A 139,084-nucleotide genomic window follows, 5' to 3' on the forward strand; every position below is an offset into this window, starting at 1 on the left:
GTGATAAACCTAGGTGTTGGTGACCTGACATTATTTAATGATATCAGCAAAAGCTACAAGTTCAGGCTCCCAGGCTCTATCATCCTTGCCCCAGGATTGCTTTCATTCTTTACAGTGTACCACTGAATTTCAGTACAGTTCAATTCAGACTCTGCATCTAGGCTACCTGGTTCAAATGTGGAGTCCACTATATAATTCCATCTACTTTATTAGTAAACTGCTTAACATCTCAGTACCTTATTTCACCCATCAGTAAAAAGGGGACACTAGGACTTACCCTGCAAAGTTATGAGGATTGCTTGATACATGTGAAGCAAAATGGAAGCTAGGTATTCTAACATAGATGCTCTAAGACAGACAAAAAATATGTGCAAAGACGTTTGCCAACCTCAAATTCACAAAGTCTGGTGGCATATTTTCCCCATAATTTGATCAAGAAGTGCTCCTACCGATAAGTTGCTTCTGTCATGTCCAACTCTTTGCAACCGAATGGACCATAACCTGCCAGGTTCCACTGCCCATGGGACTCTCCAGGCAAGAATACTGCAGTGGGTTGCCATGCCCCTCTCCAGGGGATCTTCCCAACCCAGGGACTGAACCTGCATCTCATGTCTCCTCCAACGGGCAGGCAGGTTCGTTACCACTAGTGCTACCTGGGAAGTCCAAGTACTAGATGGAATTATCCTTATGCATATTTTTGATCAAAGATGAATATATTTAAGTATACATATATTTATGTATATAAATACATAAAAACATATACAGGAACACACATATAAATCTCTTGAGCTGTTTAAGTTCAGATGGCAGTACTTCAGTCAGCGAGGGGCTATTTAGTTACTCAAATCTAATTAGTTTCTGAGTTTCAGATACTTAGTAGTAAGGATGGCAAATATTTTAATTGAAAATATATTCAAATATATTCAATTCCTGAGTTTGAAGACCACAGGATGCGTGAATATGTTTATGTACACACATACACACACACATTCATTTTAAAAAGTCAATCCATCAGAGTTCCTAGGTAGGAAAATATTAACAGAAACCAATGAAGCTATAAATACTTGGCAGTATAGTACAAAGCAAAGAATGCTTCTGGACTCAGCAAAATATGGATATGAAACAGTGCTGTCGTCCAGCCCAGCTCAGGACTCAAAAATTGGCGACACCAAATACAGGTGCTTTGGTGGGGGAACTGAATGGCGTAATCTGTAAGAAGAAATTAGATCTCCTATACCATTCTGCAAAAAAATGTATCCCTATACTCCCTTTGTTCTCAAGAAGTTACTTGATAACAATCCACACAAATGAAGCAGTAAATCTTAAAAAGGATATGAGACATAGAAAATGGGCCATCAGGGAACCCAACATAGGGGTGTGTGCTAGTTTTGCCCGACTCTCGGACTGTGGCCTCTAGGCCCCTCTGTCCACAGGATTATCCTGGCAATAATACTGTAGTAGGTTGCCATTTCCTCCTCCAGGGCATCTTCCTGACTCAGAGACTGAACCTGCATCTCCTGCACTGGCAGGTGGATTCTTTACCACTGAGCTACCTGGTGAGCCGTCAACATAAGGGAGACAGAAGTAATTTCTAGGATGATGGTGAAGAGATCCCAGGATGACAGCTGTGTACTAGCCACAGAAGGCAAAAAGTTCAGAATGGACAAAACAGATTATTACTTCACGAGCAATTTTTTCAAGATGGATGAAACTGATAAACAACTGGTATGTCTGGATGTAGAGTTTTGGGTTTAATTAGCAGTAAGTACACAGAAACCTATGCAAACAAAATTAATTATTAAGTCAAGGAAATAAAAAGGCAGAAGAGGGTAAGAGTAACACATCACTTAGCTGTACAGTGTTACATAATCTCAGTCGTGCATACATTCTTAATCACAGTCAATGAAAACACTGAATTACATACACTGGGAAAGGGGAGCAGGAAGGGAAAGTGTAATGGCTGGGAAGCAGCAGAACAAAGTTTTATATTAGAAATTAAAGAAATGCCTCAAACCAGAAACAGATAAAGCAATGCTATTTAGAGATACGATAATAAATAACAACAACAAAAAAATCAGTGAAACAGCTCACTCTGGGGACAGGAAATAGGAGGTGGTCAAGGGAATGGTAATTTTTATTAGAAAGAAAGATTTTTATAGACCTACTTGAATCTAAACTATGTGTATTTATTTGATTCTGACTATGTGAAACCTTAAGACAACAGATCTCCACCCACTGCCCGCCCCCACCCCGCCCCCGCCCCACCCCCAGAAACGCAGCATGGTGTCTGATCCATAAAAGTTCAGAAATGTTATAACAACAAGACAGAGGGCGGCGTTTTCATATCACCATTACACTCATGCTACAGATAACAATGCTTCCTCTGCTACAAATGCTACTTGATCCTTTTAAAACAAGTTCTTTACTATGCTTGGAATATCTGCATGCTTTAACGAAGTAAAAAATAAAATGTTCAAAATTTTTCTTGTACTTAAGCAAAATACCTAATTTTATACAATTTAAACACAACTTTTCACTTTAGTAATAGAAACAATGAAACTATTTCACTTCTGACATTTAACAATTATTAATATAAAGACTTCAAACTCCCCAAGACATGCACTACAACCATAGTATAGATTCTGTCATCAATATGATGGTCTTGCATCTTACGTATTATGTTTGTACTTTAAGTCTTATTTACCAAAATAAAAACAGGTTAAGATAATGAACAGGCAGTTCATACAAAAATAATACAAACAGCCAATAACAACACTGCCATAGCAACCTCATTTGTAATGAAAGAAACACACTTTTAAAATATAAGGTACTACTTTTAACCTATATTGGCAATGATTAAATTTTTTTTTTTAAAAAAAGATCCTATCTACAGATGACCAAGTCTGTAGGTTGACGGGGGGTGGGGGTGGTGAGAGAATGATCAAACATATAACACTAACTGGAAATATAAATTATGCAGCCTTTTTGGAGAAAAATTTGGCAATACTTATCAAGGCTCTAAATATATTTAATTCCTTTGGACATAATTAAACATGTACTTCAAAATGTGGCTACGAGGATATTCAATACACCACTGCTTACAGTAAAAACTGCAGACATTCAAAATGCCTAGCAGAGAGGACAGAATGAGTCAGCTATGGCATACCTTCCTCACAGCAGGCAGTGGGCCTCCCCTAGGTATCACTCCCCCAGACTCTGCCTTAGGCTTCTTCCTTACCAAGAGTTCCCTTTCCACAGAAGCCAAGAGTGTCAAGTTCACCTTTCTCAGTGACCTGATCGGGGTCACCAGAAACTTTGTGGAAATTTTCTGGGGGCTCACTAACAAAACTGAGATGTGAGAGGCAAAATAGGCTTTTCTGCCTTTCAGATGCATGAGGGAGACCAGCCTAGAGCAAAACAAATAAGCTAAGATGGAGGCAAAAAAAAGGCCCTAATGGCAACTTTAAATTGTTTGTTTTGTGACACAATAAATGTCCTTGGTTACTAAGCCAAATTGAACCGTAATACCTATGGTCAATTGCATCTTGATAGTAGCTGGAAAACAGAATACTTAAGCAGCACTAAAAGTTATGCTACACCAGTGTAGTTATGGACCTCAGATGTAGAGTCAAGAGAAAACTTAAATATATTTATGTTCTATTAAAAAAAAAAAGAGTAAGTATATTAATAGGGCATCATTCACCAAGAAAAAGATCTGGGAAGATACTCCATGTTTTAAGGATAGGTACCTCTAAAATAGTTATCTCTGAAAAATAGGAATTTGAACATTCTCTATTTTGTGTATTCCGTTTTATCACTTTAAGACTCTACCATCAATTTCTATTTTTATTTTTTATCAAATCCAATGTGATTTTGGGGAGGAAGAAGAGGCAAACATGTATTCTAGTCACGAATCTTGATCTGGGAGTCTGCTTTTTTAATAGGAAAAGTTGTTTCTTCTTTTTAAAAATGTTTTATGAAACAAAATTTGATACTCTCAGGCATTTATTTTTTAGTGAATACAGAAGACTACAGTTTTCACTTCCCTTTGTTACTCAGAAAATCGTATCATGACTTTGTACCATTTCTTATTGAAATCTCTTCTGTAAAGCAAAAACAGTCCCAAAATGAAGGATCTTCAGGGGTCATAGGAACTGCAGATGATATTAAATCATTAAAGGTGAGAATAGTAAACTGCCTCTGGGTTGCTTTAGAATCATCTTGAGATGTAACCTAAAAGGGGGAAAAAAAACCCTTAGATTACCTCAAAATTATAATGTGTATTAATCTTATGGTCAATTTTATAATTAGGAAAATAAGAAATCAGTAATCACATTTCAGTAATATTAAGTTACACTTCAATAACATTAAATAACAGTGGGATTTAGATAATTGTTTCTATTTCTTATATTAGTGCTGTCAATATAAACAAGAATAATATGAAATAATCTGATTCTTATACTTTTTGTAGGTAACAATTGCCTGTGGTTATTTGTTTAAAATGTAGATTTACTGAGCCTTACATCCAACAATTCTGATTCAATAGAAAAGGATCCCCAAATAGATAACTTTAACAAACAAGTGGGTTATTCTGACAGGGAGAGACCACCAGGTAAACTTCTGAGAAATACTCTAGAGGGTGCATCTAATAAAATTGCTGTAACTACTTAGAGATGTAGCACTTCATTAGTAAGTGATTCATTCAACACTAAATAGAAATTATATCTTACACTCTGTGATACACCCCTTGTTCATAAACTCAGCCCACTGTGGACTGTCTTTAACATTCTATACATTCTAGTAAAGACAGTACTTGGGTCTTCTGCAGTGCTTTTACAGGGTCAATATGTTTCATATGATTTAATTCTCATTACTATGTTGATATGGTTATGTTACCTCATTTCTATAGATGGGGAAACTGAGGCTCAGTAAGATCATTCAATGTATACAAGTGTACAACATAGCTTAAATGGTAGACCTGGACCTGGAACCCTTGCCCTTTTCTCACTATGATACTGCTGCCCAAATAGACTCTCTTCATGGAAATACGGTACTGCTATGTGCAAATGTTACAAAAAATATAAAGCTCTATGGAATCATAAGGTATTTGCAGAAAGGGTAATGCTGAGACTTCAGCATACAAGGACAGCTAACCTGTTTCAGAACATCTTCAGATTAAAGGAGTCAATTTTAACATGTTGTCCCTTTTAAAATAAAATAATCTATGAAGAATTTTACTCTTTTTTAATCTATCCAAGGCATGATCTGTATTGAGCTTTTATCCTAGAAGTAATGATGAAAATATACTGATCACACTACATTCCCTTATGCAGATTCCCTAAAATAATCATATGCATTTAATTTCAATTATTGTAACATTATCAGTATTCCTTAAATAAATACTTCTATAGAATCACAACTGTATGTAGACTGAGAGTCAAGACCCTAAGGTTTCTCTTTTAAAAAATTTCCCAACTTACCAATTAATAGGAAAAGAAAGTAAAAACAGATTTTAATTGGAAGAATTGATGTTATGCTAGAATATATCATAAGGTCTCTCACACGTTTGACACTTTGGGAATAATTTAGGAGAGCACTATAAAAAGCGGAAGGAGATCAATTTGACAGATAATCCCATTATTCATTACCCCTCAATTTAGTACCATTATATTCAGTTCAGTTCAGTCGCCCAGTCCTGTCCGACTCTTTGTGACCCCATGGACGGCAGTACACCATGCCTCCCTGTCCATCATCAACTCCCAGAGTTTACTCAGACTCATGTCCACTGAGTTGGTGATGCCATCCAACCATCTCATCCTCTGTTGTCCCATTCTCCTCCCACCTTCAATCTCCCCCAGCATCAGGGTCTTTTCCAATGAGTCCGTTCTTCGCATCAGATGGCCAAAGTATTGGAGTTTCAACTTCAGCATCAGTCCTTCCAATGAATATTCAGGACTGATTTCCTTTAGGATGGACTGGTTGGATCTCCTTGCAGTCCAGGGGACTCTCAAAACTCTTCTCCAACACCACAGTTCAAAAACATCAATTATTTGGCACTTGGCTTTCTTTATGGTCCAACTCCCACATCTATACATGACTACTGGAAAAACCATAGCTTTGACTAGACGGACCTTTGTTGGCAAAGTAATGTCTCTGCTTTTTAATATGCTGTCTAGGCTGGTCATAACTTTTCTTATATTCACGACAGCCCCACTTCACCAGGAAATAAACCATTGTTAAGATGACCAAGATAGTAATTATCTTGAATTTCTATTGAAAATATGAATATTGGAAGAGTACTACCAAAATTTTTTCTTTGTAATATTTAAGTGTATTTGAATGCGAAGTAGCAGGTAACATATTTTAAAAACATTTCTGTGAAAACCCAAATGATCTTAAGGATTAGATAATGAACACTTCTAAAGTCTATCATTAAAAAAAACAAAAAGCTAAAACCTCTACCTGATATAAAACAATTATTTCCATCAATAACAAATTCAACTTTAATACATGTTTTTTAGGAAAAAAAAAAAAGCAAACAGAGAAATCTTACATTCTGATGTCTAGATCCATTGGGTTTCCTAAGAGCTACTGCAACAAAATGGTGCTCATCTATTTTGCTTTCCTGAAAAATAAAACATAAGTAAACAGAGAATCAGAGAAGGCAATGGCAACCCACTCCAGTACTCTTGCCTGGAAAATCCCATGGATGGAGAAGCCTGGTAGGCTGCAGTCCATGGGGTCGCTAAGAGTCAGACACAACTGAGGGACTTCACTTTTTTCACTTTTATGCATTGGAGAAGGAAATGGCAACCCACTCCAGTGTTCTTGACTGGAGAATCCCAGGGACAGGAGAGCCTGGTGGGCTTCCTTCTATGGGGTCGCACAGAGTTCGACACGACTGAAGCGACTTAGCAGCAGCAGCAAACAGAGAATACTAAGTATAGAAATTTAGATACAGTTCTATTTTCATCTAAAAAAAATCTCACAACCCACCACCATACACACACACACACAAACTTCCCCTGAATAGTTTAAGGTAAAGTCACATACATTTTGGCCCTTTACACTGAAATATTGCAATGTATTTTCTAATAGGGACACTCTCACATACCCACAGTAGTTAATAACTTCAATAAATTTAACATTGAAATAATACTTAAATCTACTCTCTGTATTCCAGATTCTGTGAAGAATACAATAATGTCCTTTATACCATTTCCCCACCTTCAGTATAGGAACCAGTTTGTGGTCAAGTATTGCATTCAGTTGCCATGTCTTGCTAAATGTTTTGTCTTTTATGACACTAATATTTTAAGATACAAGCTCCACCCACTTTTTTATTAATAAACACTGCTTATTTTTTGTCTGATGGCTCTTAATGATTATTTAGATTACAGACTCTTAATAGGAATACCATATAGATAAAGCATCAACCCAGAGGCATGTCTAGAGAGCCATCTGCCCTCATTGGTGATGTTTATTTTGTACATGCTTAAACTGATTAAAAAAAAAACCAGTCTGCAACATTGGTTTATAAGCATTTAGTTAACTACATATTACAGCTTAAGGAAAATCATGTGGAAACTCATTGGTAAAACTCAATTTCCTGTTTTCCCCTATGTGTGAGACAAATGGAGAGGGGGCTTTAAAATAGACACTGAGGCAGTTACTAGAGAAAAGTATGAACAACTAAACAAAATTTCACTGAGAAGCCACTTTACTAAGGCAGCACTCCATAAGAAATCAGTTGAAATAGGAACTACAATCAGAAATAATGTTAGAGACTTTTCATCCTTTATCCTCCTCTGTGTATCTTTGTACCTTAAGATATCCAAATTTGTAAAAAAACAAAAGAAATTCAAAAGAGAGAAATTTAGAAAAATATTTCAAGAGGAAAAAATAACTATGAGAAAGATTTAATAGGCTAAAGTTTGTTATTAACATTATAAACAGAACTATTCTTTTTCAACATGGTCCTCCCTTCTTTACACTGAACATATTGATAATACAAACACTGTAACACAGAGGTGTTTTGGCTATAGCTACTTTCGGAAAACTACTTAGATCAGCAGTTTTGTGGTATCTGTATCTAAGGTGGAATATCAGTGTTAACCATGGGCAGCAGACTCTTTTCATTCAGTCTGTCCTCTAAAATGCCAAGGTACCCTGCTCAATTTGTCTATTTACTTCATAATGAGCCAAAATTCAATGAGACTGACTTCAAAATAAAGATTCACCATATCTATTCACCCCTCATCAACATCACATAAATATGAAATTTAACACCGCAAAACTAAAGAAGTTATTTGACAGTGATTCCAGTTATCGAACATTAATATTCAGTGTCTCACCAGAATAAAAGTTCTATGCAATTAACTTTACCCTAAATCCCTTCTGCCTAGTATGTCTATAATATTAGTTGAAAAAGGAAACTGGCAAGGTAGCTAGCTAAAGTTAAGGCCATACATTCAATACTACTGAACTTAAGACTTAACTTTAAGACTTCCTAAATTTTAAAATTTTTTCTAAGCTTACTAGCAAAAATTTCCTTAAAATCACCAACAAACCCAAAGAAACAATATTTTATTTTTTCAAGAGGTAGTTTTGGATTAGACTACAAAGATTAATCTGCTTCAGTTAAATTGTATGTCATTTTCTTAGTATAATTTTAGTTTGTTTATAAGATAAAATACAAAGTTTAACTTAGAACATTCAAGTTTTACAATGCTTTCCCAATGGTAAAGTGCTGAGTAAAATCTGTCATAAAATGTTATTCTTTCTACTGTTTAAAACGCCTCCTTTCAAAAGTAAAGCAAAGAATTTGTTTCATCTAATCTCATCATTTTAAACAATGATGGTAAATTTAACTTTCCAAATAGGAACTGGTTATGAAAACTGAGAGCCTATGAAAACACAAGATTCCTCTTGGCATAAGAATTCATACTTCTAGAGTATTATTTTTCCAGGTGTTAGATACATGTGTGCCTACTAAGTTGCCTGGGTCGTATCTGACTCTGTGCAACCCTACAGACTGCAGCCTGCCAGGCTCCTGTGTCCATAGGATTCTCCAGGCAAGAATACTGCAGTGGGTTGCCATGCCCTCCTCCAGGGGATCCTTCTGACTGAAGGGATCAAATCCATGTCTCTTCAGTCTACCTGCAATGGCAGGCGGGTTCCTGACAACTAGCGCACCCTGGGAAACTCCATGAGATACATCTCTCTTCCTGACTCCAGGTGCTCCCTCATTCACTATGCCTCACCAGGCAAAGTAATGTTAACACTGTTGTAATGCAGCTTTTAGAACCCTAGGTCATATCAAGTATCCAGTGTGGGTGAATTCAGTGGATAAAAAGAGTGCAGATGGGGAGGAAAGGCCAGTGAAGACTACTTACACCACAGGTGTCCACTGTGATCACAGCCATCCCTCCGTTGCACGCCTAAACGCTCATTCTTTATCTCGTGGGGGGACTCAGAGATGCCAACAGGAATTCCCATCTGTGTTCCTTGACTCTAGGCATGCCTCCCCTGACTCCAGGCTCATCATTCTCCCCTCAAACCCTGGCTTCTGGCTGTCCATACCACCAGATTCATTCTGTTAAGGTCACTCTCTCTTCCCAGGCCTGTTCACAGTATAATAAATAGTCCACACTTAAATATATGTATCTAACATATTATTTGTGTATTTTCCTAACTGGTACCCTGAATGGACAAAATGCTCAAGTACATTCAATTCAATAAAGAATTTTCCTTCCATAGATGTTTTCAAATGCGCCTTGGTGGATCTTCATTCCCAGTTCCTGGACAAGCTCTGAGGCAAACCTGGTAGCTCCTCAGTCACTTTCAGCTTAAAAAAAAAAATCCTATTTTAATTCTTAAGACACATTCTTCCTGGCCTCACCTTCCTCTTCCTCTGGTTTCCTTCAGGCAGGTGGCAGAGAGGAAAGTGATGGAAAACAGGCAAAGTAATGATCAACACTGTTGCAATCTACTTTTTAGAACCCTGGGTCACATCAAGTATCCAAAGGCTAGCTTAGCGGGCATCTGAGGGATTTTCAGAGAAACACTACCTGTTCCTCTGCCCTATACCACTGCCTGCGCCTAACAGTGCATTTAAGAGCTGACTTCTTGTATATCCTACCCTTAGCAATTAATAAACAGTAGAATGCCCACTGCCTCTTTCTTTTGGAAATCCTCTTAGGTATCTTTTCAAGATACTTCGGCCCTTTTTCCACAGCATCTCACACGCCCACAGGAACTCAGACATCTTTGTCACCTACAAAGTTGAAGCACAGCTGGCCCAATCACTGATTCTTTCCTCTTTACCCTGCTACTAGGTCTATTTCATCTGGCACCATTAAGAATAAAGGACTCTCCATGAATGAAATGGCTGACATCTGCCCCTTTCAAAATGAGAAAAAAAATTTTAATTGTATTAAAAAACATAGTATGCTAAATATACTTTACTCTTTAACTGACAGAATCCCTATCTTGGTATGTTAGCAATTTTGCTAACTTTCTGCCTTTGGATCACCTAAGACTACTTTCTGTCATTAAAAATATTTATATATATATTTTTGGCTGCATGGGATCTTCACTGCAACATATGAGATCTTCCTTGAGTTGTGCGGGTTCTTCTGTCGAGGCTCCAGCTCCAGAGCTCAAGGGGGCTCAGCGGTTGTGGCACTCAGGCTTAGCTGCTCCACAGCTCGTGGGATCTTAGATCTCTGGCCAGAGATTGAACCTGTGTCCCCTGCACTGCAAGGTGAATTCTCAACCACTGGATCACCAGGGAAGCCTCTACTTAATTTATATTTTGGTTATTCTTCCTCAGTCTCCTCTCCATCCCACCTTTAAACAGCATTCTCAGGACTGTATTAGGTCCTTCTAAATTCTAATTTAGGTACTCTCACTGCTGCAACTGTAAATCCCATGGTTTCAGCTACCACTCACATGTTAATGATTACCTTCTTTCCTTTAGCCCAGTCTTTCACTCTATTCGCCCACTCAAAACCTTCACTTAGATGTTTCTATGGTATCTCACACTTAAATCCCACTTGTTTTCTAATATTCAGTATCTCAACAGACAGTCCTCTAAGTCACAGAATTGATAACTTCTTTGACACCTCACTTCCTTAACCTCCAGATACCATCATACAGAGAATGTGGTCTTAAAATATGATTCTGATCTTACAACTCTCTATTTACAACTTGTTAAATTCCCTTGAGAAAATGAACGAACATCTCCTATTTTACCTACTCATCATGAATTCTTTATTCTGGATACTGACATTCTCTGCACACAATTCAGGGGATGACTGCAAGAACTACCACATTATAGTACAGACCATTTGGCTGGGCTACGAACACTTGATACCAGTTTTAACACACTTCCTTGGCTACGTCTGGTCAAGAGAAAGTCAACTAACATCCAACCTAAGCCATGGAATGTTTTTTCCAGAGCTTTTACGAATTGAACCAATGAGTTCACCGATCTCTGCGGGTTTTTAAACTGTAAATTGTTACATGTACGAGTTGTAGAAAGTCATGCTTCCTGCCACATAAGGAACCTTACCTAGATAAGGTTAAGAAAGCTGGTGTATAGAATGAGAAATGTGGGTGGGAGAAAACTGAAGCCAGGAAGGCAAAAGAGAAAAGATAAAAAGAGTTCTGAGTTTTCCAGTCTCTAATTATAGCCAATTCTGCAATTTGGTTATATGAATCACCCTAATAACCTATCATAATGTCTCTCTGGCTAAAATGAGTTTGTTAAGATTTCTCTCATTAGCAACCAGGAACTGCTAGTGACAGAAAGCAAGTAAGAAACCAAAATATTAACCGACTCATAATGCCCTAACATGATCTTATTAGCCTGAATCAGCATCTCTCTCCACCCCCCTCACCTCAGCACAGTGACAGAATGGCGGCCTTTAGTGGTTCTATTACAGGAGCTCCTTGTCCCTTCTCTTTTACTTTATGTACTATGACTTATCTTTCACGCATCAGCTTAAACATTACACGTGTTCCCAGTATCTCTGACTTCACCTTCAGAGCATCCAGACTGGATTCCGAATGTGTCAAGTTTCAATGACTAGCCTCCCCAAGCTGAGTTTATACTCACATGCACAAAATAAGAAAATTCTTACAGCAATTCTGATAAATTTCTTACCTCAAATGCCCATTCTTTTTCTTCTTCTCCATCCAAAAATAAACGTGTTTCTTTATAAACTTGGCCTATATCCAGGTTTAACGGGGATATATCGAATTCAAGCCGTTGCAATTCAAATCCTAATCCAACACCTATTGCTTTTATGAAGCTTTCTTTCAGTGCCTAAGATACAGACAGACATTTTCTCTTAGAGCTTTAGGAGATATAATTGTTCATAAAATCTTCAACCCTTAAAACATATGGATTTTTAATTCTCTACTACATTACAAGTATAAGCTACTTATTTTCACCTTTATACTAACACAGAGGCCAGCCAGCTGTGAAAGTTGAAGACATACCATTTGGGCTCCCCATGCCTCCATTACCCCATGTGTAACATGCAATAATAGTACCTTTGTCATGGGGTTATAACAACTAACTAACTTAAGAAAGGTTTACAGTAATGTCTTCTGGTACATAATAAATATTATGTAAATGTTTTTTAATTAAGTTCTAATATGTATGAGATTCTTTAAGACAGAAACCATTAAACTTTACTAATAATGATAAATAAAATGTCTTATTTTAGCTTTAAGAGTAAGGATCTTCTAATTGAGTATTAAACATATGTTAAATTTTCTTAAATGTCATTATAATAACGTATACATAAAAATCATGAAGTTCCCAAGTAGTGACTTATGTACTTTGAACACTGTACAAAATACAGGGTTACCAATGGACTTTTGCTCCTGCTTTTAGCAACACAGGGGCTTACTCTCAAAACTAGAAAGAAATTATACCCAATTCCTATAAAACATATCCAGCTGAGTCCATTCATCCTTAAAGCTTCTGATTGTTTCCCATTCTTTGTCAGTAAACTTTCTTTTCATAATATGAAAAAATTCTGGAATTGAACCACGACCTGTCAATTGAGGAAATAGAGAATTACCAAACTGTTAAAGATAGCACACAAAAGGAAACAATAGTCCAACATTACTTTCGAATACAGTCACAATTTTGCTAAACAAAGTATCAGCAAATCAAAGCTAGTTGAGAATTAAAAGGATAACATGCAAGATAAGTGCGGGTTAGTCCAGAAATAGAAGGGTGACTTAGGTTTAGAATTTTACTTTGCTATTTAACAGGAAAATCAGAAACAATTTCTTTATAATTTTGGGGGAATTGGTAGAAAGCTAAGAAATGTTCTTTTAAGTGAATAACATAACTGGAAAGTTAATATACACTTATTTCCTTCACAATAACTGTTTTTAAACATGTATTCTAATATGATTTTTCCGAATAAAAATAGATTTTGACTTCTGTTCTATTGGCTCATTAAAAAAAAAAAATACTGTTATACAGACAATAAAATATTACACAGCATCCAAAAAATCAATAGAACTCGAAGAATCTGATTCCCACAATTAAGAGCTAAATTTGTAATTTATATATTACAAATTATACAGTATGCTTTTCATATTACATTTTTCAAAATATTATGTGTTTATCTTTACTACTAAACAGGAACCTTCTATCATCATCCATTTATTCTACAATTATGCAGAATGTGTACAAATATTATACCATTATGAACTGAACTAATAGTTAAAAACAAATTGGTCATGGTTCTTGCTCTCACACAATTACAGCCTAAGTAGTCTATCAGAAAAATCTGGCAACAAGGTGCATGCGTGCTAAGTCACTTTAGTCGTGTCTGACTCTTTGTGATCCCATGGACTGTAGCTCGCCAGGCTCTTCTGTCCATGTGATTCTCCAGGCAAGAATACTGGACTGGGTTGCCATGCCCTCCTCTAGGGCATTTTCCCATTTTGATCCCCCAGGGATCAAAACCCAGGTCTCCTGCATTGCAGGCAGTTTTGTTTCCATCTGAGCCACCAGGGAAGCCCAGCAACAAGGTAGGTAAATCATAAATGTTTACTATATGAATAAATGTATGTTAACTATTACCTGGTAAATTAAATGCTCTACTGCCCTATATCCTTATTTCATGATTCCATTACTTCCAGCAAGCCTCTTGAAATAGTCCTTCTGCAGATTCTATTAACATAATTTGTCTACTCCTGAACTTCCATTTCTAAAATACTTAACTTCAAAATCTGACATTCCCAACTGGCTGGAACTATAGCACATCTGGGAAGAAAAAAGATGTCAAATCCCCCTACTTCATGCTTTACTGGCATTTAATCACTAACTAACCCCATGAGAATTCAACAGTTAGAATGCAAACTATATCATCCACTCCAAAAGTATCTTTTCCATGGTTATCTCAAGGGGAGGAAATATTAAAAACCAGCTCTTCCACAGAATTGCCCATAATTCCCCCACTATCCCCCACTCCAGTACTTTTGCCTAGAAAATCCCATGGACGGAGGAGCCTGGTAGGCTGCAGTCCATGGGGTCGCTAGAGTTGGACATGCCTGAGCGACTTCACTTTCACTTTTCACTTTCATGCATTGGAGAAGGAAATGGCAACCCACTCCGGTGTTCTTGCCTGGAGAATCCCAGGGATGGGGTCGCACAGAGTCGGACACGACTGAAGCGACTTAGCAGCAGCAGTAGCAGCAGCCTCCTCTCGTTTACAGAGGAAATATTTCTAATGACTCTCCAATGGTATGTGGTCCTTTAGTTCAAGGCAAAGATCCTCAATTATTTTCAAGTTCATCAGACTCATTTGATTTATCTATCTTCTCCTTAGTCCTCTACTGTTCTCAAGAATGAGAACTTTACAATCCATTTTTATGAATCAACTAATGTTTATTGTTTGTATTCATATTAATGTTATAAGGCTATCATTTCTAGGACTTTCCTGGTGGTCCAGTGATTAGGACTTTGCCTTCCAATGCAGGGGGTGCAAGTTCCATTCCTGGTCAGGGAGCTAAGATTCCACATGCCTTGCGGCCAGAAAGTCAAAACAGAAGCAGTATTGTAACAAATTCCGTAAAGACCATAAAAATTTTAAAAAGGTAGATTCCACACACACACACACACACACAGACCTATTACTTCCTAAAATAGCTCTGCAAAGCTGTAAAGTCATTTCATGCAAAAGCACTGAAATATTAAACTGGGATCTTAGGAGTCCTGGGAGGATTCTAACCCTTTTGGGGCTATGAACACTCTTTGATAGTCTGGTGTTTATTTCTTAAGCCCCTTAATAAAGACTGTCTTGTTAATGCAAGCATCACTAGTACATCCTGGCTTGACAGGTAAAACACTAAAGAAAGTAAAGACGGTAAGCTTGTTTTTTCAAAAGTGACAGAAGAAAATCTGGAGATTTTAAACACTAGGAGCACTAAACACACACAAATCATAAACTGTTTTCTTTTGAATAGATTCTGTTACAAATAGGATGAATAATAACAATGGAATGAACAGCTACCTTGAATTTGGAAGACACTATTTTATATTTTGAGTGGAAGGGAAAGTCATTCAGTGGTGTCAGATTCCTTGTGACCTCATGGACTATACAGTTCATGAAATTCTCTAGGCCATAATACTGGAGTGGGTAGCTGTTCCCTTCTCCAAGGGATCTTCCCAACCCAGGGATCAAACCCATGTCTCCTGCACTGCAGGCGGATTCTTTACCAGCTGAGCCACAAGGGAACCCCATTTTGAATGGAACTGCAGCTTTAACAGAATACTATCCAACAAAAACTAAAATTTTAACAGATATGCCTATTCTCATCTATAGTGTCATTATGTTCGTTGGTTTCTTTAGGCTGTAATTTCATAACCTTCAAGAAGTCCTATGATTTTTACCTAAATATGATGGGGCAATTAAGGAAAAAATTTAGTCATGCTAGTAAAAACACTCATTTAACATAAAAAAGCAATCTAGCACAATCACTGAAAAAAGTAGTAACTGATCATGCACACTAAAAAAAAAAATCTGCTATGACTATTTTCATATACTTTTGACAGCATCATATGCCACAAAAAAATAGACTGACAGCAACAGAAAACAGCTTTGTAAATGTTCAGCCAAAGAACCACAGTGCCACACTGTGACTTAAGGTGAAAATACACACGCACTGGATGAGTACTCTGTTAAGGACTCAGTTTATCTTCGATATTGGAATTTAAAATATCAGTAGGAAATATCAGAATACAACACCCTCAAACTAGCTGAAAATGACACAATCATTAGTTACATAACTTGGCAAAGCCTCTAAGTAATACCAACACAATTCATGTCTATTACAACCTTCGATTTAATAGACAGGTAAGAACTTAAGTACATAAAGTACATACATAAAGGTAAAATAACTGAAAAACGTCTAAAGAATGAATTTTCTCAACTAACCAGGTTGAGAAAAACAGGATTCCCCCAACTTACAGCTTAATCTCTAGGGAAAGCAGCACTAGATATTAACTAAGTGTTCTGCAATGATCAATTAATCAAGGTCACAACTAAAAAAATAATTTATATAGTTGAGCCATGAATAAGGCGGGTTTGAACTGTGAGGGTCTAGTTGTCCTAAAACTCATGCCCAGACTAAAAATGTGACCTTATTGGAAACAGTCTTTGCAGATGTAATCAAGTTAAGATGACGTCATCTTGGAGGACTGGTGTTCTTTAAGGAGAAACTATATATAGACACACAAGTGAGAATACAGGGGAAAAGGAGCCCTAGGAAACTAATACATAAATGCAAACAATTTATATATACAGACACATTCACATACTCAGCTTTAGTGTTATGCCACTGGAGTCAAATGTTCAAATCTTGGCTCTATCACTTAACTTTTTATTTTGTATTGGGGTATAGATAATTAACAATGTTGTGATAGTTTCAGGTGAAGAGCGAAGGGACTCAGCCATACACATAGCCATCTCCCCTAAACTCCTCCCATCCAGTCTACCACATATTGAGCAGCGTTCCATGTGCTATACAGTAGGTCTTTGCTAGTTATCAATTTTAAATACAGCAGTGTGTACATGTCCATTCTCAACTCCCTAACTACCCCTTTCCCTCTTTCCCCTGGCAGCCATGAATTCATTCTCTAAGTCTATGAGTCTCTTTCTATTTTGTAAGTTAAGTTCCTTTGTATCATTTTAGATTCCAAATGAGGGGTATCATACAATATTTCTCCTTCTTTACCTGACTGACTTCTCTCAGTATTGACATTCTCTAGGTCCCACCAACAGTGTAGGAGGGCTCCCTTCCCCAGTATTTATTTATTAAATTTTTACTTCAGAGTCTTAACCTCTGGGCCACCAGGGAAGTCCTCAGCATTTATTTTTGATGATAGCCATTCTGCTTGGTATCACTTCTTTACTGTTATTTAACTTTTCTATGGCTGTTTCTTAAGCTATAAGATAGGGAGAAAAGAGTTGGGTAGTTCAAGAAAGAAACATATAAATGGTCTGGGCCTGGAGCTGCTGCTGCTGCTGCTGCTAAGTCGCGTCAGTCGTGTCCGACTCTGTGAGACCCCATAGACGGCAGCCCACCAGGCTCCCCCATCCCTGGGATTCTCCAGGCAAGAACACTGGAGTGGGTTGCCATTTCCTTCTCCAATGCATGAAAGTGAAAAGTGAAAGTGAAGTTGCTCAGTCGTGTCCGACTCTTAGCAACCCCATGGACTGCGGCCTACCAGGCTCCTCCATCCATGGGATTCTCCAGGCAAGAGTACTGGAGTGGGGTGCCATTGCCTTCTCTGGCCTGGAGCTAGTAAGTACTTAATAAATATTAACTTTAAGGCTGCTGTAGTAATTGTTATATATACATATCACTCCTCTTTTGTGAAATGTCTTATCAAGCCCTTAGTCCATTGTTAGGTTAAGTTTTAAGGGGCTTTTCTAGCAATACTTACAAAGTACTTTAAATATTAACCATATTTACCTCTTTGTGTCTTATTTGCCCCTGTTTGTGACAGAGAAGAGACTTAACATGAAATCAATGACATCTGCCAACTTTGTGGGTTCTTCTTACCTTTCTAAGTTTAAAAGGTATCCTTCTTTCAGAAGTCTGGCCAAATATACAATTCTATTGTGTTCTAGTAACCTTTGTTAAAACCCAATTCTAATTAACTTTGTTGTACATCGTGAAACAAGGATCTAATGGCTTTCAGATAATCTTACTCATCAGAAAAAGTTGACAAGTTACAATCTTTTTGTTGGTTCCATAAATTTACATCTAATAGTGTTTCCCAAACACTAGTATGTCTAACAATCACCTGAGAAACTGTTTTGAGTATAGAATCACTGGCTGCATCTAAATTCTAGTTTGAGAGGTCTGAGATGGTTTCAAGGAACATGCACAGGCATCCTGGCTGATTGTAACATCCTGATCACTATTTCAGAAACACCATTCAACACACGTAACAACTATCACAATCACCTTAGGCTAACATTTACTTATAAAGTACTTAATAATTCCAGGCACTTTAGATGTTTATTACTAATCTATCCCACGCTGATGGTGCTAAAACTTTTGTGCCATACGATGTAAAATATATACACACAAATTCTAGAGGAATTAAAGATTTAAAGGTAAAAAAGAAGGTACAATTTTAAAACAAAAACTAAGAGACTCTATAACCTGTTGTTGGAGTAAATCTTTTACCGATTAATTTTTTTCAAATGAGACAGAGTTCAGTATTTATCAAGGAAATGTTAGATATATTAATTAAAAAAAGATATATAAAATTCATACATAAAAAAAACAAAAACAAAAAAAACAAATTCAAGATAAACAAATAATCTAGTGGAAAAATATTTGTAGGGGCTTCACTTGTGACTCAGTGGTAAAGAATCTGTCTGCCAATGCAAGAGACACGAGTTAAATCCCTGATCTAGAAAGAGCCCACGTGCTGAGGAGCAACTAAGTCCATGCACCACAACTACTGAGCCCATGTGACGCAATTACTGAAGCCTGCACTCTGTAACAAGAAAAGCCACTGCAATGAGAAGCATGCATACCATGGCTAGAGTAGCCTCTGCTCTCTGCAACTAAAGAAAAGCCTGCACAGGATCAAACACCCAGCATAGCTGAAAATAAATATATAAATAAATACAATTTAAAAAAAAAGAAAATAGTTGTAACAGATATTAAAGAAGTGTCACTATCCAAAGTACATAAAGAGCTTTTATATATGGATTAGAAAATAGTAATATGTTTATGGAAGAGAAAATTCAAGTAGCCAACAAGCTATTACCCTAGTGATTAATGTACCACTTAATAAATAATCTTTAACCACTGAATTGAAATATTACATGTAAGTACTAATCAGTACTAGTTGTCTATTCTTTCACTAACATCATGCTTTTTTGTTTAGGACGCCTCAGTTTAGTTCAGTTCAGTCACTCAGTCGTGTCCGACTCTTTGGGACCCCATGGACTGCAGTACACCATGCCTCCCTGTCCATCACCAACTCCCAGAGTTTACTCAAACTCATGTCCCTTGAGTTGGTGATGCCATCCAATCATCTCATCCTGTTGTCCCCTTCTCCTCCCACCTTCAATCTTTCCCAGCATCAGGGTCTTTTCCAGTCAGTCAGTTCTTTGCATCAAGTAGCCAAAGCATTGGAGTTTCAGCTTCAATGACATCAGTCCTTCCAATGAACACTCAGGACTGATCTCCTTTAGGATGGTCAGGCTGGATCTCCTTGCAGTCCAAGGGACTCTCAAAACTCTTCTTCAACACCACAGTTCAAAAGCATCGATTCTTCGGTGCTCAGCTTTCTTTACAGTCCAACTCTCACATCCATACATGACTACAGGAAAAACCATAGCCTTGACTAGACGGACCTTTGTTGACAAAGTAATGTCTCTGCTTTTTAATGTGCTATCTAGGTTGGTCACAGCTTTTCTTCCAAGCAGCAAGCCTAGTATAAGTTTAAACAATAGTAAAGCAAGTTCCAGCTCACTTTTGTATACTCTTCTTAGACATCAGTTCTTTCCTCAAAACTTTAAATTCATTTAACCCAGTTCCATAGAATTTTTCAGTATTTTGTACCTGCAAATTCTTAGCATTTAACACATAGAAGTTGCTCAATAAACACAAGTTCTATGTTGTGATCCCACTGAATTCCTCTGCACAGTGGGAAAAACCTATTCTGTAACCTGGGAAAAGGGAAAAACTACCTGCCAGTAAACACCTACTTTTCCAGTAGCAGTTCAGAACACAAAAAGAAGTGTGACTTATTTAAGCTGCTTGACAACTGTAAATCTCCCAGTTTAAAAAAAACCAACCCCCCACCAAAAACAATGCTTTAACTAAGCATATCTTTCAAAATGCAGATCCAGAAGAATGTAGATCAGCTTAAAAATGTAGATCAGAAATGACAGTGGAATGCAGTTCTTTGATTTATGATGAAGTTACATCCTGATAAATCCACTGTTAAGCTGAAAATATTTTAGGATTGAAAATGCATTTAATACCCCTAAGCTATGATCATCACAGCTTAGCTTCACCTACTTTAAATGTTTTCAGAACACTTACATTAGCCTACAAATGGGCAAAATCATCTAACAAAAAGCCTATTTTATAATAGAGTGTAGAATACTTCATAAAATGCATTGAATACCTCACTGAAAGTGAAGAAAACAATGGCTGTACTGGGTGTTTACCCTTGCGACTGTGTAGCTGACTGGGACCTATGGCTCACTGCTGCTGCCTAGAATTACGACATATGGCTAGTCTGAGAAAATGTCAAAATTAAAAGTATGGTTTCTACTGAATTGCTTTTAAACCATCATAAAGTTGAAAAATTTTAAGTCGGAGACTGTAGATTGCAACAGTAACAAAGCTGGAAACTGAATCTGCTGGGGATGCAAATGCAGGAGAGAAGCAGCTAGGGAGATTATTGGAGGGTGAGGAAGAAGACTTGAAGGAAGAACTGTTTGTAACCACAGCTCACTAAAGAGAGCAGTTTATACTCCAACTAGAATCTGATATGAACATCACTGTTTACTGTAGCTGCAAACCAACTTTTCAACAAATTTAAGGAATATTTTAAGTGAAATTGAGAATTTCTATTATTTGTTTATTCAATGAATATTTACTAAGCACCTTCGACGTGCTAGACACACTAAGTACTAGGTCTGCATGGCTCCTGAACTTATTTAATGAAGGGGAACAGAAATGAAGGATAATAATCAAATAACTAAGTTATAATTAGAAATGAGAAAGGCCATGACAGAAAACAAGAGCAGGTTGTCAGGAAAGCCCTTTCTGAGGAGATACTGGAACTGGTTACTTCTCAGCCTTCAGATCTCCGGTACTCAAGAAGAGTGAGAAGAACAACAGGCAGAGGGATCGGCATTTTTTAAATGACCCTGAACTGGAAAAAATTTGCTACATTCAAGGTAATAAAAGATGAGTGTGGAGAACAGTGAGCAGACAACAGATAAAAATACAAAAGGAGAGATAAAGGAGAAGCGACAACAAGATGACACAGTCATGTTAAAAGGAATGAATTTTATTAAGAACCAACCTAAAAGTTTAAGACAACTGCTTTAAAGAAATTTTTAAAGACCACTCTAACTCTGTACAGACAATGTATTGAGTGAGAACAGAAGTAAAGAGGGGGAACCAATTAAGAAGCTACTAAAATAGTGCTACCAATTAGTATGGTGGAAGGAGACAACAAATAGACTATCAAAGCTATCATATAATACCATCACTTACTTTATACTTACTGTTCTTACTTAATACTTACTGTTCTTAATACTTACTGTTCTCTTGAACAGTAGCAACTGTTCAAGAGAAGCAGTTCTATGATGCACTAATTTCAAAGCTATTAAATTAGCATTAAATTTCAAAGCTATTAAATTAGCTATTAAATTAGCATTAAATTTCAAAATACTGAGTCATTTTGTCCTGCCAATTAATATCCAGAAAAGTTCATAACAAAAACATTAGCATTAAATTAGCATTAAAGCTATTAAATTAGCATTAAATTTCAAAATACTGAGTCATTTTGTCCTGCCAATTAATATCCAGAAAAGTTCATAACAAAAACATGAACTACAAAGTATAAACTCATGGGGAAAAATATTTTGGGTCTTTCTCCAAATTCTAATAATATTTACACTGTATCTATCTTATCTTGGCCTTCCCTCATAGTTCAGTTGGTAAAGAATCTGCCTGCAATACAGGAGACCCCAGTTCGATTCCTGGGTTGGGAAGATCCACTGCAGAAGGGATATGCTACCCACTCCAGTATTCTTGGGCTTCCCTTGTAGCTCAGCTGCTAAGAATCTGCATGCAATGCAGGAGACCTGGGTTTGATCCCTGGGTTGGGAAGATCCCCTAAAGAAGGGAAAGGCTACCCACTCCAGTATTCTGGCCTGAGAATTCCATGGACTACCAGGTTGAAAAGAGTCGGACACAACTGAGCAACTTTCATCTTTTTTTAAAATTAATTAATTTATTTCAATTGGAAGCTGATTACAATATTGTGGTGGTTTTTCACTTTCATCTTAACTTGCTGTATCTTGTAAGTATGGGTACAAAACTGAACAATTCACAAAACTATCCTTATACTTCTAACTGCAAAAGCCTTTAGAGGCAGACAAAAATTATTAGAAAAGGAAGGAAAAACCACCAATATTTCCCAACTGGGTGCAACAGATTATAATGATGACCTATAAAACACCCACCCCCAGGGTTAGGATTATATTGCACTGGCAATTTATCTATACTAGAGCCCCAATATCTTCTATTAATAACTCCTTCTCTGGATATTCATTAAACAAATAATTACTGAGTGCCAAGTATACACCAGTTACGTTTGTATAAGGTTCCTCTCTCCATTAGGCAGAGAAAACAGTGGTAGGTGCAGGCATCTGGCTAGAAGGAAGAAGCCCAGAAACTTCTTAATCTTAATTCTCTCCTACCCTGTCACAGCAACAAAGAGAACTGGGAGAAGGTGGGAAATGATCTGCACCTAGTAGGAATGTCTAATGTGACAAGGAAAGACTCCACAAGTTCCTACGTGATGTTTGCATGTTAAGTCACTTCAATTGTGTCCAAACTCTTTGCAACCCTATGGACTGTAACCCACCAGGCTCCTCTGTCCGTGGGATTCTTCAGGCAATACTGGAGTGGGTTACCATGCTCTGCAGACAAAATGGGAGTAATGGAACTAAGTCTTTCAATATACTGATGATGCCCCCAAAGTTTAGCTTCATCTTGAAATGAAGTTAGATAATCTTAATAACAACATTCAGAACAAAGTACAATACTTCCCTTGCTGCTATACTAAGTTTTACCCTTCATCATTTAGCAAATCTTAGGAATGTCTCCTGCTCAGTTTCCTCACTCTGATAAGCAGAGTAATTCAATGCATTGCCAGTGAAGTAAACCAGTGTCTACTTGCTGAGAAATAATGCTGCATCCATTAATCTTTCCAACATTAGTGACAGAATAACAATACTAATTAAAACTGGAAAATACCTCTTCCTCAGTGCATTACTGGGTATGTCAACAGCTTTTTGGCAATGAAACAGCTAAACAGTAAAAGGCCTGGATACTGTGATTAGACACATTAAGGCAAAGAAAAAAGATGGTGGATAAAAAAGGCTAATAAAATATAATTAACAGAAAACAGAATCTTCATTTTTTGCTTTCGTAATTACCTGTTTATCCAGTATTGACCATAACCCAACATTGCCCACTAAACCAACTGTAATTAAATCTGTGTCTCATAGGCATAATTTCCAAGCAGATACCAACTTGATGAGCCAACCATTACTATGTAATTGTGCTGACTGCATTCTAATAAGCAATGGCCTCTCCAGTAATTTCTGATTTTAAGAGAAAATTCATATAAGAAACACAGAAAACTGTGAAGTTTATAGGCTCATTTGTATGCTCACTCTGAATCCTCTAGAGCAGTGGTTTTTTCACAATACACCTTCTATGACCCTGCAGAAAACCAGATCCTTTCTTTGAGAAAAGCATACCTGTGCATACAAAATGTAGAGAACAATTTCAGGAGGTTAAAAAAATGATGCTTATTTGGGGTCAAGACCCCTGTTGTAATTAGTAAAGCTCCCTTCTGAACAAAGAATAGAGTTTTAATAGATTTATGAACAGGTTAGAGAAAAACCAGCTGGTGGGAAAATTCAACATAAGGGAGAGATAAGAGTCATAGCCATATTCTGAAGCCTTACTATTGTAGCACAGAATGCTTATTCATTCATTTAACAAATATTTATTATGCATTACTTCGAACGAGGTAAGGTGCTAGATGTTATAGTACAGTGGAAAGACAATCATCCTGATAAATAACTATAAAATGAAATATATTATTGGAATGAAGGAAATATATTTTATGGGACCCTAGAACAAAGCAACCTGGTTTACTCTGAAGGTCCACAAAGCCTTCAGTGGAAGCTGAAGTGGAAGCTAATCAATAAATAAGTTATCTGTGCAGAAATGCAGGTGAGCACGACGTTATCACAAATATTCCAGTCCAAGGGAAACACAAGCAAAGAACCTGTGGTGGATGCAGTGTGGAGATTAAGAAATTGCACAATGAAATCAGGAAGATGTTGGTTCTCTTATTTTAACAGCTTTCTTCTTATCCTGTTACTTATCTTCTGAAAAGTTCCACTCAACATATAATATACATAAAGCACTGAGTAAAATGTCTTGGCACACAGTAACTGCTCACTAATGTTAGTGATGATGAAAATTACAGAGGAGTTGAGAGAGCCTATGATCTATTAAAATTACTTTAGTCAACCACACAATAAATGTCAGCAGTTCTGACAGTCATCAACTGCAAATTTCTAAGGCAAAATATAAATATTTTAGTAACTACTTGCTCTTTGTTTTCATTGTATATAAATGTGCTACAAAGAAATATATTTAGATATAATACAAATACATGTTATCTCTGCTTAGTGATCATAATACAGCTCACTATTGAGATTATTATTTTTTAAACAAGTTAATTAGTGTTAGTCACTCAGTCATGTTTGACTCTTTGCGACCCCATGGGCTGTAGCCCACCATGCTCCTCTGTCCACAGAATTTTCCAGGCAAGAACACTTAGGTGGGTAACCATTTCTCCAGGGGATCTTCTTGACCCAGGGATATTGAACCGGAGTCTCCTGCATTGCAGGCGGATTCTTTACCATCTGAGTCACCAGGGAAGGCCACCAGTTTGATCTTCCTGATAAAGGGATAGAACCTGGGTCTCTCCTGGTGGCTCAGAACGTAAAAAATCTGCCTGCAATGCAGGAGACTTGGGTTCAGTCCTGGGTTGGGAAGATCCCCTGGAGAAGGGCATGGGAACCCATTCCAGTCTTCTTCCCTGGAGAATTCCACGGACAAAGGAGCCTTGAGGGCTACAGTCCCTGGGGTTGCAAACAGTCAGACACAACTGAGCAACTAGGCACAGCACAAGAACTAAGACAAGATATTTAACAACTCATGTATTACAAAAATGCAACATTACCTGGAAAACTAGTCTTCATTATATCAATTCCAACTTGTAGCTCAGATTCTGCAGCAAGTACAGCATAGTCTCCTTGATGAGAGATGTTAAAGTTGAAATTGGGGTAAGGATTCAATGAGTCTTTTGCAAGAACTGGTTTTCCTTTTGCAGTTCTTTGCAAACGAATATTATTCCAAGGTATATTCAATTTCTCTGCAACTAATTTCCTTATCATCAGACGACCAGCCTGTTAATAAAACACTTGGTAAGTATTGCTGTCTATACTAAAGATTCAAGTAAAACTGCCTATAACATACAAAGTCTATTTTTGTTGTTTCTAAAATACTCCTTAAAGTTTTAAAACTACGTAAGTATTAAATATCCTGCATTAAGATTTAAGAAATGCTTATGAAGACAGAAAAGTCGAAGTCCCTCTTTAGCAATTCCCTCCACCCCATCAACAAGTATCCAATGTTGACAAGTATTCATCCTTCATCTTTTCTCTAAGTATCCAAATACATGCTCATTTGCATTTGCTATCCATCCATTTATTTGAAATCCCACTATATGTACTATTCTACTATGAACTTTTTCATTTCTAAGTGTTGGGGATTATTTTATGTCTGCACATAACCACTGGCCTCTGCATTTTTAAATGTAGCATATTTGATAGTATCAAGGTACCACAACTTGACTATCCCTCTATTACTGGATATTTTAGGCTGGCTCTGGTTTGCTATTATATAAAAAAAAAAACTCCCCAGTGGGCAATCCTGTTGTACTTACATCTTTGTGTACATGTGCAAGTGTTTCTAGATCACATGTACTTATCACTTGCCTCCACAACTGCACGACATAACCTATCTTTTTTCACATATACCCAGTCCACTCTCTCTCCGATTAAGGTCTAAAATCACAGAGAATACCCGAGGACATAAGAAAACAAGGTAGATAACATTTTGCAAAATCTTTCAAGTTTTTTTTTTCCTTCAGTTCTAACACTGACTTTAAATACTGCAACACTTTGAATTTCACGAAAATATTCACTAGTGTGCCTTCAAAAATCAATTAGTCTACATTTCAAACGAAAAAGTCCTTTGACCGAGGGACATTTTCAGGATAATGACAGTCTTTGACGAGATGGCACTCAGAAGCTGTGCCATACTGCGCTATATAGACATCATTTTGAAACCCAACTTTCCATTTGTTGCTAAAAATATACACGTAAAATAAACGATTATATTCAAAATAGTGTTTTCTGAGCTAAAAGTTAACAAGGTATGCCTAAGACCGCATTCTTCCTTTGCTTCGGTTTCATCGGTAAAAGGAGGCTTGACTCTTGCACTTCTATGGTGTGCAAGGTTAAACTAAGTGATACTGTCAATATTTTTTAGGGCCTACCACGTGCACGGTGCACAGGGAGACTGGTGGGATATTTAACAGGCTCAGACTGCTATGGGCCCAAGCAAGGAAATTAAAAAAATTTGATTAACACTTAAAAATAAGGAAAATCCTATTGACAGACCTCCGGAACAGCTATTTTAGGGTTTAGCAGGACCTCTCTTTTCAAATGCAACGGGGGAGGGGCTGATTTTTTCTACGGACGAGGCGATGACAAAGGCGGCGGAGACTAGGCCGGGCACACCCCGGAGTCGCCCGGGGCGGCCGCACGCGGACGCCGAGGCTCGCGTGCGGGGTCTCTACTGCGCGGCCCACCACCCCAACGGCTGCTCCCCGACCCGAAGCGCAAAAGACCCGCGGTACCAGGGCGGCCTTAGCGTCCCGGGCGAAGACGAACTGGCCAATGCGTTCCTTCTCCTCGGGCTGGATCGATCGCACAGCTAGCAGCCATTCGGCGCGGCTCGGCAGCCACGTGCCACAGGGAAAGGCCCAGCGCACGCCCTCCATCGCCGGCAGCACGCAGAGTCGCCAGGCGAGGAGAACCATCCACCGAAGGCCTGGCCGCCGCCCCGGGATCGATGGCGCGGACGCGGGCGGAGCCCCTCCCAGCTGCCCCGGCGCCGCGCGGGGGGCGGGGCGCCGTGTGCGTCCGCAGGACCTGGGTCACGGGGGGCGGGGCGCCGCGTGCGTAGGCGGGGCGCCGCGGGCGTCCTCCCGCGCGGGGGCGGGGCGTCGCGTGCGTGGGCGGGGCGCCGCGCGCGTCCGCGGGAGGTGGCTCACCTGCGGCCCTCGCTGCGCGTCATCCGCGCGGCCGCCGCCTCCTCGGAAGCCGGGACCCTGCTCTGCGCTCTGCGTCCTCTGCGTTCTGCGGCAGCGCGTGACCGCGCGCGGGGCGGGGCCTCGGGGGCGCGAGGGGCGGGACGGAGGCGCGGCGCGTACCGGCGGGCGCTCAGACTTGAAGAAGAGGCAGCGCGACAGTGGCGGGAGCCAATCGCAGCCAGGCCTCGGGAGCGGAGAGGCCGGGCTGGAGACTTCGGAGACCGCGGTGCAGGTGGGTGATCGCGGGGCACCGGGGGAGCGTCGGGGGCCCGCCTCGTTCCCGGGCCATGGCCGGCCTCGTCGTCCGCAAAGCCGAGGGCTCTCTGGCCTCGGTCGCCCATGCCGCTCGTCTTGAGCCGGGGCGAGGGGGCTTCCGTGACACAGGGCGCCGCGGGGCGCTTCGGGAGTTGTTTCCAGGGCCCCGGGTTGCCTCCCCCAACACCCGACCCCGGAGGTCTGAGCGCCCCGAGGCCCTTCCGGCCCTATGCCCGCCCCGGCCCCCAGCCCCGCCTCACTCCTCCTGGAGCGGCACGGCCCCCGCCTTAAGCCGAGACTTCGGGCGAGCCACGGAGCCGTGCAGAGGCCGTCAAGGGATCCAGGGGCTGTTTCTGCGTTTGCCAAGCCCGGGCCGGAGCCCTGGGGAGAAAAGTGAGGATTCTGTTGTTGAGGCGCCGGTGGTTCCGTTCTTATTACGGGTCCTGGCTCTGAAAGCAACGGAACCAAGTTAAATAGTTTCAGGAGCCCTTCATAGTTGCTCTGCGCCTTTGCTCAGATGTTTGTGATCAAAGATCTTGCGGCTTTGGGGCCAGGGAACAGTTGAGATCTGTAGATGAATATAAATGCCCATCTTTGAGATAGATTAAATGCCACGCTGTGTGATTCAGCCAATTCCCTTCTTCCTTTGGCTGCCAGAGAAGATTAACTAAAGGCCAGCAGTAGTACTTAACAGTTACCTGCGGCTTACTTCCGTCTTTTTTAAAATGGGTTCTATTCTATTTTCATTTATATTTATTTCTGTTAACTTTTCGTGATATCAGCCCCCCTCCAGTCATTTCAACTAAATGGGATCTTGAACACAAGCAAACACAAATCCTCAAAGGGCTTTAAAATTAATAACTCGCTTCACATATCAGTGTGGCTAATACTAAAAACGTGTCAGGTGCTTTATCTGCTTACAGTCTGGCAAAGAAGATGAAACATGTACAAAAAACTACAGAAAGAGAAAATGTAAAGATATGTGAAGTATGAAGTGCTGATACCCATACCAGCAATGATTGTTACTAATTTCTCTATTTTTAACGTTGTGTAGCTAAGCATCATATTAAAACTTTTCCATTCTTGTTTATTTGAACTTTTACAATTTTGGTATATTTATGTTTCTAAACCACTTATATGTTCATTATCTCACGTGTTCTATGCAGTAATTTTTACTGATGCAGAAACTGAGATGAGAAAGAGAATTTATGGGATTACTTAAACTCAGATTTAGAAATTTATGGTCTACCCTTTTACTATTCAACTAAGCTTTGTGTATTCACTCTATAGAGCCTAATGTAGGCAGGTAATGTAGTGATTATTTGTACTTGTTCTCTCAGAATATTCTCCGCAACTTCCATCATCACATTCCTTGTTTTTCTTTGTCATTCAGGTCTCAAATGTCATACCAAAGAGAATGTCTCCATGGAACATGTATAGAAAGCTCACTCTTCCCATTCCCTAACCCCCAGCCCTGAGCCTTACCTTAGTCGACACTCTTTATAGGTTTGTTTAATGTAATCCCCTTCCCCATCTACTTTTATTTTTTATTTTTTTATTTTTTTTTGAGGATTCATTGAACATTTATTTGGACAGGGTACGGAGTTGAGAGTGTCACTTCCTAGGCACCCCATCTACTTTTAAAATTCTTACTTGTCCTTGAAGGCTTAGCTCAAATCTAAAGGACGACCACAGCGTACTAAAAAAAAAATATATATATATATATATATATACACACACACACACACATATAGTCTATACAATTCGTTTGACAATTATTCTAGTACTATTTTATGACATCTCTTCTGTTGGCCTGAATTATTTATATGTGTGTTATCTTGCAAATTAGAATGTGAACTGCTCAAGGGGGATTTCCTGTGTATCTTGTCCTTTACAAATAGTTTACTTCAGCAAATGTTTTTGATGAACTTTTAATAGATTTTACTCTTCATAAGCCAATACTGGTATTTATATTCTACCTTTACTTTTTTTACTTTTTTCTTAAAGACGTATAAAGTGTGAAGTTAATAGCTTGCCTAATTATATGCAATAAACCCAAAAATGTATTGCAGTATTTTTTACTGCATTGGTTAGGGGAAAAAAAAGGACTAAAGCTTCTGAGAGCATTCGTCTTGCCAGATCCTGATCTGTGGCTTCTTAGGATTATGAGAGACTTGTGTTCTATTTTCAGTTCTATCACCAGTTATCTTTGTGACTTTGGGTAAATAACATAACCTCTCCCAAGTATCAGTTTTAGTAGAAAAGTATCAAGTGAAATCCATCTCTAAAATTTGGTGATTTTTTTTTTTTTTTTTTTTTTAGGTAGTGTTCATTAGTTTTTTATTCTATTGCAAAATCTTGATTTCCCCTATTCCTTTAATTCCTGTATCTGATCTGTCCCAAAGTTCTATTGGTTCTATTTCTAAAATAGAGCTAAAATCTATTTCTAGTCTCTAGTCTAAACCATCGTCATTTCTAACCTGAAATACTGATTAGTTTTCTATCTTGTTCAGGAAAGGGAAACATTCTCTTCCTGTGTCTGTCCTCCATGACAAGCACTCCTGAACCAGTCTTCAGAGCTAAGTTTATAAGGCTGTGCTCTTAAGCCCAGTGCTGTAGACCTCTTTATTTAAGCTAAGGAGAGAGGAAACCTGAAAAGTGTTGTGGCACAGAAAAGAAGGGGGAACTAGTTAACAGAGTGAACACCTCTGAGAGGTTATAAGATGAGGGGAGAGAAGTTAGCATTTGACTGCAAGTTGAAAGTGTGGTGACATTGACATGAACAGTTTATATTCATTTTTATTTGTATTATTTATTTATTTTATTGAAGTATAGGTGGCTTACAATGTTTTGAGTATACAGCCAAATGATTACATTTTATATATATATATATATGTATATGTATATGTATATATATAAATGAGACTTTGAATATAGTGCCCTATGCTATATAGTAGGTCCTTGTTTATTTTATATATGTACTGTGTATCCTTTAATTCCCAGGTCTCAGTTTATCTCTTCCCCTATTTCCCTTTTGGTAACCATCAATTATTTTTCTATGTCTGTGAGCTTATTTCTGTTTTTAAAGTCAGTTTAATTGTATCATTTTTTAGATTCCACATAATAAGTGATATCATATGATATTTATCTTTCTGTGTCTGATTTATTTCACTTAGTGTGATAATGTCTAGGTCCATCCATGTTGCTGCAAATGGTATTATTTCATTCTTTTAAATGGCTGAGTACTATTGCATTTATATATCTATCACATATTCTTTATCCGTTCATATGCTGATGGACATTTAGGTTGCTTCCTTGTCTTGGCTATTGTTAATAGTGCTGCTGTGAACATAGGGTGCATGTATCTTTTCTAATTAGACTTTTTTTCTTTCTTGAATATATGTGGGATTGCTTGATCATGTGGTAATTTCGTTTTGTTTTTAAGAAGCCTTCATACTGTTCTCCGTAGTGGCTGAACCAGTTTATATTGCTACCAGTAGTGTAGGAGAGTTCCCTTTTCTCCACATGCTCTGTAGCATTTATTTGTAGGTTTTTTTGATGATGGCCATCCTGACTCATGTAAGGTGGTACCTCATTGTAGTTTTAATTTGCATTTTCCTTATAATAAATGATGTTGAGCATCTTATTATGTGCCTGTTGGCCATCTGTGTGTCTTCTTTGGAGAAATGTCTGTTTAGGTCTTCTGTCTATTTTATGATTAGGTTGTTGATTTTGATATTGTGTTGTATAAGCTGTTTGTATATTTTAGAAATTAAGACTTTGTTGATTGTACTGTTTGCAAATATTTTCTCCCATTCTGAAGGTTGTCTTTTTGTTTTGTTTATTATTTCTTTTTCTGTGCAATAGATTTTAAGTTTAATTAGATCCTATTTGTTTATATTTGCTTTTGTTTCCAATTCTAGGCGAGAGATACAAAAATGTTGCTGGGATTTATGTCAAAGAGTTTGTTTTCCTCTAGGAGTTTTATAATATTGGGTTTTGCATTTAGATCTTTAATCCATTTTGAGGTTTTTTTTTTTTTTTTTTTTATCTGTATATGTGTTAAAGAATATTCTAATTTTATTCTTTTACTTGTAGCTGTCCACTATTCTCAGCAGCTCTTATTGAAGAGACCATCTTCTCTGTTGTGTTGTAATTGATTGACTATAAGTGTGTGGGTTTATTTCTGGGCTTTCTGACCTTTTGCATTGATCTGTGTGTGTGTTTGTACCAGTACAATACTGTTTTGATTATTCTAGCTTTGTATAGGCTGAAGTCAGGGAGCATGATTCCTCCAGCTCCATTCTTCTTTCTTAAGATTGTTTTGGCTATTTTGGGTCTTTTGTTTTCCATACAAATTTAAAAAATTTTTTGGTTCAGTGACAGGAACAATGTTAATAGAGTGAAAGAGAAGAACCTGATTGTAGTGGATTGAGATAATAATTGGTTGCAAAGTTACTGCAGACAATTCTTTAAAGAATTTTTTCTGGGAATAAAAGAATAGGATGATAGCTAGCAGAGAGTGCAAGGTCAAATGATAGATTTTTGTTTGATGTTTGTTTAAAGATGGGAGACAGTAAAACTTGTATACTGATAGAAAATGTCCAGTAGAGTGGGAGAAATTGTGAATGTATGAGTTTGTATGTGTGTTCACCACTCAGAAGTGTACTCCACAGTGGAGGACCTTGTCTCTAATGTTTTTGACTCTGTGTCCAATCTCTGGAATAGTGCTTACTACAATAATAGTTACTTCATAAATATTCTAATATTTGTTGAATAAATGAAAATTTAGACTCTATTTATCTTAACTTCTTTCAATTCATTCTTTACACATCAGCCAGATGGATTATTTTAAAAAAATAAATCGGATTATGTCCCTATCTAGTTCAGTTTTCCATAAATCCAGTAGGAAGTCAAGAAACACCCGAAGTAACAGGCAAATTTGGCCTTGGAATATGGAATGAAGCAGGACCAAGGCTAATAGAGTTTTGACAAGAGAATGCACTGGTCATAGCAAACACCTTCTTCCAACAGCACAAGAGAAGACTCTAACATGGACATCAGCAGATGGTCAACACCAAAATCAGATTAATTATATTCTTTGCAGCCAAAGATGGAGAAGCTCTATACAGTCAGCAAAAACAAGACCGGGAGCTGACTGTGGCTCAGATCATGAACACCTTATTGCCAAATTCAGACTTAAATTGAAGAAAGTAGGGAAAACCACTAGACCATTCAGGTATGACCTAAATTAAATCCCTTACGACTATACAGTGGCAGTGATAAGTATATTTAAGGGACTAGATATGACAGACAGAGTACCTGATGAACTATGGATGGACGTTCATGACACTGTACAGGACAGAGGGATCAAGACCATCCCTAAGAAAAATAAATGCAAAAAAGCAAAATGGCTGTCTGAGGAGGTCTTACAAATAGCTGTGAAAAGAAGGGAAGCGAAAAGCAGAGGAGAAAAGGAAAGATATACCCATTTGAATACAGAGTTCCAAAGAATAGCAAGGAGAGATAAGAAAGCCTTCCTCGGTGATCAGTGCAAAGAAATAGAGGAAAACAATAGAAGGGGAAAGACTAGAGATCTCTTCAAGAAAATTAGAGATACCAAAGGAACATTTCATGCAAAGATGGGCTCAATAAAGGACAGTAATGGTATGGACCTAACAGAAGCAGAAGATATTAAGAAGAGGTGGCAAGAATACACAGAAGAACTATACAAAAATGATCTTTACAACCCAGATAATCACAATGGTGTGATCACTCACCTAGAGCCAGACATCCTGGAATATGAAGTCAAGTGGGCCTTAGGAAGCATCACTATGAACAAAGCTAGTGGAGGTGATGGAATTCCATTTGAGCTATTTCAAATCCTGAAAGATGATGCTGTGAAAGTGCTGCACTCAATATGCCAGCAAATTTGGAAAACTCAGCAGTGGCCACAGAACTGGAAAAGGTCAATTTTCATTCCAATCCCAAAGAAAGGCAAAGCCAAAGAATGCTCAAACTACTGCACAATTGCACTCATCTCACATGCTAGTAAAGTAATGCTCAAAATTCTCCAAGCCAGGCTTCAACAATACGTAAACCGTGAACTTCCAGATGTTCAAGCTGGATTTAGAAAAGACAGAGGAACCAGAAATCAAATTGCCAACATCCGCTGGATCATTGAAAAAGCAAGAGAGTTCCAGAAAAGCATCTATTTCTGCTTTATTGACTATGCCAAAGCTGTTCACTGTGGATCACAACAAACTGAAAAATTCTTCAAGAGATGGGAATACCAGAGCACCTGACCTGCCTCTTGAGAAACCTGTATGCAGGTCAGGAAGCAACAGTTAGAACTGGACATAGAACAACAAACTGATTCCAAATAGGGAAAGGAGTACATCAAGGCTGTATATTGTCATCCTGCTTATTTAACTTGATGCAGAGTACATCATGAGAAACGCTAGGCTGGATGAAGCACAAGCTGGAATCAAGATTGCCGAGAGAAATCTCAATAACCTCAATAATCTCAGGTTTACAAATGACACCACCCTTATGGCAGAAAGCAAAGAAGAGCTAAAGAGCCTCTTGATGAAAGTGAAAGAGGAGAGTGAAAAAGTTGGCTTAAAGCTCAACATTCAGAAAACTAAGATCATGGCATCACGTCCCAACAGTTCATGGAAAATAGATGGGGAAACAGTGGCAGACTTTATTTTTTTGGGCTCCAAAAATCACTGCAGATGGTGACTGCAGCCATGAAATGAAAAGATGCTTGCTCCTTGGAAGAAAAGCTCTGACCAGCCTAGATAGCATATTCAAAAGCAGAGACATTACTTTGCCATCAAAGGTCTGTCTAGTCAAGGCTATGGTTTTTCCAGTAGTGATGTATGGATGTGAGAGTTGAACTATAAAGAAAGCTGAGGGCCGAAGAATTGATGCTTTTGAACTGTGGTTTGTAGAAGACTCTTGAGAGTCCCTTGGACTTCAAGGAGTCCAACCAGTCTATCCTAAAGGAGATCAGTCCTGAGTGTTCATTGGAAGGACTGATTTTGAAGCTGAAACTCCCGTACTTTGGCCTTCTGATGCAAAGAGCTGACTCATTTGAAAAGAACCTGATGCTGGGAAATATTGAAAGCAGGAGAATAAGGGGACAACAGAGGATGAGATGGTTGGATGGCATCACCAACTCAATGGACATGGGTTTGAGTAAGGTCCGGGAGTTGGTGATGGACAGGGAGGTCTGGCGTGCTGCAGTCCATGCAGTTGCAATGAGTCAGACACAACTGAGTGACATAACTGAAATCCAGCTGCGCTTAGAATAAAATTCCAGTTCCTTGCGTCTTACAAGATCCTGCACGAGGTAGCACCAGCCTTCTGTAGGCCTGTCTCTCCAACATTCTTGCTGTCATTAACTACACTCCAACAATGCTGGCCTTATGTCATATTCTAAAACTGAATGACCCTTTCCCACTTTAGGGCTTAATACATAATTTCTCTCACCACCCCTTACCTTCTCATCTTTCAGGTGTTAACTTATGAAACCAGTTCAGGAAGGCTCTCCCTGAAATTATAGTGGATTGAAAGCATGTTCTCTGGAGCCAAACTTTCTGGGTTTATAGCCTATCTCACTGCTTACTTGCTATCCATTATTATTTTCAAGATTTTGTTTCAAGACACTGTTAAACCATTTTTCACATTTTATTTCACATACATAGGTAATGACAAATATATCATGACTTCTGCCCAGAAGTGATTATAAGATATATATCAATTTCAGGTATATTAAGTCTCATATTCCCTGGGTCTATAAAATAGAGATAATAGTAGTATCTATTTTATAGTAGTTGTTTTGGAGATTAAAGAGTAGGTAAAGATGTAGTTACAGAGTCTGGCACAGAGTAAGGTTATGTAAGTTTTCGCTGTTACCATTGCATTATCTGCAGTTGAATACCATCCACTGTTCATTTTTATTTTCTTTTTCCAGTTGTTTCTTCACAGAATGTATTATAATTTATAATTTGTCAGTCTTCTTTTCTATATACTAAACATCAGGAAAGCAGTGATCATGTCTGCCTTTATTCTCCTTGCTATCTGTAGTGTGTAATTCACTACCTGGCATATAGTTAGCACTCTGTAATAAATATTGAAATAGAATAGCTAGAAATGTCAGTGACTAAACTTCTATCAATGGGAGACTTAAAGAAATCAGAGCCTGCATCAGTCATAACACAGCTTTAGTTTAATATTCTCCTATCAATTTGCATATGTTCCTTTGTTGTTACTTAATATCAAAAGCTTGGTTATTAGGCTTGGTGCCTGTACTTTTAGTGACTAAATTTTTTTAAATCAAATTATAATGGAAGACATTAAAGGAAAAAAAAACAAGTGAAATTTTGAAAATTGATTCAGTGTTTTCAGCAGGAAGGTGAAGAGAAAAATGCCATTTAACTGTGACACAGCTTTTTATGACTTGGAAATTTTCATTCTCATGGCAAGCCCTTTTAAAAATAATCGTATCAACCTTGTACACACATTTTAAAAAGTAAGCAAAATTAATTTGCTGAGATACTCACATTCAGAACCTAACTCTTCTGTTCACCTTCAACTTAAAGTTGCAATGTCCATGTTTTTCTATATACATTGTTCTCTGTTATCAGGAGCATTAGTGATGTATGATTTTTTAAACAAAGTCAGTGTCCATTTTTATCTTCAGGGTTTTCTTCCGAGACTGATACACATCTTTCACATTTTGATGCACATAACACATGTAATAACACGTATCTTATGACTGCTGTTTAAAGTGGTTATTAGATACATTTCTATCAATTTCAGATGCGTTAAGTATGAAAAATTGTGTCTTAAAATTAGTGAAATATGATATTGAACTTATAGAATATTTTGGAAAAAAAGAATTGCCTACAAATCTTTTATCCAGATTTAAGAATTGTTTAACATTTAATAATGTTTATTGCTAAGTATACATTATTATTGATTTTGACCATTAATATTTATATACCACTTGACAACATTAATATTAATGTCATTTAAGCAGCACTGCAGTACAATGTAATTTAATGTGTCCACTTTGCAGTTAAGGAAGCCAGAGCCTTAAAGAGCGTCAGTAGGGGTCACTAGTCAGTGATGGATCATCTGGGACCCTATTCCTTCACCTCTCAATCCCAGGTTGTTTACCATTTGCAAAATACACTTAATATTAGGAGTGAAAGTAAAAGTCACTCAGTCGTGTCCGACTCTTTGTGATCCCATGGACTGTAGCCCACCATTCTCCTCTGTCCATGGAATTCTCCAGGCCAGAATACTCGAGGGGTAACTGTTCCCTTCTCCAGGGGATCCTCCCAACCCAGGGACTGAACCCAGGTCTCCCGCATTGCAGGTGGATTCAGGCTTCCCTGGTGGCTCAGTTGGTTAAAGAATCCGCCTGCATTGTGGGAGACCTGGGTTGGGAAGATGCCCTGGAGGAGGGCATGGCAACCCACTCCAGTATGCTGGCCTGGAGAATTCCATGGACTGTATAGTCCATGAGGTTGCAGAGTCAGATACGACTGAGCAACTTTTACTTTCTTTTACCCCCTGAGCTACCAGGGGAGCCTTGTATTATTAGAGACTTACACAAACCAAACTTAAGAATAGAAAGTTTCAGCTTCTTGGATTTATCCTGTGTAGAGTACATGGATGGTGGGCTTTTATCTTTTATAAAAGTGACTAGCTGTGTATGATCCTAATATATTTGAGAATACTTGAAAATTTATAGTAAAGTTTGCATTTAGTGACTATCTTTGTATCAGTAGAAATAAGAATGCTGTTTTATAATTGGAGGATAATTACTTTACAATGTTGTGGTGGTCTCTGCCATACATCAACATGATACATCATAATTAGATATATATCCCCTCCCTCATAAGCCTCCTTCACACCCCCTACACCCCCATATTCCACCCCTCTGGTTGTCACAGAGCACCAGGCTGGGCTCCCTGTGTTTTACAGCAGTTTCCTGCTAATTACCTGTTTCACTCATGATAGTGGATATATGTCAATGCTACTTTCTCAATTTGTCCTACATTTTCCTTCCCCCACTGTGTCCACAGACCGTTCTCAATGTCGGGGTTGGCATTTATTCTCCGTAAATAGGTTCATCAGTACTATTTCCTAGATTCCATATGTATTTTTTTTTCATATGTATATTTTAATGTACAATTTTTGTTTTTCTATGACTTACATCACTCTGTGTAACATGCCTTTATCCACCTCACTACTTACTACTAACTCAAATTCCTTTCTTTTTATGGCTGAGTTTGGGCTTCCCTGGTGGCTCAGCTGGTAATGATTCAGCCTGCAATGCAGGAGACCTGGGTTCGATCCCTGGGTTTGGAAAATCCCCTGGAGAAGGGAACGGCTACCCACTCCAGTGTTCTGGCCTGGAGAATTCCATGGACTGTATAGTCCATGGGGTCACAAAGAGTCGGACCCGACTGAGCAACTTTCACTCACTCACTCATTCCATAGTATATATGTACTACAGTTTATCCATTCATTTGTTGATGGACATCTAGATTGATTTCCGTGTCTTGGCCATTGTAAACAAGTGCTGTAGTGAACATTAGGGTGCGTGTGTCTTTTTGAATTGTGGTTTTTTAAAAGCCATAAGGGTATATGCTCAGTATTGAGATTGCTGGGTCATATGGTATTTGTATTGCTAGTTTTTGAAGAAATTTCCATACTGCTCTCCATAGTGGCTATACCACTTTACATCCCATCAACAGTGCAGGAGGGTTCCCTTTCTCAGCTTCCACTCCAGCATTTATCGTTTGTAGGTTTTTTGATGATGGCCATTGTCACCTGTGTAAGGTGATACCTCATTGTAGTTTTGATTTGCGTTTCTCTGATAATGAGCATTGTTGAACATCTTTTCATGTGTTTATTGGCCATCTGTATGTCTTTGGAGAAATGTCTGTTTAGGTCTTCTGCTCATTTTTTGATTGGGCTATTTGTTTTTCTGATATTGAGATTTATGAACTGCTTATACATTTTGGAGAATAATCCTTTGTCAGTTGCTACATTTGCAAATATTTTCTCCCATTCTGAGTGTTGTCTTTTACTCTTGTATATTGTTTCCTTGCCTTGCAAAAGCTTTATAGTTTAATTAGGTCCCATTTGGGGCTTCTCTGGTGGCTCAGTGTTAGGATGACCCGCAGGGATAGGATGGGGAGGGAGGTGGGAAGGGGGTTCAGGATCGGGAACACATGTACACCCATGGCTGATTCATGTCGATATACGGCAAAACCACTACAATACTGTAAAGTAATTAGCCTCCAGTTAAAATGAATACATTTATATTAAAAAAAAAAAAAGACTCTGCAGGAGGTGGCAAGAGTCATGAGTTCGATCTCTGGGTCAGGAAGATCAATTTGAGGAAGAAATGGCAACCCACTCCAGCATTCTTGCCTGGAGAATCCCATGGACAGAATATTCTAGTGGGCTACAGCCCATAGGGTCACAAAGAGTCAGCCACACTGACGCCACCGAGCATTCATGCGGTCCTATTTATTTTTGTTTTTGTTTCCTTACTTTAAGAGGTGGGTCAAGGAGGATCTTATGTCAAAGACTGTTCTACCTATGTTTTCCTCTAAGAGCTTTATAAGTTGCTAGCCTAACATTTGAGTCTTTAATCCATTTCAAGTTTATTTTTGTGTATGGTGGTAGAAAGTGTTCTTTTCATTCTTTTACATGTGGCTGTCCACTTTTCCCAGCACCGCTTATTGAAGAGGTTGTCTTTTCTCCATTGTATAGTCTCCTTTGTCAAAAATAAGGTGCCCATAGGTATGTGGGTTTATCTCTGCGCTTTCTTTCTTGTCCTATTGGTTTGTATTTCTGTTGTTGTGCTGGTACCATACTCTTGATGACTATCAGATCAGATCAGATCAGTCGCTCAGTTGTGTCTGACTCTTTGCGACCCCATGAATTGCAGCACGCCAGGCCTCCTTGTCCATCACCAACTCCCGGAGTTCACTCAGACACGTCCATCGAGTCAGTGATGCCATCCAGCCATCTCATCCTCTGTCGTCCCCTTCTCCTCCTGCCCCCAATTCCTCCCAGCATCAGAGTCTTTTCCATTGAGTCAACTCTTCGCATGAGGTGGCCAAAGTACTGGAGTTTCAGCTTTAGCATCATTCCTTCCAAAGAAATCCCAGGGCTAATCTCCTTCAGAATGAACTGGTTGGATCTCCTTGCAGTCCAAGGGACTCTCAAGAGTCTTCTCCAACACCACAGTTCAAAAGCATCAATTCTTCGGTGCTCAGCCTTCTTCACAGTCCAACTCTCACATCCATACATGACTACAGGAAAAACCATAGCCTTGACTAGACGAACCTTTGTTGGCAAAGTAATGTCTCTGCTTTTGAATATGCTGTCTATGTTGGTCATAACTTTCCTTCCAAGGAGTAAGCGTCTTTTAATTTCATGGCTGCAGTCACCATCTGCAGTGATTTTGGAGCCCAGAAACATAAAGTCTGACACTGTTTCCCCGTCTATTTGCCATGAAGTGATGGGACCAGATGCCATGATCTTAATTTTCTGAATGTTGAGCTTTAAGCCAACTTTTTCACTCTCCACTTTCACTTTCATCAAGAGGCTTTTTAGTTCCTCTTCACTTTCTGCCATAAGGGTGGTGTCATCTGCATGTCTGAGGTTATTGGTATTTCTCCGGGCAATCTTGATTCCAGCTTGTGTTTCTTCTAGTCCAGCATTTCTCATGATGTACTCTGCATAGAAGTTAAATAAACAGGGTGACAATATACAGCCTTGACGTACTCCTTTTCCTATTTGGAACCAGTCTGTTGTTCCATGTCCAGTTCTAACTGTTGCTTCCTGACCTGCATACAGATTTCTCAAGAGGCAGATCAGGTAGTCTGGTATTCCCATCTCTTTCAGAATTTTCCACAGTTTATTGTGATCCACACAGTCAAAGGCTTTGGCATAGTCAATAAAGCAGAAATAGATGTTTTTCTGGAACTCTCTTGCTTTTGCCATGATCCAGCAGATGTTGGCAATTTGGTCTCTGGTTCCTCTGCCTTTTCTAAAACTAGCTTGAAAATCAGGAAGTTCACGGTTCACATATTGCTGACTATAGCTTTGTAGTATAGTCTGAAGTCAGCAAGGTTGATTTCTCCAGCTCTGGTTTTCTTAAGATTGCTTTGGCTATTTGGGGGTCTTTTGTTTTTCCAAATCATGAATTTTTTTGTTCCAGTACTGTGAAAAATTACATTGGTAGTTTGATAGGGATAACATTGAGTCTGGAGATTGCTTTGGCTAGTATAGTCATTTTCACAATATTTTTCCAATTCAAGAACATGGTATATCACTCCATCTGTTTGTGTTGTCTTTGGTTTCTTTTATCTGTATCTTATAGTTTTCTGCATACAGGTATTTCGTCTCTTTAGGTTGGTTTATTCCCAGCTATTTAATTCTTTTTGTTGCAATGGTGAATGGGATTGTTTCCTTAATTTCTCTTTTTGATTTTTCATTGTTAGTGTATAGGAATGTAAGGGATTTCTGTATATTAATTTTATATCCTCTGACTTTACTGTATTCATTGATTAGCTCTAATAATTTTCTGGTGGCATCTTTAGTGTTCTATATATAGTATTATGTCATCTACGAACAGTGAGAATTTTTCTTTTCCAATCCATACTCCTTTTATTTCTTGTTCTTCTCTGACTGCTATGGCTAGGACTTCGAAAACTGTATTGAATAAGAGTGTTAAGAATGAACACCCTTAATCATGTTTCTGATATTAAAATGTTTTTAGTTTTTCACCATTGAGAATAATGTTTATCTGTGGGTTACTTGTACATGACCTTTATTGTGTTGAGGTATGTTCCTTTTCTACCCACATTCTGTTGAATTTTTTAATAATTATATTTATTTTAAATTGATTGCTTTACAATATTGGTTTAATTTCTCTCATACATCAACATGAATTAACCATAGGTGTACATATGTCTCCTCCCTCTTGAACTTTCCTCCCACCTCCCAACCTTTCCCACCCCTCTAGGTTACTACAGAGCTCCAGTGTGAGTTCCCTGAGTCATACAGCAAATTCCCTTTGGCTGTCTGTTTTACATATGTTAGTGTATGTGCCTCCATGCTGCTGTCTCCCTTCATCTTGCCGTCTCCTTCTTCTCTCCTGCCCTTGTCCATAAATCTGTTCTCTGTGTTTTCTCCATTGCTGCCCTGCAAGTAGGTTCATCAGTACCATCTTTCTAGATTTCATATATATGCATTAATATATGATATTTGTTTTTCTTACTTACTTCAGTCTGTGTAATAAGCTTTAGGTTCATCTACCTCATTAGAACTGACTCAGATGTGTTCCTTTTTATGGCTGAGTAGTATTCCGTTGTATATAGGTACCACAGCTTCTTGATCCATTCATCTGTCAATGGACATCTAGGTTGCTTCCATGTCCTCAGTTCACTTCAGTCTCTCAGTTGTGTCTGACTCTTTGCGACCCCACGAATTGCAGCACGCCAGGCCTCCCTGTCCATCACCAACTCCCGGAGTTCACTCAGACTCACGTCCATCGAGTCAGTGATGCCATCCAGCCATCTCATCCTCTGTTGTCCCCTTCTCCTCCTGTCCCCAATCCCTCCCAGCATCAGAGTCTTTTCCAGTGAGTCAACTCTTCGCATGAGGTGGCCAGAGTACTGGAGTTTCAGCTTTAGCATCATTCCTTCCAAAGAAACCCCAGGGCTGATCTCCTTCAGAATGAACTGGTTGGATCTCCTTGCAGTCCAAGGAACTCTCAATAGTCTTCTCCAACACCACAGTTCAAAAGCATCAATTCTTCTGCGCTCAGCCTTCTTCACAGTCCAACTCTCACGTGCATACATGACTACAGGAAAAACCATAGCCTTGACTAGACGAACCTTTGTTGGCAAAGTAATGTCTCTGCTTTTGAATATGCTATCTAGGTTGGTCATAACTTTCCTTCCAAGGAGTAAGCGTCTTTTAATTTCATGGCTGCAGTCACCATCTGCAGTGATTTTGGAGCCCAGAAACGTAAAGTCTGACACTGTTTCCACTGTTTCCCCATCTATTTCCCATGAAGTGATGGGACCGGATGCCATGATCTTCGTTTTCTGAATGTTGAGCTTTAAGCCAACTTTTTCACTCTCTGTAGCTAAAGTAAATGGTGCTACAGTGAACATTGGGGTACATGTTTCTTTTTCAGTTTTGGATTCCTCAGGGTATATGCCTAAAAGTGGTATTGCTGGGTTATATGGTAGTTTTATTCCTGATTTTCTAAGGAATCTCCATACTGTCTTCCATCATGGCTCTGTCAATTCAGTATTCCCAGTAGCAGTGCATGAGGGTTTCCTTTTCTCCACACCCTCTCCAGCACTTTTTTGATGATGGCAATTCTGACTGGTATGAGGTAATAGCTCATTGTAGTTTTTGTTTACATTTCTCTAATAATGAGTGATGTTGAGCATCTCTTCATGTGTTTATTAGCCATCCATATATTTTTAGAGAAATGTCTGTTTAGGTCTTTTGCCCACTTTTTGATTGGATTGTTTCTCTGGCATTGAGTTGTACGAATTGTTTGTATATTTTGGAGATTAATCCTTTGTCAGTTATTTCATTTGCTATTATTTTCTCCCATTCTGAGGGTTATCTTTTCACCTTGTTTACAGTTTCCTTTGCTGTGCAAAAGCTTTTAAGTTTAATTTGGTCCCACTTGTTTATTTTTGTTTTTATTTCCATTGTTCTAGGAGGTGGTTCCTAGAGGATCTTGCTATGATTTATGTCATACAATGTTCTGCCTATGTTTTCTTCCAAGAGTTTTATAGTTTCTATAATTTCTATCAAACTATAGTTTTATAGTGTACATTTAGGTCTTTAATCCATTTGTTTATCTTTGTGTATGGTGTTAGGAAGTATACTAATTTCATTCTTCTACATGTTGTTGTCCAGTTCTCCCAGCACCACTTACTGAAGAAGCTATCTTTTTCCACACTGTATATTCTTAACTCCTTTGTCAAAGATAAGGTGCCCCTAGGTGCATGGGTTTGTCTCTGGGCTTTCTATCTTGTTCAGTTGGTCTATACTTTTCTTTTTGTGCCACTACCATACTGTCTTGATGACTGTAGCTTTGTAGTATAGTCTGAAATCAGGTAAGTTGATTCCTTCAACTCCATTCTTCTTTCTCAAGATTGCTTTGGCTATTTGGGGTCTTTTGTGTTTCCGTACAAACAGATTTTTTGTTCTAGTTCTGTGAAAAATGCCATTGCTAATTTGATAGGGATTGCCTTGAATCTGTTGATTGCATTTGGTAGTTCAGTCATTTTCACAATATTGATTCTTCCAAGCCAGGATCATGAAATATTCCTCTGTCTATTTATATCATCCTTGATTTCTTTCATCAGTGTCTTATAGTTTGCTGAATACAGTTCTTTTGTCTCTTTAGGTAGATTTATTCCTAGGTATTTTATTCTTTTTGTTGCAATGGTAAATGGGATTGATTCCTTAATTTCTCTTTCTGATTTTTCATTGTTAGTATATAGGAATGCATGTTTTTTCTGTGTAGTGATTTTGTATCCTGCAACTTTACCATATTCACTGATTAGCTCTAGTAATTTTTTGATAGTATCTTTAGGGTTTTTTATGTACAGTATCATGTTATCTGCAAATAGAGTTTTATTTCTTCCTTTCCAGTCTGGATTCCTTTTATTTGTTTTTCTTCTCTGATTTCTGTAGCTAGGACATCCAAAACTATGTTGAATAATAGGGCACCCTATCTCACAAGTGGGCACCCTTGTCTTGTTTCTGATCTTAGAGTGAATGCTTTCAGTTTCTCACCATTGAGAATCATGTTTGCGTTGGTTTTCTGTAAACGGCCTTTGTTAATGGTAGATTCCTTCTGTGCCCATTTTTTGGAAGAGTTTATTTTAACATAAATGGGTGCTGAATTTTGCAAAAGCTTTTTCTGCCTTTATTGAGATTATCATATGGTTTTATTTTTCAATTTGTTAATATGGTGTACCACATTGATTGATTTATGTGTATTGAAGAATCCTTGTGTTCCTGAGATAAACCCCACTTGATAAGGGGATATCTGATGCTTTTAATATGTTGTTGTATTCTGTTTGCTAGTATTTTGTTGAGGATTTTTGTATCAATGTTTATTAGTTATTGACTTCCCAGGTGGTACAGTGGTAAAGGAATCTACTTGCCATTACAGGAGACTCAGAATCACAGGTTCAACCTCCAGGACAGGCAGAACCCCTGGAGCAGGAAATGGGAAACCACTCTAGTATTCTAGCCTGGAAAATTCCATGGACAGAGGAGCCTGGTGGGCTACAGTTCATGGGATTGCAAAGAGTCGGACCTGAGAGCATGCATGTGGTACATGTCATCAGTGATATTGGCCTGTAATTTTCTTTTTTTGTGTATGTTTGTCACGTTTTGGTATCAGGGTGATGGTGGCTTATAAAAGGAGTTTGGGAGTTTTCCTTCCTCTGCAGTTTTCTGGAAGAGTTTGAGCAGCATATGGGTTAGCTCTTCTCTAAACTTTCGATAAAGCTTGCCTTTGAAACTATCTGGCGCTGGGCTTTTGTTGGAAGATTTTTTGAGTAGAGTTTTGATTTCAGTGTTTGTGATTGGTGTGTTCATTTTTTCTATTTCTTCCTGCCTTACTTTTGAAAGGTTGTCCTTTTCATAGAATTCATCCGTTTCTTCTAGCTTTTCCATTTTATTGGCATATATTTTATTGGCATTTTATTGGCTCATAGTGGTGTTTTATAATCCTTTATATTTCTTTATTGTCTGTTGTAACTTCTCCTTTGTCTATTCTAATTTTATTGATTTGAGTTTTCTCCTTTTTTTTCTTGATGAGTCTGGCTAACAGTCTGTCAGTTTTGCTTATCTTCTCAAAAAATCAGCTTTTAGTTTCACTGATTTTTCCTATTGCCTCCTTCATTTCTTTTTCATTTATTTCTGATCTGATCTTTATAATTTCTTTCCTTCTAACAACTTTGGTTTTTTTTTTGTTGTTGTTCTTATTTTTCTAGTTGCTTAAATGTAAAGTTAGATTGTTTATTTGATGTTTTTCTTGTTTCTTGAGCTAGGTTTATATTGCTATAAATTTCCCTCATAGCACTGGTTTTACTGAATCCTATAGGTTTTGAGTTGTTGTGTTTTCCTTTTTTGCTTTTCCCTCTTTGAGATCTTCAGTGAACTCTTGGTTATTTAGAAGCATATTGTTTAGCCTCCCTGTGTTTGTGATTTTCTTTTACAGTTTATTCCTGTAGTTCATATTTAATCTTATAGCATTGTAGTAAAAAAACCCAAAATGCTTGATATATTTTTAGTTTTATTTTTTTTAAACTTACCAAGGCTAATTTGTGACCCCAAGATGTTATCTTTCCTGGATTGTGTTTCTTACGCACTAGAGAAAAAAGTGAAATCTACTGTTTTTGGATGAAATATCCTATAGAAATCAATTAATTCCATCTGGCCCAATGTAGCATTTAAAACTTGTGTTTCCTTAGTAATTTTTGTGTATGGATGACCTGTCCATTGGTGTGAGTGAGGTTTTAAAGTCCCCCTCTATTATTATGTTACTGTTGATTTCTCCTTTTATAATTGTTAGCATTTCCTTATATATTGAGCTTCTCCTATGTTTGGTGCATATATATTTTTGATTGTTATATCTTCTTCCTGGATTAGTCCCTTGATCTTTATGTAAAGTCCTTCCTTGTCTCCAATATTTTACATTTACATTGTAAATGTAAAATAGACATTTATAATGTCTATTTTATCTGGTTAGGCTACTCCTAAACTTCCTTTTGATTTTCACTTGCATGGAATATATTTTTTAAGTTAAGCTCCATACTTTCAATCTCTATGTGTCCCTATGTTTGAAGTGGGTTTCTTGTAGATGGCATACATAGGGGTCTTGTTTCTGTATCCGTTCATCCTGTCTGTGTCTTTTGCTTGGAGCATTTAATCCGTTTACATTTAAGGTAGTTAGTGATATGCATGGTCCTATTACCACTTATTTTATTGTTTGGGGTTTGTTTTTGTAGGTCTTCTCTTACTCTTGTGTTTCCTCTTTAGAGACATTCCTTTAGTATTTGTCATAAAGCTGGTTCGATGGTGCTGAATTCTCTTAACTTTTGCTTCTATGTAAAGCTTTTGATTTCTCTGTCAAATCTGAATGAGATCCTTACTCTAAAGAGTAGTCTTGGTTTTAGGTTTTTTCTTTTCATCATTTTAAGTATATCCTGCTACTCCCTTCTAGACTGCAGACTTTCTGCTGAAAGATCAGTTATTAGCTTTATGGGAATCCCCTTGTACATTATTTGGTGTTTTGCCCTTGCTCTTTTAATAGGTTTTCTTTGTGTCTAATTTTTGTTAGTTTGATTAATATGTGTCTTGGTCTGTTTCTCTTTGGTTTTATCCTGTGTGGGACTCTTCTGGGCTTCCTGGGCTTGTATGGTATTTCCTTTCCCATATTAGGGAAGTTTTTGACTATAATCTCCTCAAATATTTTCTCATACCCTTTCTATTTGTTTTCTTCTTCTGAGACCTCAATAATTCAAATGTTGGTGTGCTTAATTATGTTACAGTCGTCTCTGAGACTGTCTTCGTTTCTTTTCATTCTTTTTTCTTTATTCTGCTCTGTTTCAGTTATTTCCATCATTTATCTTCCTGCTCACTTATCCATTCTTCTGCCTCAATAATTCTGCTCTTGGTTTCTTCTAGTGTATTTGTCATCTCAGTTATTTTGTTTTTCATTGCTGATTATATGTTCTTTATTTCTACTAGGTACTTATTAAACATTTCTTGTATCTTCTAAGTCTGTGCCTCAATTCTGTTTATCCGTGCTTCCATTTTCCACATTTTTGGATGATCTTTACTTTCATTACTCTGAATACTTTTTCAAGTAGACTGCCTATTTCTTTTCATTTGTTTGGTTTTGTGGGTTTTACCGTGTTCCTTCATCTACTGTATATTTCTCTGTCTTTTCCTTTCGTTTAATTTACTGTGCTTGGGGTCTCCTTTCCGTAGCTGCAAGGTCGTAGTTCATGTTGTGGACTTGGTCCCCAGCTGGTGGGTTTGGACCAGTGCCTTGCGAAGCTTTACTTGGTGGTGGGGATTGGTGCCTGTGTTCTGGTGGTTGGAGTTGGATCTTGTCTCTCTGAAGGGCAGTACTACATCCAGTGGTTTGTGTTGGGGTGTCTGTAAACAAGGTATGGCATTGGGACACACCTCTGCTACTGAGCAGTGTTGTGTTCATGTTTTGCTGATGGTTTGGCATCAGACGTCTGGCATTGGAGCTTTCTGGCCTTTTGTGTTGCATGGTCTTAGTGTTGAGATGGCGGCCTTTGGGAGAGCTCTTGCTTTTTAATATTCCATGGGATTGGGAGTTCTCTCATGGTGCAACACCCTGGACTCAGGTCTCCTACCTTGGAGATTCAGGCCTGACTCCTTCTGTAGCCCCAAGACTCCACAAGCCACACAGCATACAAGGGAAAGAAAAAGTCATTAAAGGGAACAAAAAAGGAGTGAGAGAAGAGGGAAAAAACAAAAGAAAAGAGGGGAAAGAGTGAAAAAAAAAAAGAAATGAAAAGCAAAAGGAAAAAGAAGACATCAAATATAGAAAGAAAAAAAAAAAGGACAGACAAAACCCACGACAAATGGTGAAAGCAACACAAGCAACAATCAACAGACAAGAATAAACAAAGGAGCTTTCATACTCACAAAGAGAATAGAAAAAAAAAAAAAAAAAGAAGAAAAATAGGAACCAAAAAAGGAAGAGTACATTCAAGCCAATAAACAAATGCTAAGTGAAAATAAATACTAAAAACTAGAGTAGCAGAAATACAAGATCAAAAACGTGGAAAAAACGGAATATAACTAGAGTACTGTAAAAATAGAAAAATAATAAATTTATTCAAAAGTAAAAGGTTTTTGAAAAGGAAAAGTAAGTTAAAAAATAAAAATTAAAGGAATAATAAAGAACACCATTACAACAGTATGAAAAAGAAAAAATATATACGTACATATATAGAGAGAAGAATGTCCTCCTGAATCCTCCGTTGTCCTTGCTTACAGTGCGTACTAGGCATTCTGTTTACTCAGGAAGTCCTCCAACATTTCTGGGAAGGTCTCTGGACCTGTTGTGGGTGCTGTACGGTCAGCTCAGACTCAGATCTGGTCTTACTCCAGCTTGTTCTTGCACCCAAAGTCCACAATTGCCCCCAAAGTCCACAGCCTTAGGCTGTTTCTGGGGATTTAATCTGCTGCACCTGTGGCTAGAGGAGCACATTCCCTTCTTCTTCCATCCTACAACCCCTGGTGCTCAGCTTTGGTTTTGGCCCTGCTTCTGCTTGTAGGCCACCCTCCAATGTCTGTTCCCCACCCAGACAAGAGTGAACGAGAGTAGCAGCTGATCAGGGCTTGCTTGCTCAGTTTGACTTGGGAGAGGGAGTGATATGGGAGACACAACTGGGACATGTGGAAGTGCCCACTGAGATGGAGGCCTGCAGGAAGTTGCTATAGTCAGGCCATCATGTGCTCCCTTAGGGGAGTTGGCCTTGGTTCATGTGTCCCTCAGCAGAGCCAAGCTGCAAAGTTTCCCCAGAAGGTGTGGGCAGTGACCTGTGCCTGCTCACTGCTTGGTGAAAGCTGCTGCCTCTGGTGTTGGGACCACAGTGGCATTTTGTCAACAATCTCTGGCCCTCACCTTGGCTTTAGAGATGGCCAGTCAGCCTGCATTCCCCACTCTGGGATCATAAACTTCAGTCATGGCTAGTGCCACATCTGGCACTTTCGCCAGCTTTGGCAGTGGTGGCCAGTGTACCTGCCTCTGGGGTGGCAGTCCACATCTGTGGCTTCTCCCATCTATGGCTTTCACAAAGGCAGAGTCCTGTGTAGTCTGTGCATGTGTGGAATTAGAGTTTCCCTGCAGCAGTGATCCCTTGACTCTCTGGAAGACCCATGCTTTACCTTGGACTCTCTCAGCTGTATTGTACTAGTTCCCTCAGATTAGCATCATTTCTGTCAACCCCAGTTTTCTCCCTGGGCTCCAGTGCCTGAACCCTGAGCCTCAGCACCCAGCCCCAAATCACTGTAGTGGGCATGCAAACAGCGTCTCAACTGGGAAGTGCTGGTCAGCAGTTATCTCTGTGGTGAGTTCTTTTCATTTTGCTTTCCTAATGTTGCTGCGTTCCCCTTTGAGGTTCTGAAGATGCTCCTGTCATCACCCATTAGGGGGTTTCTGAGTGTGCAGACTTCTTCTCCTTCACAGCTCCCTCCCTAAAGTTCAGATCCCCATCCCAAGTCCTTTGTTTTTCATTGTTCTTGTATCTTTTGCCCTACTTCATTCTGTGGAGATTAGCTTGCCTTTTTGGAAGTCTGGCATCTTCTGCCAGCATCCAGAAGGTGTTCTGAATGAGTTGTTCCACATGCAGATGCATTTATGATGTATTTGTGGGGGATGGTGATCTCCCCACCTTCCTTTATGGTATAGTCTTACTTTATGGTATAGTCTTACTCCTCTGCCATTTTGAAAGTCCCCCAGAGAACTTCTTTATACTTATATCATTGAGTTTAATTCTTCAAGAAAAAATGAGACTCAGTAATTGATTTAATCTAACAATCCAAATTACATTCATATTTTTAACATCACTGAACTTAATATAAAAAAAAATTTATGGTTGAGTTTTAAAATTGATGTTCTCAAGGTCTGTGCCACAATGAAGAAATAGAGATTTTATCCTTTTGAAAGTCTCAGATTTGGATATCTTCTTGTTGTTTTACATTCAACTTATTTTTAAAAACTGAGGAACCAGTTACACCAAAAATAAAAGGAAATTTTCTTTGAATATTCTGAGTGTTTTGAACAAGAACAAAACTGTAAGGTCAAAATAGTTTCTGATTTGAATTTATATGTCATTGTCTTTTTCTCTTCATTTTTAAAAGAGTACCTACGGATACACAGGAAGTTACAAAACTAGTACAGAGAGATCACATGTATCCTTCACGCAGTTTCTCCAGTTTTATATCTTACATAATTATTGTTCAAATTCAAAACCAGGAATTTGACATTGATACAGTGTGTGTATAATTTCATGTCATTTTATCACCTGTGTTAGATTCCTGTGGCTACTGTCACAATCAAGTCTCCTTTGTGTATATCCACTTCCTCCAACCCCCCACAACAGAGCCTTCAATCCCTGGAAACCTCTAGTCTGTTTCTCATGCCTATAATTTTATCATTTAAAGGATATTTTAGTAGTGGAATTATAAAATATGTGACCTTTAGAGACTGAATTTTCATTCATGATAATGCTCTTGTAATTCATCTAAGTTGTGTGTATAGTAATTTGTTCCTTTTTAAAGGTGAGTTATACTTCGTGGTGTGGATGTACCAGTTTGTATACTCATCTGTTTGTTTAGCAACATTCTGGTTGTTTCCAGTTTTTGATTATATAAATAAAGCTGCTATGAAAAGTTATATACAGGATTTTATGCCCACATAAATTTTTATTTCTCCTAGGATAAATGCTCAGGTCTGTGATTATTGGGTTGTATAATATGTGTTTAGTTTCCTGCCCCTTAGTTTTATTGAGATATAATTATATATAACATTGAATTTTGGTGTACATCATGATTCCTGCAATGCAAGAGATGCAGGAAACATGGGTTTGATCCCTGGGTTGGGAAGATCCCCTGGAAGAGGAAATGGCAACCCTCCCCAGTATTCTTGCCTGAGAAATACCATGGACAGAGGAATCTGGCAGGCTAAGTCCAAAGGGTCACAGAGTGTTGGACACAACTGAGCAGATGAACACACGCATACCTGTATTGCTAAATAATTACCACAATAAGTTAGCATCTATCTTCTGAAGTTAGTTTTTTCTTCTGATGTGAACTTGTAAGCTCTAACTCTTCTGGTAACTTTCAGATATTCCACATAGTATTGTTAACTGTTGTCATCATGCTGAATGTTACATTTCCAGAACTTACTTATCTTATAACTGGAAATTTGTATATTCTTACTACCTTTACCCAGTTCTCCCCTGCACACACACACCCACCCACCTTTGGCTAAGATTAATTTGTTCTTTTTCTATGACTTTAGGTTTTTAGATCCCACATGTAAGTGACATCATACAATATTTGTCTTTCTCCATTTGATCTAGCATAATGACCTTAAGGTCAATCCATGTTGTCACAACTAGCAATATTCCTTCTTTTTTATGGCTGAACATTTTTCCTCTGTATGTGTGTGTCTCTGTGTGTGTGTATATATATATCATTTTTTCTTTATCCTTTCATTTACCCATGGGCCTTTACAGTGTATCCATGTCTTGGCTATTGTGAACAATGCTACAGTGAAGTGGGGGTACAGACAGCTATTCAGGATGGTGATTTGATGTATTTTGAGTATATACCCAGAAGTTGAATTGCTGAATCATGTGGTACTTCTCCCTGGAGGAGGAAATGGCAACCCACTCCAGTATCTTTGCCTGGAAAATCCCATGGACGGAGAAGCCTAGTGGACTACAGTCCATGGGTCGCAAAGACTTAGATACCACTGAAGCATGAAGTGGTACTTCTATCTTTTTCAAGAAATGTGCAGACTATTTTCTATTTGACTATACCTGTTTACATTCACAACAGATGTATACAAAGATTTCTTTCCTTTTATCCACATCCACAACACCACTTGTTATTGCTTCTGTTTTTGACAGTAGCCATGCCAACAAGTGTGAGGTGATCTATTAGGGTTTTGATTAGTGTTGTTGAGTACCTTTTCATGTTCCTGTTGGCCATTTGAATATCTTTTTTGGAAAGAGAAGGCTATTTGAGTTCCTTGCCCATTTTTAATTGTGTTATTTGGATTTTTTTGCTATTGAGTTGTTTTGAGTTTGTTATACAGTTTGAATGTTGACGTTTTATCAGATGTGTGGTTTGAGAATATTTTGTCGCATTTTATAGATTGCCTTTTCGTTTTGTAGATTGTTTCATTTACTGTACAGAAACCTCGTGGCTTGCTATAGTCCCACTTGTTTATTTTTTTGTGTCTGCGCTTTAGGTGTCATACCCCCCCCCCCCCCACATCATTGCTATTACTGCGGTCAAGGAGCTTATTCTTCATTTTTCTCCTGGGAGTTTTATGGTAACAGATTTTACATTTAACTCTTTAATTTTGAGTTAATTTTTGTGGATATTGTGAAATAGGGATGTAGTTTCATTCTTTGGCATGTGAATATCCATTTTCCTCAGCTCAATTTTTGAAGAAATTTGTCTTTTTACCACTGAGTTTGTGGCCTTCTTGTCAAACATTAGTTGAACTTACATGTGTTTCCCATTAGTCCATGTATCTGGTTTTGTCCTAGTGCATACTGTTTTGATTACTGTAGCTTTGTAATATAGTTTAAAATCAAGACATGATGTGTCTAGCTTTGTTCTTTCTCAGGGTTGTTTTGCCTATTTAGTGTCTATGATAGTTCCATATAAATTGCAAGATTTTTTTTTTTTTTCTGTTATTTGTGTGTGTGTGTGAGAAAGAGAGAAGTGCCTAGGAAATCATGATAGGGATTGTATTGACTCTATAGATGGCTTTGTGTTGTACAGACATTTTAATAATGTTAATTCTTCAAATCCAAGAACATTTAATATCTTTACATTTATTTATGTCGTCTTCATTTTTTTTCATTAGTATCCTGTATTTTTTGGTGTGTTAAGTTTTTCACCTACATGGTTAATGTACTCCTAAAAAGCCTCTTGATGAAAGTGAAAGAGGAGAGTGAAAAAGTTGGCTTAAAGCTCAACATTCAGAAAATGAAGATCATGGTATCTGGTCCCATCACTTCATGGGAAATAGATGGGGAAACAGTGGAAACAATGTCAGACTTTATTTTTTTGGGCTCCAAAATCACTGCAGATGGTGACTGCAGCCATGAAAATAAAAGACGCTTACTCCTTGGAAGGAAAGTTATGACCAACCTAGATAGCATATTCAAAAGCAGAGATATTACTTTGCCAACAAAGGTTCATCTAGTCAAGGCTATGGTTTTTCCTGTGGTCATGTATGGATGTGAGAGTTGGACTGTGAAGAAAGCTAAGCGCTGAAGAATTGATGATTTTGAACTGTGGTGTTGGAGAAGACTCTTGAGAGTCCCTTGGACTGCAAGGAGATCCAACCAGTCCATTCTTAAGAACACCCAGGAGATCAGCCCTGGGTGTTCTTTGGAAAGAATGATACTAAAGCTGAAATGATACTAAAGCTGAAACTCCAATACTTAGACCACCTCATGTGAAGAGATGACTCTTGGAAAAGACTCTGATGCTGGGAGGAATTGGGGGCAGGAGAAGGGGACGACAGAGAATGAGATGGCTGGATGGCATCACCAACCTGATGGACATGAGTTTGAGTGAACTCTGGGAGTTGGTGATGGACAGGGAGGCCTGGCTTGCTGCAATTCATGGGGTCGCAAAGAGTTGGACACGACTGAGCGACTGAACTGAACTGAACTGAAGTATTATATTGTTGTTGATGCTGCCATAAGTGAGAATGTTTTATTTACTTCATAGTTAATTTCATTCTTAGCATATATAAGACCTGGAGCTGACTGTTGCTCATATCATGAATTCCTTATTCCAAAATTCAGACTTAAATTGAAGAAAGTAGGGAAAACCATTAGCCCATTCAGGAATGACCTAAATCAAACCCTTAAGATTTTACAGTGGAAGTGATAAATAGATTCGAGGGATTAGATCTGATAGAGTACCCGAAGAACTATGGATGGAGGTTCATAACATTGTACAGGAGACAGTGACCAAAAGTGTACAAAAAAGATCTTAATGAGCTGGATAACCCCAATGGTTTGGTCATTCACCTAGAACCAGACATTCTCAAATGTGAAGTCAAGTGGGCTTTAGGAGGCATTACTATGAAAAAATCTGGGGAAGGTATTGGAATTACAGCTGAGCTATTTCAAACCCTAAAAGTTGATGCTGTGAAAGTGCTGCACTTGATATGTCAGCAAATTTAGAACTCAACACTGCCCACAGGACTGGAAAGGGTCAGTTTTCATTCCAATCCTAAAGAAGGGCCGTACCTAAGAGTGTTCTAACTACCGTACAGTTGGGCTCATTTCACATGCTAGCAAAGTAACGCTCAAAGTCCTTCAAGCTTGGCTTCAACAGTATGTGAACTGAGAACTTCCAGATGAACAAGCTGGATTTAGAAAAGGCAGAGGAACCAGAGACCAAATTGCTAACATCGATATGGATCACAAAAAACAAGGGGATTCTAGAAAAGCATCTACTTCTGCTTCTTTGACTACGCTAAAGCCTTTGACTGTGTATATCACAACAAACTGTGGGAAATTCCTAAAGAGATGGGGAAACCAGACCACCTTGCTTATTTAATTATATGCAGAGTGCATCATGTGAAATGCTGGGCTGGATGAATTACAAGCTGGAATCAAGATTGCCAGGAGAAATATCAACAACCTCAGATATGCAGATGATACCAGCCTATTGGCAGAAAATGAAGAGGAACTAAAGAGCCTCTTGATGAAAGTGAAAGAAAGTGAAAAAGCAAAAAACTAGTGCTGGCATCTGGTCCCATCACTTCATAGCAAGTAGATTGGTAAAAAGTAGAAACAGTGCAGATTTTATTTTCTTGGGCTCCAGAATCACTGCAGATGTTAACTGCAGCCATGAAATGAAAAGACACTTGCTCCTTGGAAGAAAAGCTATCATAAACCTTGTCAGTGTATTAAAAAGCAGAGACATCACTTTGCCAACAAAGGTTCATATTGTCAAGGCTATGGTTTTTCCTTCCAGTAGTTGTGTACGGCTGTGAGATTTAGACCACAAAGAAGGCTAATTGCTGAAGAATTGATGGTTTCAAACTGTGGTGTTGGAGAAGACTCTCAAGAATCCCTTGGACAGCAAGGAGTCAAACCAGTTAATCCTAAAGGAAATCAACCCTGAATATTCACTGGAAAGACTGATGCTGAAACTGAAGTTCCAATACTTTGGCCACCAGATGGGAAAAACTGACTCATTGGAAAAGACCTTGATGCTGACAGAGATTGAGGGCAGGATGAGAATGGGGTGACAGAGAAAGAGATGATTGGATGGCATCAATGAATCAGTGGTCTTTGAGTTTGAGCAAAGAAGTAGTGAAGGACAGGGAAGCCTGGCATGCTGCAGTCCATGAGGTGCAAAGAGTCAGACACAACAACAATTTTTGTGTGTTGATATTGTATCCAGTAATTTTGCTTAATTTATTAATGCTTACATTTCTTGGTGGAGTCTATGGAATTTTCTACATATGTAAAGACTTCTGTTACCATTTTGTTAATAGTGTTGAGTTTCTTTTTTATCTCTCTTCTTTGTGACTTGACTTTTTGTAGTAATATTCTTTGACTGGCTTCCGAGATAGCTCAGTTGGTAATGATTCTGCCTGCAATGCAGGAGACCTGGGTTTAATCCCGGGGTTGGGAAGATCCCCTGGAGAAGGAAATGGCTATACACTCCAGTATTCTGGCCTGGAGAATTCCATGGACTGTATAGTCCATGGGGTCGCAAAGAGTTGGACACGATTGAGCAACTTTCACTTCACAGTCTTTGACTCTTATCATAATCATTAGTGTAACTACTATAGGTTTTTTGTTTTTGGTTACCATGAGACTTACATAAAATTTATGTTTTTAACTTATTGTTTTAATCTGACACAGTTTCAATTGCATATATAAATTTTATATTTTTACTTCTCCTTTTCCATTTTAAATTATTGATGTTTTAGTTTATATGTATTTTATATTGTGCATCTAATACGTTATTTTAGTTATGGTTATCTATTAATATTTATTTTAAAATTTTGAATTATGTATCACCATTATAATATTAGAGAATCTGACTTTGTATATTTACCCAGTTAGCTTTATACTTACATTTATGTGTTTTTATCATCTTTTAAAGAACTCCCTTTATTATTTCTTTTAAGGCAAATCTAGTGGAAATGAACTCACTCAGTTTTTGTGTTTTCAGAAAAGTCTTTATCTTTCATTAATTTCTGAAAGATGATTTTGTTGGGTGTCGTATTCCTGAGACAGTGTTTTGTTTTCTTTCAGTATTTTGAATATATCACCCCATTCTCTCCAGGACTACAAAGTTTCTGTTGAGAAATCTGACCACAGTCTATTGGGAGTGGTCCCTTGTATATGATGTATTGCTCCTCTGCTCCTTTTAAAATTCTTTCTTGTCTGACTTTTGACAGTTTAATTACAGTGTGTCTCTATAGCTGTTTTGGAGTAGTCTATTTGGCGTCCTTTGGGCCTCATGGCTTTTGATATCCATATCTCTCCCCAGGTTTGTACAGCCATTATTGCTTTAAAAATATTTTCTGTTCTTTTTTCTTCTGGGATTCTCATAATGCAGTTGTTATTCATTTGATGATATCCTGTGGTTCTCATAGACAATTTTACTCTTTTGCACTTTTTTGCTCCTCCAACTGAATGATTTTAAATGCCCTGTGTTCTATTCATTGATTGTTTTTTTCTGCTTGACCAAGTCTGATGTTAAAACTGTCCATTGAATTCTTCAGATCAGTCATCGTGTTCTTCAACTCTAGAATTTTTTTTTAATGGCTTATTTCTTGGTTTAACTTCTTGCTTTGCTCATGCGCTGTTTTCCTAATTTTGTTTAATGTCTGTAAAGAAGCTCACTAAACTTCTTTGAGGGGATTATTCTGAAATCTTTGTACACAGTTCAGAAATCTCTGTTTCTTTAGAGTCAGCTTGGAACTTTATTATTTTCCTTTGATGGTGCCATGTTGGCTCAGCTTTCTGCTCCATTGCTGTTGTAAGCAGGGTGGTAGATGGGGCTACACAGCTTCCTGAGTTTTCTGTTTAGTTTTTCTGATTGGGCAGGCATGGAAGCTATATTCAGACCAGGCTTTGAATTTGCTTTCCAACCTGGGGGCCATGTAACAGCATTCGCAGCTGGTATGACTTGCTGACTAAGGATCTTAATCAGTCAGAACTGCTCACTAAGTTCCTTGGTCAGACAGAATCACTGGCTTGGTGCTCTTCAAGTGTTGCTGAGCTGCTCTGTTTCCTGGATGCTCTGGGCAGGTTTCCAGGGAAGTGGGGCTGGGGTTGCATTCACCAATAAAGCTAGGAATTAGCTTCCCTACCTGGGCCAGCAACAGCAGCAAAGCAGGCGTCAAAGCCAGCAAGGCATTGTTGGGGATCTTGCATCATAGTCTTGAAAATACAAGCTAAACCACTTTTTAAGAAACTAGCAAATAATTTCCATTAGCAATGTATGAATGGTCTAGTGTCTCTGAATCCTCTCAAGCTTTTGGTGTTACCACTGTTTTTAATAATATATTAGCAATTCTAATAGGTAATAATATTTCCACTGTGGTCTTAACTTTACATTTTTTCATAGTGGAATATCTTGGAGGTATAGACAGGTTGTTTCCAGACCTCTGCAATAAAGCAAATATTGCAATAAAGCAAGTTATATGTAGTTGTTGTTTTTCCCAATGCTTATAAAAGTTATGTTTAAGTATTAATACCACTATGTTTAAAAACACTGTACATACCTTAATTTAAAGTATCAGTTCTAAAAAATGCTAACCATCATCTGACAGCACAAGGTTGCCACAGATTATCAAAACTGCAATATCTGTGAAGTTTAATAGAATGAATTACGCCTTTAATGACTAATGATATGAACACCACTTAATGTGCTTATTTTCCATCTGTATGTTTTCATTGGCCAAATATTTTTTCATGCCCTTTGGCTATTTTATAGTTGGATTGTTTGGGTTTTTTTCAACCCATTGAATTTCGAGAGTTCTTTATGTGAATCTTTTATCAGATTTCATTTGCAAGTATTTTCTTACAGACCATAGCTTGTTTACATGGTCTTTTACAAAGGAAAAGATTTTAGATTTGGTAAAATTCAACCTATCAATTTTTTCCTCTATTCTATGGATTATACTTTTTCTGTCGTATCTGAGAACTCATATTGACTAACCGCTAGTCACAAAGATTTTCTCCTATAATTTCTTTCTTCTAAAAGTTTTATAGTTTAAATTTTTTCCTTTAAATTTATGATGCATTTTGAGTTAATTTTTGTATAAACGGTGATGGTTAGATCAAGGTTCACTTTTTTTTTTTGCTTGTGGATATCCATTTGTTTTAATATCATTTGCTTCAGTACTATTCTTTGAATTACTTTTGAACTTTGGTCAAAAATCAGTTGACTTTACTTGAGTGGGACTGTTTGTTAGTTATATATTCTGTTCCACTGATCTGTGTATTTAGTCTTCACCAGTATCATACAGGTTGGAGAAGGCAATGGCAGCCCACTCCAGTACTCTTGCCTGGAAAATCGCATGGACGGAGGAGCCTGGTAGGGTGCAGTCCATGGAGTCGCTAAGAGTCAGACACGACTGAGTGACTTCACTTCCACTTTTCACTTTCATGCATTGGAGAAGGAAATGGCAACCCACTCCAGTGTTCTTGCCTGGAGAATCCCAGGGACGGGGAGCCTGGTGGGCTGCCGTTTATGGGGTCGCACAGAGTCAGACACGACTGAAGGGACTTAGCAGCAGCAGCGGCAGGATCATACAGTCTGGATTCAGTTCAGTTCAGTCAGTTCAGTCCCTCAGTCATGTCCGACTCTTTGCGATCCCATGAATCGCAGCATGCCAGGCCTCTCTGTCCATCATCAACTCCCAGAGTTCACCCAGACTCACATCCATCGAGTCAGTGATGCCATCTAGCCATCTCATTCTCTGTCATCCCCTTCTCCTCCTGCCCCCAATTCCTCCCAGAATCAGTCTTTTCCAATGAGTCAACTCTTCGCATGAGGTGGCCAAAGTACTGGAGTTTCAGCTTTAGCATCATTCCTTCCAAAGAACACCCAGGGCTGATCTCCTTCAGAATGGACTGGTTGGATCTCCTTGCAGTCCGAGGGACTCTCAAGAGTCTTCTCCAACACCACAGTTCAAAAGCATCAGTTCTTCAGTGCTGAGCCGCCTTCACAGTCCAACTCTCACATCCATACATGACCACAGGAAAAACCATAGCCTTGACTAGCCGGACCTTTGTTGGCAAAGTAATGTCTCTGCTTTTGAATATGCTATCTAGGTTGGTCATAACTTTCCTTCCAAGGAGTAAGCGTCTTTTATTTTCATGGCTGCAGTCGCCATCTGCAGTGATTTTGGAGCCCAAAAAAATAAAGTCTGACACTGTTTCCACTGTTTCCCCATCTATTTGCCATGAAGTGATGGGACCGGATGCCATGATCTTCGTTTTCTGAATGTTGAGCTTTAAGCCAGGTTTTTCACTCTCCACTTTCACTTTCATCAAGAGGCTTTTTAGTTCCTCTTCACTTTCTGCCATAAGGGTGGTGTCATCTGCATATCTGAGGTTATTGATATTTCTCCCGGCAATCTTGATTCCAGCTTGTGCTTCTTCCAGTCCAGCGTTTCTCATGATGTACTCTGCATATAAGTTAAATAAGCAGGGTGACAATATACAGCCTTGACGTACTCCTTTTCCTATTTGGAACCAGTCTGTTGTTCCATGTCCAGTCTGGATTACTGTAGGTATATAAGTCTTAAAATCAGGTAGACTGATACTTCTCACGTTATTTTTCAATTTGTGTTAGCTATTCAGCTTTCCTTATCATCCTATATATGTTTTGAAATAAATTTATTATCTATATTTTAGAAAAACCTTTCTGGGATTTTGATAGGAATTGTATTAAACCAGTATAGTCAGTATGGGGAGAACTGACATACTTACTATGGTGATTTTTCTAACTCATGAATGTGGCATATCTTAACATGTATTTAGGTTTCGTTGATTTCTTTGATTAGCATGTTGTAGTTTTCAGTGTATGAATCCTTGTACATATTTTGTTAGTTTTATTCCTGTAAATTTCTCTTTCCCTTTCTCCCTTCTTTGATATTGTAAATAGTTTTGGTTTCCATGTATTCATGGCTATTTTATAGAATAACTGTTTTCATGTGTTATTATATCGTGTGGCATTGTTGAATTTATTTGTGTGTGTGTGTGTGTGTGTTTATGTGCATGTGCTCAGTCATGTTTGCCTCTTTGCAGCCTCATGAACTATAGCCCACCAGGCTCCTCTGTCCATAGGATTTCCCAGGCAAGAATACTGCTGTGGGTTGCCATTTCCTACTCCAGGGGATCTTCTCAACTCAGGGATTGAACCCATGTCTCTTATGTCTCCTGCATTGGCAGGCAGGTTCTTTACCACTAGTGCCACCTGGGAAGCCTATATAAATACATATGTGTGTATTTACATATACAAATATGTATTTGTATTTACATATATATATATATATATATATACATATATTTTATCAAATACTTTTTCACAGACAAGTTTAAGGTCTATAAATAGTTTATTTCTTCCTTTCAAATATGTATCGTTTGTATGGTATTTTCTTCCTTTGGTGTGCTGGCTAGAACTTCCAATATTATAATGAAAGGCAGTGGTAAGAGTGGTTATCCTTGTCGTTTTTTCTCATCTTAGAACATACAGTTCCTTGTTGTTGTTCAGTTGCTAAGTCATGTCTGAGTCTTTGTGACCTCATGGACTGTAGTATGCCAGGCTTCCCTGTCCTTCACTATCTCCCAGACTTTGCTCAAACTCATGTCCATTGAGTCAATGGTGCCACCCAGCTGTCTCATCCTCTGTCACTCCCTTCTCTTCCTGCCCTCAATCTTTCCTGGAATCAGAGTCCTTTCCAGTGAGTCTGCTCTTCACCTCAAGTGGCCAAAGTATTGGAGCTTCAGCATCCATTGTTCCAGGGTTGTTCAGCGTTGATTTCATTTAGGATTGACTGGTTTGACCTCCTGTCCAGCTCTCTTACCCTTTAGTGTATAATGTTATCGATAAATTTTATTGTAGATGTTCTTTATCAATTTGAGGAAGTTCTCTATTTCTTACTGGCTGCAGAGTTTTTCTCATTAATAGATACTGGATTTTTAATGCTTTTACTGTGTTGATTTTCTTTCATAGAATCCTTCAAAGGTGGATTACATCTATTGATACTTGAATATTGAAGTATTCTTACATCCCTGGATTAACCTACATGGTTGTAATATAAAATTTCTTTTGTTTATTGCTGAACTTTTAAAAATAATTTTAAAAGTAATTTTTACATCATATTTGTGAAGGTATTTATAGTTCGGGCTTCTTTTTTGTAGTTTCTTTGGGATGCTACAGTAAAACTGACTTTATAAAATTAATTAAGAAGTATTCTCTCTTTTATATTGTGGAAGAAATTGTATAGATTTAGTGTCCATTCTTTAAACTTCTGGAAAACTTAATTTGTTTAATAGTAACATGGCTGTTCAAATTTTATATTTCATTTTGCTTGAGTTCTAATGTGTGCTTTTTGAGGAATTAGTCTATTTCATCTGTACTATCAAACTGTTATGTGAACAGTTATTTATATTAATAGTACTCCCTTATCCTTTTGATGTTTACAAGACCTATAGTAATTCCCTTGCTTCATTCCTGATATTATTAATTTGTGCTTTTTTTCTTCTTTCTTTGTCGGTCTTGCTGTAGGTTGGTCTACTTTATTGAACTTTTCAAAGAAAAAGCTCTTTGTCTCATTGATTTTTTCTCTGCATTTTAAAATTTTCGATTTCATAGATATTTGCCCGTTATCATTTCGTCTGTCTTGCATACATTGAGTTTATTTTGCTCTTCTTTTTCTAGTTTTCTAAGGTGTGAGCTTCGATTATTGGTTTGAGGCCTTTATTTCATAACATAGGCATTTATTGAGTTTAAATTTTCTCTCAGCATTGTTTTTAGCTACATCCCACACATTTTAGATATGGTATATTTTTGTTCCAATTAAATGTATTTAAAAAAATATTTCCCTTGAGACTTTTTCTTTGCCTCATGTATTGTTAGGAAGTGTGTTACTTAATTTCTAGGTGTTGGGTAGATTTTATTTATTTGTTTATTTTTTTAATCCTATGGCAGTTTGAAAACGCTACCTGGTATATCGTAGGCACTCAATAAATATTTGTTGGCTAAGGGAACATTTCTCACTGCCAGCCGACCTGGAGGCCAAGACAGATGATCTTCAGAGTGTAAAAGCCGCTGAAAGAAGGGAGACTCAGCATACTGGGAGGTCAGCGTACCATGCCTGTTGGCTCCCCACACGCCGAACTCTGGGTAGATTTTAGTGTTAACTATTTTCTTAATTTCTAGTCTTGTTTCATTGTGGCCACATAACATAGTGTGTGTGTGATTTCAATTCTTTTAAATCATTGGAAGTTTCTTTTTGTGAGTCAGAATATGGTCACCCTTATATGTTTTATAGGCACTTAAAACTCATTTATTCTGTTGATTAGATTCTGTTGGTTACCAAGTTCTTATGTATCATTGCTGATTTACTGTTTTCTTGTTCTGTTAATTTTAGAGAGAAAGATATTCAGGTCTCCAGCATTATAACTATAATAAATACTTTTGTCTGTTTTTTTCAGACCTATCCTTTTTTTGCTTCACATTATTTCAGCTCTTTTGTTTGATATCCTCACTTCGATTTACCCTGTCTTCTTGGTGGATTGACCTTATGTGATATTTCTCTCTGTCCCTGATACTTTTTCTTGCTGAAGTCTACTCTATGTGATATTCATATAGCCCCACCTGTTTTCTCTTAATTCATGCTTGTATAGTATATCTTTCTTTATTCTTTGACTTCTAGGATACTTGTATCATTCTGTTTGAAGTGAGTTACTTGTAAGAAGGATAAAATTGAGGTAACTTAAAAACAAAATCTCTGCTGTTCTCTGCCTTAAATTGATATATATATGTGGGGGGGGGGGTGTGTGCATATGTACTGTTTACATTTAGTACAGTTGTTGATATTTTAGTACTTAAGTCTGCTTTTTGGTTGTTTTCTGTTTATTCTGTTTTTAATTTCTTTTTTTCCTGTCTTCCTTTGTGTTACTTGAACCGTTTTTAGGATTCCATCTTGCATTTTCTTGACGCTGGGTGTATCTCTTTGTATAGACTCTGTAGTGGTTGTTTTAAGTATTACATCACTTACGTATTTTGTACATGCGTTCAGTCCTCCATATCTACAGGTTCTGCATCCACAGATTGAGAGGACTGACCATACTTTGCCAGCCATTTTTAAAATAAATTTTTTTTTAATTGAAGAATGCTTGCTTTAAAGAATTTTGTTTTCTGTCAAACCTCAACAAGAATCAGCAACAAGGGTATACATATATCCCTTCCCCTCAGAACCTCCCTCCCATCACCCTCCCCATCCCACCCCTCTAGGTTGACACAGAGCGCCGGTTTGAGTTTCCTGAGTCATACAGCAAATTCCTGTTGGCTGTCTTTTTTTACATATGGTAATGCAAGTTTCCATTTTACTCTTTCTATACATCTCACCCTCTCCTCCCCTTTCTCCATGTCTGTAAGTCTGTTATCTATGTTTGTCTCTCCATTGCTGCCCTGTAAATAAATTATTCAGTACCAATTTCCTAGATTCCATATATGTGCGTTAGAATATGATATTTATCTTTCTCTTTCTGACTTACATCACTCTGTATAATAGGTTCTAGGTTCATCATTAGGACTGAATCAGATGCGTTCCTTTTTATGGCTGCATTTTATTCCATTGTGTATATGTACCACAACTTCCTTATCTATTCAGCTGTCAGTGGACATATAGGTTGCTTCCATGTTTTATCTATTGTAAGTAGTGCTGCAGTGAATAATGGGATACATGTTTCTTTTTCAATTTTGGTTTCCTCAGGGTATATCCCTAGGAGTGGGATTGTTGGGTGATCGGTTCAGCTCAGTTCATTTGCTCAGTCATGTCCGACTCTTTGCGACCCCATGAATCGCAGCACGCCAGGCCTCCCTGTCCATCACCAACTCCTGGAGTTCACTCAGACTCACGTCCATCGAATCAGTGATGCCATCCAGCCATCTCATCCTCTGTCGTCCCCTTCTCTTCCTGCCCCCAATCCCTCCCAGAATCAGAGTCTTTTCCAGTGAGTCAACTCTTCACATGAGGTGGCCAAAGTACTGGAGTTTCAGCTTTAGCATCATTCCTTCCAAAGAACACCCAGGGCTGATCTCCTTCAGAATGGACTGGTTGGATTTCCTTGCAGTCCAAGGGACTCTCAAGAGTCTTCTCCAACACCACAGTTCAAAATCATCAATTCTTCGGCGCTCAGCTTTCTTCACAGTCCAACTCTCACGTGCATACATGACCACAGGAAAAGCCATAGCCTTGACTAGCCGGACCTTTGTTGGCAAAGTAATGTCTCTGCTTTTGAATATGCTATCTAGGTTGGTCATAACTTTCCTTCCAAGGAGTAAGCGTCTTTTATTTTCATGGCTGCAGTCGCCATCTGCAGTGATTTTGGAGCCCAAAAAAATAAAGTCTGACACTGTTTCCACTGTTTCCCCATCTATTTGCCATGAAGTGATGGGACCGGATGCCATGATCTTCGTTTTCTGAATGTTGAGCTTTAAGCCAGGTTTTTCACTCTCCACTTTCACTTTCATCAAGAGGCTTTTTAGTTCCTCTTCACTTTCTGCCATAAGGGTGGTGTCATCTGCATATCTGAGGTTATTGATATTTCTCCCGGCAATCTTGATTCCAGCTTGTGCTTCTTCCAGTCCAGCGTTTCTCATGATGTACTCTGCATATAAGTTAAATAAGCAGAGTGACAATATACAGCCTTGACGTACTCCTTTTCCTGTTTGGAACCAATCTGTTGTTCCATGTCCAGTTCTAACTGTTGCTTCCTGACCTGCATACAGGTTTCTCAAGAGGCAGGTCAGGTGGTCTGGTATTCCCATCTCTTTCAGAATTTTCCACAGTTTATTGTGATCCACACAGTCAAAGGCTTTGGCATAGTCAATAAAGCAGAAATAGATGTTTTTCTGGAACTCTCTTGCTTTTTCCCTGATCCAGAGGATGTTGGCAATTTGATCTTTGGTTCCTCTGCCTTTTCTAAAACGAGCTTGAACATTTAGAAGTTCACAGTTCATGTATTGCTGAAGCCTGGCTTGGAGAATTTTGAGCATTACTTTACTAGCATGTGAGATGAGTACAATTGTGCGGTAGTTTGAGCGTTCTTTGGCATTGCCTTTCTTTGGGATTGGAATGAAAACTGACCTTTTCCAGTGGCCACTGCTGAGTTTTCCAAATTTGCTGGCATATTGAGTGCAGCACTTTCACAGCATCATCTTTCAGGATTTGAAATAGCTCAACTGGAATTCCATTACCTCCACTAGCTTTGTTCGTAGTGATGCTTTCTAAGTGATGTCTCACCTAGAGCCAGACATCCTGGAGTGTGAAGTCAAGTGGGCCTTCCATAGTGGTTGTATCAGTTTGCATTCCCACCAACAGTGCAAGAGTATTCCCTTTTCTCCACACCCTGTCTAGCATTTATTGTTTGCAGACCTTTTGATGATGGCCATTCTCACCGGTGTGAGGTGATATCTCACTGTAGTTTTGGTTTACATTTCTCTAGTAATGAGCATGTGGAGCATCTTTTCATGTGTTTGTTAGCCATCTGTATGTCTTCTTTGGAGAAAAGTCTTAGGTCTTTTTCCCACTTTTTAATTGGATTGTTTGTTTTTCTGGTTTTGAGTTGTATGAGCTTACTTGTATATTTTGCAAATTTATCCTTGGTCAGTTGTTTCATTTGCTCTTATTTTCTCCATTCTGAGGGTTGTCTTTTCACCTTGCTTATAGTTTCCTTTGCTGTACAAAAACTTTTAAGTTTAATCAGGTCACACTTGTTTACTTTGGTTTTTATTTCTATTACTCTAGGAGGTGGATCATAGAGGATCTTGCTTTGATTTATATCATCGAGTGTTCTGCCTGTGTTTCCCTCTAAGAGTTTTATAGCTTCTGGTCTTCCATTAGGTCTTTATTCCATTTTGAGTGTATCTTTGTGTATGGTGTTAGAAAGTGTTCTGATTTCATTCTTTAACATGTAACTGTCCAGTTTTCCCAGCACCATTTATTGAAGAGGCTGTCTTTCCCCATTTTATGTTCTTGGCTCCTTTGTCAAAAATAAGGTACCTATAGGTGCATGGGTTTATTTCTGGGCTTTCTTTTTCCATTGGTCTATATTTCTGTTTTTGTGACAGTGCCGTACTGTCTTGATGACTGTACCTTTTTAGTATAATCTGAAGTCAGAAAGGTTGATTCCTGCAGCTCCATTCTTCTTTCTCAAGACTGCTTTGGCTATTTGGGGTCTTTTGTGTTTCCATATGAATTGTAATTTTTTGTCCTAGTTCTGTGATAAATGTCATTGGTAATATGATAGGGATAACATTGAATCTGTAGATTGCCTTTGGTAGTATAGACATTTTCACAATACTGATTCTTGTTACCCAGCAACATGGAATATGATGCATCTGTGGAGTTTGGTATTAGATGAGGTGGAGTGCCTTGGAAGCAACCCCCTTTGGTTACCAAGGGACCAATGTATATAATGTGTGCATGCTTCTCTGGTGGCTCAGTAGTCAAGAATCTGCCTGCCATGCAGGAGACACAGGTTCAATCCCTGGTTTGTGATGTTCCTCTGGAGAAGGAAATGGCAACCCACCCCAGTATTCTTGCCTGGGAAATCCCATGGACAGAGGAGCCTGGCAGGATACAGTCCATGGAGTTTCAGAAGTGTCAGAAAGAACTTAGGATCTAAACAACAACAATGTAATATATACTTTGTAATTGTTCACTGAAGCTTTTCCAAGATCATTTCAGTCGCTCAGTCCTGTCCAACTCTTGGCAACACCGTAGACTGCAGTACACAAGGCATCTTGTCCATCCCCAACTCCTGCAGCTTGCTCAAACTCATGTCCATTGAGTCAGTGATGCCATCCAACCATGTCATCCTCTGTCATCCCCTTTTCCTCCTGCCTTTAGTCTTTCCCAGCATCAGGGTCTTTTCCAGTGAGTCAGTTCTTCACGTCAGGTGGCCAAAGTACTGAAGCTTCAGCTTCAGCATCAGTCCTTCCAGTGAATACTCAGGATTGATATCATTTAGGATTAACTGGTTTGATCTCCTTGCAGTCCAAGGGACTCTCAAGAATTTTCTCCAATACCACAGTTCAAAAGCATCAATTCTTCAGTGCTCAGCCTTCTTTATGGTCCAACTCTCACATCCATCCACGACTACTGGAAAAACCATAACTTTGACACATGGTACTGACTAAATGTTAGCTCTTATTATCATCATATATGTCTTTCTTATTCAAAATGACCTTAAATTGTCATGGTAACTTTTGACCAGTACATTTATATTTGGATATTTTGAGCAGTAAAATACTTTGTGAGTTTTCATTTAATATTAAAATCCAGGGTCAAAATAGTATTGAAAATACCATGGACTTTCAGTGAAGCAAGCATAGTTCTGTTAGTTTTGTGTCTAAATCTTATTGTTTAACTTGGCTTCAATTTCCCATTTTGGAAAACTAATTGTTAATCTTAAAGGATTATGAATATTGAATAAAATAGCTCTATAAATTGCTAACTATAAATTCTAATACTGTCAGGTCTGTTATATCACAAACTATGAAATTTGAGTCTCTAATCATTCATTTATTTATTAATGTTTACATGTTAACAGAAAGGGGAGTTTTACCAGATAGTATTTTTCTCTAGTTTATTGCTTTAAAGGTCCAAAAAGATCTACATTGATAGGGATGTAAATTCTTAATCCCCCTTCATGGATCACAGCCTTGTGGTGAAGGGGCTAGTGTAACTCAATGAAGATATGAGCCAGGCCATGCAGGGTCACCTAAGGTGGACAGTTCATAGTGAATAGTTCTGATAAAACGTAGTCCAGTGGAGGAGGGAATGGCACACCACTCCAGTATTCTTGATGTGAGAACCCATGAACAGTATGAAAAGGCAAAAAGATACGACTGAAAGATGAGTCCCCCAGGTCAGAAGGTGTCCAGTAGGCTACTGGGAAAGAGCACAGGGTAATTACTAATAGCTCCAGAAAGAATGAAGTGGCTGGGTCCAAGAGGAAATGACAGTCAGTTGTAGACCGCTCTGGTGGTGACAATAAGTCCGATGAACAGTATATTGCTTAGGAACATGGAATGTTAGGGCCATCAGTCAAGGTAAATTGGACATGATCAAGTGAACAAGAGAGTCTGAAATGCAGTACTTGGGTGCAATCTCAAAAACAACAGGATGTTCTCGGTTTGTTTCCAAGGCAGACCAATATTACAGCAATCCAAATCTGTGCCTCAGCCACTAATGCTGAAAAGCTGAAGTTGACCAGTTCTGTGAAGACCTACAAGACTTTCTAGAACTCACACCAAAAAAAAGATGTCAGTCTTGTCACTGGAGATTGGAATGCAAAAGTAGGAAGTCAAGAGATACCTGAAGTAACAGGCAAGTTTGGCCTTGGAGTGCAAAATGAAGCAGGGCAAAGGCTGACAGTTTTGTTAAGACATGCTCATAGCAAACACCCTCTTCCAGTAACACAAGAGATGACTCTACACATGGACATCACCAAACGGTCAGTAACTAAGGCAGATTGATTATATTCTTTGCAGCCAAAGGTGGAGAAGCTCTATACATACAGCAAAAACAAGACATGGAGCTAACTGTGGCTAGATCATGAGCTCCTTATTGCAAAATGCAGGTTTAAATAGAAGAAAGTAGGAAAAGCTACTAGCCCAGTGAGGTATGACCTAAATCATATGGTGGAGGTGACAAATAGATTCAAGAGGTAAGGTATGGTAGGTAGAGTACCTGAAGAACTATGGACAGAAGTTCGTAGCACTGTACAGCAGGCAGAGACTAAAACCATCCCAGAGAAAAAGAAATGTAAGAAGGTAAAGTGATTGTCTGAGGAAGCTATACAAAAAGAGAAGCGAAAGGCAAAGGAGAAGGGGAAAGATATACCTAACTGAATGCAGAATTCTTAAAAATAGCAAGGAGGGTTAAGAAGACCTTCCTAAATAAACAGTGCAAAGAAATTGAGGAAAATAATCAAATGGAAAAAAGATCTCATCAAGGAAATTGGAGATATCAAGGGGGCATTTCATACAAGGATGGGCACAATAAGGGACAAAAACGGTAAGGGCATAACAGAAACAGAAGATATTAAGAAGAGGTGGCAAGAATACGCAGAACTGTACAAAAAAGATTCTTAGTGACCCAGATAACCACAATAGTGTGGTCACTCACCTAGAGCCAGACATCCTGGAGTGTGAAGTCAAGTGGGCCTTAGGAAGCATCACTGTGAACAAATCTAGTGGAGGTGATGGAATTCCAGCTGAGCTATTTCAAATCCTAAAAGTTGATGCTGTTAAAGTGCTGCACTCAACATATCAGCAAATTTGAAAAACTTGGCAGTGGCCCTAGGACTGGAAAAGGTCAGTTTTCATTGCAATCCCAAAGAAGGGCAAGCCAAAGAAGGTTCAGACTACTGTACAGATGCACTTATTTCACATGCTAATAAGGTTCTGCTCAAAATCCTTCAAGGTAGACTTCATCAGTACATGAACCGAGAACTTCCAGATGTACAAGCTGCATTTAGAAAAGGCAGAGGAACCAGAGATCAAATCGCCAGCATTCATTGGATCATGGAGAAGGCAAGGGAATTCCAGAAAAAAAAAAACAAAAAACACATACTTCTTTGACTATGTTAAAGCCTTTGACTGTGTAGATCACAACAAACTGTTGAAAATTCTTAACAGATATGGGAATATCAGACCACCTTAACCTGTCTCCTGCGAAACCTGTATGCAGATCAAGAAGCAATAGTTAGAACCAGACAGGGAGCAACTAACTGATTTAAATTTGGGAAAGGAACAGGACAAATCTGTATCTCTCTCTGGTTATTTAACTTCTCTGCAGACTACATCATAGGAAATGGTGGGCTGGATGACTTACAAACTGGAATCAAGATTCCCTAGAGAAACAACAACTTCAGATATGCAAATGACACCACTCTTAAGGTGGACAGTGAAGAGGAACTAAAGAGCCTTTTGGTGAAGGTGAAAGGGGAGAGTGAAAAAGCTGGCTTGAACTCAACATTCAAAAAACCTAAGAACATGGCTTCTGGTCCCATCACTTCATGGCAAATAGAAGGGAAAAAAGTAGAGTCAGTGACAGGTTTTATTTTCTTGGGCTCCAAAGTCTCTGTGGACTTTAGACTGCAGCTATGAAATGAAAGGATGCTTGCTCCTTGTAAGAAAAGCTGTCATAAACCATGTCAGCATGTTAAAGAAACAGAGAGATCACTTTGCCAGCAAAGGATGTCTAGTCAAAGCTATGGTTTTTTCAGTAGTTATGTCTGGATGTGAGACTTGGACCATAAAGAAGGCTGATCACCGAAAAATTGATGCTTTTAAATTGTGCTGGAGAAGACTCCTGAGAGTCCCTTGGACAGCGAGGAGATCAAACCAGTCAATCCTAAAGGAAATCAATCCTGAATATTCATTAGGACTGATGTTGAAGCTGAAGCTTCAATACTTTGACCACCTGATGGGAAAGCTGACTTATTGGACAAAACACTGATGCTGGGAAAGATTGACAGCAGGAGCAGAAGAGGGCAGCAGAGGATGAGTTGGTTAGATGTCATCACCGACTGACTGCATATGAATTTGAGCAAAGTCCGGGAGATAGTGAAGGACAGGGAAGTCTGAAGTTCTGTATTCCATGTGGTTGCAAAGTATCAGATTGAACTTTTGACTGAAGAATAACAATAAAAAGTGCTTAATTTAGATTGTTGTAGTCATTATCAAAAATTTTCCTCCACTTTTCCCCCCTTTCTTCTCAGTGTATTTGCATGCTTAAATTTCTCCCATCTTAGCAAAATAAAACTCTGTAGAATCTACACGGTCCTCTAGTTCCAACCTCACTGAACTTAAAAAAAAATTACATACAATATGTTCATTATCCTCTCTTAAAACCACTATAATCTGGCTTCTCCCTATCCCACCCTCAAATCATCAGTGACTTCTTTTCAGTCCTTATGTTACTTAAACTTTTTCAGCCTTTGATGATATGGGAGCTACGTCATTTTTGAAATTCTCCTCCTATGGCTTCCACCATCTCTCCAAATTAATTTTCCTCCATTTCTGTCCCTGTTCTTTTTATGTTTTTTTCTCAGCTCTAGAACTTTTTCACCGGTGTCTTCTACAGATTATATTTCTCATATTTTCTTTCCATCTAGGTTGTCACCTGGTATGTAGCAAATGCTGCATAAATAATTCTTCAGCTTAGATTGTCTATCCCTTAAGGTTAATTATCCTTGGTGTTCTATCCTTAACACTCTTCTCTAGAAATTCTACTTGTCTTCTTTGATTGATTTTTATTAATTTCAGTGGACTTAGTTATCTTGTGGATTAGTTCCCTCTTTCCCTTTCGTGTATTTTCCAGTGCCCTTTGTCTATGATAGTGCTTGCAATTATTGATTAAGTAAAGTCTACATAAAGAAATTTATTCAAGCCAAATTGACCAAATAGGACATTTCAACTTCTCTGCTTAACCACTGTACATAGAGTAAACATGGAGAGTTTTAACTTTTAGACACATTGCAAAAGTGAATACCCTTGTGTCATACTAATGTATTATTAGTTCAATACTTGAAAATTTCCAATAAAGCCATTTTGCTTGTATTATTAGTCATAGAAATAAAAATTACTATGTATATATCATTGTGTTCACTTCTTATCTATGAACTATTAGCTTCAGCAATTTAGACTTACTCGAATACAAGTTCCAGATTATATATTTATATAATAACTTAGTATAAATAATTAGGTACAAATTAGATATACACACTTATATAGAGATATTTTTAAAAGTATTGCAACCCATATTGCTTTTATTCATCAGTGTTCAGGAGGTCTTAGCTACTACTGTAGTGCAAAAAAAGGAAATTGGTAAAAAATAATACAAAAAATGCAGTCTCAATATTTACAAATGATATATTGTTTTATGCATTAAACCAAACAGTAAAGAATCAACAGGTAAATATTTAGATTAATAAATATGTTTAATGAGTTGCTGAGATTAAAATTAATACTCATCAGTTAAGATAGTCCTATTTGGGTTTTACCTAGGGGCTCAGTAGTTGAGAAGCTGCCTGCCAATGCAGGGGATATAGGTTCAATCCCTAGTCCTGTAAAATTCTGCATACCAAGGAGCAGCTAAGCCTGTGTTCAACAGCTGCTGAGCCTGTACTCTAGAACCTGTGTACTGCAACTACTGAGCCCCTAGTCACTGCAGCGAAAGATAGCCTGTGTGCAGTAGTGAAGACCTGGTACAGCCAGAAATAAATAAAATTTTAAAAAATGATCCTATTTGTTATAGTAGGTGCATCTCAGTGACTTAACAAAATTAAAGTTGTTTTTCATTAAAGTGGATTTAAAAAAATTGATACTCATTACCAGTGCCACTGCACATGCATATCTGTCTCATTAGATAGTAAACTCCGTGAGAGTAAGAGCCTCATCTTTGTTACTTACTGCTGTATTCTTAGCAGAATTTCTAAATGTAAATCCAGTGGTATAATGCCAATCCTTCTTAAATTTACTATATGTTCTGTATTACATATAGAGTGAAACCCACACCCCCTTTCATGAGGTAAACGTCCTGTTTACCACTTAAGCTTTCTTTTATCCTGTCCCCTGTCCTCAACTTTGTTTTTCTCCATAGGGCCATAATAACTCTTTTATCCATGCCTTTGCACTTACAACTTAATTTTTTTCTCTTGGAAATGTTGGTCTCACCTTCTTTGATAACCATTTTTCTTAACAGCTCAAGTACCATACTCATCAGAATGGTTTCCTCAGTCCTCCCCTCTCTACTCTATCCTCTTCACTCTTGAAGCAAGTCTGAATGTTGTTCTTCATAGTACTTGCTCATATTGCTTTTGTGACCCTTGTACAGTTTACTTGGGGCTTCACTGGTGGCTCAGATGGTAAAGAATCTGCCTGCAATGCAGGAGATCAGGGTTTAAGACCTGTGTTGGGAAGATCCCCTGGAGGAGAATGGCTACCCACTCCAATATTCTTGCCTGATCCCATAGACAGAGGAGCCTGGCAGGCTACAGTATACAGTTCACGGGGTTGCAAAAAGTTGGACACAACTGAGTGACTAACTTTCACAGTTTACTTATTTCTCACCACACTAGCCTATAAACCGTAAGAGCAGGAATCCTGTACCTCATTTATTTTATATTCCCAATGTCTGTGCAGGTTTGAAAACCAGAAGATTCAAATAAAAGTTTATAGAATAAGGAATATTAGTGTGGAGGCTGTTGGGGGCAATTCAATCCCAGTCCAACCCCAAGTGAGAGTAATGAGACCCTCACTAAAAGAATGACAAATAGGGAAGGAAAGAAGTGGTTTTAAAATGAATGTGTATCATTGGTGAAATATGATTTGCAGTTGTCTGACTTGGAGAGTATAGAAGCTATTCATCTAGATGAGAATTAGAAAAATAATAGAGTCATGGGGGGAGAAACCCTACATTGCTGTTATAGAGTATGGATGCTTCAGCCCATGGCTGAACTTGAGAAACAAGCCAAGGATAACACCTTGACCTCATTGTGTTGTTGAGAAAATACTTTGATCCTTTGCACGACATTAACCCATGTCTGTCTGTCTGCCTAGTGCCAATCATGCTGGTGATTTGCTCTGTTATGCTCCCCTTTTGTGTGTATAAATACTCCCTGGCTCATCCTTATGAGTATTCCTTTCCATCATCATGGAGTCAGAAAGAGAAGGCTGGTTCATGTCTCCACCAGCTGTCTCTCTCCTCTTTCATTGATACTCCATATAAAACTATTCTGCAGTGATAGCTCTTATGCTCAACTTTCTCTTAAGCTCTCAGTTCAGTTCAGTTCAATTGCTCAGTCATGTCTGACTCTTTGTGACTCCATGAACTGCAGCACGCCAGGCCTCCTTATCCATCACCAACTCCTGGAGTTCATTCAAACTCACATCCATTGACTCAGTGATGCTATCCAGCCACCTCATCCTCTGTCGTCCCCTTCTCCTCCTGCCCCCAATCCCTCCCAGCATCAGAGTCTTTTCCAGTGAGTCAACTCTTTGTGTGAGGTGGCCAAAGTATTGGAGTTTCAGCTTTAGCATCAGTCCTTCCAAAGAACACCCAGGACTGATGTCGTTTAGAATGGAGTGGTTGGATTTCCCTTACAGTCCAAGGGACTCTCAAGAGTCTTCTCCAACACCACAGTTCAAAAGCAACAATTCTTTGGTGCTCAGCTTTCTTCACAGTTCAACTCTCACATCCATACATGACCACTGGAAAAACCATAGCCTTGACTAGACGGACCTTTGTTGACAAAGCAATGTCTCTGCTTTTTAATATGCTACCTAGGTTGGTCATAACTTTCCTTCCAAGGAGTAAGTGTCTTAATTTCATGGCTGCAAACACCATCTGCAGATTTTGAAGCCCCGAAAAATAAAGTCTGACACTGTTTCCACTGTTTCCCCATCTATTTGCCATGAAGTGATGGGACCAGATGCCATGATCTTAGTTTTTTGAATGTTGAGTTTTTTTTTTTTTTTTAAACTTTACAATATTGTATTAGTTTTGCCAAATATCGAAATGAATCCGCCACAGGTACACCCGCGTTCCCCATTCTGAACCCTCCTCCCTCCTCCCTCCCCTACCCTCCCTCTGGGTCGTCCCAGTGCACCAGCCCCAAGCATCCAGTACCGTGCATCGAACCTGGACTGGCGACTCATTTCATACATGATATTATACATGTTTCAATGCTATTCTCCCAAATCTCCCCACCCTCTCCCTCTCCCACAGAGTCCATAAGACTGATCTATACATCGATGTCTCTTTTGCTGTCTCGTACACAGGGTTATTGTTACCATCTTTCTAAATTCCATATGTATATGTTAGTATACTGTATTGGTGTTTTTCTTTCTGGCTTACTTCACGCTGTATAATAGGCTCCAGTTTCATCCACCTCATTAGAACTGACTCAAATGTATTCTTTTTAATGGCTGAGTAATACTCCATTGTGTATATGTACTATAGCTTTCTTATCCATTCATCTGCTGATGGGCATCTAGGTTGCTTCCATGTCCTGGCTATTATAAACAGTGCTGCGATGAACAGTGGGGTACACGTGTCTGTTTCCCTTCTGGTTTCCTCAGTGTGTATGCCAAGCAGTGGGATTGCTGGATCATAAGGCAGTTCTATTTCCAGTTTTTTAAGGAATCTCCACACTGTTCTCCATAGTGGCTGTATGAGTTTGCATTCCCACCAACAGTGTAAGAGAGTTCCCTTTTCTCCACACCCTCTCCTGCATTTATTGCTTGTAGACTTTTGGATTGCAGCCATTCTGACTGGCGTGAAAAGGTACCTCATAGTGGTTTTGATTTGCATTTCTCTGATAATGAGTGATGTTGAGCATCTTTTCATGTGTTTGTTAGCCATCTGTATGTCTTCTTTGGAGAAATGTCTATTTAGTTCTGTGGCCCATTTTTTGATTGGGTCATTTATTTTTCTGGAGTTGAGCTGTAGGAGTTGCTTGTATATTTCTGAGATTAGTTGTTTGTCTGTTGCTTCATTTGCTATTATTTTCTTCCATTCTGAAGGCTGCCTTTTCACCTTGCTAATAGTTTCCTTTGATGTGCAGAAGCTTTTAAGGTTAATTAGGTCCCATTTGTTTATTTTTGCTTTTATTTCCAATATTCTGGGAGGTGGGTCATAGAGGATCCTGCTGTGATGTATGTCAGAGAGTGTTTTGCCTATGTTCTCCTCTAGGAGTTTTATAGTTTCTGGTCTTATGTTGAGATCTTTAATCCATTTTGAGTTTATTTTTGTGTATGGTGTTAGAAAGTGTTCTAGTTTCATTCTTTTACAGGTCGTTGACCAGTTTTCCCAGCACCACTTGTTAAAGAGATTGTCTTTAATCCATTGTATATTCTTGCCTCCTTTGTCAAAGATAAGGTGTCCATATGTGTGTGGATTTATCTCTGGGCTTTCTGTTTTGTTCCTTTTGATTAGTATTTCTGTCTTTGTGCCAGTACCATACTGTCTTGATAACTGTGGCTTTGTAGTAGGGCCTGAAGTCAGGTAGGTTGATTCCTCCAGTTCCATTCTTCTTTCTCAAGATCGCTTTGGCTATTCGCGGTTTTTTGTATTTCCATACAAATTGTGAAATTATTTGTTCTAGCTCTGTGAAGAATACCGTTGGTAGCTTGATAGGGATTGCATTGAATCTATAAATTGCTTTGGGTAGTATACTCATTTTCACTATATTGATTCTTCCAATCCATGAACATGGTATATTTGTCCATCTATTAGTGTCCTCTTTGATGGCTTTCACCAGTGTTTTATAGTTTTCTATATATAGGTCTTTAGTTTCTTTAGGTAGATATTTTATTCTTTCCGTTGCAATGGTGAATGGAATTGTTTCCTTAATTTCTCTTTCTGTTTTCTCATTATTAGTGTATAGGAATGCAAGGGATTTCTGTGTATTGATTTTATATCCTGCAACTTTACTATAATCATTGATTAGTTGTAGTAATTTTCTGGTGGAGTCTTTAGGGTTTTCTATGTAAAGGATCATGTCATCTGCAAACAGTGAGAGTTTTACTTCTTCTTTTCCAATTTGGATTCCTTTTATTTCTTTTTCTGCTCTGATTGCTGTGGCCAAAACTTTCAAAACTATGTTGAATAGTAATGGTGAAAGTGGGCACCCTTGTTCCTGACTTTAGAGGAAATGCTTTCAATTTTTCACCATTGAGGATAATGTTTGCTGTGGGTTTGTCATATATAGCTTTTATTATGTTGAGGTATGTTCCTTCTATTCCTGCTTTCTGGAGAGTTCTTATCATAAATGGATGTTGAATTTTGTCAAAGGCTTTCTCTGCATCTATTGAGATAATCATATGGTTTTTATTTTTCAATGTGTTAATGTGGTGTATTACATTGATTGATTTTCAGATATTGAAGAATCCTTGCATCCCTGGGATAAAGCCCACTTGGTCATGGTGTATGATCTTTTTAATGTGTTGTTGGATTCTGATTTCTAGAATTTTGTTAAGGATTTTTGCATCTATGTTCATCAGTGATATTGGCCTGTAGTTTTCTTTTTTTGTGGGATCTTTGTCAGGTTTTGGTATTAGGGTGATGGTAGCCTCAGAGAATGAGTTTGGAAGTTTACCTTCCTCTGCAATTTTCTGGAAGAGTTTGAGCAGGATAGGTGTTAGCTGTTCTCTAAATTTTTGGTAGAATTCAGCTGTGAAGCCGTCTGGACCTGGGCTTTTGTTTGCTGGAAGATTTTTGATTCCAGTTTCAATTTCCGTGCTTGTGATTGGCCTGTTAAGATTTTCTATTTCTTCCTGGTCCAGGTTTGGAAAGTTGTAGTTTTCTAAAAATTCGTCCATTTCTTCCACGTTGTCCATTTTATTGGCATATAATTGTTGATAGTAGTCTCTTATGATCCTTTGTATTTCTGTGTTGTCTGTTGTGATCTCTCCATTTTCATTTCTAATTTTATTGATTTGATTTTTCTCCCTTTGTTTCTTGATGAGTCTGGCTAATGGTTTGTCAATTTTATTTATCCTTTCAAACAACCAGCTTTTGGCTTTGTTGATTTTTGCTATGGTCTCTTTTGTTTCTTTTGCATTTATTTCTGCCTAATTTTTAAGATTTCTTTCCTTCTACTAACCCTGGGGTTCTTCATTTCTTCCTTTTCTAGTTATTTTAGGTGTAGAATTAGGTTATTTATTTGACTTTTTTCTTGTTTCTTTAGGTATGCCTGTATTGCTATGAACTTTCCCCTTAGGACTGCTTTTAAAGTGTCCCACAGGTTTTGAGTTGTTGTGTTTTCATTTTCATTAGTTTTTATGCAAATTTTGATTTCTTTTTTGATTTCTTCTGTGGTTTGTTGGTTATTCAGCAGTGTGTTGTTCAGCCTCCATATGTTGGAATTTTTAATAGTTTTTCTCCTGTAATTGAGATCTAATCTTACTGTATTGTGGTCAGAAAAGATGCTTGGAATGATTTCTATTTTTTTTTGAATTTACCAAGGCTAGATTTATGGCCCAGGATGTGATCTATCCTGGAGAAGGTTCCATGTGCACTTGAGAAAAAGGTGAAATTCATTGTTTTGGGATGAAATGTACTATAGATATCAATTAGGTCTAACTGGTCTATTGTATCGTTTAACGTTTGTGTTTCCTTGTTAATTTTCTGTTTAGTTGATCTATCCATAGGTGTGAGTGGGGTATTAAAGTCTCCCACTATTACTGTGTTATTGTTAATTTCTCCTTTCATACTTGTTAGCATTTGTCTTACATATTGCGGCGCTCCCATGTTGGGTGCATATATATTTATAATTTTTATATCTTCTTCTTGGATTGATCCTTTGATCATTAGGTAGTGACCATCTTTGTCTCTTTTCACAGCCTTTGTTTTAAAGTCTGTTTTATCTGATATAAGTATTGCTACTCCTGCTTTCTTTTGGTCCCTATTTGCATGGAAAATCTTTTTCCAGCCCTTCACTTTCAGTCTGTATGTGTCCCCTGTTTTGAGGTGGGTCTGTTGTAGACAACATATGTAGGGGTCTTGTTTTTGTATCCATTCAGCCAGTCTTTGTCTTTTGGTTGGGGCATTCAACCCATTTACATTTAAGTTAATTACTAATAAGTATGATCCCGTTGCCATTTACTTTATTGTTTTGGGTTCGAGTTTATACACTGTTTTTGTGTTTCCTGTCTAGAGAATATCCTTTAGTATTTGTTGGAGAGCTGGTTTGGTGGTGCTGAATTCTCTCAGCTTTTGCTTGTCTGAGAAGCTTTTGATTTCTCTTTCATATTTGAATGAGATCCTTGCTGGGTACAATAATCTGGGCTGTAGGGTATTTTCTTTCATCACTTTAAGTATGTCTTGCCATTCCCTCCTGGCTTGAAGAGTTTCTATTGAAAGATCAGCTGTTATCCTAATGGGAATTCCCTTGTGGGTTATTTGTTGTTTTTCCCTTGCTGCTTTTAATATTTGTTCTTTGTGTTTGATCTTTGTTAATTTGATTACTATGTGTCTTGGGGTGTTTCACCTTGGGTTTATCCTGTTTGGGACTCTCTGGGTTTCTTGGACTTGGGTGATTATTTCCTTCCCCGTTTTAGGGAAGTTTTCAACTATTATCTCCTCAAGTATTTTCTCATGGTCTTTCTTTTTGTCTTCTTCTTCTGGGACCCCTATGATCCGAATGTTGTAGCGTTTAATATTGTCCTGGAGGTCTCTGAGATTGTCCTCATTTCTTTTAATTCGTTTTTCTTTTATCCTCTCTGTTTCATTTATTTCTACCATTCTATCTTCTAATTCACTAATCCTGTCTTCTGCCTCTGTTATTCTATTTGTTGCCTCCAGAGTGTTTTTAATTTCATTTATTGCATTATTCATTTTATATTCACTGTCTTTTATTTCTTCTAGGTCCTTGTTAAACCTTTCTTCATCTTCTCAATCTTTGTCTCCAAGCTATTTATCTGTGATTCCATTTTGATTTCAAGATTTTGGATCAATTTCACTATCATTATTCGGAATTCTTTATCAGGTAGATTCCCTATCTCTTCCTCTTTTGTTTGGTTTGGTGGGCTTTTATCCTGTTCCTTTGTCTGCTGGGTATTCCTCTGTCTCTTCATCTTGTTTAAATTGCTGAACTTGGGGTGTCCTTTCTGTATTCTGGCAGTTTGTGGAGTTCTCTTTATTGTGGCGTTTCCTTGTTCTGTGTGGGTTTGTACAGGTGGCTTGTCAAGGTTTCTTGGTTAGGGAAGCTTGTGTCGGTGTTCTGGTGAGTGGAGCTGTATTTCTTCTCTCTGGAGTGCAATGAAATGTCCAGTAATGAGTTATGGGGTGTCTATGGTTTTGGGGTGACTTTGGGCTGCCTGTATCTTGGAGCTCAGGGCTGTGTTCCTCGCTGCTGGAGAATTTGCTTGGTATGTCTTGCCCTGAAACTTGTTTCGCCCAGAGAGGTTTACAGCGTTATACGGAGAAGAGAAGAGTGAGGAGGGAGTTAGAGGTGACCCGAATGAGATGAGGTGGGAGTCAATAGAGGAGAGAGTGGGCTATTCAGTAATCTCTTCCTTATGTGCACTCCACAACTGGACCGCTCAGAGTTGTTCACAGAGTTATACAGAGAAGAGAAGGAGGAAGAAGGTGGCAGAGGTGGCCAGGAGGATAAATGAGGGGAATGAAAAGGAGGGAGACAGATCCAGCCAGTAATCAGTTCCCTAAGTGTTCTCCACCGTCTGGAACACACAGAAATTCACAGAGTTGGGTAGAGTAGAGAGGGGTTAGGGAGGAGACACAGGCGACCTAGTGGAGAAAAAGGAGAGTCCAAAGGGAGAGAGAGCAGTCAAGCCAGTAATCTCGCTCCCTAGTTAAAAATGGGTACTGAAGATTGGGTTCTTAAAGGTACAAAATTCGTAACATACGTAAAAGCAAAAATTTTAAATCTAGAGTAGAGTTTGGAATTTCAAAAATACGATGTTAAAAGAAGAAGGAAATGAAAGAAAAAACGAAGAAACAAAAACAAACAAGGTTGCAAAAATTATACAGAAAGTATAAGTACAAAATTGATAACTAATACCAAAAAGCAAAAGTTAAAAATCTAGAGTAGAGTTTGGAATTTCAAAAATACAATGTTAAAAAAAGAACGAGAAAAAGAAAGAGAGAAACAAACAAACAAACAAACAAGAACAAACAAGGTCGCATAAATTATTAAAAAAAAAATACAGGTACAAAATTGATAACAAATACCAAAAAGCACAAATTAAAAATCTAGAATAGAGTTTGGAATTTCAGATATACAATGCTATTTAAAAGAAGAAGAGAAAGAAACAGAGAAAAAGATAAAATTAAAAAGGGTCACAGAAATTATATAAAAACAAAAAGAAAAAAAAACTATAGGTAGAAAATTGATAACAAATACTAAAAAGCTAAAATTAAAAATCTAGAGTAGAGTTTGGAATTTCAAAAATACAATGTTAAAGAAAAGAAGGGAAAAGAAAAAAAAAGTCAAAAAAATTATTAAAAAAATATATATATGAAGTTTGCTTAAAAAATAGGGTCTTTTTTTTTTTTTTGCAAAGTAATTGGTTATAAAAGTGGAAATTAAAGGAATAATAGAGGACTTAAATTTTTTTATTTTTTAATAGGCTCACTTGTTCAGTCGCACTGAGGGGAGGTAGGGAGGGATGCTGCAAACAAATAACACTGGCGTGTGCTTGCAGTGCCTCAGCCACACTGGGTCTGCCCCCAGTTCACAGTGCGTGTAGCCTCTCTGCCCACGCTGCTCAGGCTCTAGGTTGCTCCGACGCGAACCATCCGTGGCCCACCCTGGGCTGCCTGTACTTCCCGGGTCCAAGCCGCTCAGGTTCAGGCACTCGGGCAGTCCTCAGAGGCGCAGACTCTCAGTTGGGCCTGCGTTTTGTACCCTTCCCAGATCCGAGCAGCTCAGGTGATGAGGTGTTTTGCGCACGCGATTGCTGAGACTTATCGCCTCTCTGCCGCTCGGTTATCTAGTTGTGCACCGGCACACCTTCTCAGGCAGATGTTGACCGCCCAGACCCCCAAGAAGTTTTAGTTAGCAAAGAAGCCTGCTTACAGTTTTATAGATAATGTCTCTCTGGGGCTGCGATTGTCTCCTTCCGGCTCTGGCTGCCTATCACCGAAGGGGGATGGTCTGCTGCGGGCTGTCTCTGTTCAGTCCTTTATTCCGTGTGCGGGCCTGGCGGTGTCATAGGTTAGGGCTGGCTTTTCGCGTGGTAGATATCCCACAGTCTGGTTTGCTAGCCCAAATTATTTCACTCAGATAGTGCTCGGGGTATTCAGGCCAGATTCTTGCGATGCAGCCCGTGCCGCGCCTCCCTGCCCAACCCCCGCCTGCTAATGGCGTATGCAGGCGTCTGCGCTGCTTCTCCGCTGGGGGAGTTACCGTAGGGCTCGCAATGTGCGGGTTTTAATTATTTATATTTCCTCCCTGTTATGTTGCCCTCTGTGCTTCCAAGGCTCAGCACAGATTCCGCAATGAGAAGGTTTCCTGGTGTTTGGAAACTTCTCTCTTTTTAAGACTCCCTTCCCGGGTCGAAACTCCGTCCCTCCCTCTTTTGTCCCTTTTTTTGTCTTTTATATTTTTCCCTACCTCCTTTTGAAGACTTGGGTTCCTTTTCTGGGTGCCTGATGTCCTCTGCCGGCTTTCAGAAGTTGTTTTGTGGAATTTACTCGGGGTTTAAATGTTCTTTTGATGAATTTGTGGGGGAGAAAGTGTTCTCCCCGTCCTATTCCTCTGCCATCTTAGCTCCTCCCCCTTCGAATGTTGAGTTTTAAGCCAACTTTTTCACTCTCCACTTTCATCAAGACGCTTTTTAGTTCCTCTTCACCTTCTGCCATAAGGGTGGTGTCATCTGCATATCTGAGGTTATTGATATTTCTCCCGGCAATCTTGATTCCAGTTTGTTCTTCTTCCAGCCCAGCGTTTCTCATGATGTACTCTGCATAGAAATTAAATAAGCAGGGTGACAATATACAGTCTTGACATACTCCTTTTCCTGTTTGGAACCAATCTGTTGTTCCATGTCCAGTTCTAACTGTTGCTTCCTGACCTGCATATAGGTTTCTCAAGAAGCAGGTCAGGTGCTCTGGTATTCCCATCTCTTTCAAATTTCCCACAGTTTATTGTGATCCACACAGTCAAAGGCTTTGGCATAGTCAATAAAGCAGAAATAGATGTTTTTCTGGAACTCTCTTGCTTTTTCAATGATCCAGCGGATGTTATCAATTTGATCTTTGGTTCCTCTGCCTTTTCTAAAACCAGCTTGAACATCTGGAAGTTCACGGTTCATGTATTGCCGAAGCCTGGCTTGGAGAATTTTGAGCATTACTTTACTAGCATGTGAGATGAGTGCAATTGTGCTGTAATTTGAGCATTTTTTGGCATTGCTTTTCTTTGGGATTGGAATGAAAACTGACCTTTTCCAGTCCTGTGGCCACTGCTGAGTTTTCCAAATGTGCTGGCATATTGAGTGCAGCACTTTCACAGCATCATCTTTCAGGATTTGAAATAGCTCAACTGGAATTCCATCACCTCCACTAGCTTTGTTCGTAGTGATGCTTTATAAGGCCCACTTGACTTCACATTCCAGGAAGTCTGGCTCTAGGTGAGTGATCACACCATTGTGATTATCTGGGTCATGAAGATCCTTTTTGTACAGTTCTTCTGTGTATTCTTGCCACCTCTTCTTAATATCTTCTGCTTCTGTTAGGTCTATACCATTTCTGTCCTTTATTGAGCCCATCTTTGCATGAAGTGTTCCTGTGGTATCTCTAATTTTCTTGAAGAGATCTCTAGTTGTTCCCATTCTGTTGTTTTCCTCTATTTCTTTGCATTGATCACTGAGGAAGGCTTTCTTATCTTTCCTTGCTGTTCTTTGGAACTCTGATGCTTATATCTTTCCTTTTCTCCTTTGCTTTTCGCTTCTCTTCTTTTCACAGCTATTTGTAAGGCCTCCCCAGACAGCCATTTTGCTTGTTTGCGTTTCTTTTCCACGGAGATGGTCTTGATCCCTGTCTCCTGTACAGTGTCTCGAACCTCTGTCCATAGTTCATCAGGCACTCTTATCTATCAGATATAGTCCCTTAAATCTATTTCTCACCTCCACTTTATAGTCGTAAGGGATTTGATTTAGGTCATACCTGAGTGGTCTAGTGGTTTTCCCTGCTTTTTTCAATTTAAGTCTGAATTTGGCAATAAGGAGTTCATGATCTAAGTCACAGTCAGCTCCCGGTCTTGTTTTTGCTGACTTTATAGAGCTTCTCCATCTTTGGCTGCAAAGAATATAATCAATCTAATTTCGGTGTTGACCACCTCGTGATGTCCCTGTGTAGAGTCTTCTCTTGTGTTGTTGGAAGAAGGTGTTTGCTCTGACCAGTGCGTTCTCTTGGCAAAACTCTATTAGCCTTTGCCCTGCTTCATTCCATATTCCAAGGCCAAATTTGCTTGTTACTACAGGTGTTTCTTGACTTCTTACTTTTGCATTCCAGTCCCCTATAATGAAAAGGACATCTTTTTTTTTTCCTAAGCTCTAGGAATTATTAGAGAATGCAGTGAGTGGCACCCCACTCCAATACTCTTGCCTGGAAAATCCCATGAATGGAGGAGCCTGGTGGGCTATAGTCCATGGGATTGTGAAGATCGGACATGACTGAGTGACTTCACTTTCACTTTCATTCTGTTGCATTGGAGAAGGAAATAGCAACCCACTCCAGTGTTCTTGCCTGGAGAATCCCAAGGACAGAGGACCCTGGTAGGCTGCTGTCTCCGGGGTCGCACAGAGTCGGACATGACTGAAGTGACTTAGCAGCAGCAGCAGCAGGAACTATTAACTGCTTCTACTCTCCTCCCCCCATCACCTTATAAACATTTTGATTAATATAGTTTAAATGATTTTTTTGACTTTTAAGTGGACTTCTAATAGAAAACTGGCTTCCCTGGTGGCTCATATGGTAAAGAATCCATCTGCAATGCAGGAGACCCAGGTGTGATCCCTGGGTCAAGAAGATCCCCTGGGGGAGGAAATGGCAACCTACTCCAGTATTTTTGCCTGGAAAAGCCCATGGACAGAGGAGCCTCGTGAGTTACAGTCCCTGGGTCACAAAGACTTGAACACAACTGAGTGAGTAAGCACACATGCACACACTAACTTTCATTTAGCACACAGTAAATGCTAAATTATGTATTACTTTTTAATCTCAGCAACACAACTAGATAAATAAAGTTTATCTTTATTTTACAAATGAAGTATAAAACTCCTAGAGGAGAACATAGGCAAAACACTTTCTGACATTCATCACAGCAGGATCCTCTATGACCCACCTCCCAGAATATTGGAAATAAAAGCAAAAATAAACAGATGGGACCTAATTAACCTTAAAAGCTTCTGCACATCAAAGGAAACTATTAGCAAGGTGAAAAGACAGCCTTCAGAATGGGAGAAAATAATAGCAAATGAAGAACTGACAAACAACTAATCTCAAAAATATACAAGCAACTCCTACAGCTCAACTCCAGAAAAATAAATGACCCAATCCAAAAATGGGCCAAAGATCTAAATAGACATTTCTCCAAAGAAGACATACAGATGGCTAACAAACACATGAAAAGATGCTCAACATCACTCATTATCAGAGAAATGCAAATCAAAACCACAATGAGGTACCATTTCACACCAGTCAGAATGGCTGCGATCCAAAAGTCTACAAATAATAAATGCTGGAGAGGGTGTGGAGAAAAGGGAATCCTCTGACACTGTTGGTGGGAATGCAAACTAGTACAGCCTCTATGGAGAACAGTGTGGAGATTCCTTAAAAAACTGGAAATAGAACTGCCTTATGACCCAGCAATCCCACTGCTTGGCATACACACTGAGGAAACCAGAAGGGAAAGAGACACGTGTACCCCACTGTTCATCGCAGCACTGTTTATAATAGCCAGGACATGGAAGCAGCCTAGATGTCCATCAGCAGATGAATGTATAAGAAAGCTGTGGTACATATACACAATGGAGTATTACTCAGCCATTAAAAAGAATACATTTGAATCAGTTCTAATGAGGTGGATGAAACTGGAGCCTATGATACAGAGTGAAGTAAGCCAGAAGGAAAAACACCAATACAGTATACTAACGCATATATATGGAATTTAGAAAGATGGTAACAATAACCCGGTGTACGAGACAGCAAAAGAGACACTGATGTATAGATCAGTCTTATGGACTCTGTGGGAGAGGGAGAGGGTGGGGAGATTTGGGAGAATAGCACTGAAACATGTAAAATACCATGTATGAAATGAGTTGCCAGTCCAGGTTCGATGCACGATACTGGATGCCTGGGGCTAGTGCACTGGGACGACCCAGAGGGATGGTATGGGGAGGGAGGAGGGAGGAGGGTTCAGGATGGGGAACGCATGTATACCTGTGGCGGATTCATTTTGATATTTGGCAAAACTAATACAATTATGTAAAGTTTAAAAATAAAATAAAATTAAAAAAAAAAAAAGAATTGATGCTTTTGAACTGTGGTGTTGGTGAAGACTCTTGAGAGTCCCTTGGACTGCAAGGAAATCCAACCAGTCCATCCTAAAGGAGATCAGTCCTGGGTGTTCATTAGGAGGACTGATGCTGAAGCTGGAATTCCAATACTTTGGCCACCTCATGCGAAGAGTTGACTCATTGGAAAAGACTCTGATGCTGGGAGGGATTGGAGGCAGGAGGAGAGGGGGATGACAGAGGACGAGTTGGCTAGATGGCATCACCGACTCGATGGACATGATTTTGGGTAAACTCCGAGAGTTGGTGATCGGCAGAGAGGCCTGGCGTGCTGTGATTCATGGGGTTGCAAAGAGTCAGACACGAATGAGCAACTCAACTGATATACATATATACTATATTTACACACACGAATATACATATACACACAGAACCCACATAGATATCACATGTATATCAGTAGTTATATATATAACAAATAGCTTTATAGCCAAATATGTAGCCTATTGGTTTTTTTTTCTCTGAAGAACTCTAATACAACTGTTTTCTGCCTTACGTTTCTTTGGAGCCCAAGCCTTTTATTATCTTTCTCCTTTTATGACACTTCATTCTTTGTGTTTATTTGTCTGTGAGCTCAATTTTATTGACAACAAATATTCTCAGTTCTTTTCCTCAAAATGGCAGGTTCACTTCCTTCACTTTTGAGCATATCTGCCAAATACACAAGATAGAATAGCCATAATGTGTCTGTCATTTGACATTCCGTATAAATGGTAGCTGCATCTGTGCTTTTCCTCAAGACTGCGTAGTTCTTGGGCACGTAGCAGAAGTGCTCTATGTGGGCTTCCCATTTTGTCACATGGAATTAAAAAGATGTATCCTTAAGGAGCAAGCTTTTATAAAATCCAGAATTTTTAGCGCTTCACTAAGGACAGTTTTAAGTGAAGTTGACTTTTTCCCTCTTCTGAGTGCTTGAGGTGAAGAATAGAATAAATAGGTGTATTCCTTGATGGTAGCAATTTCATTCACATTTCTTTTGTACCATCAGTGCAAGTGTCAGAATAGTGAGAAAAGCAACTACTTAATGTTTGTATGAAAATTGTTTTAATTTCACAGACTCCTGAGAGGGTTTCAGGGACCTTTGGTGGTCCATGTGCTACATTAGAGAAACAGTTTAAGATACTGTCTCACAGAATAGACATGGTTGCTGTTGATGAATTTGAGTGATACTTGACTTTCTTTCTCTCCCTTCTTGTGATTTTTTTTCATGATTTGTCAGCAACTGAAGTTCCATCAGATGCCTGTAGCATCTCTCTAAAGGAGGGTGGCAGAACAAATTTACCATTTGTTCCTTCATATTGTATGTCTTGCATCTGCTTTGTTTGATATTTGAAATTTGAAACCAGTGATGTCCTTTGAGACTTTATTTCCTAGATGACAACAGCAAGGTTCTAAGATATGGGGGTCAGAGAGAAAACAGTAGCAACCTAGAAACAAAGCTTTGACCTGGCTAGAGGAAAACCATAACTATTGGCACTCACATTTAGAGCCATTCCTTGAATATGTTTTTTTCTAGAGCTATTTCTCATCACTACTGTGCCTTTCAGCTTGTAAGCATCTGCTTTGGAATTTTCTTAAATTCAGATTTACAACATTTGGTAATAACATCGAATCTGTGAGGCACGCAGAAAGTGAGGCATGCTGTCAGAATCAGAAGCAATTCTACTTCCCAAGACCTGTAATCATCCAATTTGAAACTCTTTGCATACTGGCAATATATTAAAGCATGTGTAGCAGGCACAGAAATGAAAATGGAAGTTTACTACAGGCATTCTCAATTTATGATACGTCATGATCCTCTACCTAAATCTGCAGAATGGGGCATCCATTTTTTATACCCTTAAAGATACTGTTTTTGAAAGTTTCCCTTTTTTCATCTCTATTTGATTTACATAGTCTTTCATTTCCACAAAGTTCACTCCCACCTTCATTCTTAATATATCTCCCTCCTTATAGTTACTCAGAACACTGCTCACAAAATGACTGCAGGTAACTTATTTTTCTAATACTACTGCAAATTACATCATATTACTGCCTCCTGCACATGTGTGCACATACACTCTTAACACAGGCACATTATTTTATAGTACATCAGCTAGTCACTAACTTTCTATGATGATGGAAATATTCCTTATTTCCTGTATACAGTACACTGCAGTAATCATTAGCCACATGTATTAGTGGTCTCCAGAGAAACAGAGCCAATTGGAGGGAAGATAGATTTATTTACTCTGTAGAGTTAGCTTATATGCTTATGGAAACTAAGCAGTCCTAACATCAGAAAACTGGTCCTAGTAGTAAAATTAGCAGGAAAGTTGTAATCCAAGTTTTAGTCCAAAGGAAGGAGAAGTCTGATACTCCAACTCAAAGACAGTCTTGCAGACAGAAAAAATTCTTTCTTACTGGACCCTTTGTTCTTTGCAGGCCTTTAATGGATTCAGTGAGTTCCACTCACATTAAGTAAAGCAACCTGCTTTCCTCAGTCTGCTGATTCAGATGTTAGTCTCATCCAAAAACACCTTCACAGACATACCCAGATAAAATGTTTAGCCAAATATCTGGGTACCCCCATGGCCCAATCAAGTTGACACATAAAAGTAACCACCATATTACATATAGCTACTGACTACTTAAAATATGGCTATACCAAGGAACTAAACTTTTATTTAAATTTAAATAGTTTAAATGTAAATTGGTATACATGGCTCATGCTTACTATTTTGGATAACACAGAGATGATTGTCTCAGTCTTAGAATGAAGCTTTGATTGATGTTGTAGGACAATTCAGACTACTTCTCCAGCGTCTAGCTTTCACCTGGGCTTGAAACTCCTCCTCTAGAACACAGCTACCATGTAAGAAGTCTAGCTACCCTGAGACTGCCATGCTCTGAGGAAGTATTGCTTTGGCCACCTCCTGCGAAGAGTTGACTCATTGAAAAAGACTCTGATGCTGGGAGGGATTGGGAGCAGGAGGAGAAGGGGATGACAGAGGATGAGATGGCTGGATGGCATCACCTACTCGATGGACATGAGTTTGAGTGAACTCCAGGAGTTGGTGATGGACAGGGAGGCCTGGCGTGCTGTGATCATGGGGTCGCAAAGAGTCAGACACGACTGAGTGACTGAACTGAACTGAACTGATGGAGAGAGTGGATCAAGAGGGGGAAAGAGCCCTGTCTGTTCTAGCTGTCCATCCCATATGAAGGAGATGTGAGTGAGGAAATCATACTGGACCTCTCACCCAGGTTAATCAGGCCTTCAGGTGAGCTGCCACCTGACTCTGACCCGATCAGGCCTTCAGCCAGAGCTGCCACCTGACTGACCATGTGAAAGCCTGCAAATAAGAAGCTCCATCTAACCCTGCAGAACCGTGAGAGACTAAGTTGTCTTAAACCACTAAGTTTTGGGGTGATTTGCAAAGCAGTAAATAACCAGAACAGAAGTATGCTAAGGAATCAAGATTTCCTATTTCTCTGACTCACCTAGATCCCAATCTTACTGTCTTTCTGTTTCCTACTTTCTTGCTTTTTGTGGTATAAACTTTTATGCTCAAAACTAAATTTGTGGTTTGGGAAAGTCAGTTAATCTGGCCTTCAGCTATCTTGGATTTCTGACCTCACTTAAAAGGCTTTCCTACTTTCAAATTTTTAGGACAGCTTGAACCAATGTTGACTTTTCCTTCCTTAGTAAAGGCCATAACCAGTTAATTTAACATCCTTTTCTTTTTCAACCAGTTGTTTTTTAAAAGTGTAACCCAGAAGACATGTACCTTTGCTTCAATATCAACATTTTAACATCTGGTTTGCTACCAGAAGGAAAAGGATGGGAGTGGAGAGGGGTGTGTTAGATAGATACTCAAATGATACCTGCTTATAAAAGCTATACCACTTACATGTAACAAGACTAGACATGTAGTCAGATTCTATGTCAGGTTTTAATACAACTTGTACTATTTAATGCAATTATATAGCCTCGAACTTTATTACTAAATAACATACTTTTTATTTCAGTGAGCTCAATATTTATAAAAATTTAAAAGGAATTTACTGTTAAATGTCATGAAAACAAATGTGTGGGACAAGATTTACCATTATAATTGTTTTTAGTGAGCATTTTTTTGTGATTTACACTAAGAGGGCGAATTTTAGATCTGAAAATTCATTAAGACTCTGCTACATCAGTGGTTTGTTTTTTTTTTTCCTTCTAGTTCTAAGAACAGATAGAAGTGGCTATGGATAATTCATATAATTTCAATCAAAAAGGCTCATGTAATGGAATTCCATCTGAGAAGAAAAACAACTTCCTTGTGTCAGAAGATCATGGACAGAAAATCTTAAGTATACTACAGAATTTTCGAGAACAAAATATCTTTTATGATTTCAAAATAATCATGAAAGATGAAACAATCCCATGTCATCGTTGTGTGTTAGCAGCATGCAGTGACTTTTTCAGGTACTTTTACCTTGTCTGTCTATCCCTCAGATTTTATGATACCACTAATTAAGTTGTTTTTATGACTGTAACTGAGTTTTTCCCCTACAGAGTATGGAATAGTAATCTTTAATACTTAAAAAGAGATACTTAGAACGTAGATTAACTAATGATTTTTTAAATATGAAAATATAAGAATACCTTTTTTTAAAGCTCAAGTCTTCCCAGGCTAGGATTTCCCAAAGTTAAACATTAGTCCTTACTGTTCTGGAAAAAAAAAATTGTTTTGATGTGGGGTCAGTTTTGTTTGGGAGGTCCCCTGCACTGTATAATTTGGCAAAAGAGAAAAGGATAGACTGAGCAGAAATGGAAGCCAAGCTCAAAGAAAATGAGGCATCTGAGAAAAAAATACATTTTGGACATGTGTTGTATCCCATGGATTGTCCAGGGAAGAGGTACTCTAATGCGGAGAGTTTCTCTTCTCTTTAGCCTGGATTGTCCTAAAGTGGGGAGAAGTACTTCCAGAGCCATTTCTGGAGAGCACTCAACTTGTTTTGATTCTGAGTATAATTCTGTTCCCCAAGTAAATCATCCTACAAGGAATGCACTAGTCATAACACTGTTAGAATCCACTATGATGACAGTGGGTTTCTGATTCTTCGTAGTTAAGGGTCAGACACATGACCTTAGTATTGTGGTAACCGTATGAAGATAGTACCTCTGAGACCTATTTGTCAGGCAGGCAAACCTCTCTTGCTGACATCCTGACCTTCAGGCCTCCTAGTCATACTTTAATAAACTTAAATCTTAAGTGCAATATTTTGCGTTAAGTTCAGTTTTAGAAGCAATTCTAAGTAAGCAGAGTTTAAATCTCTAACAAACTTGATAAAAAAAAGAGCAAGATATAAGATACAAAAACATCTAGATACAAGTTAACGTATACTGGTTTTAATCCTTAATTTAACTCGTTTTACTACCAACATATAATTAAACCATACCCTTATTGCTCAAGATTAAATCTTATAGGTTGTACTTCATTCAGCAAGTTTATTGATATCTACTACTCACTAAACACCTTTTTTTTTTTTTTTTTTGACTCTTCTATGTGGCATGTGGGATCTTCATTTCCTGATGAGGGATCAGACCGTGCCCCCCTGCATTGGAAGCGTAGAGTCTTATCCACTCGACCACCAGTGGAAGTCACTAAACACCAGTTTCTCTAGGGTTTCCTGCTTTGAATTTGAGAGCAGTGGCTCAGTGCTACATCACAGTTTACTGAGGACAAGGGGAACTACACCTTTTACTAGCTTTTTGCCTAACTAAACTATATGTCTTCAGGTATTCTTCTCATTTCTTCTCTCAGGTAACCTAAGTTATTCTTCAGCCTCCACTGGGGCCCTAACTGGCCTTATGCTCTCCCATTTTCAGATTCCACTAGTTTCTTTCCACTTCCCTTTGAATTCAGTTTTTCTTCCAAGGAACTCTTTTTTTGTTCCCTTATCCTTCATATCACCTCTTCATTAGAGGAAGCAGTACAGTATAATAGGTAAGTATTTGGCCTCTTTATACACATGCCCTAAATCTAAATTCCAGCTCCACCACTTATTAGACTGAACTTAGGTAACTTAGCCTCTTTATGCTTCAGTTTCTTTATTTGTAAAAAATTAGGATAAGACAAATAGGACCTAGCTCATAAAGTCATTAGTGAGAGTTGAATGAAATAACATATATGCAATGATTAGGTCAGTCTTCCCTGGTGTCTTGGTGGTAAAGAATCCACCTGCCAATACAGGAGAGGCAGGTTCAATCTCTCGGTCAGGAAGATCCCGTGGAAAAGGAAATGGCAACCCACTCTAGTATTCCTGCCTGGGAAATCCCATGGATAGAGGAGCCTTGTGGGTTATGGTCCATGGGGTTGCAGTGAGTCAGACACTAGAAACTAAATAACAATTGATTAGTGTCCACTACTTTCAGTTATTATTGTTGAATTAAATTGTTATTAAGCTGAATTTAGTATTATTAATATTATTAGCTGACTTTTTTTTTAGCTGAAATTATTTCCAAATCTAGCCAAAAAATGGAAATAATTTGGTATGAACATGCAGTTTTATTTCCTTATAAAGTTTGCATGTTAACAAAATAAGAAGTTCATGTGACATTTGAATTGGCAGTCCTCTCTACTGTTTATGTTGGAGTTATGCCTACAGCTTAGCTTTTTAGGGATCTGTTTTCAATTTTTAAAAATTACTGTTAAAAACAGTGTTTTTTAAAATTTGTACCTGTTCTGAAGTAAAACAAAAGACAATTTTATAATGACCTGAATCTTTTATGATATATTTTACTAAATGAGTATATAGTTCACATAAAAATGTGTACAAATGTAGTTAGAAGGTCTGTATAATTTACACTCTTGTAGATAAGGCCACTGATTCATAATTTTGTGTTATGATAAAACTCACTGGAGTATTGGGCTATAAACTTACAGGAATACTGGGGTATGTAAAATTAAAAATAGCAGAAAAGTACACAGTGCATGGTAAATGCCCTTTATAATGTTTTTGAAAAACGAAAATTATGATTGAAATGTAAAGTCCCTGGAGACAAGATTCAAAAAGAAGCACACTATTGTATAACCAGTTTATGATAACACAGTAAATTTGAGATGGAAGTTAACTGAATACTTTAAAGATGAATAGGATGAAGTATATAAATATGATATTACATGTCTTCTCAGGGACAGTGTGGAAGCTGATGGTAAATTAGAAATGCATATGATTTTAGAAAACTTTTTTTCCTTAAAATGGTAGTAACAGCTAATGTGCTCAGTTGCAATGCAACCCCATGGGCTGTAGCTCACCAGGCTTCTCTGTTCATGGAGTTTTTCAGGCAAGAATACTAGACTGGGTTGCCATTTCCTACTCCAATAACGGCTAATATTTTGCATCAGTTAACTTAGTTGTTCCTCTCATAACTCTGTGGCATAGGTACTACTAGTATCCGCATTTTCAGAAGAATTTGAAGCACGATTAAGTTGTTAGCTCCCCAAGGTCACACAGTTAATAAGGCAGCCCTGTTCTAGAGGCCACACTCTTATTATTACCTTAAACTGACTATAGATGTCTTAATAATCTAATACGATTATCACCACAGGTTAATGTTTCTAAGTTGATCACATTGAAATATCCTGCACAATGTGGAACATGTATAAATTTTTGTAACCATGTTTATTTGTTATTATATTAAGAAGTATTGAATATCCCTATTTGAAAGGGGCTTTATCATCCTTTTCCTAAGGAGTGTTCTGTATTTGGAAGCCTCATATTTTTCAGGTGGACACTAGTGTTTCTTTAGTAGCTTTAGTTACTCTCTAGAATAGACTTTAATAATGAAATTTAGTTTTCCCCCAGTACTACTTGGGGGCTTCCCTCATAGCTCAGATGGTAAAGAACCCACCTACAGTGCTGGAGATGTGGGTTTGAAACCTGGGTTGGGAAGATACCCTGAAGAAGAAATGGCAACCCACCCCAGTATTCTTACCTGGGAAATCCCATGGACAGAGGAGCCTGGCGGGCTACAGTCCATGCAGTTGAAAAGAGTCTTAACACGCTAACCAACTAAGCATGCCTGCAGAGTACTTGGGCACTGCTCACAAAGGTATCCTGGACAATACTGGTACAAAAACAAACCAATGTTAAACCAGGCCCAAAGTCAGATGATCTTTAGTCTTAATGAATGTTCAACTGGCAATCTTTAGTTGTTTGTTGTAGTCCTTTCCTCTTTAACCTTAATTTTTATTTGCAGTTCTACTGAAAACCATCTTAATGGGTTTGTTTAAAGTGTAAAAATTAGTAACTCTGGATATAAAGTTAATTAAGGATGGATGGCAATATTGTTCTTACCAAAGCCAGTCATGAAATATTCTTAGTCTCCTGCCTAAACATTTCCAAATAATTTATACTTTTGCTTAAAATGAGCCAAAAATGTTCCCAGTTCTTAGAGTGGTATCAACATTACCAGGTGGGGATAATGTATATGTAAGTTTATCCTGTATTTTAAGTAATTTTAGTTATAACCTGCAGAGTTGATACTAAATTAATCCATAGGTAAATAAATTCAGCCATTAGATTTTACCCCAATTTTATGAATAATGTATAAGAACATCAAATCAGACACAAAATTTGAATCCTTTTAAAGCCTTTGGATTCATTGCTATGGCTTAGCTGTAATCTATATATTTTTCAATGTGGTATTGTGTAATATGTGTATTTTACAGATAAATAATATGGTCTCTATTATAGATATTAATTTATTAGGATGCTTTAAAAATGTATTTTGTAAATATATTTTATATCAACCTAAGAGTGAAGGAAACCTCTTTAAGGTCATATTGAAAATTATCTTGGAATAAAATATTCCTGTTTATTTGTTCTTCTGTGTTCATTTTTGCAGGGCTATGTTTGAAGTAAACATGAAAGAAAGAGATGGTGGAAGTGTTACCATTACTAATTTGTCCTCCAAAGCAGTAAAAGCATTTCTTGATTATGCCTATACTGGAAAAACAAAGATAACAGATGATAATGTGGAAATGTTCTTCCAGTTGTCATCATTTCTTCAAGTTTCCTTCCTATCCAAAGCTTGCAGTGACTTTTTAATAAAAAGTATTAATCTTGTCAATTGTTTACAATTATTATCTATATCAGATAGCTATGGCTCTGCCCGTTTGTTTGACCATGCTTTATACTTTGTACAACATCACTTTTCTTTATTATTTAAATCCAGTGATTTCTTAGAGATGAATTTTGGAGTATTGCAAAAGTGTTTGGAATCAGATGAATTAAATGTTCCTGAAGAAGAAACTGTACTGAAAGTTGTCCTTAGTTGGACTAAACATAACTTAGAATCAAGGCAAAAACATCTGCCTTATTTAATTAAAAAAGTAAGATTATGTCAGTTATCTGAGGAGACACTTCAAGATTGTCTACTCAATGAAGAGTGTTTACTCAAAAGCACAAACTGTTTTGACATAATCATGGATGCAATTAAGTGTGTGCAAGGTTCTGGTGGACTTTTCCCTGATGCTCGACCATCCACAACTGAAAAATACATATTTGTTCACAAAACTGAGGAAAATGGAGAAGCTCAATATACGTTTTGCTATAATATTAAAAGTGATTCATGGAAGATACTGCCACAGTCACACCTGATTGATTTGCCAGGATCTAGTCTGTCTAGTTATGGGGAGAAAATATTCTTGACAGGTGGTTGCAAAGGGCCATGTTGTAGAACAGTTCGGCTTCATATTGCAGAATCATATCATGATGCCACTGATCAAACCTGGTGCTACTGTCCAGTCAAAAATGATTTTTTCCTGGTATCAACTATGAAAACACCAAGAACCATGCATACATCAGTTATGGCTCTCAATAAATTATTTGTCATAGGTGGAAAAACTAGAGGATCTCAGGACATTAAAAGTCTCTTAGATGTTGAATCTTACAATCCTCTTTCCAAAGAATGGGTGTCTGTTAGCCCATTACCCAGGGGCATATACTATCCTGAAGCAAGTGCATGCCAAAATGTAATTTATGTTCTTGGATCAGAGGTAGAAATTACAGATGCTTTTAACCCATCACTTGATTGCTTTTTCAACTACAATGCTACAACTGATCAGTGGTCTGAACTAGTGGCAGAATTCGGGCAGTTTTTTCATGCAACACTAATTAAAGCTGTCCCAGTAAACTGCACACTCTATATATGTGACCTTTCCACTTATAAAGTTTATAGTTTTTGTCCAGATACTTGTGTTTGGAAGGGTGAAGGATCTTTTGAATGTGCAGGCTTCAATGCAGGTGCGGTTGGAATTGAAGATAAAATTTATATATTAGGTGGTGATTATGCACCAGATGAAATCACAGATGAAGTTCAAGTCTACCACAGCAGCAGGTCTGAGTGGGAAGAAGTTTCACCAATGCCAAGAGCTTTAACTGAATTTTACTGCCAGGTGATTCAGTTTAATAAATACAGAGACCCATGGTTTTCTAATCATTTCTAAATGTAGTGTATGATTAGACATTCTAAAGCAATTGCAGTTCTAGAAGCCTGCAGTAAACTTATTAACTTTAATTATTGGTAAAAAGGTCTTTACAGCTTAGTGAGATAAAATAGACCTTCTATAAGAGAATTACTATGAATGTATACCATATTAGAAAAATACTATGAATGTATACTATATATGAATTAGCAGTTCCCAGAAACTTAAAATACACAATACATTCTACCAAAAACTGTATTTAATTTAATCTTGGAGAATAGGATATTAGTATTTTCATATGTAAGTAAAACTCAGGCTTTGATGTTTTGATTCTTAAAGTACTTTATCCTGACAGAAAAACAAATCATACTTCACATAACTGTACAATGTAAATGGGAGAAGTCTCTTTAGGTAGTAAAAATGACTTATTTATACTATATTATATGAAGTATAAAATATATTAGAGGTGAGAATCCTATCTTGTTACTACAGGTATAAGAGTAGTTGAATTCCTATTTTTTCTGATCATTGGTTAGCTATTTTTAAGCCCTTTCTTTTCTTTCACTATTTTTCAGTCAGAAAATTTTCTGAAATGAAGTGTATTTCCCCAGCCTTCTAAAACTGTACACTAAACATGTTTTAATTTTTTGATTCAACTCTTCATTAAGAGCATAGTGTACTGTAATGCTGTTGGCAGTTACTGAAATGTCTTAAAATTTGCTTATTAGTTTTCAGTGTTAGTTGGTCTCAGTTTTTAGAGGTATTTTATTTTCTGGCTCAAGCTCAGTAAATTAACTTTCTTGATTTATTTAATCAGTTTAAGTTATACCTGACTTGATTTTATCTTGACATGTAATCCTTTTAGTGACATTCTTGGATTCTGGGATGGTAGTCCTAAAATACTTTTCCATATCATTGCCAGATTCCAATGTAAAGCGAGGATATAGAAAATCTGACCTCTAGCTAAGTGGACCACTATTGTTGGCATTTCTTAAACTTTTGCATGTCCAAATTTGAGTTGCAGTAAGAAATTTCAACATCTCAGTTAGTACCGTGTCAGTTTTTTGTGATGATGTATACCAGCTGTAAACTGCTGTGTATGTTTTCTTCTTTAGCACATTATTCATTGTGAATTATTTACTAAATTTAAAAATGTGACTGGGCTTTTGGTATTGATAGTAGATATGTGAAGCTTGCAACTTATTTGGTGTTTAATCATCTCTAACCCAAACAATGAAAGAGAATCATCCTTGTTCTCAGTTAAGATGATTCTGCCTTGTAAGAGGATATGTTTCTTTAATCAGTTTTTACGATACAGGTATTTTAGGTTTTAGGACCTGATTTATATCTCAGGTAGTCTGTAGATTGTATTTCTCTGGAATCAAATGAAGTTTCCCACACACTGTAGTAAATGTTAATCTGTTGTAAATATTCTTTAGAAGTAGAAATATACCTAAATGAAGGTCCTTTTATTTTACCATATAAAATTTATGTAATCATAAGTTTCAAATATATTTTTCAAAACAGAACAGAATGCTAGACTAAATTATGCGATTTGAAAATCAGGGATTGTCCGTAATCAGACGATAGTTGCCTAAAAATTCTTGTGTAGAATTGGTGGCTTCCTCCCTCCCTACCTACCTTTATTGGCTCTGCCCTGTTCTCTCTCTCTCTCTGGGTGTGTGTATGTGTGTCGTGTGCGTAAGAAATAAAATTCAGTGGAGGCTTTCTCTGTGTTTTATGTGGCACTTTGAAAACAAGTTACTTAAGAAAGACCATAACACAGTGGGTGATTAAATTGTTAAACATGTATAAACAAATATTTCCAGAAAGGAGAAACTAAAGCAAAATAGAATCCCTTCCTGATCTTGTTTCATTATTATATCTTGATTTCTACCATTCTTCTCACTGGCCATTGATTTTTTTAAATTTTATTTTTACTTGGAGGATAATTACGATGTGGTGATGGTTTCTGCCACACATCAACATGAGTCAGCTATAGGCATATATACTTCCCCTTCCTCTAGAGCCTTCCTCCCACCTCCCTCCATACCCCAACCCTCTGGGTTGTCACAGAGCAACTGCGGCCATTGATTCCTGATGTTACTAGAAGTATCCTTGTTACCAAGCCATAAGTAACTCCCTCTGCATTTGATTTTAAACACTTTTCATTGCACAAGGCTTTCTGCCTTAGTTTCCACAATTGCTGCAGGAAACTTGATTGTTTTTCACTTACTGTCATCCCTTTACATCTGTACCTGAGTGTTCTTCATCAGTTATAACTAAAAAAAGTAGTCTGTCTAGTCATAAAACCTCAAACTCTTACTTACTCTTCTTTTTCCTTGACATTATAGCAATCTGTGCTGGGCTTGGCTCTCTTAGCAATTAATCTTGTAGTCTCCAATTTTGCATCATCTGCTAAAGGGAACACTTGAATTTGATCTACTAAATGGTTATTGAAAAATGGTTCTGGGTGTTCAAAATCCTCAAGGAACCCAGGCACATTATTCTGATCTTGGCAATAACTTTGGCTTCACCAAGAACCACATATATTATTTCTGCCTTGGCCCTCTATTCTTGATCTCTTGCAAGTCTCAGTGATCTCTCAAGTCTATTCTGCTACCCAGGAGGAGCCGTATTTCCTGTCTGTAAGATTAGAAAACAATATCCCTTTATGACTTCTTCCTTCTTTTTTTTTTTTCTTTAAAGTTTCCTTTCCTTTCATTATCATCCTTCAGTCAGTGCTGCATTGTAAGAGACAAAATAATTAAGCTCATTATCCAGATTGCTTTCATTCTTGTAGCAAAATTCTAAATAACATTTCCAAATTGTCATTTGTCCTGGTAAATGGATTGTGCATGCATAAAAAAATTGCAGTATTGTAGTATCCTAGTGTCTGCTAAAATTGGAAGTAGTTACATGTCACTATTAAACATAAAAAAGATTAAATTCAACACATATCAAAGTTAATGAACATTTTTAGAACTATCTTCAAACTTGATTTATAATGTAGAGCACCTGTTCATCTATTGCCTGTGAAATAAAAGCAGCATGAAGAATATTTGCATAATCAAATTAACTGCATTCATATAATACTCAATTTTGGTTGGGGAGGGGAAACAGTCTTTATCACAACAGTATTCATTATATATTACTCTTGAAAGCTAGAATATTATTTGAGAGCAACCACATCCTGCAACATGATTCCATTTTCCCCAGATACCAAGAAGAGCAATTGAGTATGTGTTCAGGGTACCTAAATGAAGGTATCTGACTTGAAAATCAGAGTCAAATATAGAGGGAGACATCTGTTTACCTTTTGAGATTTGGAAGCAATAAATGGTTAAATATATTGTTGAATATATTTTGGATCATCATTCTCAGTTTAATTGGATCCAATGTGTGGAAACCCGTATATTTAGAATTGAAGGTGTAAGAATGAAAAATGCCTTCCAATGGACAGCTCTTGAGGGCAACCTAAAAACGAAGGCTAAAGTTTAAAAGGAAGCCAATTTCTGTTCAGCATAACAGAATTAACTCCACTTTATAAAGCCATATTTGGAATAAGACGAAATATCAAAAACTGCGGCATGTGGCAGAAAATGAGCCCAAATAAATAAATTCCTACACAGGAGTACACCAAAGATTTCTATATTTTATTTGCACATTTTGATCTTAATATTTTTCTGTCTTTTGACTAATTGCTTCCTCCAGTTTGTTTAGCATTTAGGCATTCTGAGTAACTTGATTTTATTGTCTGCATACTCAAGATTTCAATAAGATGTGAGTCATAAAATTACATCATTTTAGGAGCATTCTTGTTGAAGGAAATTTGTTCTTTTTTTAAAATCACTTCGGAAAAACTCTGTAAAGGGTGCTGACATTTATAGTGAGCTGCTAATAGGGATTTCTCCTTCTGTTTACCATAAGTGCACATTTGTTTTACATTGAGTAGAAACTGAAAGACCATTACCTAAAATTTTGTCCTGAATTATTTCACTGCAAATGTGGCTATATAGCTATATGTAGTGAATTTAGTTAAAGATTATGTGCTTTGAAAGAGATCTTTAATTTTAAAAATCTGTTTATAAATTATATTTGACTACACTAAGATGCTTAATCAAATTTAATTTATAAATAGGGGTTTTAATCAGCATAGTATTACAATAGGGATTTTAATCACAGCATGGTATTACACACTGATCAAGAGATAACTTTTCTAAAATGTAGATTCATATTCAAACTTGAAGATAAAATCTAATACAGCTTCCAGCCTTGTATAGAAAACCCCTCTAAATTCTAAAATACCCTTGACAGATGATTTTCTTTTCAAATTCTAATTCAGTTCTTTCAGGGTAAAGAGCTCACTACCTCCATTTTTAAACAGTTCTATTAGAAAGTTCTTCCTAAGGTTGAAAGCAACCCTGCCTCCCTGTAATAACTTTCAGTCCTTGATCTTAGGTTGCTGTCTCCATAAGTATTGGAAATAGCATGTCTTCCATTCCTCTAAAATCAAGTCTTCACTTTCTTTCTTGTTTAAATGCTTAACACTTTAAAACTTGCCACAGTGGCCAAGGTTACATACCTTCTACATGTACATTTGCCTCAGAAAAATCTATCCTAGCTCTATTGCTTTTTTGGTGTGTTGAGCATGATGAGCATTGCATAGTCTAATAAAGCAAGCACTTCATTCCCTTAATCAGCTCTTATGAATCCAGTGTGAGCTAGAGCTTTGCTATCTCTCCTTCTATCAACTATCGACATAATCACAAACATAGTTTCTGGGAGGAATTCTGAAGCCAGATTTTAATGTCTTGATCATTTGTCATTAGATATGGTTTTGAGAATTTTAATAATACTTCTAAAAGAGACTAAAGCATATACAAAAAATAGAAACCAAAGCAGTCACTAACTAGTTCAACAAATTATGCTATTGGTTCCAAGGGTAACAAGGTTGCCGGAATTACTTAAGAGTACAATTCTCTTGAGTATCACATTGTAGTGTAAATACTTCTTTACATGTCTGTCTTATTTAATTGGAAACTCTTAGGAGTAGGGGTATTATCATTTCTGGACCTAGCAATTAGTACAGTGCTTGCATATTAATAAGGCGTCTAACAATCTAACATTCTATGAAGCCAATATATGAAGCAAAATTTATTGTTTCTGAATGGGTTAGACTTAACTGCATATTTTGCAATTTCCATGTACAAAAAATTGATTTACATTAGGATTTTACATTTAAGAATGCTACACATTGTACTTTAGTTATCAATGTATGTGTTAATTCTTTTTGTAATATTTGATATCCTTATATTAAAAAGTCTGGGCAAGCTAATTTATACAACTTTTTGTTAGTATATGTTGTATATCTTTGTTAGTATATGGAAAAATTAATAATGAAGTATACTTTTTATTTGAGAATGAAATTGCATTACATAGTACATTGCCCACATTTGGAGAACATGTATAGTTGGTTGTATAGTTGTGTTGTATATGTATATTTGGTATTTGAAAGAGAAATTATACTTTCAAAGTAATTCATTGAATTTTTTTAGTGCTTAAGGATTATTTGTTCTCCTTGAATTTTAATTATAATATTTAATTCTGTGTTTCTTTTCAAATACAGTAATAGATAAGACAATGACTGAAAGTATCGTTAGTAGACATACAACCCCCATTTCCCCTACAAGAACATAATAGCTTCAGTGACCTTCTTCCCACAGGGGAGACTGTGCGCAAAGCTACTTAACTTTGCATACATAAGTGATTTATTTCATTTTCTATTAGTAGAATATGGGCATTTACCATATGGTATGAGAAATAAAATCATTTTTTTCAGGTCCATGTTAACCATATTAATATGTAGTAAACATTTCAATTATATAAATAATTATTAATGTATTAAAATGTATCTCAGAAAAGAATATATATTGTTTGTATTTATTGTTACTAGAAATAAAAAAGGTAGAAAAAGGTGAATTCTAAGGCTCTCATTTTCTTGCCACCCCCTTCCCCAGATGCCCTGAGTGGCTCTGATGAATCTCAGAATTCCTGAGAGAGTGGTGGTGGAGGTGGGGTTACTGTTAGAACTGGCTCTGTAACTGTGGACAGAGCAGCATAGACTTCAAGGTGGACATATTGGGCTGAGTGAATACAATGCAGCTAGATTTGAAATGAATCATAGATGAGGAGAGACCTTGAGGCTGTGCATGAGCTAAGAAAGAACAGACCAAATGTCCATGAGCCACAAATGAAATCAGTAGAAGCTAGCTGAATGTCCAAGGTCAGGCACTGTCCAACCCTACTTCAACGGATATCAGCAACACAAGAATCAGCTAGATGCCAGGGTATAAGCCTCCTTCCTACCTAATATGTACAGGTGAACTAGTGAAGAGGTCCAGAGTCTGAGAGACTAAATCATACCATAACATTATTTTAAGATGTTTACATTGGACAGATGCTGCCTTAATTCCAGTTCAATTTTTCCTCTTTCTGGACAGGCTCATTTGCCGTCTCATTTCTGGTTTTCCTATGTGATCAGTTGTGATTTACTAAACAACTTTGACTTCCAAACCCTCTTCTAGAATACTGCTCAGGTTGAAACAGTTGATCTATGGAAACCTAACCCTTCAAAAATCAACTGTTGTATCCCACATGCTTGCATAATGCTAGTTGATTTCTCTTCATTTCTTAGGCTCTCTTATCAAATCCTTGGTCCAACCTTACTGCTCCAGATTTCTTCCCTTATTACCTCCAATTCTCCATGTGCTTCCATCTTCTGTAGTTTACTTTGCCAGCAAATGATGACTCACCTCCTTCTCTTTAATCACCGTAGTTAATTTAAAATGTAAGGATGTTGGCGGGAATTTGCCTGTTACCAGGTTATTGGGGATGCTACCCTGAAACTAGAGGTCTCTCTTGGTCAGCATTTTAGTACTTGCAAGTTTTCCTCTTAAGTCATTAAATAGAATGGTTCATAATCTCAGACTGATGCATTGGCATTTGAAGTTCTTTCCCTAAATTCTGAACTGCCTGAATTTATCCTACTCCTCAGTGCAAAACAAAACCCCCTCAAAGACAAAATTTAATCTCTGTACTCAGAAAATAAATTGCAAAACACATTTAAACTTAAGTAATTAAGGATTACTTAATATTGTTTTACAGGCTCTTATTCAGTTACAGTGTAAGTTGCAAATATGTTTTGTCAAAAACTAGCTATTTGGCCAATATGTATATGTACATTTTTCAGAGAAAAAAAATAATCCTAAAATGTAATTACTCTTCACTATGAATATGGAGTTTCAAAGTAATATTTATAAAGTGGTTTGAAGTTTTTGAAACGAAAATATTGACTTTTTAGACACTGTGGCACTAAACCAATCTATCTAGTAAACATTAATTAAAACTGCAATTTATTTTAATTACTTTTATAAAACCCGTTTCCAAGGTTAAGTTTCCTTGGACTTAATAAATTTTGTGATTTTGAAGACTTCTATGAAGCCTAATGAAACTAAACCTGAAATAGCAAACTTAATATTCATGAAAAACTTAAGAAATATGTGGGAACCTCTTAAAATATTTAACATATCATCATAGTATTTATAGAGTTAGATTTCACTGCACTGGATAAATATTTTTGCATTTCTTCCAAATTCAGGGCTTGTTTAACCTGATTCTGTTCTGGTAGTAATTAGTGAGTCTTTCCATTGGAAATTAATTACCCTTACCTAACTTTGAGTAAAATACATGGTGCAAAGTTAGTTTAACATTTTCAATCAAGCCTTTGTCCTAGCCTTTTCATTTAAAAATTCAACTAGCCTAATTTTTTCCTTTTAGAGATTAACCACCTTTTATGTTATGAAACATTAGTTGAAATTCAAAAAAAACTTTTCGAATGTTTTTAAAAACTTTTAAAAACAACTTTCAACAAATGAGTAATTTTTTTGTTTGTTTGTTTCCTTTACAAATAGTGTTCACCTTGTGATAATTCCTGAAGGAGTGAAATATACCACAATATTCTTCCATTTAAATACAATTCACGTTTCACTTATAAGCACAAATTAATGAACACTTGTTTCTAGGAATTTTCACAAAGAGAATTATTCTAGTAGTTTAAAGCATCTAAGTTTCTTTCCTTGATAAATGAAATATTAAGCTCTAACCAATAATTTTTGTTATGGGATGTCTACCCAGGAGTATATGTGTCAGGCAGTGTTCCTTAAAGTTTCCTCCAAAAAGAAGAAGGTCATCTGGTAATTCCATTAAAAATACTGAATCCAGGGGGAGGTGCCGCCAGGCTAGCAGGAAACCTCCAACCCCCTGTGCTACTAGATGAATAGAAAACTGATTTAAACAAGGTACTAACAAGGAATTGTCCTTGATTTTTGTACTTTGTAGCATTCCTCAAATTATTTTCACATCTTCCCTTACTGTAAAAACTGCATTTAAGTTAGAAAATGAAACAATTGAAAAGGAAAAGCACTTTCAGTGTACAAGAAACTCAGACCCTTTTGAAAGAAATTACAGAAAGGAAGGAAGTAATTTTTTCTAAGCAGCTTAATACAACAATTAATGTGATGAAGCAAATGGCTTGGGAGGAGATTGCACAGTGTGTGAATGTAGGAGAAGGAGAACAGAGAACAGGGACAGAAGTGAAAAGAAGTTACCTTGACTGGCGAGCCCTTTGAAGAGAAAGAAGATGAAGGTGAACATTAAGCAAGTTGGTTCAGGGTTTCCCCTTCCCACATCTGATTTAGATGACTCACTGAAGAGATAGATGAAAAGATTCGATTCTGAAGTGATACAAATTTTGATTGGCAAAATGTGGCAGATTTCAGGGATGCAGGTGGATCCTGAGGTCAAGGAAGAAGAAGAAGAAAGAGATCCCCAGAGTCCTGAATTTGAGATTGAAGGAAGAAGAAATGTCATCAGTCATACCAGATTCCAGGAGGGAAAATGAACTTCCTGATTTCCCCCACATTGATGAATTTTTTACTCTGAACTCAACACCATCTAGGTCTGCATATGATGAGCCCCATTTGCTTGTAAACATTCCAGAAACTAGAATTGGAAAAACGAAGTCTTGATATTGAGGCTGAAAGACTGCAGGTAGAAAAGGAACGCCTACAGATTGAGAAAGAGAGACTGTGACATTTAGACATGGAGCATGAGCAACTTCAGCTGGAGAAGGAGCGGTTGCAGATTGAAAGAGAGAAGCTGAGGTTACAGACAGTAAACTCAGAGAAGCCATCTTTGGGAAGTGAACTACATCAGCCACAGGATATAGAAACCGAGAAGTTAAAACCTGAGAGAGAATGCTTACAACTGGAAAAAGGCTGCATTTTTTGGAATCTGAATCGAAGAAGCTGCAGATTGAAAAGAAACACTTTCAAATAGCAAGAGACTACAAATTCAGAAGGAAAGACACTTGCAGTGATTTATCTAGGTCTCCATTTATCAAATGGTTGTAAAGCATAAGTTTAGGTTTAAAAATGGTTGCGGGATTAACTGTATTGTTTTGTCCCTGTTAGTGTTTTCAATACGAAAAAGATAATTCTTTGTGGGTAATATATGCTTAAGTCTTCTATGAAAACTATGTGCCCTAGCATAAACAATATAGCAGAAATTGTTGTACTATACACTTTAATTTAGTAAAATTACACACAATCTTGTATAATCTATGCACTCAGAGTTTACAATTATGTCTGTGTAAAATTCTAGCTCAGTAGTTGTCAACTGGGGGTGACTTTGGCCCCCAAAAGACATTTGGCAATGTCTGGCAACATTTTTTGGTTGTCAGAATTGGAAATTTGGCCACATTCCTCGTGGCATGTAGTAGCTAGGGATGCCCTACATCCTGCAATGCACAGGACAGTTCCCACTCTCCACCCCCCCAAAAAAAGAATGATCAAACCCTAAATAGCAATGTTGCTGAAGTTGAGGAACCCTGTCTTAGCCTGGCTGAGCACCTCTTTAGCTTTGTTTCAGTTTCAGAATGTTAAAACCACAGATATTTATGTGGGAATTACTTAAATGGCCCAAAACTTTAACTATGAAACAGTACTGTATAGTATATTGACTATAGGAAGTGATGAAGATTATAGATGTTTTATTCCTTTGTTTCCATCTATAGATAATGTGAGAGTCAGAAAACAATGTAAGCAACATCAGAGGTTGTCTAAAGTGGGTTACTTTCCAAAGCAGTTCACTCATCTAGCTATCGGTGCTTTAGAAACGGCACACATTTTTGTAAGCTTTATGCTTTCTTCTGTGACTCCATTGACTAAGCCAGTAGTTTAGACAAAAACTATCATTTCAACCATGTACTGAAATCTTAATATACTTGGTTGAAGCTAGTAAGAATGCTACCAGTTTAAAAATGGTGCCAGTAGTCAATGAACTGGAACTCAGCAAGTGGTCATTTGATTTTTAAAATAGATAATAGCTATTTGGAACTGGGAGTGGGGGTAGGGGAGAATGTCCTCTGTATCCAATAGTAATGATGATGGTGATGAAATAATGATAGTAGTGGTGTATTATGAATTAGGGAAGCACTTACTGCACACTATCTGACCTAATCTGTAGAAAAAGTATTGAGAGTAGTATCATTATTCCTGAATCTGAGACTTAGAGAAGTCACACTTCTCTTAAATGACTGATTTCATATATCATGATGTATCTTGTCTTTGTTCTTCCCTGTGAAACAAAGTTTGTATCTTTAGTCAGTCAGATATTTATTCTGAGACCAAGGGTTTACTTAATCTGGTGATTTGCCTTCAGTCCCTTAAAGGTACTTTTTCCACTGTCCAGATGATTGTAATGCACACTAAATTTGAGAATCACTGCATGAGATCACCTTGTATTTTCCCATTTCCCTATATATAGCCTTAATACATCTCTTCTATTCACAGATACTACCTTGATTCTAAATTGATTATTGTTAATTTGAGAATATCTTGAAACCAAATTTAGAGAAGAGCTAACACCTATCCTACTCAAACTCTCCCAGAAAATTGTAGTGGAAGGTAAACTCCCAAACTCATTTTATGAAGCCACCATCACCCTAATACCAAGAGCAGACAAAGATGCCACAAAAAAAGAAAACTACAAGCCAGTATCACTGATGAATATAGATGCAAAAATCCTCAACAAAATTCTAGCAAACAGAATCCAACAACATATTAAAAAGATCATATATCATGACCAAGTGGGCTTTATCCCAGGGATGCAAGGATTCTTCAATATTAGCAAATCAATCAATGTTATACAGCACATTAATAAATTGAAATATAAAAACCATATGATTATCTCAATAGATGCAGAGAAAGACTTTGACAAAATTCAACACCATTTATGATTAAAAACTCTCCAGAAAACAGACATAGAAGGAACATACCTCAACATAATAAGAGCCATATGTGATAAACACATAGCCAATACTATCCTCAATGGTGAAACATGGAAAGCATTTCCCCTAAAGTCAGGAACAAGACAAAGGTGCCCACTCTCACCACTACTATTCAACACAGCTTTGAATGCTTTAGCCACAGCAATCAGAGAAGAAAAAGAAATAAAAGGACTCCAGATTGAAAAAGAAGAAGTAAAACTGCAGATGACATGATCCTCTACATAGAAAACACTAAAGACACCACTTGAAAATTACTAGAGCTAATCAACGAATATAGCAAAGTTGCAGGATATTAAATTAATACACAGAAATCCTTTGCATTCCTATACACTAACAGTGAGAAAACAGAGAAATTAAGGAAACAATTCCATTCACCATTGCAACAAAAAGAATAAAATACTTAGGAATAAATCTACCTAAAGAAACAAAAATCTATGTATAGGAAGCTATAAAACACTGATGAACGAAATCAAAAATGACACAAATGGATGGAAAAATATACCATGTTCATGGATCAGAAGAATCAATATAGTGAAAAATGAGTATACTACCCAAAGAAATCTATAGATTCAACTCAATCCTCATCAAGCTACCAATGGTATTTTTCAAAAAACTAGAACAAATAATTTCACAAATTGTATGGAAATACAAAAAAAACCCTCGAATGGCCAAAGCAATCTTGAGAAAGAAGAATGGAACTGGAGGAATCAACCTTCCTGACTTCAGACTATACCACAAAGTTACAGTCATCAATACAGTATGGTGCTGGCACAAAGATAGAAATATAGAGCAACGGATCAAAATAGAAAGCACAGAGATAAATCCACGCACCTATGAACACCTTATCTTTGACAAAGGAGGCAAAAATACACAATGGAGAAAAGACAATGTTTTTAATAAGAGGTGCTGGGAAAACTGGTCAGTCACCTGTAAAAGAATGAAACTAGAACATTTTCTAACACCGTGCTGCTGCTGCTAAGTCGCTTCAGTTGTGTCCGACTCTGTGCAACCCCATAGACGGCAGCCCACCAGGCTCCCCCATCCCTGGGATTCTCCAGGCAAGAACACTGGAGTGGGTTGCCATTTCCTTCTCCAATGCATGAAACTGAAAAGTGAAAGTGAAGTTGCTCAGTCGTGTCCGACTCAGCGACCCCATGGACTGCAGCCTACCAGGCTCCTCCGTCCATGGGATTTTCCAGGCAAAAGTACTGGAGTGGGGTGCCATTGCCTTCTCCGAACACCATACACAGAAATAAACTCAAAGTGGATTAAAAATCTAAATGTAGGATCAGAACTATAAAACTCCTAGAAGAAGACACAGGCAAAACACTCTCTAACATAAATCACAGCAAGATCCTCTATGACCCATCTCCCAGAGTAATGGAAATAAAAGCAAAAATAAACAAATGGGACCTAATTAAACTTAAAAGCTTTTGGACAACGAAGAAATTATAAGCAAGGTAAAAAGGCAGTCTTCAGAATGGGAGAAAATAATAGCAAATGAAACAACTGACAAAGAATTAATCCCTAAAATATGCAAGCAGCTCAAGCTGCTCAGTACTAGAAAAATAAATAACCCAATCAAAAAGTGGGCCAAAGAACTAAACAGACATTTTTCCAAAGAAGACATACAGATGGCTAACAAACACATGAAAAGATGCTCAATATCACTTATTATTAGAGAAATGCAAATCAAAACCACAATAAGGTATCATCTCACGCCAGTCAGAATGGCTGCTATCAAAAAGTCTACAGACAATAAATACTGGAGAGGGTGTGGAGAAAAGGGAACCCTCTAACTCTGTTGGTGGGAATGCAAACTAGTACAGCCACTATGGAGAACAGTGTGGAGATTCCATAAAAATCTGGAAATAGAACTGCCATATGACCCAGCAATCCCACTGCTGGGCATCCACACCGAGGAAACCAGAATCGAAAGAGACTCTTGTACACCAATGTTCATTGCAGCACTGTTTACAATAGCTAGGACAGAAAAGCAACTTAGATGTCTATCGGTAGACGAATGGATAAGAAAACTGTGGTACTTATACCCAATGGAATATTACTTCGCCATTAAGAAGAATACATTTGAATCAGTTCTAATGAGGTGGATGAAAACTGGAGCCCATTATACAGAGTGAAGTAAGTCAGAAAGAAAAACACCAATATAGTATATCGACACATATACATGGAATTTAGAAAGATGGTAACGACAACCCTATACACGAGACAGCAAAAGAGACAGATATAAAGAAACGACTTTTGAACTCTGTGGGAAAAGGGGAGGGTGGGATGATTTGAGAGAATAGCATTGAAACAGGTATACTACGATATTTGAAATAGATGAACAGTCCAAGTTCGACACATGAAAAGGGCACTCAAAGCCGGTGCACTGGGACAACCTAAAGGGATGGGATGGGGAGGGAGGTGGGAGGGGGGTTCAGGATAGGGGACACATGTACACCTGTGGCTGATTCATGTCAATGTATGGCAAAAACCACCACAATATTGTAATTAGCCTCCAAGTAAAATAAATAAAAATATAAAAATAATAAAAAAGAATATCTTAAAAACCACATGTGACATTTGAGTATGTGTATATAAGGCAAAAATATACATCTTAGTTATCTTGCATTTGAAATAGTGTTATTTTTCTATAATTGAAATAAATGCTTCCATAGGGGGGAAAATACCCAATCCAGGACCTTATTCTTAGAGATTTTCATTTAGTAAGTTCTAGATTTGGATCCTAGGAACTCATAGCTTTTACAAGCACTGCAAATAATTCTTATCAGTAAGCAGGCCTGGAAATATACTAAGGTAGAGACTGAGAACCCAACTCTAAGTCAAGCAGGTTTGGGTTTGTATCTTTGTTCCACCATAGAGTGGTTTAAAAGCTGTATAAGCTTGAGTAAATTACTTAAACATTCTGTGCCCCAGGTATTTTATTTACAAAACAGTTAATAGTTATACCTCCTACAACATGTTGTTGTAAGAATTAAATAACACACGTGACATACTTGACAGTGGGAAATGTTCAGTAAATGTCCTTTGTCTCCTCTCTTTTGTCTTGTTTGCTTTCAGCAGAAACCATCTTTTCCTAATTCTCTGACATGCTACTACAGCCTTACATTCTACAATTACAGCTAAAATTTTAAATCTGAAAAGTATACAAATCTTCCTTGACAGAGGGAATTGATGGGACAAAGTAAAACTTTGCCTAATATACAGTTTAGCTTTGACTTGGCCCTAAACATTCCTTCTTAGGCTCAACCATGAGTATCTCATTTATTAATTTAACTGAGTTCCTAATGTGTGTTATCAGTGTAGTAGGCTTGAAGGTACAATAGCAAGAAAGTCAGATGTGTTCCCTATTTTCCTTGAACTCACTTAGTGTTCTGTCACTTCTTCAAGTCTCTCCAGGCTTGATTTTTGCCTAGTCTCTATTGATAACAAACACTTTCGATTTGGCCCCATTTTTGTTTTCCAATCCCTCTTTCAGAGCTTTGAACCTTAGAAATTTCTTTGGCTTCCGCATCTGCTCTGTCCAGATGAGAATTCCCTTTTTCTCTTTGACCCACATCTCTCACCTTTTTCTCAAGTTTAACTTTGGCTGATGCCAGATAGAGAATTAAGTTCAAATCTCCTGTATATACCTGAGCAGAGGGTCAGACAACCAGGTTACAGAACCCTAAAATGGGTAAGAGCTCTTAGAAGCCTACAAGAAATTTAAAATCTATTGCATGTTTTATTTTCACAAACTGCAATGTAGAGTGTATACACGATTCAAAATTTTAACACAATTAAAAAACTTTTTTCTCATTAATTTCCCATCCTGCTATCTGTATTCAACCCTATATAATATGTCATGTTGAGGGGGTGGTCCCGAGATGACTTAAGAATAGGATGGGGAGATCACTTTCTCCCCTACAAATTCATCTAAAGATCAGTTGAATGTTGAGCAACTCCCACAAAACAACTTTAGAACGCTGGCAGAGGACACCAGGCACTGAGAAAGGCAGCCCAATCTCTTCTAAAGGAGGTAGGACAAAATATAAAAGATGAAAACAGAGACAAAAGATTTAGAGATGGAGACTTGCTCTGGGGAGGGAGTCGTGAAGGAGTAGGATAACCCTCTCATAAGCTGTGTAGGTTTGTCACAGCTTTTCTTCCAAAGAACAAGCATCTTTTAATTTCATGGCTGCAGTCACCATCTACAGTGACTTTGGAGCCCCCCAAAATAAAATCTGCCACTGTTTCCACTGTTTCCCATCTGTCTGCCATGAAGTGATGGGACCAGATGCCATGATCTTCGTTTTCTTAATATTGAGTGTTAAGCCAACTTTTTCACTCTCCTCTTTCACTTTCATCAAGCTTTTTAGTTCCTCTTCACTTTCTGCCATAAGGGTGGTGTCATTTGCATATCTGAGGTTATAGATATTTCTCCCAGCAATCTTGATTCCAGCTTGTGCTTCATCCAATCCAGCATTTCTCATTATGTACTCTGCATATAAGTTAAATAAGCAGGGTGACACTATACAACCTTGATGTAATCCTTACCTGATGTGAAACCAGTCTGTTGTTCCATGTCCAGGTCTAACTGTTGCTTCCTGATCTGCATACAGATTTCTCAAGAGGCAGGTCAGGTGGTCTGGTATTCCCATCTCTTTCAGTATTTTCCAATTTGTTGTGGTCCACAGAGTCAAAGGCTCTGGCATAGTCAATAAAGCAGAAATAGATATTTTTCTGGAACTCTATTGCTTCCAGATGTTCAAGCTGGTTTTAGAAAAGGCAGAGGAACTAGAGATCAGATTGCCAACATCTGCTGGATCATCAAAAAAGCAAGAGAGTTCCAGAAAAACATCTATTTCTGCTTTATTGACTATGCCAAAGCCTTTGACTGTGTGGATCACAATAAACTGGAAAATTCTTCAAGACATGGGAATACCAGACCACCTGACCTCCTTCTTGAGAAACCTATATGCAGGTCAGGAAGCAACAGTTAGAACTGGACATGGAACATTGCCAGGAGCCACCACGGGAGATCCAACCCATGACAAAGGTCATGCGGAAGAGACCTGACAGGCAAAGGCGGATCAGGCTTCAAGGGACCCCCCTGAATCTGCTCGAGCATCTACCCCCAAACCAGAATCTGTCTGTCTTGCTATTTTGTGCCTTTCACCAACTTTTCTGACATTAACAGGGGGTTATCCCCGACCATCTTTCTCTGGAAAAAGTCAACTTAGGGCTTTAGTTAATGGGCATGATAGGAGTGTTTCAATTCAAACCCCTCTGATGGCTTTCTAGCTTGCCTGACAGGTTTATCCATATTCTTGCAATTAACATACATGATTGTTCAAAATTCCCCAACCTTGAAAGGCACGGGAAGCCAAAACATTCTAAAAGTCCTAGCGAGCATAGAGTCCTTTAAGGGATGAAAAATTATTAGAATACATAGTACTGGTGAAGGGCTTCATTATTGGGCCAATGCTTGCTGCCAAGTTCCCATATCCCTTATCCATTGTACACCTGGGAGTGCATTAGTTAACATAGTTGGAATGTAAGAAAAACAAGTAGCAGCCTTGGAATTAACCACATCAGACCTTTGAGCTAATTGGTTCTTTCTTTGTTGTGACCCACTGTACCTTTGCTCTGTGAGAATGTAACTCTGTTTAGTACTTTCTGAGGCTGGGAAAAATAAAGAAAAAACACTTCAAGGGAACTAAGTTTTCTGGTTGAGCAGCCTTTATCAAAAAAGGGTCATAAAATGTCCACAGGCCTCCAAGGCCAGAAGATATTGTGCACAGCATTGTTTATGGGAAAGGTATGCAGAAAAAATCCTGGTTTCAATAAAGACAAAACAGATGTAATGTTTGGGCTGACTCTGTATGACTTTGCATCTTTCATTTCCCTCTATGTACAACTCAAGGTATAAAAGTTCCTTTTGAAAGTAAAGTTTTGGGTCTCGCTCACCAAAGCTTGGTCTGCCCGTGTCATTCTTTTTTTCCTTTTCCTCCTTTTCTCTCTCTGTTCTTCTTTCAGGATGACTCCTTGGAACACAGGAGCTTTATTGGCTTTCTGTGTTAACCAAGGAAGATCAAGCCTCTGATCTCTCCGCTTTGCTATCCTTATTGTCTAGGCCGTCATCTTGAGGGTACCCCTGCATCCTGCTGGGGCTGGACCCCGGCAGAACAACAGACTGGTTCCAAATAGGAAAAGGAGTACGTCAAAGCTGTATATTGTCACCCTGCTTATTTAACTTATATGTAGGGTATATCATGAGAAACGCTGGGCTGGAAGAAGCACAAGCTGGAATCAAGATTGCTGGGAGAAATATCAATAACCTCAGATATGCAGATGACACCACCCTTATGGCAGAAAGTGAAGAGGAACTCAAAAGCCTCTTGAAAGTGAAAGAGGAGAGTGAAAAAGTTGGCTTAACACTCAACTTTCAGAAAACGAAGACCATGGCATCTGGTCCCATCACTTCATGGGAAATAGATGGGGAAACAGTGGAAACAGTGTCAGACTTTATTTTGGGGGGCTCCAAAATCGCTGCAGATGGTGATAGCAGCCATGAAATTAAAAGACACTTACGCCTTGGAAGGAAAGTTATGACCAACCTAGATAGCATATTTATAAAAAGAGATATTACTTTGCCAACAAAGGTCCATCTAGTCAAGGCTATGGTTTTTCCAGTAATCATGTATGGATGTAAGAGTTGGACTGTGAAGAAAGCTGAGTGCCAAAGAATTGATACTTTTGAACTGTGGTGTTGGAGAAGACTCTTGAGAGTCCCTTGGACTGCAAGGAGATCCAACCAGTCCATCCTAAAGGAGATCAGGCCTGTGTGTTCATTGGAAGGACTGATGTTGAAGCTGAAACTCCAATACTTTGGCCACCTCATGCGAAGAGTTGGCTCATTGGAAAAGACTCTGAGGTGGGAGGGATTGGGGGCAGGAGGAGAAGGGGACGACAGAGGATGAGATGGCTGGATGGCATCACTGACTCGATGGACATGAGTTTGAGTGAACTCTGGTAGTTGATGATGGACAGGGAGGCCTGGTGTGCTGTTATTCATGGGGTCACAAAGAGTTGGACACGACTGAGCAACTGAACTGAACTGATTGCTTTTTTGATGATCCAATGGGTATTGGCAATTTTATCTCTGGTCTACAAATAATCTACAGAGCAAGTCAAAACATAAGAATAATAAATGTTTTTCTTGAGTCACTGCTGTCAGAGTCCTTTCCCACGCTGGGAGTCACAGTCCATCTCACCTCCCGAGGATGCCCCCAACACTGTGCTGATCTCTGGGCCTGCTGTGGGGGCAGCGCAAATTCTAATCTGGTTCTCCTATGTGTTCTTGCCTCCAATGTCTACATATATCAGTACTAGTGCATTTTCTTTTGTGTAAGCTCTCAATGACCTTTTATATATTCCATAGACACAGAATCTGCCTAGTTGATTGTGTGGGTTTAATCTGCAGCTTGTACAGCTGGTGGGAAGGTTTTGGGTTTTCTTCCTTAGCTACACTGCCCCTGGGTTTCATTTGTTGTGTTGAGTAGGATAGGTGTTAGCTCTTCTCTAAATTTTTGGTAGAATTCACCTGTGAAGCCATCTGGTCCTGGACTTTTGTTCGTTGGAAGATTTTTGATTACAGTTTCGATATCCATTCTTATGATGGGTCTGTTAAGATTCTCTATTTCTTCCTGGTTCAGTTTTGGAAGGTTATACTTTTCTAAGAATTTGTCCATTTCTCCAAGTTGTCTAGTTTATTGGCATATAGTTGCTCATAGTAGTCTCTTATGATTTTTTTTTTTGTATTTCTGTTATCTGCTGTGATTTCTCCATTTTCTTTTCTAATTTTATTGATTTGATTCTTCTCACTTTTATTCTTCATGAGTCGGCTAATGGTTTGTCTATTTTATTTATCTTCTTATAGAACCATCTTTTAGTTTTGTTGATTTTTCCTATTGTCTACTTCGTTTATATCTGCTCTGATTTTTATGATGAGTTTCCTTCTACTAACTTTGGTGTTTTTCTGTTATTTTTCTAGCTGCTTTAGGTGTAAAGTTAGGTTGTTTATTTGGTATTTTTCTTGTTTCTTGAAGTAAGCTTGTATTGCTATGACTCTCCCTCCTAGCCCTGCTTTTACTGAATCACATAGGTTTTATGTTGTCATGTTTTCATTTTCGATGGACGTGAGTCTGAGTGAACTCCGGGAGTTGGTGATGGACAGGGAGGCCTTGGCATGCTGCGATTCATGGGGTCGCAAAAAGTCAGACACGACTGAGCGACTGGTCTGATCTGATGCATATTTTGGTTTCCTTTTTGATTTGTTCCATGATCTCTTGGTTATTCGGAAGTGTGTTGTTTAGCCTCTGTATGTTTGTATTTTTAATAGTTTTTTTTTTTTTTTCCTGTAGTTGACATCTAACCTTAAAGCTTTGTGATCAGAAAAGATGCTTAAAAGATGGTTGAATTTATTTTAATTTTTAAAAATTTACCAAGGCTCGATTTATGGCCCAGGATGTGATCTTTCCTGGAGAATGTTCCATGTGCTCTTAAGATAAAGGTGAAATTCATTGGATTTTGGTGAAATGCCATGTAGATATCAATTAGGTCTAACTGGTCCATTGTATCATTTAAAGCTTGTGTTTCCTTGCTAAATTTCTGTTGGGTTGATCTATCCATAGGTGCGAATGGGGTATAATTCAGATCAGATTCAGATCAGTCGCTCAGTTGTGTCCGACTGTTTGCGACCCCATGAATCGCAGCACGCCAGGCCTCCCTGTCCATCACCAACTCCCGGAGTTCACTCAGACTCACGTCCATCGAATCAGTGATGCCATCCAGCCATCTCATCCTGTGTCGTCCCCTTCTTCTCCTGCCCCCAATCCCTCCCAGCATCAGAGTCTTTTCCAATGAGTCAACTCTTCTCATGAGGTGGCCAAAGTACTGGAGTTTCAGCTTTAGCATCATTCCTTTCAAAGAAATCCCAGGGCTGATCTCCTTCAGAATGGACTGGTTGGATCTCCTTGCAGTCCAAGGGACTCTCAAGAGTCTTCTCCAACACCACAGTTCAAAAACATCAATTCTTCGGCGCTCAGCCTTCTTCACAGTCCAACTCTCACATCCATACCTGACCACAGGAAAAACCATAGCCTTGACTAGACGAACCTTTGTTGGCAAGGTAATGGCTCTGCTTTTGAATATGCTATCTAGGTTGGTCATAACTTTCCTTCCAAGGAGTAAGCATCTTTTAATTTCATGGCTGCAGTCACCATCTGCAGTGATTTTGGAGCCCAGAAAAATAAAGTCTGACACTGTTTCCACTGTATCCCCATCTATTTCCCATGAAGTGGTGGGACCGGATGCCATGATCTTCGTTTTCTGAATGTTGAGCTTTAAGCCAAGTTTTTCACTCTCCACTTTCACTTTCATCAAGAGACTCTTTAGTTCCTCTTCACTTTCTGCCATAAGGGTGGTGTCATCTGCATATCTGAGGTTATTGATATTTCTCCCGGCAATCTTGACACAATAATAGTGGGATATAATAGTCCCCCACTATTATTGTGTTACTGTTAATTTCCCCTTTTATACTTGTTAGCATTTGCCTTATGTATTGAGGTGCTCCTTTGTTGGGTGCATATATATTTATAATTGTTACATTTACTTCTTGGATTGATCTTTTGATCATTAGGTAGTGTGCTTCTTTGTCTCTTATCACGGCCTTTATTTCAAAATCTATTTTATCTGATATTAGTATTGCTACTCCTGCTTTTTTTTGGTCTCCATTCGCATGAAATATCATTTCAAGCCCCTCACTTTCAGTCTGTATGTGTCCCTAAGTAGGTAATTATTGATAAGTATGATCCCATTACCATTTACTTGGTTGTTTTGGGTTCGTTTTTATAAACCTTTTCTGTGTTTCCTGTCTAGAGAAGATCCTTCAGCATTTGTTGAGGAGCTGGTTTGGTGGTGCTGAATTCTCTCAGCTTTTGCTTGTCTATAATGCTTTTGATTTCTCCTTTGAATCTGAATGAGATCCTTGCTGGGTAGAGTAATCTTGATTTTCAGTTCTTCTCTTTCATCACTTTAAGTGTGTCCTGCCATTCCCTGTTGGCCTGAAAAGTTTCTATTGAAAGATCAGCTGTTATGTTTATGGAGATCCCCTTGTGTATTATTTGCTGCTTTTCCCTTGTTGCTTTTAATATTTTCTCTTTGTGTTTGATATTTGTTAATTTGACTAATATGTGTCTTGGAGTGTTTTGCCTTGGGGTTATCCTGTCTCTGGGTCTTTTGGACTTGGGTGTCTATTTCCTTCCCAATTTTAGGGACATTTTGACTGTTATCTTCTCAAGTATTTTCTCATGCCTTTTATTTTTGTCTTCTTCTGGGACATCTAAGATTCAAATGTTGGGGCAATTAACATTGACCCAGAGGTCTCTGAGGTTGTCCTCATTTCTTTTAATTCCTTTTCTCTTCTTTCCTCTCTGCTTCATTTATTTCCACCATTCTATCTTGCACCTCGCTTATCTACTCTTCTGCCTCTGTTATTCTATTGTTGGTTCCCTCCAGAGTGATTTTATTTTATTTATTATTTTAAAAAATTATTTATTTATTTTACTTTACAATATTGTATTGGTTTTGCCATACATTGACATGAATCCACCATGAGTGTACATGTGTTCCCCATCCTGAACCCCTCTCCCACCTCCCACCCCACCCCATCTTGCTGGGTCATCCCAGTGCACCAGCCCCAAGCATCCTGTATCATGCATCAAACCTGGACTGGTGATTCATTTCACATATGATAATATACATGTTTCAATGTCATTGTCCCATATTATCCCACCCTCGCCCTCTCCCATAGAGTCCAAAAGACTGTTCAATACAACTGTATCTCTTATGCTGTCTCGCATACAGGGTTATCATTACCTTCTTTCTAAATTCCATATATATGTGTTAGTAAACTGTATTGGTGTTTTTCTTTCTGGCTTACTTCACTCTGTATAATAGACTCCAGTTGCATACACCTCATTAGAACTGATTCAAATGTATTATTTTTAATGGCTGAGTAATATTCCATTGTATATATGTACCACAGCTTTCTTATCCATTCATGTGCTGATGGACATCTAGGTTGCTTCCATGTCCTGGCTATTATAAACAGTGCTGCAATGAACATTGAGGTACATGTGTCTCTTTCAATTATGGTTTCTTCAGTGTGTATGCCCAGCAGTGGGATTGCTGGGTCATATGGTAGTTCTATTTCCAGTTTTCTATGGAAACTCCACACTGTTCTCCATAGTGGCTGTACTAGTTTGCATTCCCACCAACAGTGTCAGAGGGTTCCCTTTTCTCCACACCCTCTCCAACATTTATTGCTTGTAGACTTTTTGATAGCAGCCTTTCTGACTGGAGTGAAATGGTACCTCATTGTGGTTTTGATTTGCATTTCTCTGATAATGAGTGATGTTGAGCATTTTTTCATGTTGTTTGTTAGCCATCTGTATGTCTTCTTTGGAGAAATGTCTGTTTAGTTCTTTGGCCCATTTTTTGATTGGATCTTTATTTTTCTGGAATTGAGCTGCAGGAGTTGCTTGTATATTTTTGAGATTAATTCTTTGTCCATTGCTTCATTTGCTATTATTTTCTCCCATTCTGAAGGCTGTCTTTTCACCTTTCTTATAGTTTCCTTTGTTGTGCAGAAGCTTTTAAGTTTAATTAGGTCCCATTTGTTTATTTTTGCTTTTATTTCTAATATTCTAGGAGGTGGGTCATAGAGGATCCTGTTGTGGTTTATGTCGGAGACTGTTTTGCCTATGTTTCCCTCTAGGAGTTTAATAGTTTCTGGTTTTACGTTTAGATCTTTAATCCATTTTGAGTTTATTTTTGTGTATGGTGTTAGCAAGTGTTCTAGTTTCATTCTTTTACAAGCAGTTGACCAATTTTCCCAGCACCACTTGTTAAAGAGATTGTCTTGTCTCCATTGTATGTTCTTGCTTCCCTTGTCAAAGATAAGGTGTCCATATGTGCGTGAATTTATCTCTGGGCTTTCTATTTTGTTCCATTGATCTATATTTCTGTCTTTGTGCCAGTACCATACTGTCTTGATGACTGTGGCTTTGTAGTAGAGCCTGAAGTCAGGCAGGTTGATTCCTCCAGTTTCATTCTTCTTTCTCAAGATTGCTTTGGCTATTCGAGGTTTTTTGTATTTCCATACAAATTGTGAAATTATTTGTTCTAGTTCTCTGAAGAATACCACTGGTAGTGTGATATGGTTTGCAGTGAATCTATACATTGCTTTTGGTAGTATATTCATTTTCACTATATTGATTCTTCTGATCCATGAACACGGTATATTTCTCCATCTATTTGTGTCCTCTTTGATTTCTTTCACCAGTGTTTTATAGTTTTCTATATATGCGTCTTTTGTTTCTTTAGGTAGATGTAAGTGTTTTATTCTTTTCATTGCAATGGTGAATGGAATTGTTTCCTTAATTTCTCTTTCTGTTTTCTCATTGTTAGTGTATAGGAATGCAAGGAATTTCTGTGTGTTAATTTTATATCCTGCAACTTTACTATATTCATTGATTAGCTCTAATAATTTTCTGGTTGTGTCTTTAGGGTTTTCTATGTAGAGGGTCATGTCATCTGCCAACAGTGAGAGTTTTACTTCTTCTTTTCCTATCTGGATTCCTTTTATTTATTTTTCTGCTCTGATTTCTGTGGCCAAAACTTCCAAAACTATGTTGAATAGTAGTGATGAGAGTGGGCACCCTTGTCTTGTTTCTGACTTTAGGGGAAATGCTTTCAATTTTTCACCATTGAAGATAATGTTTGCTGAGCGTTTGTCATATATAGCTTTTATTTTGTTAAGGTATGTTCCTTCTATTCCTGCTTTCTGGAGGGTTTTTATCATAAATGGATGTTGACTTTTGTCAAAGGTTTTCTCTGTCTCTATTAAGATAATCATATGGTTTTTATTTTTCAATTTGTTAATGTGGTGTATTACATTAGTTGATTTGCAGATATTGAAGAATCCTTGCATCCCTGGGATAAAGCACAATTGGTCATGATGTATGATCTTTTTAATACGTTGTTGGATTCTGTTTGCTAGAATTTTGTTAAGGATTTTTGCATCTTTGTTCATCAGTGATATTGGCCTGTAGTTTTCTTTTTTTGTAGCATCTTTGTCAGGTTTTGGTATTAGGGTGATGGTGGCCTCATACAATGTGTTTGGATGTTTACCTTCCTCTGCAATGTTCTGGAAGCGTTTGAGTAGGATAGGTGTTAGTTCTTTTCTAAATTTTTGGTAGAATTCAGCTGTGAAGCCATCTGGACCTGGGCTTTTGTTTGATGGGAGATTTCTGATTACAGTTTCAATTTCCATGCTTGTGATGGGTCTGTTAAGGTTTTCTATTTCTTCCTGGTTCAATTTAGGAAAGTTGTACTTTTCTAAGAATTTGTCCATTTCTTCCAAGTTGTTCATTTTATTTGCATATAGTTGCTGATAATAGTCTCTTATGATTCTTTGTATTTCTTTGTTGTCTGTTGTGATCTCTCCATTTTCACTTCTAATTTTGTTGATTTGATTTTTGTTCCGTTGTTTCTTGATGAGTCTGGCTAATGGTTTGTCAATTTTATTTGTCTTCTCAAAGAACCAGCTTTTGGTTTCATTGATTTTTGCTATAGTCTCTTTTGTTTCTTTTACATTTATTTCTGCCTTAATTCTTAAGATTTCTTTCCTTCTACTAACACTGGGGTTCATAATTTCTTCATTTTCAAGTTGCTTTAGGTGTAGAGTTAGGTTATTTATTTGACTTTTTTCTTGTTTCTTGAGGTAAGCCTGTATTACTATGAACCTTTCCCTTAGTACTGCTTTTTTTTTTTTAAATTTTTTTTATTTTTAAACTTTACATAATTGTATTAGTTTTCAGAGAAATGCAAATCAAAACCACTATGAGGTACCATTTCACACCAGTCAGAATGGCTGCGATCCAAAAGTCTACAAATAATAAATGCTGGAGAGGGTGTGGAGAAAAGGGAACCCTCTGACACTGTTGGTCGGCATGCAAACTAGTACAGCCACTATGGAGAACAGTGTGGAGATTCCTTAAAAAACTGGAAATAGAACTGCCTTATGATCCAGCAATCCCACTGCTGGGCATTCACACTGAGGAAACCAGAAGGGAAAGAGACACGTGTACCCCACTGTTCATCGCAGCACTGTTTATAATAGCCAGGACATGGAAGCAACCTAGATGTCCATCAGCAGATGAATGTATAAGAAAGCCGTGGTACATATACACAATGGAGTATTACTCAGCTATTAAAAAGAATACATTTGAATCAGTTCTAATGAGGTGGATGAAACTGGAGCCTATTATACAGAGTGAAGTAAGCCAGAAGGAAAAACACCAATACAGTACTGCTTTTACAGTGTCCCATAGGTTGTGGGTTGTTGTGTTTTCATTTTCATTCATTTCTATGCATTGTTTGATTTCTTTTTCGATTTCTTCTGTGATTTGTTGGGTTTTCAGCCGCCTGTTGTTCAGCCTCCATATGTTGGGATTTTTAGTAGTTTTTCTCTTGTAATTGACATCTAATCTTACTGCATTGTGGTCATAAAAGATGCTTGGAATGATTTCATTTTTTTTTTTTTTTAAATTTACCAAGGCTAGATTTATGGCCCAGGATGTGATCTATCTTGGAGAAGGTTCCATGTGCACTTGAGAAAAAGGTGAAATTCATTGTTTTGGGGTGAAGTGTCCTATAGATATCAATTAGGACTAACTGGTCTATTGTATCATTTAAAGTTTGTGTTTCTTTGTTAATTTTCTGTTTAGTTGATCTATCCATAGGTGTGAGTGGGGTATTAAAGTCTCCCACTATTATTGTGTTATTGTTAGTTTCCCCTTTCATACTTGTTAGCATTTGTCTTACATATTGTGGTGCTCCTATGTTGGGTGCATATATATTTATGATTGTTATATCTTCTTCTTAGATTGATCCTTTGATCATTATGTAGTGTCCATCTTTGTCTCTTTTAATCGCCTTTGTTTTAAAGTCTATTTTATCTGATATGAGTATTGGTACTCCTGCCTTCTTTTGGTCTTTATTTGCATGGAATATCTCTTTCCAGCCCTTCACTTTCAGTCTGTATGTGTCTCTTGTTTTGAGGTGGGTCTCTTGTAGACAACATATATAGGGATCTTGTTTTTGTATCCTTTCAGCCAGTCTTTGTCTTTTTGTTGGGGCATTCAACCCATTTACATTTAAGGTAATTATTGATAAGCATGATGCTGTTGCCATTTACTTTAGTGTTTTGAGTTCGAGTTTATACACCCTTTCTGTGTTTCCTGTCTAGAGAAGATGCTTTAGCATTTGTTGGAGAGCTGGTTTGGTGGTGCTGAATTCTCTCAGCTTTTGCTTGTCTGTAAAGCTTTTGATTTCGCCTTCATATTTGAATGAGATCCTTGCTGGGTACAGCAATCTGGGCTGTAGGTTATTTTCTTTCATCACTTTAATTATGTCATGCCATTCCCTTCTGGCCTGACGAGTTTCTGTTGAAAGATCAGCTGTTATCCTTATGGGAATCCCCTTGTGTGTTATTTGTTGTTTTTCCCTTGCTGCTTTTAATATTTGTTCTTTGTGTTTGATCTTTGTTAATTTGATTAATATGTGTCTTGGGGTGTTTTGCCTTGGGTTTATCCTGTTTGGGACTCTCTGGGTTTCTTGGATTTGGGTAATTATTTCCTTCCTCATTTTAGGGAAGTTTTAAACTATTATCTCCTCAAGTATTTTCTCATGGTCTTTCTTTTTGTCTTCTTCTTCTGGGACTCCTATGATTTGAATGCAGCAGAGTTTAACATTTTTCCAGAGGTCTTTGATGTTGTCCTCATTTCTTTTAATTCTTTTTTCTTTTTTCCTCTCTGTTTCATTTATTTCTACCATTCTATCGTCTACCTCCCTTATTCTATCTTCTGCCTCCGTTTTTCTACTGTAGGTTCCCTCCACAGTGTTTTTGATCTCATTTATTGCATTATTCATTATATATTGACTCTTTTTTATTTATTCTGGGTCCTTGTTACACCTTTCTTGCATCTTCTTGACCCTTGTCTCCAGGCTATTTATCTGTAAGTCCAATTTGTTTTCAAGATTTTGGATCATTTTCACTATTATTATTCATAATTCTTTATCAAGTAGAGTCCCTATCTCTTCCCCTTTTGTTTGGTTTGGTGGGCATTTATCCTATTCCTTTACCTGCTGGATATTTCTCTGCCTTTCATCTTGTTTATATTGCTGTGTTTGGTGTGGCCTTTCTGTATTCTGGCAGTTGGTGGTTCCTCTTTATTGTGGAGTTCCTCACTGTGGGTAGGGGTTGGACGGATGGCTTGTCAAGGTTTTCTGGTTAGGGAAGCTTGTGTTGGTGTTCTGGTGGGTGGAGCTGGATTTCTTCTTTCTGGAGTGCAATGAAGTGTCCAGTAATAAGTTTTGAGATGTCAATTGGTTTTGTGTGACTTTGGTCAGCCTGTGTATAGAAGCTGAAGATTTTGTTCCTGTGTTGCTGGAGAATTTGCGTGGTATTCCTTGCTCTGGAGCTTGTTGGCTCTTGGGTGGTGCTTGGTTTCAGTGTAGGTATGGAGGCGTTTGATGAGCTCCTACCGATTAATGTTCCCTGGATTCAGGAGTTCTCTGGTGTTCTCAGGATTTGGACTTAAGCCTCCTGCCTCTGGTGTTCAGTCTTCTTCTTACAGCAGCCTCAAGACTTCTCCATCTTTACAGCACCGATGATAAAACATTTAGGTTAAGGATGAAAAGTTTCTCCACAGTGAGGGACACCCAGAGAGGTACACAGAGTTACATGGAGAAGAGAAGAGGGAGGAGGGAGATAGAGGTGACCAGGAGGAGAAGAGGGGGAATCAAAAGGGCAGAGAGCAAGCTAGCCAGTAATCACTTCCCTAGGTACTCTCCACAGTCTGGATCCCTCAGAGATGTTCATGGAGTTACACAGAGAAGAGAAGAGGGAGGAAAGAAACAGAGGTAGCCAGGAGGATAAAAGGGGGAATCAAAAGGAGAGAGACAGATCCAGCCAGTAATCAGTTCCCTAAGTGTTCTTCACAGCCCGGAACACATGAAGAGCTTCACCTATTTGGGTAAAGAAGAAAAGGGAGGGAGAGGGATAGAGGCGACCTGGTGGAGAAAAAGGAGAGTCAAAAGAGGGAGACAGCCATCAGGCCAGTGATCTCGCTCCCAGGTAAAAATGGGTACTGAAGATTGGGTTTTTAAATGTACAAAGTTGATAACAAATACCAAAAAGCAAAGATTAAAAATCTTGAGTAGAGGTTAGATTCTAAAAAATACAATATTTAAAAACAAAACAAAAAGAAAACACAAAGTCACAGAAATTATTTTATATATATATGTATATAAAGTTTGCTTTAAAAATATGGTCTTTCTTTTTTTGTAAGGTAATTGTAGGTTATAAAAATGAAAATTAAAGGAGTAATGGGGACTTTAAAAACAAATACCAAAAAGCAAAGATTAAAAATCTTGAGTAGAGGTTAGATTCTCAAAAATACAATATTAAAAAACAAAACAAAACAGAAAAAAAACAACAACAAAAGAAAAAAAAAGAAAACAAAACCACAGAAATTATAAAATATATATATGAAGTTTGTTTTAAAAATAAGGTCTTTCTTTTTTTGTAAGGTAATTGTAGGTTATAAAAAATGAAAATTAAAGGAGTAATGGGGACTTAAAAATAACAAAAAAATAAAGTAAAAAATTTTTTTTAATTTAAAAAATGATAATAGTAAAAACATATCTAAGACTCTCTGGAGCTGTTGTGGACAGTGTGTAGTCACTTCATTTTCAGATAGTTCCTTGGTCCAGCTCATATTTCTCATGGTCTATAGGTCCCTTCCTATGTAGTTGGTGCTAACTACAGGGTTTTAAACTATTGCACCTGTCACTTCCCAAGCGGTTCCCTCTGCTTATTTTAGCTTCTTCTGTTTGCTGGTCTCTTCAGTGTCTAATTTACACCCTGACACAAGGGGCACGGTGGTGGTCACATTTTATTTTAGCCTCGCTTGTTCCAGAGTGATTTTAATCTCACTTATTGCATTGTTCATTATTGATTGACTATTCTTTATTTATTCTATGTTCTTGCACCTTCTCAATCCTTGTCTTTAGTCTATCTGTAACTTTATTTTGTTTTAGAGATTGTGGGTCATCTTTACTATCATTATTATGAATTCTTCTAAAGGTAGACTCCCTATCTCCTCCTCTTTTGTTTGGTTTGTTGGGCTTTTATCATGTTCCTTCATATGCTGTATATTTCTCTGCCTTTTCATTTTGTTTAGACTGCTGTGTTTGGGGTGCCCTTTCTACAGGCTGGAAGTTTGTGACTCCTCTTAATAGAGGAGCCTGCTCCCTGTGGTTGGGGTTGGACCAATGGCTTCTCAAGGTTTCCTGGTTGGGGGAGCTTGTGTCTTTGTTCTGGTGGGTGGAGATGGATCTCTTCTCTCTGGAGTGCAATGAAGTGTCCAGTAGTGAGTCTATGGGTTTGGTATGGCTTTTGGCAGCCATCTTTCAATTTTCAGGATTGTGTTCCTGTTTGCTAGAGAATTTGCATGGTATGCCTTGCACTGGAGCTTGTTGGCTCTTGTGTGAATCTTGGTTTGAGTGTACTTATGAAGACTTTTGTGTGAGGTGTTGTCTATTAATGCTTCCTGAGTTAGGTGGTCTGGGGTTCACCTTTGGTTTCTCATTTTTGGGTATTTGTTTTACTCTCCCTTAATGCCATAACAAACCACTTGTGGAATCTTCATTCCTGACCAGAGATCAAACCCTGAGCCTTTGGAGTGGGAGCACTGACTCCAAGACCCCAGACTACCAGAGAACTAACCCTATGGAGTATCAAATAGTGAGAAATCACGCGAGGGAAACCACTTGAATACAAGATTCAGCAACAGCCAACCACCAGTAACACCCTGTGCAGGACTTCTCATCTAAAAAAGAAACAAACAAACACAAACACAATCATCAGCAGACAGCATTATCACCTCACTCAGCCTTGCATATCAAAGGAAAAACAAGCAAACAAACAAAAACTCAGGTGAAATCTCACTCTATATGAAGCTTACACAAACCACTGGACAAACCTTAGAAGGGCAGAAACCAAAAGGAAGAAATAATTCAACCTTGAAGCCTGGAAAAGGAGACCTCAAACCCAATAAGTTAAAAAAAATAATGAAAAGACAGAGAAATGCTACACAAATGAAGGAACAATCTAGAAACACAAAAACCCAAATAAATGAAGAGTAAATAGTCAAACTACCTGAAAAAGTATTTAGAATACTGATAGGGAACACGATAAAAAAAAACCTTGAAAACAAAATGGAGAAAATGCAAGATTCAATTAACAAAAACCTGGAAGAATTAAAGAATAAACATACAGAGACAAACAACACAATTACTGAAATTAAATATACTCTAGAAGGAATCAGTAGCAGAATATCTGAAGTAGAAGGACGATACAGTGAGCTGGAAGATAAAATGGTGGAAATGAGTTCTGAAGAGCAGAATAAAGTAAAAATAATGAAAAGAACAGGACAGTCTCAGGGACTTCTGGGACAATATAAAATGCACCAACTTTCAAATTATAGGGGTCACAGAAGAAGAAGAGAAAAAGAAAAGGTATGAGAAAAATTTTGAAGAGATGATAGTTGAAAATTTCCCCAACAATGTAAAGGAAATGATCAATCATGTCCAAGAGGCACAAAGAGTCCCATACAGGATAAACCCAGGGAGAAACATGCCAAGACACATACTAATCAAACTAACAAAGACTAAACACAAAGAAAGAATATTAAAAACAGCAAGGGAGAAGCAACAAGTAACATACAAGGGAAACCCCATGTGCTTAAAAACTTATCTTTCAGCAGAAACTCTTCAGGCCTGAAGGGAATGGCAGAATGTATTTAAAATACTGAAAGGAAAAAATCTACAACTAAGATTACGTAGCTGGCAAGGATCTCATTCAAAATTGATGGAGAAATAAAAAGAATTTCAGACAAGCAAAAGTTAAGAGAACTCAGTACCACCAAAACAGATTTACAACAAATGTTAAAGGAACCTATATAGTCAAGAAATACAAGAGAAGAAAAAAGATCTATGAAATCAACCCCAAACAATTAAGAAAATGGCAATAGGACATATATATCATATATATCTTTGCGACCCTGTGAACTGTAGCCCACCAGGCTCCTCTGTCCATGGGATTCTCCAGGCAGGAATACTGGAGTGGGTGGCCATTTCCTTCTCCAGGGGATCTTCCTGGCCCAGGGATCAAACCCAGGTCTCCTACATTGCAAGCAGACACTTTAACCTATGAGCCACCAGGGCAGACCCATATATATCAATAATTACTTTAAATGTAAATGGATTAAGTGCTCCAAACAAAAGATACAGACTGGCTGAAAGGATAAAAGAAAAACAACAACAACAACAACAACCAAAAAACCCATATATACGCTGTCTACAAGAAACCTACCTCAGACCTGAAGACACATATAGACTGAAAGTGAGAGGATGGAAAAATTGGGAAGCAAATTGGGAAGCAAAAGAAAGCAATTGGGAAACAATTGGAAGGCAAAAGAAAGCTGGAGTAACAATCCTCATATCAGACAAAACAGACCTTAAAATAATGACCAAGGGATCAATCCAAGAGAAAGACATAACAATCGTAAATATCTATGCACCCAACATAGGAGCACCTCAATACATAAGACAAACACTAACAGACATAAAAGGAGAAATTGACAGTAACACAATAAGAGTAGGAGACTTTAACACCCCACTCACATCAATGAACGGTTCATCAAAACAGAAAATTAATAAGGAAGCACAAGTCTTAAATGATACATTAGATGAGATGGATCTCACTGATATCTTCAGGACATTCCATCCAAATGCAGAAGAATACACCTTCTTCTCAAGTGCACATGAAACATTCTCCAGGATAGACCACATCTTGGGTCACAGATCAAGCCTCAGTATATTTAAGAAAACTGAAATCATATCAAGCATCTTCTCTGACCAGAACGCTGTGAGACTAGATATCAATTACAAGAAAGAAATTGTAAGAAACAAGAACACAAGGAGATTAAACACATTTCTAAATAATCAACAGGTTACTGAAGAAATCAAAAGGGAAATAAAAAGTTTTCTATAAACAAATGACAATGAAAATACAACATCTCAAAACCTATGGGAGGCACCAAAGCAGTTCTAAGAGGGAAGTTTATAGCAAGACAATCTTACTTCAAGAAACAAGAAAAACATCGAATAGACAACCTAACTTTACACCTAAGACAGCTGGAAAAAGGAGAACAAAAAAACCTCAAAATTAATAGAAGGAAAGAAATTGAAAGACCTGAGCAGAAATAAATGAAAAAGAAATGAAAGAAACAATAGTAAAGATTAAAAAAACTAAAAGCTGATTCTTTGAGAAGACAAACGAAATTGACAAGCCTTTAGCCAGTTCAGTTCAGTCGCTCAGTCGTGTCCGACTCTTTGCGACCCCATGAACTGCAGCACGCCAGGCCTCCCTGTCCATCACCAACTCCCAGAGTCAACCCAAACCCATGTCCATTGAATTGGTGATGCCATCCAACCATCTCATCCTCTGTCGACCCCTTCTCCTCCTGCCTTCAATCCTTCCCAGCATCAGGGTCTTTTCAAATGAGTCAGCTCTTCGCATCAGGTGGCCAAAGGACTGGAGTCTCAACTTCAACATTAGTCCTTCCAATGAACACCCAGGACTGATATCTTTTAGCATGGACTGGTTGGCTCTCCTTGCAGTCCAAGGGACTCTCAAGAGTCTTTTCCAACACCACAGTTCAAAAACATCAAATTTTTGGCACTCAGCTTTCTTTATAGTCCAACTCTCACATCCATACATGACTACTGTAAAAACCATAGCCTTGACTAGATGGACTTTGTTGACAAAGTAATGTCTCTGCTTTTTAAATATGCTGTCCAGGTTGGTCATAATTTTCCTACCAAGGAGTAAGCGTCTTTTAATTTCATGGCTGCAAACACCATCTGCAGTTATTTTGGAGCCCCCACCAAAATAAAATCTGCCACTGTTTCCAATGTTCCTCATCTATTTGCCATGAAGTGATGGAACCAGATGCCATGATCTTAGTTTTCTGAATGTTGAACTTTAGGCCAACTTTTTCACTCTCCTCTTTCACTTTCATCAAGAGGCTGTTTAGTTCTTCACTTTCTGCCATAAAGGTGATGTCATCTGCATATCTGAGTTAATTGATATTTCTCCTGGCAATCTTGATTCCAGCTTGTGCTTCCTCCAGCCCAGCATTTCCCATGAAGTACTCTTCATATAAGTTAAATAAGCAGGGTGACAATATACAGCCTCGACATACTCCTTTTCCTATTTAGAACCAGTTTGTTGTTCCACGTCCAGGTCTAACTGTTGCTTCCTGAACCTGCATACAGGTTTCTCTAGAGTCAGGTCAGGTGGTCTGGTATTCCCATCTCTTGAAGAAATTTCCACAGCTTATTGTGATCCACACAGTCAAAGGCTTTGGCATAGTAAGTAAAGCAGAAATAGATGCTTTTCTGGAACTCTCTTGCTTTTTCCATAATCCAGCGGATGTTGGCAATTTGATCTCTGGTTCCTCTGCCTTTTCTAAAACCAGCTTGAACATCTGGAAGTTCACAGTTCATGTATGCTGAAGCCTGAAGCTTAAAATTGGAGAATTTTAAGCATTACTTTACTAGCGTGTGAGATGAATGCAATTGTGCAGTAGTTTGAGCATTCTTTGCCAGACTCATCAGGAAAAAAAGAGAGAATAATCAAATCAAGTTTAGAAATGAAAAACAAAAATTAGAAATGAAAAAGGAGACGTTACAATGGACAATACAGAAATACAAAGGATTTTAAGAGACTATTATGAAAACTATATGGCAATAAAATGGATAACTTGGAAGAAAGGGACAGATTCTTAGAAAAGTTCAATCTTCAAAGACTGAACCAGGAAGAAATAGAAATTATGAAGAACCCTATTACAAGCACTGAAATTGAAGCTGTGATTAAAAAAAAAAAAATCCCCCCCAAATCAAAAGCCCAGGACCAAATGGCTTCACAGGAGAATTCTATCAAACATTTAGAAAAGAGCTAATGCCTATCCTTCTAAAACTCTTTCAAAAAATTTCAGAGGAAGGAACACTTCAAAACTCATTCTACAAGGCTACCATATCCCTGATACCAAAACCAGAGAAAAATAACACTAATAAAGAAAACTACAGGCTGATATCACTGATGAACAAAGATGCAAAAATCCTCAACCATATTTTAGTGAACAGAATTCAGGAACACATCAAAAAGCTCATACACCATCATCAAATTGGGCTTATTCCAGCAATAGAATGATTTTTCAATATATGCAAATCAATCAATGTGATACACCATATTAACAAATTGAAAGATAAAAATCATATGATTATCTCATAAGATGCAGAAAAAACCTTTGACAAAATTCAGCACCCATTTATGATCGAAATTCTTCAAAAAAAGGACATAGAAGGAACCTACCTCAGCATAGTAAAGGCCATATATGATAAGCCTACAGCAAATATTATTCTCAATGGTGAAAAACTGAAAGCATTCCCCCTAAGATAAGGAAAAAGACAAGGGTGTCCACTTTCACCACTATTATTCAACATAGTTCTGGAAGCCCTAGCCAAAGCAATCAGAGAAGGAAAAAAAAAAAAAAAAAAGGAATCCAGATTGGAAAAGAAGAAGTAAAGCTCTCACTGTTTGCAGGTGACATGATACTATACATAGAAAACTCTAAAGATAGTATCAGAAAATTACTAGAGCTAGTCAGTGAATTTAGCAAAGTTGTAGGATACAAAATCAATACACGGAAATCACTTACTTTTCTATATACTAACAATGAAAAATCAGAAAGAGAAATTAAGAAATCAATCCCATTCACCATTGCAGCAAAAAGAATTAAACATCTAAGAATAAACTTACCTAAGGAGACAAAAGAACTATACACAGAAAATTATAACACGCTAATGAAAGAAATCAAAGACAATGTAAATAGATGGAGAGATATTCCATGTTCAAAGGTAGGAAGAATCAATATTGTGAAAATGACTATACTACCAAATGCAGTCTACAGATTCAATGTGATCCCTATCAAATTACCAATGGCATTTTTCACAGAACTAGAAGAAAAAATTTCACAATTCATATGGAAACACAAAAGACCCTAAATAGCCAAAGCAGACCTGAGAAAGAAGAATGGATGGGAATCGACCTTCCTGACTTCAGATTATACTACAAAGGTACAGTCATCAAGACAGTATGCTACTGACACAAAAACAGAAATATAGACCAATGGAACAAGATAGAAAGCCCAGAAATAAACCCATGCACCTATGGTTGCCTTATTTTTGACAAAGGAGACAAGAATATACAATGGGGGCAAAGAAGACAGCCTCTTCAGTAAATGGTGCTGGGACAACTGGACAGCTACATGTAAAAGAATGAAATTAGAACACTTCCTAACACCATATGCAAAGATTAACTCAAAATGGATTAAAGACCTAAATGTAAGATCAGAAACTATAAAACTCTTAGAGGAAAACATAGGCAGAGCACTCCATGACATAAATCAAAACAATATTCTCTATGACCCATCTCCTAGAGTAATGGAGATAAAAACCAAAGTAAACAAGTGTGACCTGATTAAACTTAAAAGCTTTTGCACAGCAAAGGAAACTATAAGCAAGGTGAAAAGACAACCCTTAGAATGGGTGAAAATAATAGCAAATGAAACAACTGACAAAGGATTAATTTCCAAAATATACAAGCAGCTCATACAACTCACTGCCAGAAAAACATACAACCCAATCAAAAAGTGGGAAAATGACCTAAATAGACATTCCTCCAAAGAAGACATAGATGGCTAACAAACACATGAAAACATGCTTAACATTGCTCATTATTAGAGGAATGCAAATCAAAACTACAGTGAGATATTATCTCACACCAGTCAGAATGGCCATCATCAGAAAGTCTACAAAAAATAAATGCTGGCGAGAGTGTGGAGAAAATTGAATGCTCTTGCACTTTTGTTGCAAGAATGTAAATTGATACAGCCGCTAAGGAAGACGGTATAGAATTACTTAAAAACCTAGGAATAAGACCACCATATGACCCAGCAATCCCACTCCTAGGCATATACCCTGAGGAAACCAAAACTGAAAAAAACACATGTATCCCATTGTTCACTGCAGCACTATTTACAATAACTAGTCAAGGCTACGGTTTTCCCAGTAGTCATGTATGGCTGTGAGAGTTGGACTGTGAAGAAGGCTGAGTGCCAAAGAATTGATGCTTTTAAACTGTGGTGTTGGAGAAGACTCTTGAGAGTCCCTTGGACTGCAAGGAGATCCAACCACTCCATTCTGAAGGAGATCATTCCTGGGTGTTCTTTGGAAGGAATGATGCTAAAGCTGAAACTGCAGTACTTTGGCCACCTCATGTGAAGAGTTGACTCATTGGAAAAAACTCTGATGCTTGGAGGGATTGGGGGCAGGAGGAGAAGGGGATGACAGAGGATGAGGTGGCTGGATGGCATCACTGACTCGATGGATGTGAGTTTGAGTGAACTCTGAGAGTTGGTGATGGACAGGGAGGCCTGGCATGCTGCAGTTCATGGGGTCGCAAAGTATCGGACATGACTGAGCGACTGAACTGAACTGAACTGAAGAGGATGAGATGATTGGATGGCATCACCAACTCAATGGGCATGAGTTTGAGTGAACTCCGGGAGTTGGTGATGGACAGGGAGGCCTGGCGTGCTGCAGTCCATGGGGTTGCAAAGAGTTGGACATGACTGAGCGACTGAACTGAACTGAAGTAATGAGTGGAAGGATTATTCCAATTATTTGGGGGAAGAGGTGAAGATTTCTAGGAATTGGGCTATCGCCCATTTTTTGGTCTTTTATGGTTAGCTTCTGAACTGTCATGGTGTCTGTGGGTATGTCATTTAACATGTTAATGTATTACAATGAGCATATAATGAGGCCAAAGGTCTACTGGAAGTCACATCTTCCACCATCTTGGACCTAGTTGGTTCTAACCGGTTTTTCTCATGTCCTGTGGCTGTCCCCTGTCATAGATCACAGACTTGTCATGGTGAAGGGGCTTGCATAACTCAAAGAAGCTATGAGCCATGCCATGCAGGGCCATCCAAGATGGAAGGGTCATAGTGGAGAGTTCTGACAAAACGTGGTCCACTGGAGGAGGGAATGGCAAACCACTCCAGTATTCTTGCTGGACAGTATGAAAAGTATGAACAGTATGAAAAGGCAAAAAGATATGACACTGGAAGATGAGTCCCCAGGTTAGAAGGTGTCCAACAGGCTACTGGGAACAGAGGAGGGCAATTACTAATATCTCCAGAAAGAATGAAGCATCTGGGCCAAAGTGGAAATGATGCCCAGTAGTGGATATATCTGGTGGTGAAAGTAAAGTCCGATGCTGTAAACAACATTGCGTAGGAACTGGAATGTTAGGTTTATGAATCAAGGTAAATTGGATAAGATTAAGCGGGAGATGGTAAGAGTGAACATTGAAATTTTAGATATCAGTGAACTAAAATGGATGGAAAGGGGCAAATTTAATTCAGATGACTATTATATATACTACTGTGGGCAAGAATCTCTCAGCAGAAATGGAGTAGCCCCCATAGTCAACAGAAGAGTCCAAAATTCAGTACTTGGGTACAATCTCAAAAATGACAGAATAATCTTTGTTCATTTCCAAGGCAAGCCATTCAACATCACAGTAATCTAAGTCTATGCCCCAACCACTAATGCTGAAGAGCTAAAGTTGACCAGTTCTATGAAGACCTACAAGACTTTCTAGAACTAACATCAAAGGAAGATGTCCTTTTCATCATATAGGATTGGGATGAAAAAGTAGAAAATCAAGAGATACCTGGAATAATAGGTAAGTTTGGCCATGGAGTACAAAACGAAGCAGGACAAAGGCTAACAGAGTTTTGTCAAGAGAACACAGTGATCATAGCAAACACCATTTTCTAACAACACAGAAGATGACTCTTCACATGGACATCACCAGATGGCCAATACCAAAATCAGATTGATTATATTCTTTGCAGCCAAAGATGGAGAAGCTCCATACAGTCAACAGAAACAAGACCAGGAGCTGACTGTGGCTCAGTTCATATGTTCCTTACTGAAAAATTCAGACTTTAAGAAAGTAGGGAAAATCAGTAGGCCATTTAGGTGTGATCTGAATCAAATCCCTTATGATTATACATACAGTAGAGGTGATGAATAGATTCGGGAGATTAGATCTGATAGACTGCCTGAAGAATTATGGATGAAGGTTTGTAACATTTTACAGGAGGCAGTGACCAAAACCTTCCCAAAGAAAAAGAAATGCAAGAAGGCAAAGTGATTGTTTGAGGAGGCTTTACAAATAGCTGAGAAAAGAAGAGAAGTGAAAGGTGAAGAAGAAAGGGAAAGATATACCCACTAAATGCAGAGTTCCAAAGAATAGCAAGGAGAGATAAGACTTTCTTAAATGAAAAATGAAGATAAAAAGAGGAAAACAATAGAATAGGAAAAACTAGAGATCTCTTCAAGAAAATTGGAGATATGAAGGGAACATTTCATGCAAAGATGAGCACAATAAAGGACAGAAATTGTAAGGACCTAACAGATGCAGAAGATATTAAGATTAAGTTGCAAGAACATACAGAAGAACTATACCAAAAAAGTCTTGATGACTCAGATAACCATGATGGTGTGGTCACTCACCTAGAGCCAGACACCCTGGATTCTGAAGTCAAGTGAGTCTTACGAAGCAATACTATGAACAAAGCTAGCGGAAATGATGGAATTCCAGCTGAGCTATTTTAAATCCTAAAAGATGATGCCATTAAAGTGCCATACTCAATATGTCAGCAAACCTGGAAAACTCACCAGTGGCCATAGGACTGGAAGAGATCAGTTTTCATTCAATCCCCCCAAAAAGCAATGCCAAATAATATTAAAACTACCATACATTTGTGCTCTTTTCATGCCAGCTTTCATGCTAGCAAGGTTATGCTAAAAATCCTTCAAGCTAGGCTTTAGCAGTACAGGAACTGAGAATTTCCAGATGTATAAACTCGGTTTAGGAAAGGCAGAGGAACCAGAGATCAAATTGCTAACATATGTTGGATCACAGACAAAGCAGGGAATTTCAGAAAAACATCTATGTCTGCTTCATTGACTACACTAAATCTTTTGACTGTGTGGATCACAGCAATCTGTGGAAAATTCTTAAAGAGATAGGAATACCAGACCACCTTGCCTGTCTCCTGAGAAACCTGTAATGCAGATAAAGAAGCAACAATTAGAACTGAACAGGGAATGATGGAAATGGAACAACAAAAATATTTGCAAAGGAGTACAACAAGGTTGTAAATTGTCACCCTCCTTATTTAACTTCTATGCAGAGTACAACGTGCGAAATTTTGTGTTGGATGAATTACAAGCTGGAATCAAGATTGCCAGGAGAATGTCAACAACCTCTAATATGCAGATTACACTACTCTAATGGCAGAAATTGAAGAGGAACTAAAGAGCCTCTTGATGAGGGTGAGAGAAAAGAGTGAAAAAGCTGCTTAAAACTCACCCTTACAAACTAAGCTCATGGCATCTTGTCGCATCACTTTATCGCAAATAGAAAGGGAAAAAGTGAAAACAGTGACAGATTTTATTTTGGGGGGCTCCAAAATCACCCTGGATAGTGACTGCAGTCAGGAAATTAAAAGACGGTTGTTCCTTGGAAGGAAAGTGATGAAAAACCTAGACCCCTTGTTAAAAAGCAGAGACATCACTTTGTTGACAAAAATGTGTCTGGTCAAAGCTATCGTTTTTCCAGTAATCATGTATAGACGTGAATGCTGAACCATAAAGACTGAGTGCTGAAGAATTTATGCTTTTGAATAGTGCTGCTGTAGAAGACCCTTGAGAGTACCTTGGATTGCAATGAGATAAAAATCAACCATTCTTAAAATAAATCAATCTTGAATATTCACTGGGAGGATTGATGCTAAAGCTCCAGTATTTTGGCTAATTGATGTGAAATTCCAGCTCATTGGAAAAGAATCACACTGGGAAATATTGAAGACAAAAGGAGAAGGGGGCAGCAGAGGATAAGATATTTAGATAGAATCACTGACTTAACGGACATGAATCTGAGCAAACTCTGGGAGATAGTGAAGGACAGGGAAGCCTGGTATGCTGCAGTCCATGGGGTCACAGAGTTGGACATGATTTAGCAACTGAACAACAATGGTTATGTCACTCTTAAAGATTATGCCCTGCCTCCTTCCCTCCTGTTTCACTCCTCCTCAGGGGTTTTGTCCCCATATTCTTATAAAGCAGAGGGGCAAAGATCTGTCTTTTGCAACAGCTGAGTAGGGATGTTGACCCTGCCTATCAGGGAGTAAAAATCTCTGGATGCCTGACCTAGGGCCTCCAAGGCAGGACAGCTGTTTTTATTTGTCGACTGAAATAGATGGATAGTGTGAGAGTTGTGAGTTAACATTTATTTGGTGTAAAATGAGGACTGCAGCCCAGGATACAGCACCTCAGATAGCTCTAGAGACTGCTTCAAAGAGACAGTGGGGGAAGGTCAATATATAAGATCTCGGTAAAGGCAAAGTTCAATGTAATCAAGCTTACTTTACTGAAAAACCTTTCTGCTAGTCAGGAGGAGCTGATGTCACCATGAAAGAATTTAGTGCTTTTCTAGATATGAGGAGATGAAAGGATTTGGATCATGAAATCAGTTCCTGAAAATAT

General features: G+C 38.0%; 2 protein-coding genes and 1 pseudogene across 4 annotated transcripts; 2 read left to right on the plus strand and 1 right to left on the minus strand.

The window, feature by feature from the left end:
* Nucleotides 1–716: 716 nt before the first annotated feature.
* On the minus strand, nt 717–27,578 carry AASDHPPT (aminoadipate-semialdehyde dehydrogenase-phosphopantetheinyl transferase). Its single transcript, NM_001206477.1, has 6 exons — nt 27,326–27,578; nt 25,583–25,808; nt 12,949–13,070; nt 12,170–12,331; nt 6,554–6,625; nt 717–4,233 (listed from the first exon to the last, which is right to left on the minus strand). The coding sequence occupies exons 1-6, from the start codon at nt 27,506–27,508 to the stop codon at nt 4,069–4,071; spliced, it is 930 nt and encodes a 309-aa protein (NP_001193406.1). The 5' UTR covers nt 27,509–27,578; the 3' UTR covers nt 717–4,068.
* A 761-nt stretch (nt 27,579–28,339) lies between these two features.
* Nucleotides 28,340–103,710, plus strand: KBTBD3 (kelch repeat and BTB domain containing 3). 3 transcript variants are annotated; one of them, XM_005215736.5, is made up of 3 exons: nt 28,340–28,429; nt 91,474–91,718; nt 96,147–103,710. In XM_005215736.5, exons 2-3 carry the CDS (start codon nt 91,498–91,500, stop codon nt 97,747–97,749), a joined length of 1,824 nt encoding a protein of 607 aa, XP_005215793.1. In that variant the 5' UTR covers nt 28,340–28,429; nt 91,474–91,497; the 3' UTR covers nt 97,750–103,710. The 3 variants fall into 3 exon arrangements, with proteins under 3 accessions (XP_005215793.1, XP_059731039.1, XP_005215795.1); XM_059875056.1 differs by lacking the exon at nt 28,340–28,429 and adding an exon at nt 83,798–85,834; XM_005215738.5 differs by lacking the exons at nt 28,340–28,429; nt 91,474–91,718 and adding exons at nt 91,725–93,035; nt 93,126–93,243.
* Nucleotides 103,711–105,682: 1,972 nt separating this feature from the next.
* LOC132342297 (myb/SANT-like DNA-binding domain-containing protein 4) lies at nt 105,683–115,849 on the plus strand (annotated as a pseudogene).
* Nucleotides 115,850–139,084: the final 23,235 nt, after the last annotated feature.

The sequence above is a fragment of the Bos taurus genome, chromosome 15 (genome assembly GCF_002263795.3).
Source record: "Bos taurus isolate L1 Dominette 01449 registration number 42190680 breed Hereford chromosome 15, ARS-UCD2.0, whole genome shotgun sequence".
Classification (NCBI taxonomy): domain Eukaryota; kingdom Metazoa; phylum Chordata; class Mammalia; order Artiodactyla; family Bovidae; genus Bos; species Bos taurus.

Coding starts and splice junctions, on each gene's coding strand:
- KBTBD3 (XM_005215736.5), top strand. CDS start 91,498: ATGGATAATTCATATAATTTCAATCAAAAAGGCTCATGTAATGGAATT. Junction 91,719..96,146: donor GCATGCAGTGACTTTTTCAG/GTACTTTTACCT, acceptor TCATTTTTGCAG/GGCTATGTTTGAAGTAAACA.
- AASDHPPT (NM_001206477.1), bottom strand. CDS start 27,508: ATGGTTCTCCTCGCCTGGCGACTCTGCGTGCTGCCGGCGATGGAGGGC. Junction 13,071..25,582: donor AATGAAGACTAGTTTTCCAG/GTAATGTTGCAT, acceptor CTCAATTGACAG/GTCGTGGTTCAATTCCAGAA. Junction 6,626..12,169: donor AAAAAGAATGGGCATTTGAG/GTAAGAAATTTA, acceptor TTTATTTTTCAG/GAAAGCAAAATAGATGAGCA.